The sequence below is a fragment of the Archocentrus centrarchus genome, chromosome 16 (assembly GCF_007364275.1).
Source record: "Archocentrus centrarchus isolate MPI-CPG fArcCen1 chromosome 16, fArcCen1, whole genome shotgun sequence".
Taxonomy (NCBI): Eukaryota; Metazoa; Chordata; class Actinopteri; order Cichliformes; family Cichlidae; genus Archocentrus; species Archocentrus centrarchus.
The window spans coordinates 16,107,440-16,229,335 of NC_044361.1; the positions used below are offsets into that span (position 1 = coordinate 16,107,440).

The following is a 121,896-nucleotide window of genomic DNA, read 5'->3' on the forward strand; positions in this document are numbered from 1 at the left end:
TTCTTTCAATGTAAAACCTCATGTGTTCCATAATACATGCGCATCATAGTGATTACTGGAAAACCAAGTATTTCAGCCATCATGGTAAACACGTCAATATCGTACCTTCTTCATTATCAGGCCTGCAGTTCATGAGATTTAAAAAACAGATAATCTGGATTCTGTTGAATTTGAAATGTTGTAACGCTGACTGATTATTGTCACTTCCTCGTGACTTCATCATGTTGCTTGCTCTTCAGATAAACTGGCAATATTTTATTATTCATATCACCATTAGTGATAGTCTCAGTTGTGTATTTCCAAAATGTAAAGGTCATATGCAAGCTAAATAATCTAATTGGGTTTGACTGTCTTCAGAGGCGTTTCTCTGGGCTCTTTTGTCAAGACAGAACATGACATATGATGTGTTATATAGATTCTGCTACCAAACCATCCTGTTAACACTGAATTCAGTTCAGTTCAATTCAATTCAGTTGAGTTTCATATATACAGCACCAAATCACAACAACAGTCACCTTAAGTCACTTTATATTGTAAGGCAAAAACAGAAAAAATCCCAACAATCTAATGACCCTCTATGAGCAGCACTTGGCTCAGGGAGGGGCAGTCATCTGCCGTGACCGGCTGGGGGTGAAGGGAGGGAGACAGGACAAGAGAGCCAGAGATTAATAATAAGTAATGATTACATGCAGAGTGGGGTATAAACAGATAGTAGAGCAGGTATCTGCTCCCTGCTACCAGTCATTATTATTTATTATTTGTTATTTTTATTCCCATTGTTGTTATTTATATCAGACCAACATGAAGGAGATTGTGTTTAGTCACTATTACAACATTTGGGATTCAGCAGAATACACAGTCACTGTGGTTACTGCTCAGGGTTTTTCAATGTGCAGCACGAAACACGAAGCATGATAAATAACTCATGAATCACGATGATAATACCTTAGTTGTTGAAAATAATCAATGTATTTTTTATGTGAATTATTGATAGTTCAAGAGGTTTTTACGCACATTAATTACTTAATGCTTTTTCATATAGCTTCTAATGGAACTTTGAAGAATTTTAAAAAATATTTTCTGAATGCAGAATTCACAAAGAAATTTTATATAGCAGTTGTTCTAATGCCCAGGTGATGCAGGAAACAGCTGCTGTGTAATGTTGGCTATGTGAAGAACCTCACTGACGCATTTAAAGCCTCATCAAATGGTTTTTCACCCCATGTCACATCCTGTTCTAATTTTGCTTCCTCTCCTGTTACACTCAACAGTTGGGTTTCTACAGTGGCACCTTGTTCGTGACCTTCATGAGCGTGGACCGCTATCTGGCCATCGTCCATGCCGTGGCAGCCATTCGAGCAAGAACACTTCGCTATGGCATCACAGCCAGCATCATTATTTGGGCTATATCTGTCACCATGGCAACCCCTCAAGTGGTATTTGCCTCCTTGGAGGAAGATGGCAACAGCTCCCAGTGCCATCCCATCTACCCAGACGACACGGTGCATTTCTGGAAGCTGCAGCGCAACTTCAGCGAGAACACAGTGGGCCTTTTTCTGTGCCTCCCCGTCATGATTTTCTGCTATGTGAAAATCCTTATTGTACTGTCAAAATCCAGGAACTCCAAAAAGAACAAGGCTGTAAAGCTGATTTTCATCATAGTGTGTGTGTTTGTTGTGTGTTGGGTCCCCTATAATGTTACAATTTTCCTCAATACACTGGAGCTGCTCAAAATCCCCCTGGCACCTGACCTGTGTAAGGCTTCAAAAACCATTATGTATGCCATGAACTTAGCTGAGTTTATTGCGCTGTCCCACTGCTGTGTAAATCCAGTGATCTATGCATTTGTAGGAGAGAAGTTTAGGAAGTCACTGCAAAAAGTGATGGGTAAATACTTTGGTTGGAGCAGTGGTCCTTCCAGCCACAGGGATACCACAGACAAAGAAACCTCCAACACACCTGTAAGATCAGAGTATTAAAAATGGGTCATGTGTTGCGCTGATGGGTGCAACTGTTTCTGCAGCACTGCATTTTTTTTTTTTTCTTGAAACCGAGAGACTACAAACATCACAAATTGTGCGTGTGTGCGTGTGCTTGTGTGTGTGCGTGTGTGGTTTGCACTTCTGAGTGGTGTAAAAAAGGTACTCGCAACAACGCTGGAGTAACAAGCATTCATTTCTGAAAGTGCTTAAAACAAAACACATGTATGACAAATATAGTCATGTTTTTTTTTCAACTTGTAAAACATTATTTTTGAAAAATAAAATAAATGAAAAAAAAAACAACCTTGTTCTTCTTTTTATAGCCAGAGAAAAACTGCTCTGATGTGTGTTTAAGGGTGTTGCCTGTAATGTGTTTGCAAGGTAACATATGCACATAGCAGCCTTTCATGCTTGACATGGCAAAACCACTTGCACTGCTGTCATTCCTATCAGGGTATTATTTATAATAAGAAGTGTACAGATTGGAGTTCTTTGTCAACAGCAACACACCTGAGTAATAAGGCAGTGTTAGGCCTCATGTTTCATAACAATATTAAGATCTGGTAAATACACAAGTCGCATCTAAGTTTCCACTTTAGATTTTAGTCAGAAGTCTACCCTCAACTCGAAGAAAGTAATACATTTCCTATACACTGTGCTATTCTGAAACAACTGTCTGTATAGAGTGCACTGGTGGCTGCCAGTAGTATCACTTCTGTCATGCAAAAAAAAAAAGCCACATGCAAGCCTTCAGCTGTGTGCGCCTGCAGGTCTGGTCAGAGTCACCTTGCGTATTTTAAATTCTACATTTATGGACCTGTGGTTCTGTAGCTGCAGACACTGTGGGCTTTTGCACTGCGTTTCGAAAACAGTCTCAGGAAGCAATTAACCATGCATCTCATATCCAAACCCACAAGCCCACTCAGTTACCTTTGTTTTGAGGAAGGGTGTACTTAAAAAAAAAAAAAAAAAGCAACACCTTCAATTTTTTTTCAAACTATTTCTCACTTAATGTGTGTTGGGCAAACCATGTCTCACTTCACAAATTTGATACAAAGCTGATAACATCTTTGATTGGCAGCCCACTACAATATCCTGTGAGCCAGAATGAATTCCACGGACACTGACAATGAAAGGTAATTTTTTTTTCTTCTATTTTACATGCAGATTTTTTTTTTTTTTTTTACATGACATAGACTGTCTGACATGTCATCAGTATTTTTTTAGCACGCATGTCCAGTTCTGTAGGATGTATGAAAAGAATGACACACACCTACATATCCGCAGCCTGTAATAACAGAAACTAACTTTTTTTCTTTTTTTTTTAAATGAACAGTGCATCTTTATTAGAATTTAAATGGACAAACACATGAAGCAAAAAGAGGAAGGGCAGTCTGATAACTGTAATTTCTCATTATATGTTCAATTTTGATTTGGATCAAACAGATTTGGATTTAACTCTTCCCCTAATTATATTAGAAATAAGATCATTATTAGTTCAGCGTTTACAAAGCACCAGTTGTGGCACAGTGCAATATAAGTTAAGAAGTTAGTGGACTGGGAGAGACTCTGTGTTTTATCTCATTAATAACACTGTTACCGTAACACTATGCCTCTTTTTTTGTTGTTTTTTTTTTTCATTTTACTAATAAGAGAGTGGGAGAAAACATAATGTGCATCTTCTATATCTGTTCTCTGTACCTGATGCTGATAGTATCAGGGCATTTTCTCTTTGGCTTCTGTTAATTTGGGTCAGTGGGAGAGGAAATTACATATGCTTTGCTTTTCTACAATTGACTCTTCTTCTTTTCTTTTCACAAACCCAAACTGCCCTGTTCGTATTCATTGAAAAACAGTAGCAGCTGTCACAAAGTTCTAGACTGAAGTTAATCAGAAAGCATGTTTTATACAGCTAAGTGCAACAACTGAGAAGTTCTCACAATTTAAGAGAGTCTTAATTCTGGAAACCGCCTACAGTGCAGATTTCGGCAGACTTCTGATGTGGCCAGCATGCGGGGTTCTTATTCTGTAGTCAAAAAGCAAAATGTGCCCCGCTATACTAATAAAAAACACCATTAGTCCCATTATAGACTTTTTTTTTTACTACTTTTTTGTGTGTAAATTGACCTTGGGTTCCTTGAAAGATGCTATATAAATCAAAGTTTTTATTATTATTATTATTATTATTGTATTATTATTATTGTAGTTTGTAAACAAGCTGCCAGTACTGGTCGCTGGCAAAAGAAATGATGTAATATGCCTACAGATATTTTGCCAACTCATGTTCTGATAGAAATGTCATGACATAATCAACTTTAATGAGATATTCTCTGTTCACAATCCTTTTCATATTTTTTTTTTTTTTTTTTTGCATGTGGCTGCTGAACTTGTGTTATAGGGATATCACTGCTGCAGCTAATTCATTAGATCATTCATCATTAATCAAAATTTGAATGAAAAGAGGAAAGGTAGCGGGAAGAGATAACAAAACCACATCAGGGGAAGTCGACCACAAACTGATTCTTGCAGCACAAGAACATGAGTCTAATGTACCTGTGAGACATGTAATATACCAAAGCACACTTTAACTAAAACAGCATACAAATGACATCTGTCACCACAAGCCATGTTACCATCAAAAGTGGGTGACACCCCTGGGGTTGAGGGGGGTTATTACATGGCTGGAGGACACATTTGAACACTTTGCTGCACAGAGGAGTTCATGGTCGACTCAATGACTGCAAAGTGCGCAGATCCTGTGGCTGCAAAATAAACCCAAATCCTCACCTTTCTACCATCGTGTTTGACACTTGGTATGTGGTTTTCAATATTTTAGCTGATAGGCTGTGTTTGGTTTTAACTAAACATCTCCACTTTGGATAACTATGTTATCTAAATATTTCTATGTTGCTTTCTATTTTTACACTATAAAATTATTTTCCATTTCATATAATTTATTTTAACATTTTAATTACTTATTATTTTGTAGATTTAATGACATACACAGTAATGAATCAATAAATATAATCCAATATTATAATCTATATGCAGCGTCAGGCGCTAAGGATGGGCCTCGGCCTCGGCCACTAAAAAAGTTCCTGTGCCCCCTCAGCTGAATTCTACTCATATACCTCAGCTGTAAGTTACACTGATTCATATAGTTTGGCAATGAAAAACGTAAACACCCACATCGCCTATAAATTACTGTACTGCAAGCTCAGTTTAGGAATTGCTGTAGTGATGGACAAGCAGAGGAAGAAGGCTGTAATGACAAATGTAGTAACACCAACATGAGCAATACCAAGGGCTCAGAGAAGAGCTAGAGAGGATGTGGAAGGTGAAGGAAACAGTGATCCCCGCGGTAATCGGAACACTTGGAGCAGTGACCCCCAAACCGGGAGAATGGCTCCAGCAGCTTCCAGGAAAGCCATCCGATATCTCTGTCCATAAGAGCGCAGTCCTGGGAACAGTTAAGATACTGCGCAGGACCCTCAAGCTCCCAGATCTCTGGCAGAGGACCCAAGCTTGGAGGACAAATAGCCCACAGGGCATATATATATATATATATATATATATATATATATATATATATATATATATATATATATATATATATATATATATATATATATATAGTAGATAACACTTAAGTAGATAAGTGTTTTTTGATCTCTACTAAAGATCATTTTACTAAAGAGTGAATACTAAATTGTTGTTTCACCCCTGTAGAGTACAGTTCATGTTCCCCCCCTTCCCTCTTAGAAAGTACGACGTCTTTGGTTTTTTTTGTTGTTTTTTTTAAAGCAGCTGATCATGGAAGCGATCACTGACACTGACATTACTCTCAGTCTGAATCTTACTGAATCTTCAGTCTTCCAAGGGTAAGATTAGCCTTAACAAATATCCAAATTTTCTTCCTTTCCTCTTCGTCATCACGCAGTTTTTAGGCTTGTAATGTTTAAGGTCCTTAATGTATTTTTTCCCCTTCGTCTTTTCGAGTCTTTTCGAGTGCTTCCTCATATTTCCCTAAGTCGGGGAATTTTAAGTTCATGTCTCGGTGCAGGCCTACGTTTTGCCACAGTTTGGTGCCACGGTCTCCTGAACTGTGGGTGAGCCCTGCCCTTCACGGACTACTTGACGCCAAATATTTATATATATACAAACGCCAGCTGTTTCACCGCAGCTGTTAGCCGCCTGCCCCTCTCCTTCCAACATTTTTACAGGAATTTCAGGCGGTTTTTCTACACACACACACACACACACACAAAAAAAAAAAAAAACTGCTAAGCCTCACCCCGCTGAAGTGTAAGAAACTGCAGGGCTTCTCTTAACTTTGCTACAGTTCTTATCTTCATGAAAAACAGACGTGCCGCTTGACCAACCGCTTATTTGAATTACCGACGCAGCACTGCACGATAATAGTTTGACTTCCTGTTCGGCTGTGACTTGACAAACTGAAGAAAATGCACAAAATGTTGTGAATATTCTTCAAACTTACAAGAGAGAAAATATGTCTATTAAATAAATAAAATTAATCAAAATTAAAAAAAAGTTATTGGTGCTTACAGATGGGAACACTGAGAACGCTGCCCTTATAAGAGGTATTTCAAGATGGCTGAGACTCGGTGAGGGCGGCTTTTATCTAGAAGGACTTTTCCTGGGTTGAAAGAATCGCCTCCACCTCTGGCTGACATGAAATTTAAAATGAACATATATAATTTCAGTTTTATCATGTGATATGTTGCATTTGTGCTATACTCTTATTTATTTATAGGGGTTACATTAATTATTGTGTTCCGTATGTTGCATAGTGTCACAACTGGGTTACTGGTTCCTAGTTTTCACCTGATACACTTCTGAGAGACTTCAGGCCTGTCATGGTAATAAAGGTATACAATGCGCTGATGCGTTTAAAGAGAAAAACGCCTCCTGGTGAGGACATCTTTGACCTTAGGCCTCAGAGCTCCTGTTAATCAGCTTCTATTTCAATGTTGAAAACAGCTGAACAGCCACCACCAATCTTTGTGCCCTGCTGCTTGTACAGCTGATCCACAGTACTTTGAACAGTAAGCTGCTTTATAAAGAGTTTCTATTTAGACTTCTGACATTTTTAACAGCTTTGGTTACATCAAGCTGCAGCACATTTTGGAGCCTGTAGATTGTCATTAAGTTAAAAAGATTTTTAAGTGATGTTTTATGTAGATGCATATTTCAATCTGTGATAAGAAAGATCATTGAAAATAAATGTCATATCATCTAAACCTTTGTTTTTTTTTTTCCCTCTGTTTCTCACCAGCTCCACTATAGGACCTACTAGCAGTCCTGTATATGACTACTCTTATGAGTACTCTTCTATCGACTACGATATCATAGACTTATATGCTCCATGTCAATATAAGCGACATGGTGCCACTTTTCTTCCTACCATCTACACCATTTTCTTCCTGCTGGGCGTTCTGGGTAACTCTCTGGTCTTCTGGGTCATTAGTTGTGGGGTGCGACTCCGCAGCATGACTGATGTGTGCTTATTAAACTTGGCCATCGCTGACCTCCTTTTGGTGTGTTCCCTGCCCTTCCTAGCCCACCAAGCCTGGAACCAATGGGTGTTTGGGGATATTATGTGCAAAGTGGTCTTGGGCATTTATCATATTGTCTTTTACTGTGGGATCTTTTTTATCAGTCTAATGAGCATTGATCGGTACCTGGCTATAGTGCATGCTGTTTATGCTTTGAAAGCACGTACACGCTCCTTTGGAATGATTGCAGCTGCTGTTACGTGGCTGGCGGGATTTCTGGCTTCTTTTCCTGAACTGATCTTCCTCAAAGAGCAAGTCGTTGCTTCAGGGGAAAAAGTTTGCTCTCCTGGGTTTCCCCAACCAAAACAGGATCCTAACAATCTCCACTACTGGGAGATCTTCAGCCTCTTTAAAATGAACGTTGTGGGTCTACTTGTACCGATGGGCATCCTGGGTTTCTGCTACTCACAGATCATCTGGAGGTTGCTGAACAGCCAGTCATCCAAGAAACAAGCCATCCGCCTTGTTCTCATAGTGGTAGCTGCTTTCTTCTGGTGCTGGATCCCCTACAACGTTACATCATTTTTCAAAGCACTGGAGCTCAGACAAAATTATACAACATGTGAAAGCAGCCAAACCATCAGACTGGCTTTGCAAATCACAGAGGCCATTGCTTACTCTCACAGCTGCCTTAATCCCATCCTGTATGTGTTTGTCGGGGAGAAGTTCAGGAGGCACCTGGTGCGGATGATAAACAGAACTCCCTGCAGACTGTGCCAGATGATCAAAGTCTTCATACCACAGGACAGAATCTCTGCATCAGTCTACTCACAAACTACCAGCGTGGATGAGAGGAACACTGCGGTGTAAACTAGGACATTTGGCGGATGTGCTTTTTTTTTTTTTAACCATTACATGTATGTGCTTGTGGTCAGCTCCAAAATGAGGACATGCCCAGTAAAAATAGAGTGTTGTGGCCCATTGCTCATTTCTAAAATGTTTAGCACTTATGAATGCACGCAGGTGTGTATTATATACAATGTATCTTCTTTATTTTTTAACCACAGATAAATTTTTTTTTTAATTAATGTCTTTGCACTTTTATAAGTTGTAAAACATACAAAACAACACGGTAAATATGATTTTGAATATTTTGCTCTGTCAAGAAGGAGATTGTTTGTATTTTGACCTGTGACGATGAGTCAGAGATTGTTGTCATTTACGATCTTTTTAATCACATGCCGAAGGTTAGCACGAAACTGTGTCAACTACAACATCTGCCAGCAGTGTCAGTAACGTCATTCAGTTGAAAGGGGGAACACACCATTATGAAAAATTTTACGCCATAGTAGCCTACATTTTTATTCAAACATGATGACCCCCCCCCCTCAAAGCTGCACCCGCTGCATCAGACTGTGCACAGGAAATTGTGTTTGGTGCAACTTGCAGATTCAGCAGTGCAGGATGCTTAGCATCATTAGCAGAAGATTTGCACTTTACCCAACATGAAAACCACAACCTGAAGGAGGAAGTATGTAACCAAGCTGTTTAACCTTTGCAGTCTTTGTGCACATTTGTTGCCGAGTGACTTCATAGTTCTGTCAGTTTTTCAAATGATATTAGTCAGCCTTACAAGAAAGAAGTCATTTAAAAAAACAAAACAAAAAAAAAGATAAAAAAATAATAATAATAAATAAAAAAAACCTTTTTAAGTTTTAAAGGAGCACATAAGTCACATATAAATCACTCAAGTTTGTTGAAGAGCTGCAGATGGACAACTTATCCTGCCAGTTTACAGGGGTCATTTACAGAAGTTTATCAGTGCTGGAAACTCAGTGGGCATTCAGACACTTCTTCCTGCTCAGGCACCAGAATTTGTTCCTTTAACTTCAATGCAAAGACTATAATTGCAGGATGCATTTTACTGACATTGTTTGGATCCACAAGGCCTCTTAGAGAAGGGTAGGATTTGATTCTGCTGCACATTTGCATCCCATGTGTAACATTTGGGCCAATGTGTTACGCAGCGCTCTCCACCACCATCATGAAAATGTTGTTCCACACTCCAGCAGACTTCCAGAGACTGGGAGAATCAATCCCAGAGGTGTCCCAGCACCTTTCTAAGCAACTTTATGTTGGGTCGTACTTTAATTAGTTACAGTACTCACCTGTATTATGTTTTTTGTTTTTTCTTTTCTTTGCTTCAGTTTCTGGTACAGTTTCAGTTTTTCTGATAGTTTTTGTGACATGCTTTCAGACACATGGGATTTCTGCCGGATTTCTGTCAAATCGATGCAGCTGGTGGAGGCACAGGGATTATGAAATAATTTTTGGGAAAGTTAAATATTTGATTTTCATAATGTAGGAAATAGTTAAAGAATGGTCCAGATGTTTTGTTTCTAGATATTTGATGCTTATGTCTATTTAAAATAATGGATTCATCATGAACCCAGATCAAAAGGAAGGTCTCACATTTCTTTTACAAATGTGGCGTCACTGTATCATTGAGGGAGTGTGCCTGGTGAAAAGGTGTGATCTAACCACAACCTTCCTCTCTGTGCTACTTTTACTTTTTGTCACAACTACTTCCACAGAATAAGGAGCATCTGCACTGGTTAATAGTGGTGGAATTGAACCTTCTTGTAATTTCCCAGTATCATTATTATCTTTATTATATGTTTTATTTTACTGTGTTTTGAAGAAATGCATGTTTCTGTCTATACCTTTTTTTAAAAATAAAATCTTGTGTATATATATATATATATATTTTTTTATTTCTGTGGTGAGCTGTCAGCTAAAACTGTTTTGTTCTATTAGCGTGACAAAAAGTGAGAAAGAAGCACTGATTCTGTTTTCGGGACACCCATTCCTTTGGGTTCTTCTGGACTGCCACGTCGTATTATGACTACAAACAATAAAGAGACAGAATGCAGCCATGAGTAATGCATTCTGCTTCTGATTTATTTTAACCCATAAGAACCCACACCCACTTCCCCTTGTAGGAAAATTTATTCAGACTTTTAATTAAAAACATATTCAAGAAATTTTCTAGAACATGTGAAACTGTGACGCCCGTGTCACAGTGGGTTCTTCAACTACAGAGAACAGCATTCACTGAGGAAGTGGAAGTCCTAAGCTAAAATGAGGGGCAGGGTGAGCTGCATGAGCTGTCTATAGATGTAAATGGATAATTTCTGCTTCCTCAGGAAGTGTTAGGTGAAACCTTCCTTAGTTAGACCACTGACATTTAGGGCCTGGTGTTTAGTGTCAGTATCCCAAGTCAAAAGAGTTCTTTAGATCAAATCAACTGTAGATCCCTAAAAGGCTAGCAAGGGATTTAAAAAATACCTTTGAATTTACCGTAAGGAAAACAAACAACAATAAATTCTGCTCAGGAAGAGAACATCTGAGGCAACAGCATGAGCTGTTGGTGTCAAAGTGAATGTGCCTACTTTCAGAGACCACACATCTGGTCTGAATGGGAAGCATCCCTGAAAGAAGCACTTGCTGTCCAAAAAGAACATTAAAGCAAAATTGCTTTTTGCCAGTGAACATATTGGTACAAATCAGGGCGTTTTGCTCTGATCTTGAAGACCTTTAGACACTTTTAGGTATATCTGACATGTAGAAGAGCCACTGTGGAACAAAACTAACTACTATGATCTAAAACAGCAAGGAGTGACATGGAAATTAGACCTTTGTAAAGAATCCTGAGGGCTCTAAAGTGTGATCTGAAGGTGCAGAATGCCTCTATGCAGTTCTAGCAGCACCAAAGGTTGGTACAAACATTTGGTTTCTGTGGCCAAAGAATTGCTGAAGCAGTGCAGAAGCATCTTACCAGAAAAGGCTGTTGATTTGAGGAACTGAAAACACACTGCGAGTAAACAGTTTGAAAATCAACAATGTAAAAAACACACACATTGAACAATGATTCCCACTGCGCACTAATGAGCCTGAGAAAATGACTGATTGACAAAAGTTCATCACCTCCCTGAATGAACCCAGATTAGTACATCAGAGGACTGTAAACACATCTTTAATGCACTCTTGTGAGAAAATATCATCAGCTGAACTGCCTCTGGTGGTATGAAAAATACCCAGAGTGCAGGTGACAAAGCAGCAGCTCTGATATGAGGGAAAGTTTTGTACAACTACTCAGAGAATGCTTTCCCTGAAATTTTGAAATGATTGAAAGTGAGCTTTTCTTTTCACTGTAAAACGCAAACACCTGACTGGAATCACGTGAATTGACTCAAGCCAGACTTCAGACTCAAATCTGGGGTCTCAAACTGATAAATTACTCAGTTTTACTTCGACTTGGTGTTCATGACCTGAGACCTGAAAGGGTTTTTGTTTGCTATTGCATTCAGTCTCCTCTTTAGCAGTAAAATGCATCCTCTGTCTGGAGATTGACTCGGCCAGCCTAAAACCTTCCACTCCTTTGTGGGTTTTGGATCATTATCTTGCTGTATGATGAAGCAAGATAATCACCAACCAATCAGTTTGGGTTTCTTTAAACTGACAGACAAAACATCTCTGTAGACTTCTGAGTTCATCGTACCGCTGCCATCATGCGTGATGACATCATCATTCTAGTACTTTTGCTCACAAGAAAAATGGGTGGCTTCACACAAAAGGTGCTACCTTCTAAACTGAGTGTCAGATCCAGATACTTGGAAATAAAAGCTGAGATGACAATCTCTTGTCTCATATTCATCCTTTGATGTCAAACGTGAATGTTTTCAGGCGAAAGCAAAAAGAAAGGGACTGGCTTCACATTTCCCACATTTTTTGGAGGTGAGCGCATGTTTTGTTTCTTAAACCTGATTGGGTGATTTCCAGTTTTGACCACCCTCCCTCTCTCTCTAAGGGCGCGCGTGTGTGTGATCAAACCAAAATACAGTTTTGGAGACATCTAGTGTCAAAGGTTCTTTGGTAGGTGTGCAGATCTTGTTTGCTGGCTGGTTTTATCAGCGTTGAAGCGTCACAGCCATGAAAAAAGATGCAGTCACAATTTTATGTTTGTAGATGAGCTCACAATGAAGGACAACAGTGAAATTAGGCAGGCTGTAATTTGTCCCACGGCCTTTTTAATTTGTCATGTATTTGTCATATCAGGAAATCAGAATAGTTTTTTGTTCACAGAAACAGATACATGAGGGGGAAAAAAAAGACAAAAAAACAGAAGAAAGTTGTACGAGAAAGATGGCAAACAGATGTGTGAGAGTTAACACTGCAATGAGGCTTCTTATTGCCACACAATGTCAAATGCATAACATGTGAAATAAAACAACCTTTCACACAGACTTTTTTTCCCCCTCCCCACTTTAAATGTGGAAACACAGTTTCATGTGACTTGGCTTGCTTGGCCTGCATTTGGGGGCTGTGACTCAACAGCTCGTTTCTTACTAAGTGGGAACCACCTCTGTGAAAGAAGTGGAGGGACTTTACCCTCTGTAGGTTAAAAAGAGTATTTCAACAGTATATGGTATATTCAACCTTTAAACCAAACAGCCCACTCCAAATATTGTACTTACTGGAATGGATTTGAAGGGTGTGCATGTCAGTTCTGTGAACTCCAAACCTTTTAAAAACAGGCGGTTTTGTTGTTGTTGTCTTTCTAGCTTGACCAATCAAATTCACTGGTGCTACTTTAGCAAGAACTGTAATTTGTTGCTCTGCAGGGTTTTTTATTTTTTTTTTTTCCCACAGCACATGTGCCTCACCAACTTCTTAAAACCAATTTAAGATCTCCGATGCCATCTAGTGGTCTGCTGTCTCCAGATTGTGGTTAGATAGCAGGAGTATTCTTGTTTACAGTCTTGTAACTCGTGTTCCGTTGGTGTGTAGGCCACGATCATGTCATTATTCTCTTCATCAGCGTAGACTTTCTAAGTATTTGATATCTATGTCTGTGCTTCAGGCTGCTTTGTGGTTTTAAAGCACAGTCAGAGAAGACTATGAGTGAATGCTGGACTCAGTGGGCGTGAGATGCCCAGAAGCTGCAGTGGGTGAAGTGGTACAAACTCGGAAATATCAGAGTGTCAAGAAATGCATACTGTACATATAGTGTTATTATAAACATGTATTAAATGTTTATATATAGCTAAACATGTGGACTTAAAGTAAAGGATTAGCCAAAAATGATTAAACAACACAGGATTTGGTCACAGGTTTGACTCAAATGTGTTCAACAAAAGAAGGAACTCTGCTGGCGTGCATCACCTTCACACTTCACAGCTCTCGCGTCAGATTTTGATCACGAGATTGTTTGTAAAGATTGCAGCGATATACCTTATGGGGTTTCATGCAAACATCGTTGCTACTTCTGTTTCTAAGTAAATCAAACTGGATTTCACACCTGATAAGCACAGTGCCACCTTTCAGGGACCGGGTGAAACCCCAGAGTTCAGCACAGAGACACAAGTGCCTCAGGTGAACCCAAAACAAGTATTTGAAGGAAATTATTTTAAAAAGCGTTCAACACACTAGGCCGCTAGCGCTCACATGCCAACAAAGGCCTTAGATGGTAACCTCAGTGCTTTGTTCTCGTGCAGACCTCAGTGACGAACATTAGAAGCCGATTGTGTGGGAAGGAAAGTTGTGTGCTCTTCACACTGTGATGCAACACACACTGCATGCGCATATTCATGCACAGTAATAGCATCTGCACCGGACTGATAAGATCACCAACATCCCCCTCCTGATACCTCCTTATAGGTTATCTCTGTAAGCGATCTTCATCGCAGTAAAGGCACTTGCTCACTATTACTGTGCACGTCTCTTCCTCCTGTTTTTAATATGCTTGCTTTGCTTTTCATCATTTCCCCCGCAGCCCTTTCAAATGTCAACATTTATGCACAAAATAAATTAAAAAAAAAAAAAAAGCATAAAAGTGTTGTGCTGATTTTCTCACCCAATTATCCTCTCTAACTCCAGGCTTTATGGGACTGTTGTTTAGTTCTGTTGTTTCTATTAATTCTAATCAATGATTGCTTCCAGCCATGTGAAGGATGGGTTTTCCCCTGCTTTCTACTCATGCTGGGAACACCAATTTATCTCGCCTTCAAGCACTCAAAGTTTATGGGAAATCATGAATGAATAACACACATTCATATGAGGGTGGATATGAATGTACAGTGTGTGTGCACAAAGTTTCAGTAACACCAGCTGTGCCTTGTACGTTTAATGGCAAAATAACAGAAGACAAAATAAGTTATTTACAACACATAGTAACATGTAAACACAATCTTCTGTACAAAGAAATATACATGCAAAAGTAAAAATAAGTCATACTAAGACATTCAAGATGACATTTCTGCAGTCTTGTTTTAGGTGTATTTAAAATATGACAGTTATGAGGTTTACATCCTTGGGTGGGGGCAAACTTCCCAACCCTCGCTGTACATCTTTACATCATGAGCAGGCTGGGTTTCCCAAATTCATTTCATCGCTTTGATCATATTCTTTCACGAGTGGGCTTGGGGAGAATTTGACAAAGCGATGAAGAGAACGGTTTCAGGGAAATCCTTTTTCCACGTCAATAAATAAAAAAATGATACCAAATGAAAGACGAAGACCAAAAATTAAAAAAAGACATTAAACTCAACACGTCATCGACAGCAACTGACAGCCTTCAGATAAAATGACAAACAATCCAAGTGTTTAGTTTTCACCCACCTCTCAGACTTAATTCACTCAACTGGCACTTTAAAAAAAAAAAAAAGAGTTTTTAGCAACTTCTTAACCTAAAGACATCGATGTATTTAAATGAAAAAAAAAAAAACTGGCAGAGACCTTTTTCACAGCAGAAACCTGTTAATGCTGATTAAAAAGGGCGGTGCAGGGCTTAACTGTCTGCTAGAAGGTATCATTTTTTGAGCATTTTTTCTGAGCATTTTTTTCCCCCAGACCTATTGCTTGGTGAAGATATCAAACAATACAGTCTAGCAACACACACCAGGATCTACCTACAAAAACAAAACAAACTCACACAGAAAATTACATTGTGCACTGCTTAAAGAAAAAAAAAGTCAATATAATGTTTTCAGCAATAACCCACCAAACAATTTCTTATTACAATAAGAATAAATAAAACCACACTGAACCTTTGTAAACACTCGTATGTCTTTGCTCCGTGTGGCCTGTTATAACTCAACATGACCAATCATTTAAAAAAAAAAAAAAAAAAAGACAAAAAACAAAACTAAGAACATATTAGCAGGAAAACAAAGCAGAGCCAACTTTGGTATTGTTACAAAAAAATAAAAGCAAAACACGGACGACATGAAAGCATAAGTGCCTATATTTTATAGATACACATTTTTACACATTAGTTTAGAAAACCCTCTTTTCGCCTCTGGGTTTTGCAGATATTAATACTGAACTTAATACATAAGAATTAACACAATACAGACATCTACTGCAGTACCAGGTACGTACATGCCTTTTTTTAAGAATACGGCTACAACACAAGTTTTCATAAATAGTTGCATAAATGTTAAAGCTGCAACATTGCACATGGGAACTGATGCAAAATACGAGTGCATTTCTAGTAGCGGTTTGTTCAGAGTGAAAAACACAGCCGACGCCGATGGCGTGTGTGTGTGTGTGTGTGTGTGTGGGGTGGGGGGCTGAGTTGCCGAATGCACTGGCTCACTAAAAACTCAGCAAATGGAACAGCTTTTGTTAGAGAGAAATTTGTAAAAATGAGAATGAAAAGCAGGAAAACATTATTTACAAATAAGGCGGACGCAGGTAGAAATCTGAGAAGCTTTTTCTGGATATACTTTTTTGCTGAGTAACTTTAATGCGTTGTTTAAGTTCGTTTAGTTTCTCTTAGTGTCGCTAACAGAAATGACTTGACTTTTGAAACTGAAGCGGGGGGGAGAGGATAAAGAAAAGCAAACTATTGCACTGAATGTTCCTGGAAAACATGGTTTTGGTAGTTACATCTTATCTCAGAATGAGCAGACCCTGCTGATGGGTGCCACCTCACACACAAATCTCACTTCCCATTTTTTTTGTTTTGTTAGTTTTTTTCTCGACTCACCGACTACCCTTTGTTTTCCAAAAGGTATGAATAAAGACAGTTCTCTGTTTCCTCACTGTACATAGTTTCATTTACAAAAAAGTAATCTCTCGTTACAAAAAACATTTTCTTGTAGTTCAACCGAAAGCAGCCTGAAATATTCCTATTATACAGTATTCTTTTTTCTTTGTTTAACACTGTCCGAAACGCAAGACTTGCTCACGCTGGCTTGTTGAGAAAGCTTGGTTTTTCTCCCTGCTGAGTCAAGGTTTGGAATCTCAACTGGATTCCAAGAGTTCACTTGTTGTGCAGGCATAGTGACAATATGCCAGGTTTCGGGAGGGGCTGGGGGAGAGTCATAGGATTCATCGGCAGAGGTTAGTCAGTCAGTCAGCAGCAGCAGCAGCAGGACTTTTGTGGCATAATGAGGGAACAGGGGATTGTAGTAGACATGTTGCTGGTGGTCCTCTCAGTAGGCTTCTAACAAGGATTAACTGAATGAAGAGCAGCGCTGGAAGAAATTCCTTCTGGTCGTGTTTACCTGGCAGTCTACTGTCAGGCGTGGCTGAGCAGGCGGCTGTGAAGGAAGGCCTTAATGGCGCCTATGGGCCGGACGTCGTTCTGGTGTTTGCGTCTCTCAATGAAAGCAATGAGCCTGGATGTGTCCAGATGTGTGTTGCACTGGTTCCGAGATGGTGACAGTGCTGGTGGCTGTGTGGGATTTAAGGTGGAGTCGCTGTTTGAGAAACCTCGAGGTTGGAGCCAGGGCTCCTCCAGGCAGGACGCAGCAGGGGGCCGTCGCTCTGGCTCACCCTGGAGCAGCAGGCGGATAAAGTCTCTGGCAGCTGGGCTCACACCCTGGAAGTAGTCCTCAGGGAAGCTGAAGTCCAGACGACAGATGTTCAGACACGTCTCCTCCAGGCTCTCATCCAGGAATGGAGAGGCGCCGCTCAGAACCACATAGGTCACCACCCCTGTAAATCATCCGGTCCATTAACAAACTAGTTAATTAATAAACAGGCTACTTAGCCAATTAGCAGCTGGCCAGCTTGGACACAAGTTAATTTTATAATTGATATAATTTATATTACACATTCATGCACACCAGCACTTTGTAATAATGCAGCTGTTGAATTATTATAACATCATGACTGTTAAATCAATCCTTCACTAGATAATTCACTTTATACTGCTCTCCCTTGAATTGTACTATTATATAGTTTTATGATGAACCTCATAATCTACATATATAACAGTAAAATATCACTCGAAGCTTCAAAATATTAAAAACTAACCCCAGTTAATAGAATGCTGCACTGCTGGCAAGTAAGCATTGCGACTGAGGATTCGGACCACTGATCTTTGCATCCCCAGAGAGGATGACTGACTTACTGTCCCACTGAGAAAACACTGCTGTTAGTACATCTGCTCACAGATAATATCACATACAAAAACAAGGGTATTTTTGTCTCTTTAGACATGAAAGTGCTTGCAACTGTCAAATATAAACGAGCATCTTTTTGCACTGTTACAGTAGGGTTTTGCTGCAGCAATTGTGCATTCAAGTAAGTAAAGAGTTCTCTAATGTAAATCCCCAAGATAAAAATGTCCTGTACAGCATTCAATATGCTGTACATGTGATTTCTCTACAGACCTAAGCTCCAGAGGTCAGACATCAGTGAGGCAGGCTGACCCAGGACCAGTTCAGGAGCAGAGAACTCTGGGCTCCCCAGCAGAGGGTGGATGTAAGAGCTGGGAGGGTTCAGTTGAACAGCATCACTGAAGTCTGTCAGCTTGATAACTGGCTGGGAGGATGCATGCTCCACCACAATGTTCTCAGGCTGTGGAGGCAGAGTAAGACGAATTAGGGCACAAACATCAGACACAGAGAAGCACAACAGCTGCACAGCTGCTTGTCCAAAACACGATTTAGACAGTAATGCTTTCATTTGTTCATTTGTAAATTGTTTACTTTGAGATCAAGGTGTGCTATCCTCCAGCTGTGCAGGTAATGGAGAGCTTCAAGAATATCTCTGAGGTATAAAGCAACTTTCTCCTCTGTCAGGTTGCCCCAGCTCACTATGTAGTCCAGGAAACGCCCCTGATCTGCCCTGATAACAGAAACACAAGGTGCATTTTTACAGAACAATCAGAGTATGCTTTTCAAAGAGATGAGACATCACAACAGCTACATGGAAGCACTGCTGTATAGTACTTACATCTCTAGTACCAGTACGTAGCTATTGGGTGTCTCATATGTGTCTAGCAGCTTGACCAGGTTGGGATGGTCCAGATTCTGGAGGAGTCTGATCTCCTGCAGCACCTGTTCTCGACGCAACAGCTTCTTGTTAACATGTTTTGCTGCAATTGTGTGTTTACTCCCTCTCTGGTCACACCGCTTAGTCACTGAGAACCGACCCCTGCAAAGCAAAGATAAGTAGTTAGTAAAATGAATAAATATCTAATATTAAGTAACACTACTGCACCTTGAAAATTTTCACTTACATTTACTTGGACCCCTTTTTATGGGGCAACAAGTATGTTAACTATTTAGCTTATCCAATGCACAGCCCCAACCCCCCCCCCCCCCCCCCCCCCCCCCCCCAAAAAAAAAAGGATGCGATGCTTTGTGAATTCTGTGAATTCTGAAATGGGCTACTAAGCAATAATCAGCCGATTCCTCATTCAAATACCATCAGTTGTGTGTGTCATTTATCACTACTACTATTACTATTACTACTTTTTATATGAGTACAAGTCCTGATTTATTAGCTTTGATGTGGTCGAGAAGCACTGCGTGACAGGAAAACACACCTTCCTAGTTCAGTGATCTCTGTGTAGCGGGACTCAAAGCCGTTTTTCCAGAGAACTTCACTGCCATCATCTGGAGTTCCTGAGAGCACAAATTATATTCACACTGACTCAAGTGTATTAACCAAAAGTGAAATGAGTGTTTCGCATGTTTAAAACACCTGCTTGGCACATGATCAAGTAAAAGCCATACACTATGACAGGACTCTCACCTGACACTCTAAGGCTGGCAGAGGAGGTGACAGTGCCCGCTGTGTTTGTAGCAACACAGGTATACACGCCACTGTCCTCTACGGACGCTTCCTGGATACACAGGGATGCCTCTCCCGTCTCGCTGCAGAAATGGAGAGTGATAGGAAACGAAACCATTAAATGAAATTCACCGACTGATACTGCAATTTGTTTTGGATGCACAGAAGCAGTAATATGACTTCATAATCTATGAACACCTCAGGCTCCTGCTGTGTCCTTTCTGCGCCCTTAAATGTGTCTGTTAGCAGCACACCTGCACTCTTACATCATAGGCCAATTTGGGTTTTTCTGGCTAAAATCTTTCAAATAAATTTAGGTGCAGAAAATAAAACAAAACAAAACAAAAATACATGTTTTATACCTGTACATCATGCTGTGATGTGTGTTGTTGCTCAGAGAGTTGGTGTCAGGGCCACGCCAAGAGATGGTTGCACGGGGGTGACCGCAAACTTTACACCTCAGGGTAACAGTGTTGCCGCTCTCACAAACTGCATCGCTAACAGGAATGAGGAACTCTGGAGGAGCTGCACAAGAAAAAAGAAAAAAAAAAGTGGACCTTAAAGTTTATCTTTGTGAATCTTAATTCCAAATGCAAGTTACAAAATGTAACGTAAAGATGTCCCTACTTGGCTGAAGCAACAATGTGCACATACCTTCATAGATAAAGTTGGGATTCAGAAGCTGAAATGACAATTTGAAGAATCAGATTTCTTGCACAAATTACGATGTGAAAAAAGGGACGAATGATTTTAACCTCACACTTTTTTTTTTTTTTTTACCTTGACAGAGACTTTATTGGCCAGGCTGTCCTGAGACTTTCGGTAACCATTCTCCATTTTTCTGCCCTCCTTGTCTCTTTTCTCAGACTTCCGGCGAATGCGCAGTGCTGTGTGCCATGATAATGACTTTCTAAACAAATCAAGAACAAAATGGAGAAGTTTCAGGTTCCACATTTTGTGTAATCACAATCACCATGACTGTCATGTTTTCTGTTGCAACTGAAAAGGAAGGAAGGCAGAAAGACTGCCATTTATTCTTACTTTATGGTTCCTTCAGGGAGCTCGGGTGTGACGGAGGATGAAGTATGTCCTAATACATAGCCAGGGATCCAGCCCTCAGCCGCAGGGCAATACTCATTGGCTGCCCGGTACACCAGGAACATATTCTGCTGGTTGCTTGCTAGCATTTGGACCACCTCACCCTGCGCCACACTGATCTCATCCTCCTTCACTGCCACATAATCCTGAGTCACCAACATGGTGGACACGCTGCTGCTGCTACTACTGCTTTCACTCTGTCAGGAGGAGAACATAACAAAAACATCAGACACACAACACTAAAAATATACTGATATAGCCTAACATGTTACTACACACATAAATTAACACATTAACACACATGAAATATACATAAATGCACACATATGTCTGAAAGGGAAGTACAGAAGTTGGTACTTCACACCAATCAAATGCATAATTTGATTGTCAGGAACACACAGAGAAATGATACTTCGAATACGTTTAGTGCATGCGCCACAAAGTGCTTTTTTGCATAAAAAGCGCTTGTTTTTAATTAGAGCGACGAGAAGTTGCAGCAAAAAGCAGATTGTACAATCATAAGTTTAGCTTCAGTGAAGTGAGAAACCACCTTACAAAAAAAAAAAATGTAAATAAAAATGCTGAAGGCGTTTTGAGACAAACAGGGTAAGTTGTGGGAAGCAAAAAGCAGTTTGTCCAATCATAAGCTTAGTCTCTGTGAAGTGAGAAACCATTTTACCAAAACAGAAAAAAAGGTGTTAATGTTTAAAGGGGGAAAAAAAACTTCTCATGGGTTTTGAAAAGAGATTAAACATCACCTGATGAATAAAAAAAGCACTAACGCGATTTTAAAAATGGTAATTGTTAGTGTTTACTAGCTACAGTTGGAAAGCAAACATATACTGAAGCTCAGAGAGAGAATCTTGAAAAGCAGATAAAACAGTTTCTTTATGACTCAGATCCATAATGTTAGTAGTTTTTGGGGAGAGGCAAAAATTCTCCCTAAACACACTGTTGGTGAAATTAGTGCACTCAGAGAGGTGTTATTCTTCAGTCATTCAGTGTTTCAGCAGGAGTAGTAGTTGTTGCATGTACAAGCCATTCTCAGAGCCAGCGGCAGGTTGACTGACTGACAGCCTGTCAGTGAGGGTGAGGTTAGTGACTAGTAAGTACTCTAGGCCTCGCTGAAGCCTGGGCCTTGATTTGGCATCTTACCCCATTGCTCTGGGTGGAGTGTATGGACTGCTCGCTGGTGGAGGAGCAGGTGCTCATGCGATCTATGTCCTTACTGTGGCTGGAGTGGCGGTGATGAGAGGGCATCCCGTGACTTCCTCTGCCCAGAGAGTCGCCTCCACCGCCACCATTGTCACTGGGGTAGGAAAAGGAACCTGGCCTGTTGGCAGGAGAGGGAGGCATAGCAGGGACCATAGCCCAGAAAGCATTGCCTTTATGAGCTGGGCTGGAGGGGACAAATGCTTCTTTTCCTCCTCCTCCTCCAGGGGCCTGAGGTGAAATCAGGGGCGAAACTGTCCCAACTCGAGGGCTTTTGAGATGAAAATTCAGAGGAGCCACTGGCATCTGTGGTCTGCCAGCAATTTGATGCTTCTGCATTTCCTCGCAGCCTCCAAGAGCCTGTCTGACACTAATGTCCATACCACCTGATGACCTATTACTGTTATTACTATTACTTCCATGAGGACTATCCAGCATCCTCATCTTAGGCACCTCTGAGGGTAATAGCTCTCCATTTGTTGTGTTGTCTGAACAGGGGTTAGAGGGGAGGGACTGAAGGAGCTGAGGGTGGCAGAGTGACCACATACCTGCTGATCTGTCGGGCCCCTCAGGGCCCGGGGGGTGATGGTGGTGAACAGGCTGGGGGAGGCGTGAGGACGGCTGGGGGATGCGAGATGGTCGGGAGCGAGGGCCGCATAAGGAGGAGGAGCTACCCCCCGATCCTCCAGAGCTGCCTTCGCCACCGCCTCCTCCCCCCATATTGCAGGTACTGTTGGAGCTGCTGCCTCCTGGTAGACCTGCAGTACTGCTGCTGCTACTGCTGGGTGGGCCACTCGGCCCACCACCACCCACATGGTTCCTCTGGTACTCTATAGGTGATGTCAAAGCTGTGAGAGAGGACAAATGTTAAGATTTTTCCCCATGTCACAAACTGGACATCGATCATTTTTATGCAAACTCTGACCAAGATTGTGAAAATATTGTGTCATTTAGAGTATCACAGCAAAACACGAAAATTTCTTACCATTGAGGAAATTTCTCTGGTTCTCCAGGATCTGGCTGACCTGATGGATCCAGACTATACTGATTCCAGGGCTTGCTGAATGGAGGGTGTACCTTTCCAGGTTGCCACTAGATGACCTGGAGGTCAGTGTGAACTTGCATGGGTCATCTGCGTTTTCTTCTAGACCCAACCAGCTCACCTGAAGTTATGTGGCAGGGAAGGAGGAAGAACTTCAGTAAAGTAAGTTAATATAAGTTCACAATTTCTCTCAAAGTTGTTTTGCTGAGCTGTATTCACCTTGATGCTGTTTTTGAAGAGGTAGCCAGGAGTAGAGAAGCCCTTCTTTTTGTCCAGGGGTTCGCTGAAGATAACTATCTGCTCAAACAGAAACACTCTCCTCTCTTTCATCCTGGACAGCAGCCCTCCGTCCTGGTCAGAAACCATGAAGGTGTCTTGGAGAAGCAATCTGCCCTGAGCCACAATTTTACCCTGAGAAAATAACAGAGAAACATAAGAAAGATATGGATATTGAGTTTCTTTTTAACAGTTTTACATTGGAAGTGAACACTTAGAGCTGCAAAAATAAGTACACACTGACACCTAGTGGTAGTTGACTGAAACAAGATTTAGAAAAAATATCTGCAGCATTTATACTATCGTATTATTTATTCTATAAACATGCACATTCCACCATGGGTATGAAGGGCAGACTTACATCAAATCCTTGAAGGCGGCCAACATTCATCATGTCGTTGCAGCGTTTGGGAACCACACACATCACTTCTACAGCTTTCTGCAGTAAAACACGAGAGAAAAATAAAGCTCAAGTTAAAGAAAAACTACCTGCATAACAGACAAGGACATAAATCTAGTTCTGACAGTTTCATAGCCCTCAGTGGCATATGCAAGAGATTATTATCACTTCGTTAGTTTTGTGCTGTCTGTCTTGTTCTGTCCTATCTTACCTCCAGCTCTGTCGTATCCACTCCAGCCTTCTTTGAAACTTTGAGCAGATCCTGTGAAGTAGTTAACAAGGTGAACAGAGAAATTCAAATTGTGACGATCGCACTGTATGTTCTGCAAAATAACAGTGAGTAAGATTACTTTTACTTAATATTTTTCAAAATGCAAAACTTACCTTCAGTAGCAGCTGGTACTTCATTATGCGCTGGACAGGTTTGATTAGCAAGTCAGTGAGTTGCAGTCTGTGTCCCAGACGCTGCTTGAGGTCCTGATGAAAGACAAAAATATTTTATGTCTGGGGACGTATGACATGGACAGTGCAATGCAATATCATGCCGTGGATAAAAGGTGCAAAATGATTAAACAATCTTACTTCAAAGTATGTATCAATATACTCTGACACAATGTGCTCAGATTTAGGCTTGTTTTGGCAGTACACAATATACATGTGCAGCCTCCGCTCCTGTAATTGGAACAAAATGGAAAAAAATGTTAAAGATAAGAACATCTAGGCAAACACAAAAAGTACATTATTATCCACCCTTTAACAAGGTCCGTGTTACAAAACTGGTGCAAATATTTCTTACCTGTTTCACAAATAAAGGTGCCAGCCTGTCAGGATCCTCTAAACACTTTTCAAGTTCTGCCAGGAAAAAACTGTGAATGGATAAAGACACATGATTTAACTTGCCAAGAAAAGATTTGCTGAAGCAGGGGCAGAAACTACAGCTGAAGAAATCTGTTAGCGTACTCTTTGTGCCAGTCATAGATCTGATGGATGTTTCCAAAGACGATCTTGTCTTTTCCTTTCATGTCATCTGGAACTCCTTCCTCTTTCATTCTGCTCATGTAGCCCTGAGAGCAAGAGGCAACAAAAGTGTAAGACAAACAAGCAAACGCTGACCAAAAACTATGTCTGAAAACCTACTTCTAGATACTTTTATCTCTCTTTTTTTTTTTAATACCTCCACCACTGATCCCAGGTCTCTGACATAGTCTCTCTCAGTCTCCACCAGCTCCAGCAGGACATAACTGAGAAAAAGGACACAGAAATGGTCAGCGAGTAAGACGAATGTAACGCTCAGCCATGGATGAACATCAGAAATGTTCTATATAAGCACACAAACGAAGACAAACATGATTTACTGACTGGGCTCAAGCAGCTTCTGTTTATAAAAACGCTAACAAGACTCACTGTCTCCTCTTGAGGAAGCCAGATTTGCGCTCGTCCACCTCGTCGATGGGTGAGGAGGAGGAGAGGAGGGAGTTATCCGAGGGGTTGAGAGAGGGAGAGCTGCTGTCACCTTGCTCCACTGACAGAGAACTGGGACGGTCTTCCAGTGACTGAGGAAAGAGGAGAACATGGAGAGATTGAGGATGGTGGAGAAACAGAAGAATTAAGAGCCAGAAAATATGTTTCATTTACTTATCTTTATCAAAATAAAGCATATATGTAGAGGACAGTGTGCATGAGTATATTGGGGATATTCGCCAGAGTGCAATGCCCATTTGTTGGAACAGAGGACAGCTGGGATAGTTAGTCACAGTCTTGACAGATGACTAGTCGGCAATGATGCCTCTCTCTGTCACCAACACCAGAAGAAAGTGTGTGCTTGTGTCTCCATCTATTAGAATTGTTTTGTGTACAAGTGTGCTTCATTTGCAAGTACTTGTGAGTGTTTATGAATTTCCATCTCACCATCTTGCTCTTCACCAGTTCTTCGATGGCACTGACCAGTTCAGCAGCACTGGGTGTCTCTGAACTACTGGGACGGCCGGACAGCCGGGATGCAGACTGCAAGAGAGCGAGAGAGAAAATGGAAGAAATAAAGAAAATGAACAGATAGGCCTGATTTAGACTTCTGCGTCGGGCCTTTGTGGGGCCCACATACGTTACCGGAAACCCCTCTGAACTCTGCACGGTAATCACAATCCTTGTGTGCTGCATTGATCCGACATGTAGTTACATTTCTCGAGAGCTGCAAGTCAGATTATGTCATAAATTACCATGTAGGGTTCAGAGAGGATTTCCAGTTGCGTACGTAGGCCCTGCAAAGACCCGACACAGAAGTCTAAATCAGGTCTCAGTCTACAAGACACTGCGAATGGAGAACTTTTGTGTGTTGCATGCATACAGTGTACATACATTCTTAGAGACTTGAGCTCACCATTGCTGTGATTTGGACCTCGATATTCCACATGTCCAAATAAAGACTTGGTTTGTGTGATCTCCCTAATAAAAGGGTTAATTGGGAGCCAACTTGGAGCCAATCACAGGCTATAGTCTTGGGAAAACAGGGATTATGAGGTGGGTTTAGGACAGGGGCAAACTGTGATTGGAGTGCTCTTCAAGCACACGCACCATAATTGGTCGAAAAACAGTGTCGCTTAATACTCCATTGTGTGGAAAGTTTGCCTCTGCAACAGAGCTCAGTTGGAGGCACAGGGGCAGGGCAAGATTTGAAACAGTCCTCTGTACATAACCATTTAGTGTCACAAACATCTTGCTACTGCAAAAACATGTGAATGGAGTATTCCAATGAAAAAAAAACATGCAGAGGGAATTTAATTAGAAAAGAAAGGAAAGAAAGGAAAACTTAATAAGGGATGATACAGAGGTTTCACATGGAGAGATAGGGAAACTGGGACAGAAGAGAAGCAGAACAGAAATCAACATAATGCTGAAGGAAGGAACATGCAACCATTAAAAAAATAGGAGAAAACAAGAAGAGTTATTAGTTCAAAAATAAAGTTTAGCTGTTATTTTAAGCTATGAGTGGATGAGAAGTGAAAAACCTCTTTAGATCTACAAATATATCCACTTTATGCTATTTGATTTTTCTTACTTTCTCATTCTTCGATGCATATAATGTGTTATTGTGTGTGCCATCATATTACATCATATCACTGTGTATCGATTGCCCTGTGTGTCCCACCTTGTCATCCTGAGAGTCGGGCTGCAGCAGGCTGTGTTGCTGGATGGCCATCGGGGGAGGCAGAGGGACAGCGTCAGCCCCCTCCTCTCCTTCCTCCTCGCCGCAGCTCTGCATGCCTGATGAGGAAGACTTGGAAAGGGTACCGCTGCTCAGCCCCTCATTGCGCATACGCTGGAGAGAAAGGAAGAACGGGGACTGTCAGCTGGTAGGTCAGACGCGGTCACAGTTATTCGTTTTTAGGGCACGTGGTCTTACTTCCTCCAGGGTCTCATCTTGTGGTGTGGCGGCACTGTCATCAGAGTCCTTCTGCGAGCCGGGCATCGCGTCCATGTTCTTCCTTGTGCCATCACGGTTCTTCTTATGCTTGTGGGCGAGCTTCTTGACGTGGCCATCAGCTTTACCGGAGCTGAGCCGCCGAACAGGACTCGTCAGCCACTTCCTTAAAGTGTTTCCAGGACGTTTGGGACCTGGGGAGCTGTGAGGACCCAGGGTTTGGCTGGAGCCGGGCTGCAGGGCATCATTACTGGATACGGACAAGGTGTCTAAATGGACGGAGGAAAGAGCATGGAACACGTTCAGTTTTATTTAACTCACATATATCTGCATTAAAAAAAGAAAAAAGTCTATGCATATGTTAGATCGCCTAGAGGCAGAGAAAATAAAAAAAGAGTCAATATATGATAATGATAAGTGTGGATTTGTTTGTTTGCACAGGGTTTGTGCTCTGTGCAGTAGGCAGGCCGGCCTCCTCCTCTCACAGTGAGGACGGTTCCTTGGGGAATCTGTAGGAGGAAAGCTCTTCTTTTTCAACTAGAAACGGAAAAGTGAGAAAATAACGCAGTATAAAGTGATGCTTGAGGCTGTGTCTGAATACTTCAAAGATACAGCCACCTGTCTGTCTCACCTGTCTCTGCTCATTTACTCCTTTTCTCCCTCTAACCTTAATTTTTTTTTGTCCGTATATCACCCTTTACCTTTCATCGCACTAACATTCTCCACTTCAGCTTTCTTTACTCGTACTGAAAAATGAGAATCAAACCCTCTTGAGTGACTCGACAGGTTTCTGACTGAGCATTTTCGGGATGAGGTTGGATTTCTTTGTGTGTGTGCGTGTGTTCACCCTGTACAGCATGACCCAACTCTTACCTCGCACAACATTCTTTAGATATAACCTTTCACCTCATGTAGGACGTCACACATCAGCACAAGGCAAAAACCTGATTTGAAAGTATCCCTCAATCTGCTGAATTCACAAGAGGAAAAATGAATTAAGCTTGCTTTAAATTTGATTCAGCTGCTACACGGTTTGTCAGCATGAGTGGATTTGTATCATATGGTGTTCTTGGACACATTTTCATCCCAATATTCATTATATTTGGATACAGTATATTTGGATCTATTTGGCAACATTATTATGATTTACCATGCCAACTACATTATGCAGATGACAGACAGTTGTATTTGCTGCATCATGAAAATCTCAACCAGCAAAAAAACAAACAAACTAAAATGTATGCACTTTAATCAAACACAGATCATAATAGTGGGCCTGATTTTAAATTTTGTCATCAAAATGCTGTTTTTCTATCACTGCATGCACTAAAGTACTGAGCCACCTACACATTACACCTAGAGGGAAGTTCCCAGAGCACAGTCTTTGTGCTGATGTTAATGTCTGAGGAGGTTTGGAACGCTACAGTTACTGAGCCAGCAGAGTGCTGGTCACTAAATATATGGCAAAGGAAGGAAATTTATAGATTAAGAGACTGTGCAGCTCAATACTTGCGTCCATACAGTGTATTTTCAGAGTCCGACCTTTTAATCAATTCAAAAAGACAACTAAATGTTTTATGCTTTCATCACTGACCATTTAGACTAATAATAGGTGCTAATTAACATTAAAACATCCTGTCTCAGAGGGAAGCTGAAAAACTATTTCATTTATTTATTACTTCTAGGCTGGATTATTGTAAGTCATTATTATCAAGTTGTCCAAAAAACTCACTGAAAAGTTGCGAGTTTTTCAGTTGATCCTAAATGCTGCAGCTAGAGTACTCGCAGGGAACAGAAAGAGAGAGAGCATATTTCTGCCATATTGTTATCTCTTCATTGGCTCCCTGTTAAATCCAGAATTTAAAATCCTTCTTATTACATACAAGGTTTTGAATAATCAGGCCCCACCTTATCTTAAAGGCCTCATAGTACCGTATCACCCCAATGGAGCACTTGGCTCTCAGACTGCTGGCTTACTTGTGGTTCCTTAGATACTTGAGAGTAGAATGGGAGGCAGAGCCTTCAGCTTTCATCCTCTCTATTTTTAAGATTAAGTTTAAAACTTTCCTTTTTGATCAGTTAAGGTAAGGTGATGCAGAACCCTTCCTTAGTTATGCTGCAATAGGCCTAGGCTGCGGGGGGCTTCCCATGATGCACAGAGTGTTTCTTTTTCACTAACCTCTTTTCACTCTCTGTGTTTATACACCACTCTGCATTTAATCTCAAGTTATTATTAATCTCTGGCTCTCTTCCACAGCGTGTCTTTTGTCCTGTCTCACTTCCAACCATTCTCAGCAGTTGGCTGCCCCTCCCTGAGCCTGGTTCTGCCGGAAGCTTCTTCCTGTTAAAACACAGTTTTTCCTTCCTACTGTCGCCAAGTGCTTGCTCATAGGGGGTTGTCTGATTGTTGAGGTTTTCTCTTTATTATTGTAGGGTCTTTACCTTACAATATAAAGCACCTTGAGGCAACTGCTGTTGTGATTTGGTGCTCTATAAATAAAATGTAATTGAATTTAATTGAAAGTGAAGCGCATCCAGTGTTAACAGGGCAGTTTGGTCGGACTGACAACAGAATCTATACAGTATAAAGAGCCCACAGAAATGCCTCTGAGGAAGGTCAAACCCACTTACATTGTTTAGCTTGTATGTACTCTTTTTTTACTGAATTTGGAAAAAAACTACAGTGACACTGCACTGATTCTCTGTAACCAATTTTATTACGTTCCCCCTACATGAGAGACTTTATTTCATTTCATGCTCCACCCATTTTACTGCTGGTGAAACCACCTTCTTTTTTTACCCCCATAAACTCTGGATTAGCAAACTCTTAGAATATTTTAACACACAATTAAAGACTTTAAAGGCAATCTTTCTAATCAGGCATTCCAACTAGAGGAATATTATTCCCTCAGATTTTATATTGAAATCTTTGTTTTAAATCCTATTTTGTCCTTGGCGTTTATTATACTTTATTCCACTGAATTTTAAGTGCCTTTGTATGCAACATACTCTGTAAGTTAGTTAAATGCTGTTTCTTAATCCAGGTGGATCTCTGGTGATGACCTTTTCACTGTGGACATGACTTCCAGGGAGGAAATGACTGTAAAACTATGTTTATTCATACAGAAGGATGAGTCAGGACAACACAGTCCTCCTACATTGCTCTGCTTTCAAATGTTTGCATCAAAACATGTTGAGCTTGAAAACAAAAATGCAGAAAGGAGAACAGAGAGATGCTTTTCATCTTTTTGAGGAAGGCAAATTTCACTGTGTAAACAAGATAAATCATCTAGATTTTATCCGACTGTTAAGCAGCTAGACTGAGTAGAAGGTTTGAAAGATTCAAGCCGCAGCATCTCCAACATTTAGTTATTAAAGCGGTTAAAGAGGCGCAGCTGCAAAAGATTAAATGACACGACTGAGCTGAATGGCTTTTATGAATAGCAGGTGTGGAATTTCTGCTATCACGCACTATAAAGTCTTTAAATCCATCTTCCCTAAGACTCCACGCACATCTTCTTCTCACAGAGCCCAGGTCATTTGGAGAGATTGCCAGCGTAACCTCAGTGATATGCAAATCAGGGCACAGAAGATGAGAACTCATCCTTGCAGCCTGCTTTCATTCTGTTCAACCATCTTGCAGGGGTGGGAAGGGGCTGCTTTGCAAATCAATATTTTCCACCCAAACAATCTATTTAAAGACAACTGGAGGTGCAGTAGGTTTGTGTGTTTTGCTTGGGGGCAACTTCATCGCCTTTGTTGGCTCGAAAGTTTTACATGCAGCCTCACTGGTGAGAGAAGATTTTTGGGGAGCTGCGTTAAATACTCTCCTCCAACAGATCCCCTGCAGTACTAAATGAAAACCAGCCACAATTGTTGGTTACAGTACTACCCTGGCTTTTTTTAGTCACGGGTGCATTCATGGATCCTTTCTAAGACTGTAATTCTGATGACTCAGAATACCTTTGTTGGTCTCCAAGGATTTTCAAAGCCTTCACTTATGAGTTCTGAATACTTGCCTAAATTAGGTTTGCATTTTATCCATTATTCATACTAAAAGTTAAAACTACAGGTGTTGACTAGACTTTTGATTTATTAGTGTTTAATATCCTGAAGAGTCTGGGGAAGTGCCTGTAAATGGACACACATTACACGACTGTTGTTCTCTAATGTAAAACAGATGAGTCTCTGATACATGACCACGCAGGCTGATAAACTGCGTAGCAGTTAAATCAAATTTAGCCCAAGCTAAAATGATTAACGTATCCATTAAAATGATCCCTGAACCGACAGACCGCACTGATGGGCTACAGCACACACCGACTAACATACATGACGTAGCACTTAGGTGGAGACCGGTGCTTTTAGAGAAGCACAGAGAACTCAGGACTTCTCACAAAGAGAAAATGGACTGCGGCTGCCGCAGACCTGCTGGGGTTACAACCTAACCATGCTGCAAGAGGTGTAGCTATTAAAAGACTCATTTGATAGCCTCAACTTGATGTGACTAAAATACTGTCAAAAAATACAACTCCATAAAACAGTTGCTGTGAGGTAAAACTGTCTTCATAACTGTACTGGAATTGCATAGATTTGTATATTAGCAAATTAATAAGGTGCTGGTGATTTATTGTGATCAATATGCAGATATACAGAGTGTAAGATATAGCTTACATATATAATATGTGTGCTGCTGTTGATTTATGTAAAAGCAGAGATTTTTTTTTTGTACTAGTCCCACCTGTTTCATGATGAAAAATCTCCAGGCTTTGGCTCGATAAGCATTATGTGGCAGACTGAAGATGTTGATCTAACAGGAGTGTAAATGGAAGTGTGAGGCACCGCTCAAACAGCTGGTAAGCCTCTCACTAGTGGGGGAAACAAACAGGGAACTGGAAATTTGATTGGAGCCTTCTTTATTCATTTATAATTGTACTGACAATTTTGTTTGAGTCACAGAAATAAAATCAACTTTTTTTGTTCAAATTAGTAACCTGCATTTACTGTATTTAGGCATCATCCTTAAAGACCTTTTAGTTTTGCTCCTAAAATAAGTACCGTATTTTCCGGAGTATAAGTCGCACTTTTTTCATAGTTTGGCTGGGGGTGCGACCTATACTCCGGAGCGACGTATATGTGACATTTATAACACATGAACCAAAATACTCCAGCCACTTGACATCTCCGTGAACTGCAGCTTTAAGGCAGTCTTGCGTAACCTGTGGGCGCAGTGGATGGAGAGCACAGCTTAACGGCAACTGGGAGAATGCGCCACCCAACTTTCCTGGAAGTCATTGGATGGATCAAGAAAACATGGGCTTCAGTGACAAACCATCCTGTTGGGATTCAGAAAGGCTGGAATATTTGGAACTGCAGCTGACGACGAGTCTGACTAACGCGACACAGAAGAGGAAGCGGCGCTTCGTCTACGGAGTGTACGGAATTGTTTAGAAGTGACACCGAGGATGAAGAATTCAATGGATTGATGGTTTGGTTAACTTGTTAGTATGTTCTTTATGCTATGGTTATCTGAATAACTTAATGTTACGTTAACATACTGTAGCGATTCTCTTAGTTAGAGAGCGTGTTGATGTTGTGGGATTTCGGACTGTTCGGGAGGTTCGTGAAGGCAGCATGGAGAGAGAGAAAAAGACCGAGAGCTTGCCTGTGTGTGTGTTGCTGTTCCGCTGTTGTAGTTGTGGTTGGCGTGGCTGTGGCCTACAGCAGCCGTTTTTCTGTTAATAAAGACGACCTTTGTTGTGAATATCGCCGACTTTGGAAGTGTGTTTACAACGTTACAATACCGAACACGTGTTCGTTGTGCGTCATGTAGCTGAATGTGCTACGTTAGCATAACGTAGGCGTAACCGTGTGCGTCCTGTTCTTTAATCCATTATTATTTTAAATTACCGTTCAAGATGGAATTTGTGCTCTGAGTCTCGGATTCTATCAACCCCCCCCCCCCCCCCTTCCAAAAAAGTGCGACTTATAGTCCAGTGCGACCTATATATGTTTTTTCTTCTTTATTATGCATTTTTTGGCTGGTGCGACCTATACTCCGGAGCGACGTATAGTCCGAAAAATACGGTACTTAAAAGACTGGCAGTGCTAATAACAGCGCCCCATTTAAAACAGATTTATGCAGCAAAATCCTGATAGGTCACCCAAATAGAGAAATGCATATCCTAAATCAATAAGTGAATCCGCATCTCTGACTCTCTGTAATAGATCTAGATAGAGAACCAGATCAACAGATCCATAGGTAGTAAATTTATTAGAGCACCACCCAATGTAAGGTTTATGCCACTGCTGCCCTAAATTAACAGTATTGGTAATTACCCAAATCATTTTGTAATGGTTCTGTAATGGTTAATCCACCAGTATGAACAAGCTCTTTAATCAAAATTATATATATATTTTTTTGAGCTAAAAATACAATTACTGTTGTTATCTATGGATTTTCAAACTTAACTTTTTTGTAAAACTTTACAAAAAAAGCAGGAAAAAAAAAAACAGTAAAGAGCCCATTATTATTGTTTAATTAAGATGTCAAATTACAATTATTTTCTTGCATTCCTGAACAGAAAAATTCATTTTAGTGGTTGAACGTTACGCTTGATTAATGTCTGACTTCTCAGAGAAGTCCAGTGTGCTGGCTCAAATTAAATTAAATTTTTATAATTAATTTATAATTAAATTTTTCTTATAATTTTTAGTTTTAAATACATTTTTGACTGGTTTTTATATTTTCTTGTTTTTATGATCTAATAAATTTGTTAAACACTGCACATACATAGTTACATACAAAATGCAGTGTATATAAAGCAAGATATGAGAAGAACTTAAAATTTCTCTGTCTTCATAATAACGCTTGTATTAAACTTCCCAACAATCCCACTGACTTTAACTCTGTGGGCTGATATCCTTCAGAAAGTCCACCAGATGTTCCCTACTGCTTCTTCACACGTTTACTAAATTATCAGCAAGCTACCGACACAAAGTGATGATTCAGTCGCTGCTCGTTCATGCTACTGTGAAGAACATGCTAGATTTATAACTTTATGTCTACTTGTATCTCTAAGAATAGGAGTGGAGTAGGTGGCGGGCTCTTGTACAACTGCAGTGATCCCAGCGGCACAGCTCAACAGAAGCATGCCTGGGATTCCAGAGGTGTCACCAGGGGAGCATCTTTCATGCGGCCTAATCTTTCCAAGGAGCAGCAAAACAAACACACAGAGCCATAAACATCAGTCGTTGTGGCTGGGAACGTGCTTTTAGGGGCGGAGGTGCAGCGTGTGGGAAAGCTCTGGGGGATTTTACTAGATGATCTGTAAAAATGTGTGCAATGCTAGAGAGGGCTTGCCACCAACAGCCACAGTTAGGGAGGGAGTGGTAATGGGATGACAGACCACCCAGTGCACATTCTGGCAGAACTTGTGTGTATTTTGGTGATTTGTGATGCTCTATTAGATTGTATCTAGCAGACACCTGTGAAAACATTAAAAAGGAAAAGGGATTTCATTGTTTAAGGCGCCTCATTTTCCTCTCGTATTGAGTTTGACCTCATTATTCTCTCTTTTCTCAATAACACCCTCCGTCCATCTGTGCAGCACCAGCCTGACCCAGCATTCAAACAGGCACAAAGACATAATCTTGTCCCGGTGTTTTTAGTAGATTTAATATTTCATCACATAACGGTGCATTCACCAAATTATTTTCACAGCCCTAATGCCGTCGCATAATCAACAGATGAACTGTGAAACTACTGCACAAAGCCCGTATAAAAATAACCCAACAAATAAGGACAAGCTGTCAAAATGAAAAATGTAGAGTTGCAGTTGTTTCTTGCACAGCAGGAGCTTCAGTGTCACACTTCAAGCTTGCCTCGAGAGCAAAAAAACACACATTTAAATGTCATAAGGCCAGAGACATAGCCTGACTGAGATTCTAACAGTATCCTTTCTTTACATTTTCACCAAGATGAACAAACAATAGCACCAAACTGCTAAACTTACCGCAACTCTTTTTTCTCAAACAAACACACAATCAGAAATTATAGTTTTATCCCTTCATAATGAGCAAATACAGCATTTAACGACAGAAGAGGAAGAAACTGACTTTTTTTCCTACATATCATGCCATCACTCAAGTGACACACAGGATCGTGGCACCTACCCAGATCCAACAGCCAGAACTTGCAGTTGTCAGAGTGTTCTCCCTGTGCCGAATCCACTGAGTAAAATGGGTTCAAAGACACTAAAGACTCAATTCCACGGGCCATGTTAATCAAATATCAAGCCTCTGGGATTCTGACTTGAATTATTTCCTTAGAGCATCTCCAAAGGCATGACAAATGGCTTTAAGATCCTTTGCAAAAAACAAAACACCGAAATAATTCTGCAGCAACTATGTCGCTGAAATTCCAGGCAGGGAAAGTCCAGTGTGCGAGAAAAGCAAAAGTCAAATGCAGCATTAGAGAGTAGGATGTTTTCTCTCTCTTTCTTTGTATCTCCATCCCTCCCTCTCTCCCTCCCTCACGAGTGGGCTGCTGTGAGGATATTGGGCAAACCTCCACTGTGCCTCTCCTGTTCCAAGGGGACGTCTGGAAACAGGCAACATATCTACCGTATTACCCTTTGTAGAAGCACCCACTCAGTTTGTGTAGGCGGGTGCATATTTTACAGGCATTAGGTCGCATACAAGTTGTGCAGTATTCTTGGAACAAATATAGATTCGGTTATGAAATCTAACAGAAATGAACAGCACAAAGCTTGGCTTAAAAAAAAAATGTCTTCTATTCAGTTGTTCATCATAAGTGTCACGCACATATTTCAGATTTTTTTTTTTTTTTAATTTAGCTTCTGAATGGTACTACAGACTATTTATCCAACACATAACTCTGTTTTCGAGCATCTTCATCTGAAATTGTGCACTGTGTAGCCTTGAGCAGTTATGCAAGCTGGATACACAAAGATTCCCCTGTTTAACTGTGAGTGTGTGTTTATGTGCGTCTCTCTCTGGGCTCTAAACACACTCTCTCCTGTCACGGGCAGGCACACACACATGCACATACACTGGCAGGCACACGGAGTCCTTATATCAATAACATTAAGTGTCATTAAGTGGGTACTTTTGTATTTAATCCATTCTGAGGGGCAGTGAGAGTCCACCTGCACGTTTGGCTAATGTGTGATATTATTTAGCAGGAATGTGTAGGCTTGCACAGGTGTCAGCAGTGGGATTAGATTCAGAAAAAACAAAACAAAAAAAACAGATTATAAATATGAACAGCTGAAACTGCCAAGCGCACATTTTGTGGGCTAATTCATCAGCATGTGAGGCCTTCTATGGTATTCTGTTCCTGAAGACACAGATGTTGCCCCCAACTGCCAGTTATTCCTTGTGGTGAGCAGCTGTAGTTGCCTGCGAGGCCTCACCTCAGCCTATTCATGTCACTGAACTGTTTGTTGCTTTTTGGAAAAACAATATGGTTTGCTATGTGGCGTAAACCATCCAAGAAGTTTGCACTTCAGTTTTGTAGAGTGAAATTCTAGTACTGTATTAGCGTGTTAGTTAGCGCCAATTAGCAGCTATCTGTTTCTGTCTATAGCTGATATATAGTAGATTTCTTTTATTTACCTCAGCAGCATTTCTTGTATCATGTAGAAAAACTGAGATGTAGTGTTGAAATTGCACTGCTTTTTCTTATACTAAAATATTTCAGGGATCAAATGTGTAGTTCTTTACACGGCCCACGATGTAAAATGAGTTTGACATTCCTGCTCTAAACATCCTTACTGCGGTCACTTTAACATGGCTCCGAAAACCTCAAGATAACAACAACCCTAAGTTGAGGATTCCAAATGCCAATCCAAAAACCAGTGGGTGAAAGGTCATGGTGGCTGTATCTATATATATTTTTATCTTTAATGGTTGTCTCTATGGTTGTGAGACACAGAAGGAAAAATGGGAGATTTCCTGGACAACCACCTTAATCCCCTAAACCTTCACCCTTCCACAACTTCGGACAAAGTGGCCTCCACGGTTGGCCTGTAAATAAAAAAGGCGGACAAAATTGCCCAAAAAGACCTTTTTTTTTCTCTCTCATCCTTGTCTACCTCCTCGTGAGCTGCAGCCTTTTTGACGAGAGCAAGCCCTGCAGAGAAAGGCTCCTTTTCATCACCCGCTCTGACTGCACAAACACAGTGACAAATGGACTTGTTAGATGCAACCAAAAAAAACAAAAAAAAGGGAAAAAAAAGCTGATAGAAACACAAAAACCAGTAAACAAAGTAAGGATGATGAACAAAGAGCTGGAGCTCAAAGTGTAAAATAATTGGTTGAGAAATTGTACCCTTCTTCCTGTGCTGGTCTAGTAAATCATTCAGCTAATTCCAAAATTGGTAGTTCCTGTATGCACTGTCCAAGCGTCCTTTAATTTTAAATGCAGACCTTTCTCGTACTGACTACAAAGAAGCTGCCAGCAAAATATTTGTTTCTATATCACCATAGAAACAAGCAGTACAGCTCCCACCCACTCTTCCAGATTAAAAAGAGAACGGCACAAGCAGAAACTTCTGTCAAGACGTGATGACAGCAGCTCGTAACTCCAACTGACTACGTGTCAGCCCATGGCCAGCTGTATAAAGCCATTTTCATTCTTTGATCGCAGTTTAGATTATGAGTGTTTTGGTCAAATGAACAACTACAACAGCAATTCACAAGAATATAACTGGACAGCCCTATGGTATGTCCACATAAGAAAACATGAATATCTAACCCCTACCTGAGCCAGCCAAAAGATTAAATTAAAAGCATGCAGGTTGCACAGTCTAGAAATGCTCTGAATTTGCTCCACTTTTCCCAACTGCAAAATTTAAATTATGCTGATGCAAGAGTAGAGCCACTCCACTCGATGACCACTTCTTTTGGTACTACAAGCATAATTTGATACTAATCACCTGTAAGCATAGTGAGATTTATTCTGCATGGCCTTCTTTGTGTATAAAAGAATATGGTGGAGACACAGTACTATAAACCGCTGCTTTGGGAAAAATATTTTATTTTGGGAACCTCAGGCAATATGTGTATTTTTGGTTCTCATAACTCCCCATGTTTGTGTGTCTACATTGTAGGAACCTGGGACTACTGAAGTTCTTAGAACCTTCTTTTTTTTTTTTTTTTTTTGGTCTATAATCCATCATCAAATATGTCAAAAAATATATCAGGGATAAGAACAAAGGCGCCATCATGAGGGTTTCTGACAATAATAACATCCATCACTGGTAAAAAGTGTTAAAAATGATTTAAACATTAATGAAAAAAATAGCTGTGCTTCAAACGGGCCTTCCACAGTTGCATAGCAACACCTACAGGAGAAATACATGTTTGTGCTTCCCCCAAGCAGCTGTTTAATGAAAAGTGAAGGCTCTACAGGTCATCAGTGGTGTGTTTGCAAACAGAAACCACATCTGATTAGCAAATGTCTGTGTGTGCATGGACGCGGCAAGCAGCTGTTTAAGTGTTCAGATGTGGTTCGTGATGCAAAAACATCATTGAGTGCACCTGCTAATCTGGCTATAATAAGCCAAGAAATTATTCTGCTCCTACCTTTGTGGTTGAAGAGGCCCTCCATCTCCATGGAGGACCTGGAGTGAGCGATGCAGAGCATGGAGCAGGGTACAATGCCCTCCTGGGCTGGCGAGCGATCCGTGGTCCGTACCAAGCACCAGTCCGGCTTGTCGTGGAGTCGCTCCAAAACCTCCACAGTCTGGCCTCGGCGTACTGTCAGCTCCCCGTTGCTGCCACCGTTACTGGCCACGAAGTCATGGATGACCACTGTGAGCTCACAGCCACCAGAGAGCTGGAAGGGAAGCAACAGAAATGTGTGATTTTTTTTTTTCCCCCAAGAGGATAAGCTCCACATTAGTAGATGATAGACCTGTGTGAAGCAATATTTAGAACCCCCAAAATAAATAGTGACTTATGATAGTCTAATTATTTGCACAGAGGACAATCCACTGTTCTCTCTTTCCCTTCCCTTAGGATATGTACGTACATCAACATTTCTGATTATTTTACTGCATTTTAATAATCTTGCCACCAACACTTGCTTGATGTGAAACAGCCCTGCAGTAAAACCTGCCCTGGCGAAACTTAACACAATTAATTAAAAACTGAAAAGCAGATGTGCCCACACAACAGCATCTGCTAACAGCACAGGGACTCAAGAAGCGCTGTACAGTGTGAAAATGAACTGATCACTGGTGACTCATTCAAGCTCAACCGAACAAAACGTCACTCTGACGATGTGAACGTCTATGAAAGGAAAGGCAATTTTAGGTAGAGGTGGAACGAGCTGGAATTAGTCATTTTTCTCACTGGTTATTTTAAAAGGTTTGTCCTTTTAACGCGTGAGTGAAAAAGCAGCTGCTCGTTACTAATGATGCTTCGATCCGTTACGAAGGTACAGAGGGTGAGCAAACGTGGCTATTCTACCAACACAAGAGCGTATAAGCTTTGGCACATAACAGCAGTATTTTATTCAAATGAAATCTGGCAGATTTATCCCAGATCTGGAAAAACTGAAATGCAGTTCTGTGACATACTTAATGTTAATTGGCGTAACTGAAACCAATTAACACATTAATACTATAAATGCCCCATAATAAATAGTTGCACTCATTCTTTTGCACAGTAATGGACCTAATTTTTCAGTAATCACTGGGAGTAAGCAGCTTGTAAAATTCAATTTTTATTGCAACCTTTTAACCAAAGATTTTTGAGATGGAAAACTAGAAGTGATTCCAATGAACTTGTGTGCATTTATACTAAACATAAATATGATTAACAGCAGATGAAAAGTCTTGTGATGTCATGCATTAGTCATTAGCTAAATATGCTGCAATCTAAAAACTTTTCCACGTTTTTCCGTGTTTATAGCTGCTGTAATTGCACCGCAATTTTAGTCTGTTAAAGCATTTATTATTGAGAAATATTTTTTATAGCGCACTACACTGCATTAATTGTCACAGTAAAGCAAAGCGGATTATTTGCAAACATACCCTTTGGTAGTGTGGCAAAGCCAGAGAGCTTAGGAGCTGAGAAACGGGATGTGAGCTCCTTTCTCCGAGCCTGTCCATTGTTTTCCACTCCCTCATCGCAAGAAAAGTTCCAGAAAGGTAGAAAACTTCTACAAAGCAGTCTGATTTCTGTCTCAGTCTACTGAAGTTCAGCTCACACTAAGGAGATGCCCATCAGGTAAGAGTAGGTTGTCAAAAAAATAGGAATAATTATTCATTTTTAATTAGTATTTCTCCTGGGTATTAAAGGTATTAAAATTCCTAATCCAAACATTCCAAAGCCAGTAGAAAACTTCCTGCTGTCCACTGTAACAGTCAACAGCACTCCTCTGTGGGTCCTTACAATCAGACTATTGAAGCGTAAATGATTCGTTCTCTTGTGTCACTTCCTGAAGCGAAGCAATTAATCCAACCGTGCCTTTTAAACATTTTCACAGTTAACCTTTCATCGAGGAACAAAAACACACAACAGAAAATTAGAGGTAAAAACACTACGGCTGCCTGAATTTCGAAGCAAAGAGTAAGATCGATAGCTGTGAGGACTTGAAACTGTGCTCTCCTGTCTGGCATACAGACGAGCATCCTCTGTGAAGTGAGCGTGGGAGGCTGAAGCTGCTGACACACAAGTCAGTCACTAAAGCAGAAACACACACAGGAACACAAGCGCGCACACACAGCAACACAAACACGCCACTGTCACTGCCTCTTGAATGAAACGTCTCATAGAGTCCTCACAAAGACAGAGATAAAGAGATGCATTCAAAAAGTGAGGATGAGATGCTAATATAAATTAGCAGGTGTTACTGCGCGTTTTGAATGTGTATGCATGGGAGTGCACCCTAAACCGATGCACTGTGACTAATCAGTGCCGGTGATAGCTTAAAGTTCAGTGGATACTCCTCACCTCCTCGATCTTTAAAACTGCATATTTGGGTCATGACTATAATTCAAGTGTGAAAATAAGGAATTGATGCAAGAGTCCAGTGCTCAGTTTATAATTAGCATGACATCAAAGCATTAAAAGACTATTTTATCTGTGTGTGTGTATGTGTGTGTGTGTGTGCGTATGCACGCGCTGCATGGTTTTTAGCTTTACAGTTGATCATACTGAGCGTAGGAGGACAAGCCTTCTGTGGTGCTATTACCAGATATAACCACAGCCACACGCACAAATACACAAGAAAACAAACACACACATGCCGTTTTAAAGCGCTGTCAGTCAGGCTGTTTCTTCCTTCCTAACACAATCAAACAATTTCACAGGAAACTACTTCAGGACAGTTGCCTGCATCTAAGCAGTTTGCACGTTTTTTTTTTTTTGTGTGTGTGTGTGTGTGTGTGTTTGTTTTTTTACAGTCGTATTACTGAGTGACAGCATTAATCAGCAGTGACAGGAGAGCTGCATTCTGACTGCACGAGCTACAGTGTGGCAGAAAATAAAATAAAATAAAAAAGACTGAAAGCTTGACAATTTTTTATGGCTAAAGTGCTACCTTGAGCATGCTGGGGATGACGAATGCCTGTGTGAGTTGATTTTCTACCTTATCGCTGTCCAGTGTGTTCTGGGATGTACGTGAGGCAATAGAGATGGTATCAGGTTGGCTGCTGGCGTCTCCCTGGCTGTCCAGCTCCTCTCCATCCCTGCAGGCACACATCATTACAGCAGACCCATAATTACTATGACCAATAAACATTACATTTACTCTATAGGGTTACTTTAGTATTTCCAGTGTCTGACTTAGGTTCTGCCTGGCTGCAATTCTTAATAGTCATTATCATAAAACTTTTTTTTTTTTTTTTGCTAAGTGCAATCTACTTCCAGCTCACCGTCTGCCTTTATGTTTAGTTGTGGTGGCTTTAGGGATGTGGATGGGTTCCTTCAGAGCTCCACGCAGGTGGACTGTTCGCTCCTGTATGACTTCCCGAATGTGCTTGATCCAGTCCTGCTTGTTCTCGATACTTGAAGCCTGGTGCATAACAGATAACTGGGTTAGATATATAAAGTTTCTAGTATAGAGCTCTTAAGTGCACTGTCTTTTTCTATCTTTCTCAAATACAGACAGGTACATCAGTACTAACAGCAAGCAAAACATCGGGTCTACATACAAGTCCTAATTTAATTATTATAATTCTGTCTGTTCCCACGGGAGTGCTTGAGCCCTGCAATCTTTCACTTGACTCACATGTCTGCATGACAACCACAGCTTCACTCGGGGCCCCAAGGACCAACTATGGACTGTTATTGTATATATTTACGTCACAGATCCAACATGTAGACACTGCTTTCATCCTATAACTACCCTCATTTGAGTTTTCTCTTCCCCTTTCCCTTAGCAACCAGGACTGTGACTACCATGGAGCTGAGTTATATAAGATACAGTTTAAGATGATCATCAGAAGTTATGTAATAAGACAGATAGCTATACAGCACACATTGCCAAATCGTAACACACCCTGGGAGCCTTTCTCTGTGCCAGTCTCAAAAAACAAACACATATCTACACACACAGCATGCATAAAACATTGCTTCTGACTCACTGTGTGAGAACTACCAAGTTGCTTGTGAGGTTTTGGATTATGACCCATCAAATGATATGGTAATGTGATGAGTTCATAAGTAGCAGAAAGTAACACTCCACCCTCCCTTACAGGGCCTGAACTTTGCTGGCTGAACAAAAGGGACTATGTAGGATTTAGCGGGGGTGGACTATAGACATGGAGTGATTCTTCTTCATGTATGAAAACCTGCACCACTTCCTGTAGGAGAGGAATCACATGAGCAGTACGCTCATGTGAAAAATAGAGCTTTAACAGGACTTTATGCAGTCCCAGATTCAGCAGCTAGTAGATTCAACTATACCTTAACACAAATAACTTGAAGTAATTGTTTTTAGAGGTGCTCACACCACTTGCTGCTGATCAATTAGTCAAGTGCGTGTGATCAGCAGCATCAAGCTGCTAACTTACCCTCTTATTTCCTATGGAAGCAGTAAGTTATACTTAGTTTTTCACAGGACTGAATGGAGCCCTGTGAAAACTTTCTTCACACAACTGCATGTTACAATAACAATACTATAAGTGCCAAATCGGTTTAGCAAAAGCATTTTGGTTCTCACTTCTACCGTGATCATATCAGAGCTGTTGTAACATATTCAAAAGAGGAACAAAAAAATGTTTGTTAATCCTGAAATACTGTTAACATAAACAGGAATGTTTGCCCATAATCCATTAAAATCAGCATCTTCATACCTTCAGAACAATCTTGTTATCTGAGGTCGGGGTCCTCCCCACCCAGAGGGCAAACTTACAAGGATCTCCCTCCACATGTTCTGTCACTCCGAGCTCTGATGTCTGATGAGAGGAAAAACATGCAAGCGAATGTAGATGAAATATAAAAAAATGTAGCAGATTTCCCACTTTGCAGTTGTATTCTTCTGCCAAGTGTGTTCAGACTTAACATTTGACCTTCTGGAAATAAAGCGTCATCACTTCATATTATCCTCATAGGCAGCTGTGTGAAATTTAGCCATAATCAGCAGTAGAATTTTGGAGTTATGGCCAAAAAAATGTGTTTTGCGAGGTCACAGAGGATGTTTGTGCCAGTTCTAAAAATTTTCCTCAAGAGATATCATGCTCAAGAGAGAACTTGCTGACAAAGAGCCTGACTTATGGAAAAGCATAATGCCTCCAGCACAGAGGTACAAAATGATGTAACCCAGATAAAAACAACAGGCGTCTCAGAGGACCTGACATGAATCCACCCAGTACAGCCAAGTAAAACATTTCTTACAAAGAGCTTGCTCTTGTACAGGTATTTGCTGCGCCCATTAGAGTCTTTCACTTCTTTGCTGAAGACCAGGGACATCTCAAAGAGGAAGAGGTGTCGGTCACGACCCTTCCTGATCAGAGTCTTAGGATCCCAAACCTGGAAGGACTCCTGGAGTATCAGCTCTCCCTGGGAGTCAATGTTCCCATCAAATCCTGAAGTGGAGAAGGGAGAAGCAGGAAAGAGTCACTCAAGGGATGCTTTCCTGCTTGTGCAGTAAATGCAAATATGTTTGTGGGAGGCAAGTTGAAATAAGTTATTTCTGACTCATGGGTGAGTAATTTAAGCTCAGTGACTATTAAAAGAGACGGACATATTGGGATTTCTCTCAAAACAGCAAAGTGACAGTTTAATCATTGGCAACAACACACAAGCAAGGCAAACAGGTGTGTATAATGAAATCATGTGAGTTCCATTACTAGCAGTGTGTGTGTGTGTGTGTGTGTGTGTGTGTGTGTGTGCGCGCGTGTGTGTGTGTGTGTGTGTGTGTGTGTGTGTGTAGATGTAGACCCACCCTCCAGCATTGAGAGGTGCATGGCATCATTGGCTTTCTTTGGGACACTGAGCATCACTTCCAGGCCATCCTTGATCTCCCCTTTTCCTTCCTCACAGCATGTCAACAACTCCTACAATGAAGCACACAGACATATAAACACGGTGGCATTTAAATAAAGACTTAGTGAATTCACTTAAGAATAATTTAAATGTATTCTTTACCTTGAGAAGCAACTGGTATTTTGTGATTCTCTGGACTGGCTTGATGAGGTAAGAGGAGATGGAGTTTGCAAGACGATGTCTTTGTTGGATTTCCTGTATATTGAAAAGGAAAGAGACGTTTTCACAGCAAAGGTCTTCCTTCATTTTGAACCATGCAGCACAGAGAGGAACCCAGAGAGTTGAAGATGTCTTTACACCAAAACAGAAAAGATTTATGCTGTCGGTAAAATCAAGCATTGCTTACATCAAAGTAGGGTCCGGCATGTTCCAGGATGAGCTGAGTTGAATCTGGCTTGTTCTTACAGTAGTTCACATACATCTGAAACTTATCAGCCTTAGAAGGAAAACATAACAGTAGTAGTATTTTTTAGTAGTAGTAGTATTTTTTTTTTTTAAAGAAAAGGACTATTGTACTGTGCCATGTTTTAGCATTTAACACAATATAGAAACAACACGTTGTTAAGGTGCAACTTTATCTTTTACCCAGGTTACAAAACAATGGCCGACATCTTCCGGAAGCTGCTCATATTTCTCCAATTCCTTCAAGAAAATACTGTACAGAAAGAGGAAAAGGTAGAGGGTCAAATTTATAGGTGTTAAATGGGACCTAACTGTATATCTGATGCTTCTAAGACAAAGATTTCTATTTGAAATAACCGATGTTGATAATAATGAATACAAAGCATCCCAGATTAATGCACCACTGACTTGTGATGAAACTCATAGAGGTCCTGCATGTTCCCAAAAATGATGTGCTCCTTGTTGACAATACCAGGAGGAATTTCCTCCACGCCGCTGGTCATTTCCCACAGGTAGGTCTGCGCAAGCACGCACACAAGAGCACAATTAATTCAACACCTAGACCTAGACAACACCTTTGACGTGCTTAAACAATGGTGCAACCATTTTAAAGAAAAATATTGCAGTAATTCAAGAATGAAGAATGAAGCTTTGTGTCAATACATACATCCATACACTCTCGCAGGTCTCTCACGTAGGCTTTCTCTGTTTGAATCAGCTCTGCCATTATGAATCTGAAAGGATATAAAGAGACAGTCATGCACTGTAGTACACCGCTGTAGCTGCCAAAATAAATACATACAAATTTAATCCATAACAGGAGTCATTTGTGTATTAATATCACAAACAAAATGTTTAAGAAGGTAAGAAATGTACAACAATGCCGCTGCATCTGGAAGCATTAAAACTCCCCTGCGGCTCACTCGTGCTTCGTTAAGTTCGTCATCGTGCACCCTGAACTCCATCACTGTTTGTGTACACACATGAATGGTTCTGAGGTAATCACTATGATGTCTGCATGTACTCTGGGTTATTTAACATGAAACTACACAATAAACCTAACATTATAAAATGAAAGCTCGCCTGAAGCCGGAAAACATCAACAGCAGTGAAAATACTCTTATACGTTAGTTGGAAATGACAGGACTGAACCCTGTGACTCGGAAAATGAGGTGTAATCAAAACGTCTGTTGCTCTTACTCTTTCCTTCGTGCTGATTTCCTCTTCTCCTCATTGAGTTCATGGGCAGCGTCCCGCAACTTGACCTCTGACCCCGGAGCACTGGCTGGAATGATGTCCAGTTGCAGCTCTTTACTCTGAAAACACAGGAGCCAGTGGCTATTATGTGGTGCACAACAGGACACATCAGTCGTTCGGTTCAACACACCAGTGAGTGATGTATCAGCAGTTAAAAAAATAGGAGTCATTCCAGGTACTGTATAAGTTATACGGCTCTATTAATCACATGAAGCACAACCTGTAGGCCATAGCAAATAGTTATAATGCCTAGTCATATCCTTATTTCTACAACCTGTAGGTTTGTGGTCTTATCATGTAGCATAAACCAGATGAGTGCACATACAGCATGCAGTTTGGCTGTTTAAAGTTGCTTGAAAGAACAGCTCTGATATTATCAACGATGGGCACTCACAGCCTTGTTTGAGTCGGAGGAAATGCCAAGCGCTGTTTCCAGACAGGTTCGGTATTTGTCCATGCGGAGAGAGAAGTCCCTGTAGCGTTTGTCCACCGAGGACACCCATTTCTTTATTTCCGCGGCATGGGAGTGGCCCTTGTCACAAAACCCATCCGCCAGCTGGATCAACAGCTTTACCCGCTCTTTGGTTTGCTGTCAATAGAGAGGGAGGGGGCACGGAGCGGAGAGGGATGGCCGTAGAGAGGAAAGGTAGATGGCAGAGAAAAAGAGAGAGTGTTAAGAATCAGTGTGTCGCCTAATGGACACAATAGACTGCGCTCTAACACAATCACAGTGACACAGCAAAGAGGAAACCGGACAATATGCTGCCCTGGGAATGGGCCTCACAGCAGAGTGTGAGACTGTGCAAACATACACACAACACATCCAGTAAGTACAGGTATAAAAAAAAAATTAAACAAAAAAAACTGCAAACAGGCTCTTCCTCCCTCTTTTATAGATAAATAAACAGACATAAATGCACACATACATACCTTTGCTGTGATCTGGAAATCTTCGTGCTCCTTCAGTAGCTCCTGTGTGTGGTGAATGCTCGACCCGGTGGACGTGTGCGTGGACAGGTAAAACTCCCCAGTGTCATGGATCCACTCCAGGGCCTGAGTAAACAACCAACTGCAAGTGAGTACGTATAAACTGCAGGGAGTTTAGTAACAGGCAGCTTAACGCAAAATATCACAACCCAAATCTGAAGACCTGGTACACTTAAAACTACAATAAAATAAACCCTAACAGATAGTACGTGTATATAAACTAACAATTATTCTGTGTTTAAACTGTAGTGTTTTTGCCTCTAAGGATCCCTTTACAATTTCCTACAATCAAATTCATGGGAATTCTGGTTTAGGAAAGTTGACATCTATATGATTTTGTGAACAGTAATACAACATGGAAATATTATGGCTTTTTTTTTTATTCCCATGGAGATCTAATCAGTTAACACGTTCAGTATGTCCTATTTAATTTCTCTCCTTTTTAGGGTTTGTGTACTTTTAAAATGGGCCCGCCAGTGATACCTCCTAACCAGCAGTGGCAGAACTGGTCCAGTCAAACTGTGAGACCCGAAACATTTGAGCCCCGGGGATAAAACCTGGACCGCCCCAGAATAGCCATGTCCTAGAAACGCATGTGATGTCATCTAGTTTCATTGGCTAAGAGAACTGCTCTGCGCATATGCTGTGCTATCCAAGCACCACAAGAGGGAGCCAAGTGGCTTATATTAGACAACCAAAGGTGCCCTGGTAAAGAAAAATAGGGTGAAGAGCCACAGACTTGAACTTGCTTTGGCTCACTCATGAGAAGAGTTTCAACCAGTCAAAGGCATGTTTAAATAAAGCATTCCAGTTGTAAGCTCAGACTGCAGAGCGTAAGGACATCCTGCCTGCTACTGCAAACAATATTAACCAAACTTTTCTCACAGATCATTGAATCCTTAAACAGAGTGAAACTTGTTTGACTGAGAAATATTGAGTGCTCTTTGGACTTTACCCTACCTCAGATCTATTATTCTACATTGAGAAGCTTTCCAAGGTTGTGCTGACATGTAGGGAAAAACAAGGAGTTGGTGACATACTTTGGAAAGGCTTTGTAGTAACTGCAACTTTTACATGACCTCACCCAAAGGATGGTAGCGATCCCTAAGACATTTTTGCATATGTCTGCCTGTTTGCATCACTTTCAGTTAAATGCAACATTATAAAGAAACACTGACTCACTGTTTAATTCAAAAACAGAGACAAAACAAGACGGAAGTTGCAGCTGCTCGGTAACAAAATTAATATGCTGATGTACTCCCACTCCAAATAAGAGACTTATTTCTACTTTTTCAGTCTGCAGTAAATCAAATACCACAATGCAGTTATCTGCTGAGCCTCATGCGCAGATTGTGCTTATTCCCACTGCACATATAAACAAGCACACACCTGTTTGGCACTGCGTTCAAACACTACATATTGCTGGCACTGGTCCAGTCTCCGCTTCCTCATGGTCCAGAAGTGAAGCACTCTGTTTTCTCTCTGCAGCAGCTCATTCAAGATATCTGATGAATTAAAAACAAGCACTTTGTTTATTCAAGCTGGTTATGTACAGTATGCCGGCTTAACACAGGAACAAATTGGACACATGAATTCACAACTTCTATGAATAAATTAGAGTGGTGGAAAGATAAAGTTCAGTAAACACTTTACATTGTTGGCTTAACCCCATCTATTAATAGTGATATTTATGTTCTTGCACCCCCCCCCCCCCCCCCCCTTCCTTGGTCCAACATATAAGGCCCCCCTACTTGTATTGTAAAGTGCTTCAGACATGAAGAGATGTTGAGATTCAATCAGATTAATGGAAATGAGCGCACATCTGTGGGGGGCTTAAGTTAATACCAGCTGGGTAAAAACATTTGCAGTGATTCCTGCAAACTGTAATAATGAGATGCGGAAATGATGACGGTTTTCACTGAGGTGTTTACTTACTCTTAACCTGAGTCTCTGGAGCTTTGACGTGGGACAGCATGCCAGGCATGTTGACACTGTTTCTGTGCAGGTACTTTAAGAAAACATCAGCATTGCGTCTGGCTAGTGTGCAGGCCTGTGATTGTGCAGAAAGAAGACAAACGTTACTCAATGGGTCGATGGATTCATATCCTTATAATCAGGGGTTGCAGTGGGATTTGGAACCCTAAGTTTCAGTGTAGCAGCACAGCATCTATCATGCCTACTTTGCAACCCCCAAACAGTACAAAGGTGGATTTTTTTTCTGCTGCTACTAAATAGCATCATCAGCTTAGATGAATTACAATAGATAACTGCTTTTAATCTCTTTTTAGAACCAAGTCTTGCCACCCTTCAGTAGACATTCCATTACCTGCTGCAAAACTATTTTTCCTAATTTGGAGGCCTTGCCCTAAACTTTATCCAAATACTTTCAGTTATCCCTGAGTTAGTAAAAAAATAATGCATGTTTTCAATATTAACAAAACTCATTAAATCAAAACAATTATAAGAATGCTGTAAGAGAGTTAAAATCTTTAACATTTTTACAAATACTTCTTTGTAACCACATCCTAGAACAGACACAAAAAAAAGTCCACGGTAAACAAATACAAAAGTGTATACTACATAATGACTTTTTTATTTGTATAATCTATGACAACAAGCCAGATCTGATGCATACTTATGAGGTATTCACATCATATTATACACATGTGCATACAGGAATATTACTATATAATGCACCCATGATGACATAATCTGCTGATATCAATTCATCATAATCATAATGCAACCATGCTGTTTACATTTCGGCAATATTGCTGAGCAGTAGGTATGGCTTTAATACTGCTCAATGTCAATGTCATAGTCTGTACTATTTATGGCCATGAGCCTTCCCTGATCAAAATGATAGATGATGCTCAGCCAATCAAAAGTTGGCATCTCAATAAGACTGCAGCCTAGAACTGATGTTACTATAAAGACATAAAGCTGTGCAGACTTTACAGGTTCTGGAGTGACATTACTTTCTCAGTGGCAGCAGCTAGAAGTAACACCAGGATGCAGCACATTAAAAATGAACTCACTTGATCTTATTTTGCATTAAACTGCTTATCAGATTTAATTACTCTTTAAGCGAGCGTGTGTGAATGCCATTCCAGATCAGTCTATGCCACTTTAACTCTAACTCATAATAGAATATTAGTTTAAAAATCACACGGAAAATGCTTTGACATTTATTTTCCTGTTTGCAATAAGGTCATCTTTCTCACCTTGAGGAAGGCCTCTTTCTGCTCCAGATGTTTGCTGATCATGGGAGTGACATGGTCTGACTCACTGTTAGGGCCCAGCTTATCAGCACCACCACACCAGTCTTCTTCTCGCTTATACTCCTGCTCAAGACTTTCTAGCACACTGCACACCTAAGACACAGATGACACAGTATTGTCTGTTAAAACTGCTCTTCAGTGAAGTGGTAATCCCCTCCTGGTCTAGACTTTTATGCAACTTCTGCAAATCTGGGCTGCTGCAAGCAATTTTCTTATCAGAATGTAACTCTGCAGGCACTTGCTTTGGGGACTGATGCTGAACAGGGAAAGTGCATATTTTATAACACTTTTTTTTCATACATTTAGACTTAAACTTACTCATGTGTTAAGATCATATATTAAGTTGATGGCACCCACTCCCACTCCCACACTCACATGCACACACACACACACAGACACAGACAATAATACCTGTTCAGAGGTCTTGTAGAAGGCCACGGAGGCATTAACCAGCTTAAGTCTGTCCTCCATCTTTAGCATCAGCTGCTGCCAGTGGTCTGCCACCTTCAAGTCAAACAAAATAAACCAGTTTACCAGTACCGGCTACTGCACTGCCTACACTATTTTCCCTTAGAGACGAGCAAAAGGAACAATACCTTTTCTGCACAGTCTCTGATCATATCCATGTCATAGTGGTTTGCCTGGAGTAGAGCCTCAGCTTTCTGCTGTACCTGCAGTGCACTCTGATGGGTTTTCTGCAGGCAGGGGAAGGTTGATATGAAAAACAATGAATTTCAAGGGGTGTATGAATCTCTATATCTGCTTTGAAAATTCCACCTTATATTCCGGTGGGCCCCACAGGGCACTTTGGCAAAGATCTGAGAACTGAGAAGCAACAAAGTAAAGGCAATATAAACAAAAGCTGTGTTTGATTATAGCTTTGTCATAAAGACTGTCCTGGAGTGAGCATTTTGAAGAGGAAATGAGATGGAAGGTAAAGAAAAAAATATTATCTGATTATGTTTGTGTTAGAGCTTCTTGTTGGACTCAGGGCAGTTGAGGATAAAGAAAAGAAATTAAGGATATCCTGCTACCTTTATAATACTTGTGCAGCATAAGTCTTAAGTCTGAAGCATCAGAGTTAAGTAAGATATTGCTTTTCCTCCTTCACCATGTAAAGTTGGGAATCAGGGACTTAGTTATGGCGCATGTGTTAATATTTCACTCTCATTTACACAACAATTAAAAAAAAAAAAAAAAGCAACAACTTTGTTCCATGTGTGATACTTTGCATGTATGTGAGTGTTGTAGAAGTAGGTCAGGCACAGGCCTGCATTAAAATGAGCCAGTCTCAATAGAGTTCAAAGAAATGCACCTGAATAATAAGTGGTGACGAGAAGAAGGAAAAAAAGGAAGAAAGGTAAGCAGTGAGAGAAGAAAGAGAGGAATATATATACTGGTTATTCATAATTCCATTTCATGGCTGACTTGTGATCAGAAGGAGAGGCGGTGTGGAGAGATACCAGCCTAAAAAGAGTTTTAGAAAGGCAAAAGGTTGAAAGATGAAGTTCAAGAAAGCAAAATTGAAGCAGAAGTGAGGGGAAAAAGCAACTAGACCTTTAAAAAAAAAGGAATGAAGGTAAACCCCGATGTAGGGGGTGGGGGGTGGGGGATTAAGGTTCTACAAAAATAGACGCAAAAACGAGACATCCGTGTTTCTTTTTACCTCTATTGCATGTTGAAACTGTTCATGCTCCTTTTGCAGTTGTTCGGCTTCTTGTAATGAACTGGCTGTGATCAGACCAGCATTCAGCATGGATTCACCATTACGGATCCAACCCAGCACCTACAGCATGCACAGAAAGTTTATTTATTTTCAAAAGAGTGGCATCCATTTTATTATGAAGTTTCAAAAATTGCTGAAAGACCAAAAAAAGTGGACGAGTCAAGTTGTTCTTTTCTTCCTATTTATCCTTTCAGCAGCTTCACATTTGTATCTTTGGTCTATTCTGCTATATATTTTTTATTACTGTTATTCTGTGACAGAAATACCCTCGCATGCTCGTTTCCATCTTTTGCATCTTTAAATTACACCCTGCTCACATTTCCTAATGCACTTTACCTTAAATTTGCCTTCTCTCCCTCCGCCTGCACGCATGCTGCCTGCAGTGCGCAAAATCACATTTGCTTTCAGTTTTGCTGGCCTAATTCTAGCCAAAGGTTAGTCTTTTGAAGACACCTCTCTCCCTCCCTCTGACTCAGCAAGCATGCCTGCTGAGTGGGCGGTAGGCAGAACTGCAACTGAAGCTTGGCTAGAAAATTAATGAAGCTACACAACACTGACACCTGTTTTTGAGAGGCTTTAACAGGGTCAGTGTTTCCATTGCACTTGCAACGACCTGAGGCGGGACAGGTATGAGGTTGGCTTTTTAATCTCAAAGGAGCTGCGTGCACATGTGTGAATGAACAGCCATTTTATAATACCCTTTTATAATATAGTCCAGTATTTTATCGTACCACTACATAAAACACCACTTTATCTATTTATAGTTCTTCTGTTTTGTTTGATCTCCCTTATTCCTATCATTAGGCCTCCATTCATATTTACACACAGAAAGCAGTCCCAATAAGAAAGTACTTCTGGGTTTGGGACAAGATACAAAACAGACAAAGTAATACTAGCAAATTTAGCACAGCAATATTTGAAGACAGTTTAGTGACATAAATACACAAGCTACAATTACAAGATTATGGTTGTTACTGACTTTACTGTAAAAGGGTGCAGTTAGGGGATTCACAGCAGGGTGTGTAATAGCTAAACTTCCATGTAAGGAGGGAGTTGATGGCAAAGGCTGCTGAGCTGTATTGTTTTACAGATGCTGATCCAACATCTGTAAAACTGCTGAATTCCTGAAATAATATTTACTAACCACATTGAGAATTTCTATCCCACTTCAGATTTTTCTAGGTGAATATTTACTGAATAAACACGCATCATATTCTGCAAAAGCCTGAAGCCGCACATACAGCAACCTTTCCCTATGAATGATTCATGCGCTGCTGCATAAAAAGTATCTTCATGTTATCACGCTATCATCATACTGTCAGGCTTGCATTTGAAATGTTTTTGCTGCAGCTCTCTTCAAGTATCAGGTTCATTTTTTTTTTTTTTCCCCGCAACCAATTTTTTTCATTAGTTCTGCTGCAAGTTAAAGCATGAGACTGTTGTTATTTGGCTGCATCACTGCAATAAGAGCCCTTGTTGTGAAAATTGCCTCTATGTTTGTTTTTGTTTTGCTTTCAAATATCAGCAGGAAAGATTGTTCCACTAGATTGTCTTGCTGTAATTGTGTTCTACTACTGAATGAATAGTGGTAGGGAATGGTTAGATGACATGCAAAACAACAGCCAAAGCAAAGAAATTATTTTTGCTCACTATCAAGTCTGATTTTGTCAGGACTATTATTTTTGGTTTCTTTTTGCCATCTTTTTTCCCCCCTTACAGAATTTCCATTAACACTCCAGACCACAATTAACTTGACAAATAGGCATTTATTGCTCTGTGCTTCTGCACGTTTAATATCCAATAAAATAATGGACACCACATTAAACTACAAAGTTGCTGGTTCAATTTGACTTTTCTGGTAATATGTGAAGAACTTTGTGGGTAATATACAGTTGTGGAAACAGAAAGCTTTCATGAGACTCTATGCTGTCCTGTGAAACACTAATAACCAACCAGTGTCTCACATCATTATGGAGGAATTTTGGTCCACTCTTCTTTGCAATGTTGTTTGAGGTCATTCATATTTGTGGGCATTTGTATTTGCACAGTTCTCTTAAGGTCCTGCCGCAGCACTTCATTACAGCACTGAGGTCTGGGTTTTCACTGAGTCATTACAGCACCACATCTTTTCCTTTTTCAGCCATTCCGTTGTAGATTTGCTGCTACGCTTGGAATCATTGTCCTGTTGTATAACCCACTAGGCCAAGCTTTGGCTGTCAGACAGATGGCATCACATTTGACTCTAGAATATTTTTGGTATACAGTTCATGGCTGACTCAGTGACTGCAAGGTGCACAGGTCCTGTGGCAGCAAAACAAGCCCAAATCATCATCCCTCCACCACCGTGCTTGACAGCTGGTATGAGGTGTTTGTGCTGATATGCTGTGTTTGTTTTTACCAAACATGGCGTTGTGCATTATAGCCAAACATCTCCACCTTGTTCTCATCTGTCCAAAGGATATTGTTCCAGAAGGCTTGTGGTTTGTTCAAATACAACTTTGCAAACCTCAGTGCTGCCGTGTTCTTTTAAGAGAGAAGAGGCTTTCTCCTGGCAACGATTCCAAACATGCCATGTTCGTTCGTCCTTTTCCTAATTGTATGAACTTTAACATGTAACATGCCAACTGAGAGTCTGTGAGTGTGGCTCTTTGGTCTTTTGCAGTTTCTCTGAGCACTACATGGTCTGACCTTTGGGTGAATTTTCTGGGGCGTCCAGTCCTGGGAAAATTGTGGCATTGTGTTAACACACACCTGAACGCTCAAGACCAGCCAACTGTCAAACCTTCTGTTTTTACAGAGGTGGTCACACTTGAAGATGATCAGTTAATCAAGTGCATTTGATTAGCAGCACCTGGCTGCTCCTTACCCTCTTAATTCCTATGGAAGCAGTACTTAATTTTTCACAGGACTGCACTGAATCCTGTGAAAATATTTTCACACGACCGCTTCCTTCATAATACATGATGCCTAATGTTTAGGCGGTACATGCGTCTGGACAGATCAAAGTGGAGTGAGTCAAATTCATATTTAGTACCCTGATGAAAATGCAGTGCTGCCTCCATTATTTCATTGCGAACTAAATGTGCTCAATAATGAATATTTATGTAAACAGACAGATTTTAGGGAAAAGACAGAATTAATAAAGGGAAAAACGGAGAGAAAGAGAGTGGGGGGGGCGCGAGAGCGAAAGAATTGTTGACACAGAATGAGTCATCTACCCATGGTCATGTACAGACAGAACGTAGTGCAGTCTTTTAACGCACACTAACACACTCTGCTGCAACTTCACAGTATCTTGTAGCAATAAATTGTCAGAACGGCTTTCCACTTATCAGCGTGACTTCAGGAAAAAAGAAACCTCACGTGGACATTCATGTGTGAGTATATGTATGAGATGTAACTCAAAATATCTAAATATGTTATGAGTTATCAAATGTCAGACAACACTTTATGAGTATAATACAGACATTGTTCTCTCCCTCTAGATCTTTTCTACTTTGCTTTTAAAGAGCTTTTGTTATCCCCACTAAACCTTACTCACTGCTTCACTGCTTTGTCTCTCCTTATTCATACATACCTGTTTGACTTCAGCCTGCAGATGCCTCAACTGGACACACTGCTCCAAGTGTCTCCTGTGCTGCTCTGCTGCGAGGTCCAACTCCTGCTGCTTCTCATGGAGAAACTCCAGCAGGTCCTGAACCCGTGTGGCCATGTCCACATCTCTGTCACATAACAGCTCCACACCTGCAAAAAGTGGGCATTCTGTTCTGTTACCAATAGCAATGTTGGATATTACATATTTTTGTATGCTGTTTGTTCTTCTAAAACATTCAGTCAATGTTCATCCATAATCTGTGGTTACCATAAGCAGAATCATCATGCGATACATCACTACATTTCCCTGCATCCATACAATAGCAGCAGCCACAGCTGGGTGGCTCCATATTTTGCACTCTAAAAATTATTCATGGAAGTCATGAGCAGGGGAATGACAATGCAACAAAGGTCTGGCCAACCAGAAGTCAAACCAGGAACTCAGCTCCCGAGGGTATTTTAGCTCATGCACTATGTGCCTTAACCACAGCCACCGGGTCACCCCCTTTAATAAATACTTAAGGTTTAAGAGTATTTATATTCCCTCACTCACCAGAAGCCTGGACCTCTGTGACATACTGCAGCAGCTCTTGTCCCTGGTGGATGACGTCAAAGGTGAGGTTGTTCATTGTAAGCGCTTTGTCTGCATGATGTTGCAGCCTCTGCTCAGCCAGCGTCAGATCCTCCGTATCAAAGTCGCTCATCTGCTGTGACAGTTCCTCGTTCCATGACTCCAGGTCTGAGATGATCTGGGAGAGTTAACATGGGTTGTGTTAACTTGCATATAAAATGGGAGAAAATTTCCTTTTTACATATTTCCAAAAAAAGACTGAGAGACTAAGAAAAAAAACACAATTTTTTTTTAAATTATTCTGCACGGATGCTTTACTTAATTTGATGTTTTTTTTTTTAAAAAAAGGAAAAAACAAACAAACTAGTGACCAAATACCCGACAATAAATGATTTTCCCCAACATAAATATTCAATGTAGAAATTAACACAGACAAAAATATCAGAGCCGTTTCACCTTTGATTAGCAGCTCAAGCACTTTTAGAGCTATCGCACACAGCCCGCTGATTTCCGCAATAATGGATAACATATTACAAATGGTAATAAACGGCTGGTAGAGCAGATGTACTCAGATGTCAGCGCTTGTCTCTGATTGCCCACACAGACTGACTCATGATACCAGGAGTACCTTGATCCTGGCACCACTCAGCTCCGTCTCCATGCTGTCTCAGGCTTTTTTTTTCTCCAAACCGCGGGGTGTAATTTTCATTTTTTTCCAGAATTTATTTACCTTTTTCTCTGCGGCCTTCATCAGTTGTAATTAAGGAGAGAATCACTTTTTTATCAAAACTATAATTAGAACAAAATTAACTGTTTTTCTACTAAGTTTGACTGTATGCATCCTGAAAACATTATTAGCAAGCTGGTATGGCGGGGAATCATATCTTAATGTCAGATTTGAGCCTTAGAGAGTGACATTTACAGTACTGTATGGGGACTAAATTAACTTATCATATGTCTCTTTGGAGATTTGACCATAGTGTCTGTCCTACTGTACATATAGCTGTTCACTAACCTTAAAAATATATTTAAAGAATCTGTTACTTTGAAAGCACCCTTCGGGTAACTTGAGTCATCGTGCTCTAACAAGTGGGCATCTATGCCATAAAGTAATGAAAATATGTCTTGCAGTAGCTTCTAACAGTGGTAAAGTTCAATGCCTGTCCATAAATGAAAATAAGACGCTCTGGCAGCTGTCCTCTTCGATTCGCGAATAGCTATCCTGTTACACAGAAAACCTCCAACACAGAGTTTCAGTCTGAGACAGAAAGAAAATGGAAACAGGGACACAGAAAGTCAAGAAAATGTTGAAAGAAGGAAAGGAACACGGATGCCTTTACATTCCTAATCATAAGTGACTAAGACAAAACCTATCAGCCAGTGCTGTTTAATTTATTTGCCCCTCAGGCACACCCCCCGGTGCAGACTGCAAGAGTTGGTTATTTTATTCGTAATGCAGTTACACGGCGCATGATAGTGCGCCATTTTAGCAATAGTAATTTACTGCAGCTTCTGCATAATGTATAATTATGATATTTGTGATGCTTAACATTTAGGGAACACCGAGGAATTAGTAGCAACTATGATGTAATAAGCTTAACGTTCAAAAAACACTTTTCTCGGGGTTTGTCAGAGAGGTTAACGCAGTAAGTGTGAGACACGTGAGGGCTTTAAAGTTCTCCCCGGGGTATATATGAACCAGGCCACAAATGTCAAATTCCAGCAACAAGAAAAACTTTCTCTTAAGTGTTTCCATGAATAAATACATCTTTTGTCGATATTCATATTTGAACGGTCATCAGTTCAATGATTTCACTCTCCCAGACTCAGATGAGGATTGGACCACGGACAAAGAAACTCTTCAGTCTTGAATACGGGTCATTAAAATTCAGCTGATGCATTCAAAACCATGAAAACAACACAATACATAATACTACTGCACAACGAGTGTAACTCTTCATTGAGTAGGTCTAAAAAAAAAGTAAGAGAAACCACTTCTACAACAGAGAACATTACCCTGCCTCCATGTTAAAAAAAAAAAGTGCCTCAGCTTTATGACACTGTGCTGCAGGAATTTGGATTAACAGAAATTTCTCTGTCATAAAATCTCCTGTATAGAGACTTTTTTTTGGTTCAACACCCTGATTAATCTCATTAACATGCTGATTAATCTCATCCAGCCATTTCATAAGAGAATAATTGATAATAAACCAATATAATTAATTTACAAATCTGCCAACAAAAGTTTAACAAACTTACCAAGCACTTATTTTTACTCTGGTCGCCTCTCCTCCTACAGTTGAGTAAAATGCCCTCTGTGTACAAAAAGACCATTTCCTTCATCTACAAGGACTAAGACAACTAACTAATGGAGGACAAGTCTCCCCTCTGACTGCTTTGGTCTTGGTGCTGTGCTGTCATACAGAGCTTATTGCCAGGGAATAAAGAATCGAGGGAGGAGTGTATGCCTCACCTCAACCCGTGCCTTCATCTCTCTCTCGCTCTCTCTCTCTCTCTCTCTCTCTCTCACACACACACACACACACACACACACACACACACACACACACACACACACACACACACACACACACACACACGTGTTAAGCTAGGAGGGAGTGTCATTGTGCAACTGCGTGTGTGTGGGGTGGCAGGGAAACAAATGCCTTCTCCACCCATCATATTCCTCAAGCTCCATCTATTAATCCTGTGTGTACATGTGTGCAAGTGAGGGTTTACCTGACCTGACACGCACATTTAATGGATACCCCTTCACGACGTATCAAATTTTATATAATTTTCTTCACATACTACACTGGTTTAGAAAAATCTACATTTTACACATATATTTCTGGTTACAAGATTTCTCTACTAAGTTTCTTCCTAAGTTAACAATATATTTTGTTCAGCTGACAAGAGCAGGCAACTCAAAACTTAATGTGCTAGCTGATTTGTAATAAGCATTTATAAGGCACTTATTAACATATTTATTGTGTGTAACTAATACCATTACAACCAGGTTTATTTTAAGGTCATAAGATATTCGTAGATGCTTATAATTAACAGTTTATAGACTGTTTAAGAACATTAATAAAGGCCTTGTGATTCTTACAATTGTTCATAATATTCACAAACATGTTTCATTGTTGACAACTTAAACTTTTTGTGCTGTTTTGTAAGATACATTTATATCATTACTTTCGTTGCAGTAAACTATGCTTTTTTTGCAGCTACTAGATCTATTAAGGTAAATATTTAATATGCACTTGTTAAAAGTTTACTATGCTAAAATATGAATAAAGACAAGATTATTACATAATTACATAAGTACATAATGATATGTCATTAACACAATCATACACTCATCAGACACTTTGTTAGTTACACCTGTTCAACTGCTCAGGAAAGCAAATCTCCAAAAGATTCAGCGAATGTGAACGACAGCTATCGTCAAACTGAGCAAAGTTTGTCACTGCACCCCCAAATACAAGTTTAATCTGTTCCATACAAAGAAAAACTACACACTCACTGCTCATGTCAATAAGCCTGTTGACATAAAAGCACATGAATCCAAATATCTAATTAGCCAATTACATGGTAGCAACTCAGTACATTTAGACATGTAGACATGGTCAAGACAACCCGCTGAAGTTCAAACTGAGCATCAGAATGAGGAAGGAAGGCGATTAAAGTGAGCTTGAAAGTGGTATGGTTATTGCTGCCAGACGGGCTCTATGAATGCACAGCATGTTGGACCTTGAAGCATGGGCTACAGCAGCGGAAGACCACACTGTCTCCTGTTAACTGAGAACAGTAAAGTGAGGCTACAATTCACAAGAGCTCATCAAAATTGGACCACAGATGATTGGAAAAACATTGTCTGGTCTGATTATTCTCGATTTCTGCTGTCAGAATCAACAGTTCAGGCTGGTGGTGGTTGTGGTGTAATGGTGTGGGGACATTTTCACAGCACACTTTGGGCCCCTCAGTACCAAGTGAGCATTGTTTAACCACCACGGCCTACCTACCTAGTGTTGCTGTTGACCATGTCCATCCCTTTATGATTACAGTGTATCCATCTTCTGATGGCTGCTTCCAGCAGGATAACGCACCATGTCACAAAGCGCAAATCATCTCAAACTGGATTCTTGAGCATGACAATGAGCTCACTGTCCTCAAATGGCCTCCACATTCACCAGATCTCAGTCCAGTAGAACAACTTTGGGATGTGGTGGAACAGGAGGTTTGCATCATTGATGTACAGTCAACAAAATCTGCAGTAACTGTGTAACCAAAAAGGAATGTTTCCAGCACTTTGCTGAATTAAGGAAGCTCTGATGGCAAAAGGAAATCTAATCAAGTATTACACTGACATTACCATCAATAGAGACCCCAAGTGATGAAATTATACCTGAAAATCTATTTCCAATATATAGATGTATTCATTATGCCCTCCATAATGACTTTCCACATCCCTTCTTCTTACTTACATGATCCTTGTTTAATCTGCTGCTGAAGCCTGCATCTCTGCTCAGTGCTTTTGAGTGTAATTTTTCTGTCAGCACAGTATGACTCAACAAATCTCATTTGATAGCCGTGATAAACATCAAAAGTAATGTTTTCTTTCTTTCTTTCTTTTTTAAGAGCAGCCCTCATATCGGAGCACCAGCTGAGCGAAGCATTCACTCTCACAGCAAGATGCTAAGGAATTAGCAAACTATAGACCGGGGGGGGGGGACTGGAGCGAGTCAGTGGATGAGATTCATCGAGTGGAACTAAACACTTTTTTAATGTGGAGCACGTGCGAGTATAACTGTGAATTTAGCTGAGATTTAAACCAGCTGGAATCCTCACTGCAGGACTGAATCCTCCTTTCACGCCGTAATGGACCATCAGCTCACAGTCACAGTCATTTCGGTTTGCCAGTAAGCCCCCTGTCACCTGTAATTGATCTTTTAAACAGCCAATAAGCAAAAACAAATTAGTTGATATGATAAATGATGTTATTCCATCTCTCTTAACATATCACACGTTTTGCAATTTGATTTTCATTTCCAAACTTTTGCTCTTTTGAGAGCTCGGCTGTACACCTTCATGTCACCCTTTCATCGAACACTTTCCTGCTGTTTGAACATTTTAAACATTCTGGCCCCACTTTCATTTTTAGAGCTCACTAGTTCTACTATTCTGCCATCTGATGTCCTACAAGTCTCTGTTTCCTTTTCCGTCTTCCTCACTCACACTTTTAAAAATAAATATGCGTCATACACCAACCCTCTATTTTCCGCCTACTTACGTCAATTGCGTCCCTCTCAAAGATGCGGAGCTGGAGGAAGAGCTCGAGCTTGATCTTCCTTTCCTGGAACAACTCCTCCATCTGGCCCTGGGCCTCGTCCAGCTGCTGCAGCACGCTCTCGATGTGGGCCATGGAGCTGTTGTGCGGGGTCTTGTTGCTTGAGATCGCAGAATCTCTGTGAACATTGGTCAAACACAGAGGACTGAGAGGTGCAGAGGTTTGTCCCCTATTTTTGTGAAGTCATCCCTGAGAAATCACCCTCACCCTTGTCACCACTGCGTCCTTCAATCAGTGCTACTTATGTTCCTTTTCTCTCACTAGCACACGATTGTCAAATAATTGGAAAATACGTGTAATCACCGAGCCCGTGGGCTTTTTGATCTTCAGTTTTGGTATTTAGCAGGCTGTTATCACAAATGTGACAGATAATCACATGAATATTAGATATTACAATATTCAGACTGCAGTGAGGCATCTAATAATGTAATAATAATAAATGATCACCTGAGCTGTTGTATGAGGTCCTCTCCCTCCTTTATGACATTGACTGTTGCCTGCAGGGTGGTCTGCTGCTGCTGGCCGAATCGCTTGATCAGGTCCTGAACTGCTTCTACTGACTCTGCGTACACATCATCTAGCAGTTCCTTCTGAAGCTCCTCTAGCCATGTCCACAGCTAAGTGTGATCAATAAAAAAATAAGCCACTTAAAATGCAGGAGGGGAAAAAAGGACAATAATCAGCAGACAGATGTTTGAGGGAGGTATATATATATATATATATATATATAGTGGTGTGAGTTAAACAGCAATATGAGCAGCCAAATGGATAGACACGAGATATGAGACAGAAATCAAAAACAAATCAAATCCAACCAGTTCTTTTCAAAGCTGGTGTTTTGTGAATGGTCATCTTTGTAACAGATTAGCCATCTGGGTGAATTGGCTCGGGGTGCCGAAGCCCTGGCACACGGTCCAGGCTTCAGGGGAGAGACCCTGGCACCCATTGTTTGTCTAACACCCACGCTGCCAATGCAAAAGCATGCCTACTTTTGATATTGTTCTCTGCATTCACTATATTACACATTACCTGGAATCTATATTGACAATTACAGACAATTAAAAATGTGTGAAAAATGAAATCAAGTGAGTGACTTGGTTTTCAAAACAAACACTTCTCTTTCTTAAAGCTGGTGATGGAGAATTTCAAATTAGGCAAAGCTAGTTATTTTTAATAGTGAAACTGATCCGTTAGCTTCATGAAAATCAGGGCTGGTGAACTGCTTTTCATACAGAGCAGTTCATGACTTCTCCTCACAGTAAACAAGTGCCTTTTCACACGCTGGATTGCATCCAAAAGGATTGAACAGCACTTGAAGAAGTGATGGGCAGCAGAGTTGGAAATATTCACTTGTACAAACATATGCACACAGAAGAAAAGCATCATAGTGGTGCACACACAGACATACACACACACATAGACACACTAACACATGTGCACTCACACAGATAACGTACTGCTACCATTGTGAGCTGACAGATGGGATGAAGGAGATTAGTCCATATGGGCATTAAAGACTAGCTTCATTAATAACACCGAGGATCTGACGGTCTATGAGTCTATGTAAACAGGATGTAGAGTTAACACATGCAGAGAACAGTGCTTTGTCAGGCTGGGGAGGTTAATTTTGACAGTCAAAGATGCACAAAATAGTTCTTTCATAATGACTGAATGAAGAAGAGTAGTGAGCAAAAAAGCATTTTTGTAGTTTCCTAAAGGCTTAGGTCAATTATAAGAATACAACCTAAAGGCCTGTCTGCCTTAATCAAAGTCAGGGAGAAGGCAGATAAGCTCAGAGTGTGTTTATATGGTGTGTAAATTTGTACCACAGAGGCAAAAAAAAAAGCACTGATTCAAAGAGTACAATGGTTGTTGCAGCAATACGTCCAGAACCAATTTGATGTACATTTATGCAAAAACACTTTAAGTATGGAAAACTGCAAGAGCAAAATTATCCTTCAGAGTTTATTGTATTTCAGCTGGAACATCTCTACTGCAACAAAAATAAAGACAGTAAACTCGGTTAGAAATATCTTTGTAAGATAATTAGCACAGAATATAATGTCTACCTGCCAGAATTAATATCATTTTAATTCATCCTGTCCTCATACGATATTAGTTACGTCAGAGCTTAGCAATAAGCAAAACTGAGGGGTTAAATCAATGGCACAAACGGGGCATGCTGAAGCAAGTAGAGGGAATACACACCTCCTTGACATGCGTGTGGAAGGCAACAGACATGTCCAGCAGCACTTTACGTTGCTCAACACGTCGCACAAAGTCCTGGATGCGATCTTCAAGCTGATGGGCGGCCTGGTAAATTTCCTCTGGGTCGCACTCTCCAGTCTGGGCCAGCTGCTCTGCAGCCTCTAGTAACTTATCAGCATTGGTGTAGGTGTTCTGAAACATCGAGTATATTCAAAATAAGAATATAGTATCTCTTGCAATTGACCACTACAAGAAGAGCTTTAATTACTTGTAATTTTTTTTTCACAGCATCAAATATACTTACAGTATTAAGCTGAAATTACCACCTTAACATTTTACTTCATGTGTGCACTGATGAACGCAGCTTTCAGGTTGTTGCAAAAAATGAGAAATTGATGGGAAAAAGCATGTCACGCAACAAAGATGCTTATTTTAAAAAACTCACCTGTGCCACCTCTTCAAAGTCTTCATGCCTCTTCTGTAAAGCCCTGGCTCTGTGCAAAGACTTTCCAACACCAGTGTGTTTGCTGAGGAAGGCCTCACCGTGATTTTCTATCCAGTCCAGCACCTTGAAACACAAGCACACACAAAAATTGAGCATCCCTATGCAAATAAAAATAAGCAGTGCATTTGAGGATGCAGTACATGTTTGCCAGCAGTAGGGGGTACAATTGTATTTAGATGGCATTAATTATACCAGTCTATAGATGTCATCTCTTTCCTTCTCCCCACCCCCCTCTCTTTACTCTTTCTCTCCGTATGCAGTCTGTCATGTTTAAATTACAGAAGCCTGGATGATTGGGTTCTACTTAACTGTAAATTCAAAGCAGTGGAAAGAGTCAACACTTCCACTGTGGCTGTGAATAGATATGTCTTTGTATTTATTAATAACCTTATTATTTATTGAGCAGATGGCCAAACTCCATCTGTTTCTATGTGGGGTAATGAAAGGGATTTTCAACATCTCTGAGAGAATATTTTGATGAGGCAAACACATATGAACACGCGCACAATGCCCTCGACACATTATGTGACAGTAAATTGCATCACCATGGAAACCACTACCAAGAGAAAAGGGTGATAAAAGAAGGAACTGAAGAGGGGGGGGGACAGGAGCAGAGATGTACAGCAAGACAGAGTGAGAGAAACAGAGAGGTGGAAGAGGGCAGACAGGGGTTTATGCCCCAAGGACAGAAATACACCAACTCAGAAGTTTTGATCTAAGATCTAAGATTTCTGCCATCCCCACAGTCACACAGAGAGACGCTCACTCAAAAGAAAAAAAGCCCAGAGGAAGTCAAAAAAAAAAAAGTCTTTGAAAAAGCGGGAGATTATTATATCATATCTTTAATATCACTGCCTCTTTTTTTTAATTCAATCCCAACCGTACTCCTGTATGAACTAGAAAACACAAACATTTTTTAAGATTCAATAACACTAAACTTGACATATAATGACAAGCCTCGGAAAAAGCTCTACATTTCAATCCTCTCAAGCTCTAAGCGTAAAAAAAAAAAATGCTTGAGAAGATGGATTTCTACGTTGTGTAGCCACAGTATAGACACATTTAGTCTACAGGGAAGCTAATTCAGACCTAGGAGCAAGATGGGACAGGACTTCAAGCGATTTCCACTGTACTCTGGTTGCGTGGGTGCCAAGAGTCTCAGCAAAACAGGGTTTTACTGTGTATGTGTGCACACGTTTCTTACTTGCTGCACATCCTGCTGAAAGACACACAGCTGCAGGCGCTGGTGCAGGCGGACTTTGCGATGCTGCCAGATGTTCTCAAGTTGTCTTTGATGGTGCAGCACCTCATGGATGATATCCAAGACATGATGCACAGCCTTCGAGTAGTTAGCTGATGCCATCAAGGAATCAGCGCTTCCGGGGGTCAAGGGTCGCTGCAATTTGTCCAACAGAGACTTGCCATCCTGGCTTACCTGTAAAGGTCAATGTGCAGTTTGGCATTTAGTACAAGTTCTGCGTGGATCATCTGATACATTTGATATTCTCGACTTTGTAGACTTTGAATATCAATGCAATACTCAAAAAATTTGAATATCATGAAAAAGTTAAACTTTTACATATTCCATATTCATTACACATAGTGAAATATTTCAGGCCTTTTTATTTAATTTTGAAAATTATGGGCTATAGCATGTGAAAATCAGCAATCCGGCATCTCGTATTATTAGAATATTTCCTAAGATCAATCAAAAAAGGATTCACAACACAAAAATGTACAATTTCTGAAAAGTATGTTCATTTATACACTCAATACTTGATTTGGGCTCCTTTACCATGAACTACTGCATGGCATGATGGCAATCAACTTGTGGCCCTGCTGAGGTGTTTTTTTAAACCAAGGTTGTTTTGATAGAGGCCTTTAGCTCATCTGTATTTTTGGATTCCGTGTTTCTCATCTTCCTCTTGACAGTACCCCACACAGTAGATTCTCTGTGGGGTTCAGATCAAGTCAGTTGGTTGGGCGGTCAAGCACAGCAATAATACGGTCAGCAAACCAATTGGTAGTAGTTGTAGCACTGTAGGCAGCTGCTAAGTATCTCCACAAACCTTAAACCTCCTGTAACATTTAGTTGATGAGGACTGCCAGAGTCTGGCTGGCTCAGATACTGGTTCTCACACACCTTACAGTTGTATTTTATGTTAAAATGTTAAAATATTAATAGTGTTAATTTTGAAAGAGGAATTCTTATTTTTTTATACCAGTTTTAATTTTGGTCTACGTTACATTAAAAAGAGTTCATGCAAACCAACCCATTTGTACATTTTATTCACTAACCCAGTGAGAATCGATAAGAGAATCGATAAGGAATCGAATCAATAAGTGATATCAATAATGGAATCGGAATCGCTAAATTCTTATCAATTCCCATCCCTACCCTGGATAGGTCCCCAGCCTGTCACAGGGCTAACACAGAGATACAGTCAATTATTCAGTCACATTCACACCTATGGCCAATTTAAAATCACCAATGAACCTAACCCCATAATGAAATTAAAATGTAACTTTTAGCTGAAAAGAGGACTTTGGACCACTGAGCAACAGTCCAGTTCTTTTTCTCATTAGCCCAGGTAAGGTGCTTCTGACTTTGTCTCTGATTCAGGAGTGGTTTTACATTAGTAATGCAACATTTGTAGCTCCTTCCCTGAAGACATCTGTAGGTGGTGGCTAACACCACCCTAATTCTTGTGAAGCTTTCCCAGGTTCTTGAATTTCATTTTCTTGACATCTCATCCCTGTATCTTGAGCCACACTTTTCCCTTTCAGTCAACATACCATTAATATGATTCAATACAACACTCTGAACAGCCAGCCTTTACAGCATTGACCTCCTATGGCTTCTCCTTCTTTTGATCTCCATCTGGACAACTGTCAAGTCAGCAGTTGTCCTCGTGGTTGTGTTTGTGTGTATTGAACTAGATCAGGAGACACATGGTATGTATACTAAAACAATCCAGTGATTTGAGATACTGGATTTCTGATTTTCCTAATATTTAATCTATAATGACTTCATAAGCCATAATCAATGAAATTAAAGCAAAAGCTTTGAATACTCACTTTAATGTAATGAATCTAGAGTATGTGAACATTTTTGAATTACAAAAAATAAATGTTTCATGATATTTTTGAGACACACCTATATAACAATACAACACAGACCACAGATTTATATATATATTTTTATTTTCATCATGTCATGTATATTTTTTTACAGCATATTGTTTTAGATTTCTTAACCATTGTTTTTTCCATGTTATTTGCATTATTTGAAGTTGTGAAACTAACTAAAACCCGAAGGGAGGTATTGATGGAGAAAGTTTCCATTGTTGTTGAAAGCAGGTGTGCATATTTTGAATCCACGATTTGCATAATCATCAGATCTACTGTCTGTATTCTGCAGTCACAGTGATATTTGTATACACAAGTCTGTAATTTGCATGCTTACTTGTGTCACGTATGCATTGTTCTGCATGCACCGTCTACTTCAATGTGTCTTTGCCTACTGACCTCAGAGTATGCAGTGGTGATGTGCTCGTACAGCCCCTGGTGATGATGAATTGTATCTTCCAGATCCTGAAGTTCAGAGGGCAGCTCTCCCTCACCGCATGCCTTACACCATGGTTCCACTTTACTCATGTACTGGGGAGAGAATTCAACACAAACACTGTATAATGTAGGCCCCCTATAGATATACAGTATCTGTGCAAGCAAGCACAACAGCATACCAAAATTTTCAAGACTGAAACAGCAGGCCAGTTAAAGATTAGATTGATTTCAATGCGTCATGTGTGATTTTTCACACATGACCTGCAGCCCTGAACCTTTCCAGACGCCATCTGACGGTGGTGCACATGAGAATTTCCATGTGAGAACCAACAGAGTAAAAAACAGAAGACTAAGTAGGACTGAGGCAAGATTTGAAAAAGAACAGAGCAAAAAAAAAATGGTGTTTCATTCCAAAACTGTGAACAACAGTGGCTACTGAAAATTAGAATAAGTAATTAATCTGTGTATGGAAAGGAGATCACATTTGTAAACTAAGGCTTGTGACTATTTTGCAACAAAAATAACATTTTAGCATACAATACGATGCCTGCAGCACTGCTCTGCCCATTTATATTCACAGTCACTTTCAAGCAAGTCTTGAACATCAACGACTACACAGAAAAAGAGCCACTCAGCAAACAAGAGTTGTCAACAACTAATGCACTGCTACTGCAACCGTAAGCAAAATAATGGAAAGTAGTATTGATCATTTAAATGGTCTCTCATTACCACACTCATTGCCCTTTAAATTGTATAGTTAGGGCCCGAGCACGAAATATGCGAAGGCCCTATTGTAATTGCTCTGTTTATTTTTTTTGTAACTAAATGTATGAGTAAAAGTAAAAAAAATCACATGAAGCTGTGATACTGCTTGGATATTAAATTGTCCAGAAAAGCAGAGACGATAGACACGTCACTCCTCATCATTACATAATAGATCATATATTGCACGCTCCAATTATTGTTTCTACAGTATGTACTAAACAAATGTAAGAACTCGCAACTTTATAAATACATGCAGATATTATGATGCTTTCAAGCTGAGCTGCTAACAGCACATTTTCTTCATCCAAAAGTGTTTGCATGTGTGCAGGATGATTATCTGTGCATATGTAGATATGTTTTTGCACATATAAAAAAGGCAGGATTGTGCATCCAATCCTGCACATGGGTATTTATACATGTATTGTATATGATAAGCTGATAATATCAGAACTGTACTTAATTTTTTGCATCCATCTACCTGATCTGCTTTCTGGTGGAAGCTGGCAGACATCTCCAGCAAGGTGCTGCGTTCATCCAGTGCTGCAGCAAAGGCCTTCCACTCTTGCTCCAGCTGGCTCGAGATCTGCTGGATCTGCTGAGAGGCATAGTGGCTGGACTCCAGGAGCCGATTTCCAACAGACATGATTCGATTGATGTTAACATACACATTCTGTGTTTCAGAGAAAAACAGATACAGAAGGGGGAAAAAAATACCAAAAATAATAAATTTCAAATATATACAAAAGAAAAACTGTATTGATGAGAGGCTCTTTTATCTATTTGTTAATATCTTCCAGAGTAAATTAATAGGCTGCCAGTCAAAGTACATCAAAGTAATACAGGCTTCAAATGGCCCAGGCAGTGTTCCTGCAAAGCAATTAAAGTGCATTTGTGAAAAATAGTGGCTACAATTACATTAATAAAGACAGTTAAGGAACTTAGAGAGAATAAAATAAATGTGTACACTGCACCATATTTCACCTCTGTCTTTACACACACACACACACACACACACACACACACACACACACACACACACACACACACACACACACGCGCGCGTCTGTGGACATCAAAATGGGACTTGTGGGGTATGTCTCCCAAATGAATGACATTTTAATGTCATTCATTTGGGAGACATACCCCCACGTGAATAATAAAAAAGCCCATTTGCCTCTCAATCTTTCTGTCTTTTTTAATATATGGGCCCCAAGCTGTTTTGTGTAGATAGGCATGGATCAGCAAACGCTAATTAACAACTGTGTTAACATTGTGTTATTATTCTATTCAATTACTGCTCCTGGAGCCTATTATGGGTCTTAGTTTGCTTGTTTCACTCACACCGGGAAGGAAAGATGAACCAAACACAGGCTACAGCCCTTAAAGCAGTTTGCTTAAAAGCTGTGAACACTGGATTTACTTTGTTTAATGCAGAAGGCTTTGAGATTGTCTTAGGGTTTTGAGACATTTTTGAACAGCTCTGCATTTGCGTAGGCTTTAGAAGGACATTCCATACTGTGCAAAGTCAACATTTAAAAGTGCTAGATTCAAGATGATATTAGTTCAAGGATAAAAGCGACAGTATGGCTCACATGAGTTCAGATCTTGAATGCGCAGCAGTAGGTAAGTTGTCATAAATAAAAGCACAGCGGTGAGAAGTAGAACTACTATAATCCCATAATAAATCTTAAACATCAGATATCACAGAATGAGATCTCTCTTAGGTCTTATGTGGTATTATACCCACAGGAATTATTGGGATTTTGGGGGGGTGGGGGGTGGGGCTCCAAGACACACAATCACTGTGGAGGAGGGGACTTATGCAGAAATGGAGGCAAGCTGGACTACTCTGGGCGGTAAAGTATTAATCCAAAACTGATGGCTGGAGGGGAGAAGGGAGGAGCAGTCAGGAGGATATTAAAAAAAAAAAAGACTGATGGTGGCATAGGGGATGAGAATGGTTGTGGGAGAGAAAACAGACATAAATAGGAAATGGGAAAGAGGACAGGCCCCAGAAATGAATCAATCTACAAAAAGGGCCAGTAGTATTTTCTATGTGATCAGAGTACAAAACAAGGTGAAGCACGGTCAACAACCTCTAAGCTTTAAATACTTCCTGTTTTCAAAACAACCCAGGCAGACCAATTTGTATGTGTATCCTATGGGCTTGTTCTGATTACTTTAGTCAAACAATGCAAACCTGGTATTGAATATCTGGCTTATCTCACACTGCCTCACTGTCCCGGCACTAGGGGTGCAGTTTTCACTGGAACTGTTCCTAATCTCCATGAACCATCTCTGTGTATACAAACTAAAGGCAAATCATCTCTTTGCTTTTGGATGTTTTCCATTTTTAGTCCACTGAACAAGTTAGAGTGTAATTCATATTCATTCCTATATTGTATAATATATGGCATTTTTGCTTGTTTTGGTAACCACACCTAGCAGGGGCTGCAGCCATTACCTTTGAAAAAAATGTCTTTAATGTACATACACTGACATATTCCAGATATAAAAAGATCAAATTGATACATTAGTAGGGAGTGGAAACTGTTCAGTGCTTTCAGTAAAGACGTTTTACATCGGACCCTCCTACCAAGTGATTTGCATCTACCACAATCTGTAAGGTATTTTATAAATAGTCAGAGAGAGAGAGACACAATTCAGCAATGGAGGGGCTTGCAGCAGCAAACAACGCTGATGATGAAGAATACATGACAATGGATGCTGACCAGTGGGTAGAGCAGGACGATATCTACGAAAATGGAGACACACAAGATTTAAGCGCAACAAGGGGCTCAGGAGGACAGGAACCCGGCCCTGTATTCAGAGGAAAGAAGAAAGACGAGTTGAAAAATGAGAGAGCTGCGACAAACGCAGCACCGCAAAACGATGAACACCAAACCGCAGCGCCAGCCTCCATCCACCCCTCCACTCTCAGATACATGACTATCAGACGCCCGCCATTCAATGCCAAAGGAGGACAGGGAAAAAAGCAACGTCCTGAGTTAGGTATGGTGCATGTTCAAATTCAGACAATATAAGCACAATAAATACAGACACACAAAACAGCTTATAACATTATTTTCTGATTAGCTTTTTTCAGGCGTACTACACTGTGCCTGGCGGTGCTGTGTATTCTGTTAATCGCAGTACTACTCAGTCTGAGCATCGCTTGTGAGTCTGATCTTTACTTTCATGAAACCATAAAGTTAAACACATTTTCTTGTGATGTAAAAAAAAAAAATTGTGAAAATTATGGCTGTCATCGCTATAGGCATCCTCATTAACTTATTATCCCTTTAATCACAGGTGCAAGTTTAGCTGGGAATAATCTGCAGATGGCCCAAAGAGGAAACAATCTACTTGAGGAAAACTATAACTTGGCAAAACAACTAGGCACGTAGTCTGTAAACGCAAGTTCAGTGTTAACATCTCAAAATTCAGCACAACTCCATCATAACAGAAATCATCTGAAAAAAAAAAAGTACAGCATATATCCTTGGACAGAACGTTTGTGAGATATTTAAATTGTTTTTCATCTTTACAGACAATTTAAGAAATGTCTCCATGGCAGTATACCATGTTTCCAGCAATATGTACCCTAACTGTCTCAGTGGACGCACACTCATCATACTAAATTATGAAGTGCTTGAGGTGAGAATGCCTTCTTCCCGCTCCTTTATTTGTATGTGTGCACGTGTTATGACTATGAAAATGTTAAGGTTATTGTTTTTAATGCAGGAAAGCATGACAGAGTGCTCTTTCAATCTGTACAAGAGCAGGGCGGATGGTGGAGGCTGCAACAGCTCGCTCTCTTGGAGGTGTGCACCTAACTTTCCCTGAGACCACAACAAGTATACAAGACAACTGCTTGTTCAGCTCATATACCCATGTTATTATAAATGTCATTTCTAGAGTATGTTTTCAAGGTTATGTTTTTAAAAAAAGTAATGCTAAGAAAACAATACACTTTCTGTCAGTTCTAAGGTTTAACATATCAGGACATAAAATCAACGGGTCCTTAGCAGCTTCTAAAATGATGTAACTCTAACCCCAGATGTAAAACAGCACACAGCAGATTCTATCTTTTCATTATTTATTTGATAAAAATTAAGATAATATGGAAAAATAGTGTGTGATTGTCCTCTGTATGACTCGCAGTGTCTCACATTGTTGCGGAGATATTTTGGCCCACTCTTCTTTACAAAGCTGCTTCGGTTCATTGAGGTTTGCAGGTATTCGTTTATTTCTCCTAAGGTTCCTCCACAGCATTTCAATCAGGTTGAGGTCTGGATTTTGATTGGACCATTGCAGCACTTTGATTCTTTTCTTTTTCAGTCATTCTGTTAGAGATTTGCTGCTGTGCTTAAGATCGTCATCCTGTTGCGTGACCCATTTTCAACCAAGCTTTAATTGTCAGACAGATGACCTCACATTTGACTCTAAAACACTTTGGTACACAGAGGAGTTCATGGTCGACTTAATGACTACAAGGTGCCCAGGTCCTGCGGCTACAAAAAAAATCATCACACCTCCATCACTGTGCTCGACAGTTTGTATGAGGTGTTTGTGCTGATATTTTGTGCTTGGTTTGCACCAAACATAGTCAAATTTCTCTACTTTGGACTCGTCTGTCCAAAGGACTCTGTTCCAGTCTTGTGTTTGTTCAGATGCAACTTTGTAAACCCAAGGCGTGCTGCCATGTTCTTTTTAGAGAGAAGAGGCTTACTCCTGGCAACCCTTCCAAGCATGCCAAACTTGTTCAGGCTTTTTCTTATTGAAGGTTGTTAACATTTAACATGCTAACTGAGGTCTGTAGAGTCTCAGATGTTTTTGCAATTTCTCTGAGAATCGCACAGTTTGGTAAATTTTCTGGGATGTCCACAACTGGGCTTGTTTGGAAATGGTCTCATAATCCTTCCCAGACTGATGGTCAGCAACAATTGTTTCTTTGTGATCATTACTGTTGTCTTTCTTCTGTAGCATTGTGTTAACACACACCTGAATGCTCCTGACCAGCAAACTGCCAAAATTTCTGCTTTTATAGAGGTGCTCACACTTGCTGACGATCAGTTCATCAAGTGCATTTGATTCCCATGGAAGCAGCGATGGTGTGCTTATTTTTTCACAAATGCTTCTGCATTTTGCCTTAATTTCTGTTACATAAGTAATGACAGTGTAATATGTCATGACATTGTTATTAATCTGAAGTTGAATTGGAGGACCACATGATTTTTACTTTCTTTTGATTTGTAAAACCTTCAAACTGAAAGAGGGTGCACCTTCTTTTTACCATGACTGTATATTGCAGTTTTTTTTATTGATAATTTCTGAGATTAACTAATTGATATTAATCCTATACAACAGTACAACATAAAACATTGTCTCTCTATCAAATTAGCAAATTTTGTTGCAAATATTTACTGGTGATTCAGTGTCAAGTACATCTACAGCAGGGCTCTTCAACTTCAGGCCTCGAGAGCTGGTGTCCTGCAGGTTTTAGATGTGTCTCTGCTTCAACACACCTGAGTCAAATGTAGAAGTCCTTAGCAGGACCCTGGAGAACTTGACTGCATACTGAGGAGGTAATTCAGCCATTTGAATCAGGTGTGTTGGATCGGGGACACATCTAAAACCTGCAGGACAGGGGCTCTCGAGGCCTGGAGTTGAAGAGCCCTGATCTACAGTATGTTCTTCATAATCAAAACAGGCAAACAAAACAATTTAAATGCATTTTGTGATGTTAGAGTTCTAAAACTTGTACTCATTCAGGAAAAAAAAACTGCATGAATTTAACAAAAGCTATTACAATTGCAACAAAAAAAGGCCATATATGTAAAATGACAATGTATTAAAAGCACTATTAAAAGAGTTTAAAAAAAAAAAAAAACTCGATTCCCAGAGTGAATTTTCAAGTACCTCCCATAGGGGGTGTAACAGTAACATAACCCTGTGTGATGCATTTTGCGCCATGACAAATTATCCCTCACATAAACAGCAAAGACTCACCATGAGCATTTGTTCCAAACCCTCACCTACATGTGACACTCACATCACCGATGACTGCCTGACACAATACACTAAACACATGTTGGAGCGCTGAGATTTTTTTTTATACCTGTAGTGACAATGTTTAGTCAGTGGAAACAGGCAAACGTGTAATTGTGTTCTTGGTTTTACTCTTGCTAAAATGTTGACACATTCGGAAAACACGAACACAAACAGGAGAAAACGGGCGGCATAAACACACCTACTGACACTGTGTATTTCCATTGTACTGTGCAGGCAACAGGAAGGGGAAACGCAGCTTCCTGTGGAAGAATAGGTGGAGGGGGCGGTGGTCTCGCAGTGTTAAACCATCTGTGTCTGTATTTTTGCGTATGCCGGAATATACTGCTGTCTTCAGCTGCTGTTGTCTCTGTCGGTTTTTGGTTCATCTTAACCTGTACACTTGAAACATCTGGCCGTGGGCGGCAGTGAAGCTGCCCCCTAAGCTGTAATGTTGCAAATGGTTTGTAACAGAAGATTTAGGCCAGTTGCCCTGCTCTCCATTGGTTCCACTTTTGTCTCACTACAAATGATTACTTTAGGAAAGTGTGACAGAAAAAAATGGTGGCTGTGTTGCTGTTGTTGAAATCAGAGGGCCGTTTTCTTCTTCTTTTTTTTGTCTCAGATAGTTTTCAAGCTGTTTTCAGTGTACAACAAATCTGCTGCTTCAAATGCATCTTATAGAGCCTGAAACCAGCTTGGCTTACTTGTTTGGCGATACGTGCCGAGCAGGAATAACACAACATTGTAAGTTATGAGGATGTAAAATGAAAGGGCACTGCAGAGGATTGACAAAAGGATGGAACAGAAGCCTTGCAAGGCCGTTAAGGCTCAACAGTAAAACTGTGTCAAAAAAAAAAAAAAGAGAACGTTAGGGCAGAGAACATATTGTGGTGGCTGTAGTGACACAATACAATGCCCTCAGCTAAATTTATTAGCCAACAGCAGAGCTGTGAGGACTACAGTGAGGTATGATATTGCAGGGAGGAGGGTGGAGCAGAGCAGCAGAGGGCAACACACAGCAGTGGGAGGGGCACAAAGGCAATATAGGTCAATTATGGGAACAGCGCCCTGACAAGACATGACAGAGTGGGGCAGACTTGAAGTAGAGTACAAAAAAGATAAATAATATGAGAAAGGGCATGGCAGGGCAGAAAACATCAGTCTATAGGGGAGAGGATGGTTTGGGATAAAGGCTGGGAAAAAGAAAGAGTTTACTATGAATGAGAGGAATGATGGAAGCTTGGTACTACTATGTTACCTGTTTCTGTGCATTTGTATGTTCCTGACAGCTAAATAGAGGGTCTTACCATGCAGTTCATAGCAAAGTGGTTGTGCTGTGTCTGCAGCTCCACGGCATGCTGGTGGTTCCCTCCGATCTCTGTGTAACTGGTCAGGAAAAGCCCCTTGTTGTGCATGATCCAATCGAACATCTACACACAGAGAAGGTGGAGAAAATGAAATATATTGACTATAGAATTTTTTTGTTTTTTCCACAAGGCACATTAAATGAAAAGCTTTCCATTACGTGTTTACTCATAGCAACAGCAGTGAGAGGCCCTGTTGACTGCTAATTAGCCAAAACCTCTGAACAAAGCAATGATTTCCCAAGGCAAGTCATCTCCAAGCTCCTCCGATGCAGGTAGGAACAAAAGAAAGAACTATGTGTGGGTTGCATCTGTTCTTTACCCTTTATTAAGATGCAAATATGCCAAAATTGTGTTGAATTAAACCTTTTAGAATAGGCACTTGCCACCAGCCCTGCACAGGTTATATGGCAACAGTTCCCATTTGCACAAACTCACACATTACTTACATATAAAAAAAAAAAAATAAATCAATTATACCTTTCCAAAAAGTATTTAAAAGCTTGTGAACTCAATGGGCAATTGGAAACAAATTTATATTATAAGAATGTAAGCTGCAAAAAGTAATTTTCAAGGATCTGATATAATTGCAAAGATGACAAATGTTCTGTCCTCCACACATTTAGAAAGAAAATGAAATTAATATTCAACACTTGCCATCAGTGAAGTCTATTTGTTAAACTTTCACCACCATATTCATACACAACCTCAGTAGTCTGGCTTACATGGTGATGAAAGCTGATTAGAGGACTTTTATATTTTCATATACCTGACTAGAATTGGTATGCATGCTCATGCAAAAGATTAGCTCCTCTGCACCCTCAAATAATTGTATGTCTACAGAGGTAAACTGTTGTGCAGGCATATATTAACATCAGGCATACGTAGAAAAATGCAAAAGTCACAACAGTATTAACTTTATTTTAACTTTTATCATGTAACAAAAAGTGTAAACCGGATGTGAATGATACTGACCTTCTCGGCATCTTGCTCAAACAGTCGCAGTTGGAAACACTGGTCCAGCTTCAGTTTCCTCATGTGCCACAACTGCTGAAGATTCTGGCGCATCCCGTGCAGTTTATCCAACAAACCTGTCACTTTAGCCACCAGGTTGTGTACGTCCGCATGCGTGTGAAACCCGTGATGATGGTCATTAGAATCTCCACTGGCTCCACCACTCCCACCCCCCGCAGTCTGTGACTGTAGCCTTTGGAGGAGCCTTCGTCCTTGCGCGTCAAGCTCCTCTACCGATGCCTTGGTAGCCCTTTTCTTCAGCGCAGCATGTTCTTCCATTAGCCGTCGAGCCCCCTCCAGATCCCGCGGGAGGTCACGCTGGGACAAGGTTTCCTGGAGCTCTTCAAGGCGTGCCAAAGCCCGTGCTGCATCACTGGCAAATGTCTCATAAGAGAGCCGCACCTGAAATGAAAGTTAAACGTGACCAATTTTTTTCCCCAAAAGAGGAAATTGTATTGAATTGAATTAAGCTTTACTAAAAAGATCAGCAAAAAGAGTTGCTATCTTCAACTGATGTTTTGTTAATTTAGCACACAAAGGCTTAAATTAAAGACCATCTTAAGAAGAACAGAAGGGGGGAAGAAAAAAAACCTCGATCCATTCATCATGGTTGTATTCTAGGCTGCCCTCGAAGTCAGCTGTCAGCTGGGAAGGGTCCACAATCTTGGTTAAACCCTCTAAGGAGACCATCACCGTCTGGTGCGGGTAGATAGATTTGGGGCACATGAGAAAAAAGAAAATAATTACTATTGGACAAACGTGTGAAAGAGAAAAAATAAGCACAGTTTACACGGTTATAATCATCACCATAGCCCAAACTAGTCAAATGTTAACTTTTCAAAATATTTCCTACTGTTAAAACTTGACTCTACAGATGATGTGCAGAGTCAGTAGAATAAAAGAAAAAAAGGGCATTTATGTTATCTTTAATAAGATGTTAACACAGAAATATAAACTCTCATCACAATTAACCTCTCTGGCAAGAAAGACTGAGCTCTCTCTCAGATTAATGCATCCGTCACTGGAGTTTGCATGTTAAGTAAAACTGGACAGGACTTGACGTTGACACGTCTTGGTTACCTTCCTGAGCTGCAACTTTGCAGCCAATCCAAGAGACTCAAAAGCAGCCTTAACCTGGTTATCAGTGTGCTCCTCAAAAATAATATATTTCACATCACAAAAACCCCCCCCACAAACAAACAAACAAAAACAAAACAAAAAGAAAAACAAATTGCTTGTCCAAAGCCAGTGCACTAAAGTTAGGAACAAACTCTTTGCCATGTCCTATATATCCTGTTTCCATAGTAACTGGGTCAGAACTAAATATACCACCTCCACATGCCCACATGGGACAGAATAGTGCCACTGACACAGAGCAGCAGTCCAATTAGAGCTGGTAAAGGAAGGCCAGCGGCTATGCAAAACTAACTAAAAAAACCTACAACAATTGATCCACCTGAACATACACTGACATGAGACACCCGGCATGTATATCTGCTCAAAAGAGACAACAATAATGGTGCATGTACAACTAAAGAACAACTAAAAAAATAAAAAATAAATAATAAAATGGCTGCAGAGGTTAAAAGGATCACTTTTGTTTGCTATACTATTTAAAGCATGTGGAGCATCACCCACCTCAAATTCAAACTTGGAGCTGCCAAAGTTGGTCCTCTGCTTCTGCCAGAAGTTGTCTGGCTTGATGATAAGAGCAACGTGAATACAAGAAGGAAACGACTCCTGAAGGATCTTCAGCAGAGGTTTGATGCTGTCCCACTTAGAACCACGCATGTCCACAATGACTGTGAAGCCATGTCTGGCCACCTCCTCGCTGCAGAAAAAAAAATAATAATAATGAAGAGGTCAGATCCCAGGAAAAAAAAAAAAAAAAGAAAGAAAATTCACACAGGAAAGAGATGCGGTACATTTAACAGATTTTATAATGCTAACATGGAACCATTAAAGCCAGCTTAGAGAAAAAGCGTTGGCAGCAGAAGGACTAAATTTGACGTCAGTGCCTCGTAACAAAACCTTACAAAGAGACAGAAAAGCCATTTTCTAAAGGAACTGCTATAACTGTAAAGAAGCCAAAATTAAAAGAAAGGATAAAGTCAGAGGTTCCCAATCTCTACGGCATCTGGAGAGGAAAGAAAACAGCTAAAACATTCGAGCGCTGAAGTTTCCACTGCTGCTTACCAGGAGTCCTGCTGCTCTACAAGTCCATAAAAGGTTGTTTCTCAGTATTAAAGGCTTTAATCTGAATGTGTAGCTATGACACAGAAACAGACGCAGGCCCTCCTGCTCTATCTCACTCTGACCACACTCTATGAAAACAGATCGGCAGCCAAATGGATAGAGAAAAAAACAGAGCGGAGTGCGGCGAGAGGAGAGCAAGCGAGTGAGAAAGAGAGATACTGACACTGAGAAGGAGGGTAAAGAAAAAGGGGTTAAGGCAGCAGAAATATTTAGACAGGAGGAAGAGAAATTACTCTGAGGAAAAGGAGCTGGCCTCCTCCTGACTTATGACACTCCTCGGTCTTCCGACCGGATGACTGGTCACCTCTAACTAATCTTTTATCCTCTCTAGTCTTACCTCTTTCTAAAGAGCTGAGCCTTTTAGAAGCCTGTTAAGCCTGTGCACACCAGCTGTATCAGCTTCTCTGGCCTTAGTTAGAGGCAGTTACTTGTCCTTTAATGCTAAGACCCAAAAAATACTTTAGAGAAAATTATTTCAACAATTTTAATAAATAAGTTGTAATACCAACTAGATCACCCTGGCAAGGTGTAGCTGGTCTGTCTTATGATAACATATTCTAACATAAACATTCAACATAGCCTGCTCTACAAATATAAGTGTACTTTAACATACAATATAAACTCATCATATGCATAATTTAGACTCACCCTCTTTTTGAGGTTTTATGCACTTCTGAAATGATTTTAAAAGACAATTTGTTCTGGGATGCTCTCAGGGAACTGAAAACTGTGCACATGATCTATATAGAATAAACAAAGTAAAGTTGTGAACCCGACAGATACACTTGATTCTGCTGCTGCTGAAATATATGCAGGCACCGAAAATGTCTCATAACGCCTCAGCCATCCTACAAACAACTAAAAAGATCAGTGAATCTGCACCCTATTTTTTGGACCACCTCTCGCCTCAAGACAAATCTCCAAACTCCACTGTGAGAAAGACTTTAAAGCACTCGACCTGCAAAGCACTAGAAAGCACGGCACAGGGGAGATCAGAAACAGCAGAGAAGAAAAGTGCATGCTTCCCTCTAAGCTAATGACAACTGACTCCAAACACAAAAAGCCTGGAGCTACGTATAAAAGGTGCTTCTAGATTTGAAGATCAGCCTGCACACAACTACAGGGAGCAACAGAGTACAACTTTGGAAATACTTCCTGTGGCAACATGTTGTGAGTGTGCAGACTCTGGTCTAGTAATGACAACACAGCAAATGCAGGAAGAGGAAAGCAAAGCCAGCAAGTGACAATACACCCTTCAAGGCTTTGTTTAGCAAGGAGCAATCCACTCTAACCAGATATTATCAGGAACAAAGTGACAGGGGCTGAACAGGGTGAGCGGAAACTAAACAAAGCAGCAGCTTTTTCTAGAGAGCAAAGAGGAAATGAGAAGGGAAAAAAAGGAAGAAGGGGCAGGGGTTAATCTCAACATAGAAATCAAAAATAAAACCAGTCCAGCACTTTGTAGCCTTGAGTTTTGCTTCTGTATTTTAATTTTTTTTTTTTTTAATAAAACCAAGCAAGGTGGGAAAGTCGGACACAAACTAAGCAATGAGTGAGTGTTCTGTGTCTGTATTGAGGCTTTGCAGATACTGTACGTGACCACTAATCACCTGATGTTAACTTGTCCACTATTTTGGCTGTGTGACAATCATAATGATAATGTAGCATCCAGTGAACAAGGCCCCAGTCACACGGACCGCACCGGTTATGAGGGGAAAATGAGTATTCCCTGACCGACTGCAAGTGGTTGCTGGAGGTTGATGGCAGTCGATGAGTAAATGATTGCTAAAGCTCCACTCACACAGACCTACTGACCAGTCCCCCACCCCCTGGCAACTACCTGTTGCTAGAGAAAAATGTGTATTCCCCAACCAGTTGGCAAAAACCTCCCTGTGATTGCTTTGGTTGCTAGCAGATTGCTGCGGTCGTAGTTTGAATGGAAATGACGGACTTGTCTACACCAGTTTACTCCACACGTTTTCAGGTTGTACTAATGCTCGGCTACTGGTTCGCAAGTATTTGCAGACAAGCATGAAACACTACAGGCAACTGCGACAATCTGCAAGCAACCAAATCGATCACTAGGAGGTTTTTGGAGCAGCACATCATTTGTAACCCATTTCACCCAGCAAGAGCCAGCAACCTCCAGAAACCACCGCCAACCAGTTGGGGAACACACATTTTCCCCTAGCAATCCAATATGGCAGACTCAAGCAGTGTGTGCCTGACGTCATGTGAGAAATCTCAATATAAGGCTAGCAGAGGGTAGATATGATTGTCGGTGCATTTCCACAGACACGTATGCGCTCCACTATCCTTACCTAGGGATAGTGGCCAAGTATGCTATAAGCCTGCGCAGGTCTTCAGGTCGTATTCTGTCATGGTTGCTTCGTGCTGGAAAGGTGAGAATTGGACCTCCGCGTCTGTCTCTGCCACCTTTGAACAGAAATATGATGACACAAAGAAAAATGACTTCAAGCTATTTTCTTTTTAGCACTGTCAGAGCTAGCTAGCTGTCCTAGATTAATGATAATTTAGCAGTTCAGATACAAAAATAGGTCAACAAAAATTTCAACCCAAAGCTATTTTTGTTGATGATGTGTTAAAGCAAAGATAAATAACCTGCAGTATTCTGCCACAAAATTATGGGAATGAAGTGCAGAATGACATCTGAGATCTCTGTCCAGAAGAGCGCAGTCCTACAAACAGCTAATATACTGTGCAGGACCCTCAACCTCCCAGGCCTTGAAGTCTCCTTGAAGTCTTAAAAGTCTTATATTTTACAAGCTTGCACTAATTAAAGTTTACAAAAGTGCAAGCTAGTAAAATATAAGACTTTTACAGACACATTTTTAAATAATGCAAAATATCTATTATCGTTATCGACAAAATTACAGAAAATATCGAGATATAATTTTTTGTCAATATCGCACACCCCTAGATTGTTATTACTAACTTTAATTGGCAATCCTCTTCAATGACATAGGTTTAATGGAAGTTTCACTGAGCTTAGAGTTGACGCAGTGTCATTTGTATGTGCTGTCTCTATAAATATCTGACCTGAGAGAAAGGCAATCTTCTCCTTAAGGATGGGAAGCACATCAATGGCCTTCATATCTTCATTACGATGAAACCCTGAAACACAGAAAAATAAAGGGGTAAGCAGGATAGAAGATTCCAAACCAAAATCTTTAAAACAGAAACAGCAATTAGATCAAACTCAATGTATTTTAACTTTTACAACTATGTGTAGGTTAAATGACCCTGAGATAACCAAGGCTCTGAAACATCACTGTCTACCACTGTCTAACAACCCACTTTCTAACATGTTGTACAAACAAGCAACATAAATGTGCATTAAGATACTGTTCACTGCAGCTGTTAATTTAATTACTGTGTTCATATCAGTGGACACAATAACTGACACATGCACACACACACACACGCATGCATGCACACACACACACACATGCATGCACACACACACACGCACAGTAGGAGTGGCTTTATGGAATTGGTTATAGTCAAGGTTGGCGTTCTTTTTCTGAAGACATTAAAGCTGTCTGCAGACCAAACTGCTTATTGTAGCTTGCAAGCTATAAAATTTGCATTGTTTTTGAAATACTCCATCGCTATTGCACTAAATGTTCAGCCCAGCTTGCTTTACTTAGGATTTCCCACAATAGTCATGCTAGTGTGTTACGCTATGTTGCTGAAATGTCATCCCCTTTGCCTCGCCTCCTCAACAGATGGCACACTGGTTAATACCAGGAAGATGGCGCAATTTCACACGCGTGCACGCACACACACACACACACACACACACACACACACACACACACACACACACACACACACACACACACACACACACACACACACAGTATATCTCTCTTTCTCCTTCACATGAACTCATGTTGAAGTCATGAAGTCATGAAAACTGCACACTTACTGAAGGCAATATTTTCTTATTTGCTGAAAACTAATAGGCCTATTTATTTTTCAGGACAATTTTATTATGACAGACTGAAAAGTGCAATAATGCATAGCTGAAAGCTATAATGCCATCTTAAGTAAAAGAAAATATACATCAGCCCTGATAATATTGACATTTCTGGCTGGTGAATATATGAGTGCATGCGAGTGAGGAGGTGGCGGGTGGAGAGGGGGCTCTCTCTGCAGATGTAGTCTGCTAGTGATGTCATCCAATATTCCTCATGTAGCTCTTAGTCATCTCTCTCACAAACACAAGAACACACAAGAAACGTAACCGATGCGGTTCATTATCCTAAATCCTGCCACACCATAAATCACCACTATCACCTGAAGTGCAACTGACTTGAGGCGTGATAATGCTATTAGAACTGATGGCACAGACTTTCATACCAGGGAATGCGCTGAAAAATAAAAGCACCGCTTTGCATAAAACGCTTCAATAAGATGCCACTTGGGGGCTCGGTTTTGATAAACAGAGCCTAGGGGGTTGAAATAGGAAATAAATACTTGAGAAGAATGAACTAACAACTTTGCACAAACACAGTGCTGCTTTGGCATTTCTGATATAAGCACTATATCATACTGACTACCAACAGAAACCAACTAATTAGTGAGTGGCTAGTCTACTGAGTACTGAATCATGTACTCATACAAATCTACACAAGTCGCATTCCCCTCAAAAAAAGTCATTTATGGCTCTAAATTCATTTTAAACTGCAGTAGAAGCCAATATCTCCAGCAGAAGTCAATTACTTACTTACTTACAATTACTTATTTACTCTAAAAAAAAAAAAAAGTGACTATTTTTCAGTCCACTGTTTCATTCAAGGACAGATCAAATGTAGATATATTTCAACATGAATGCCACTACACCTGCGATTGCTTCTTCCAGGTCTCAAGTAAGTTACAAGCTGAAATATGAAGAAATTGAGACAGAGAGAAAGATAAATGCATTGGCAAAAAGATAAATGCCCTATTGGACTGTGCAGTATGCAATCATAGGAACAGAGAAGCAAAGGCTGATTTAGGAAAGCACAAAGAGGAATATGGGGACAGAACAACCAGCTGTGACAGCACACACAGAAGACTGCAGGAAGACAGAGAGAAACAGCTAAATAACTCCTCCAGGTTTTAACGGCTCCTGTGATATTGATTTCAGCCACGGTCTGAAGTCGAGCCCGTGTAGCATCACCTCGGCTCTCTGTGGGGAGCGACTGGACATAACCTGATTCATGAAAAATGTCACAACCAGCTGACACAAGACGGGAATGATGTATTAATAGTCATTTTATTCTCTTTCTATTGGTGAGAGAAGAGAGAAAGCCAAATATTTTACTTGTGATTTTAAGCCTCTCTGTCACCCTCTGTTTCTTTATAACCTTTTTCTATACACCTGTTTTGTCGCCCAGATCTCTTCTCTTGACCTGGAGACACAATTGATGGTAATAAGATGGGGCAAGGAAAGAGTTAACAGAGACACGGACTTTATTGCGTGTCTCTGAAATGGTGTTCTGATGTGCGTGTGTGTTCACTGAAAATCAGCACTATAGGGCAAAAGCAGAAAGAAACGATACACCTCTAACACGTTTTTGTGTTAGAGCATGTGTGCCTTTCCTGTGAAGTGTGCCCCAGACACATTCCTCACAGTGGTAGTTTATGTAAGATACTGACTGGCGCACAGCCAGCACTGACCTCTCTTACACTCCTGCTTCCTCGCTAAAACTGAAACTATGCACCTTTTTCAAACACCTTATCAGAGCAAGCCAGACAGCAGAAAGCTGAGCATACATGCACTTAAGGTTCATGTGGAGGACTGTGCTAAGCTAGAAACAGATCTGCATGTCATGCAAGTTGTGTATTTTTGTGCCAGAGGACTAATTTTAAAAATTAGGTGGGAAATTTTAACATAAATACTGCTTAGCTATGAAAATAGAGAGCAGCTGTTGGTGAAGAAGAAGTTCCACAGTATGATGGCTTATTACTTATAACAGCAGAGCCTCTCCTAATTTTAGAAAACAGTAAGTATTACCCTACACACTGTGATTCATGAGATCCCATCACTGCTTATCATTACACATACAGCATTGTGCATATTTATATTTCGCTTCCAAGCAGACAGACTTTCTTAAAATTTAAAGTGTTCTTGAGCAATAGTTCTCCAGGCTTTCTAAAGTTCTACTTTGGACATTGGCTCCTTTTTCACTCATTTTCAGTCCAGTCCTTGTATCTGACCATTTTCAGAAGATTTTTTTGTTTGTTTTTGTTTGTTATGCCACTTAACACTGACCTATGAGTCATTCAACCATAAAAAAAGGCAGCTAACCCTAGGGATGAACCACTGTCGTGTCAACAGTACATGCATACAGTACAACAGTACTGTGTAACAAACAGCTTGGCAAAGAACCGATTCTAAATTCTATCTTTAGGCACTTTGTTACAAGCAGCCCATCGTAAAAACACATGATTTGTTCCCATTTCTATAGTTGAATGTATGAAGAATGCCAAAGATAACACAGTTTGACATGCATAAAACAGGACTTTTGCACCAAAATGTGAGTCCCAAAAAGCTATTATACGCCCTAAAAATATGAGAACAACAGAAGTCTCAGATTAAAAAAAAAAAAAAACTTTCTACAGCAGCTGAACAGCATCTGAAAGTCATGCTCTGAAGAAACAGGAAAATACTGAGCAAAGTCCTGATTCATGAACTGAGAGATGCATCTGATCCATTTACTGTTCACTGAAGCCTCATCATAAATGGTCTCTGTGGAAGGGTCAAGAAGCTGTTCTTAAGGAAGGGAAACAGGGAGAAAAGTCTGAGGTATGCCAAAACAGATCACATGGAGTGATGAATCCTAATTTGAAATTTTGAGTTCAAATGGTCACCAACATGTGCAGAGAAGGTCAGGAGACAGGTACAACAGTGAGTGTCTACAGACGTGTAAAACACGGTGGAGGCTCTGTCATGATTTGGGGCTGCATTTCAGCTGGTGGTGTTGGAGGTCTTGTCAAAATCAATGAAATTATGAACGCAGAAAAGTACCATCGGTTTTTGATCCACCATCTGGTAAGCAACACAAATGCGAAATGGCTTCATTTTCAGCATGACAATGACCAGCACAGTAAAAACATACCTAACTTACATACTGGCCTCCCCAGAGCCCAGACCTCAACTTCACTGATGCAGTGTGGGATCATCCTGACAGAGAACACAACAAAAGGCAGCCAACATCCAAAGAAGAGCTTCGAATGTCCTTCAAGAAGCCTGGAGAACTATTCCTGAAGACTGCTTAAAGAAATTACAAGACAGCTCGTCTAACAGGTTGGTCAAGATCTAGTGGACTGTTGATCTGCAAAAGCACTAAAAATTCAAGTGTCTATAAATGTTATTTTTTTAGTTGCGTCATGAAAGTCTAAAAGATGATATTTGCACGCCAATTTAAAAACACATCAAACCGGGAAATCTGACCATTGCAGGCACTATAATTATATGGAAATGAAAGTCTTTATAAGATTGTGTACCCTTTACACAAGTTTAAACTGCCCATGTGGTAAATAGACAAAACTTTACTAATTCCTGAGGGTTTGTATGATTTTTTTTTTTTCCATAGTTTCACAGACTGAAACAAAACAATTCAAAATTGAAAACATTTATTTGAAGGTGCATGTCCATCACAGGGTTCTAGCCAGCGGCTGATTGCCAGGCATTGCACCATGCTGAGGTCGTCTTGCGCCAGGCTGCGAATTTCACTGGTTTGCTATCAGAACTCTTCTGTCACTGCAATTAGTAAACTGGCACACACCCGCGCACTCCGCCCCGTCGCCAATACTATACTAAGGTTTTCTTTTCTCTCGCTAGATCGCAGCACTATATTATTATTTCACAGCATTTTGCAATGTACCACCTGGCACGGCCAGTTCTGTTCACAATGCCCACGTGCAATCTTGCGGCGGTCCTGTTCACGCTCGAATTTGCGAGGCTACAGAAAGCAAAATGGCGACCAGCGTGAACGCGAGGGGGAAGAAGAGGAAAAGGGGAGCTCAAAAGGACAAATGTGCTTGGCTGAAATGTTTTCTAGCTAGAACCCTGCATCATAAACATAATCCACCATCACTGAAACTTCTGATTGAAACAGTATCAGGTAACTAATAATAAATGCTAATAATGAAACATAAATCAAGGAAATACATTTTTAAGGTTTGTCTCCATCTTGAAACAACTTTACTGGATATTTTGAGCACCTGAAAAAGAAATTTTAAAAAAAGGTTATAGAATGAATGAGCATTTCCTATAAACTGTCAGGCTATAAAGCTATAAATTGATTTGTAATATTTTGTGGTAGGAAATAACTATGAATATATTCAGTTGTGATGCCATTTTAGGAGACATGAACATTTCTAGGAAAATTTATAACCAAACAACCTCCTTCAACCTGTAAAACAAATTGTAATTCTTTGTAATCACTTCAGACAGCCTATATTTGCAATACGTCAAACAAGTGGAAACAGATTTTTAAATAGGGTAGGTCAAATTTAAAAGAAAAATGCCTTATTTTAAGGTCATTTCCATAAAATTGTGAGCTTTAATGATAAAAATACACTGTGAAAAGTGCTTTAATTTGCAAAATGTGCTGCTTGAAGGTGATTTAAGTTCTATCAGGTAATCTGTATGATTCATACAGTTTTCCTGTTGTATGACAACAATAGCAAAACAGTTTCTTAAGTAGTTTTTTTTTTGTTGTTTTTTTTTGTTTTTTAGCTTGATCTTGGCTGAGCTGTAAGAGTTCAGGCTGTGTTGAAGAATAAAGGTGGTCATACCAAATATTGATTTTCAAGCCTGTTAGAATTGTACAAACGCTGTTTTTGCCTTTTATACTACATTTCAATTTATGTTTGCGCGTTTAAATAAATCACTGCACCCATTCCCCATTTTCCTACTGAACATAAAGAAATGAGGGACTTGAGACCTTTGCACAGTACTGTATTAATACACTACAAGCACACACAGACACAACAATCTCCTCTTTTCACTGCACGCGACCCTTCATTTACAAGTCTGCTAAGCATGAAATAAAAGCTTTTCAATCACAGACTCTTTGTTCATAACAGTCTCATAATGAGAACAATCCATTTTACTGGCGGTGTGCGTTCAGCGCCCTGTAAAATGAGTAACGCTTGTCCACAAAATAAGGCCTTTGAAGAAAGCTTTTCATTATTATTATACAACAATTTGCGCGGGAAATGAAGACAAAGGGCCATAGCAACATATATCTCCTTAAATATAGAAAGTATAAGGATATGCAAAGTGATGACTGCGAAATAGGATCTGCTGCACACATGGCAGATCATTTAGCCATATGCAATGCATAACAGTCTGACAAACATAAAAACATGGGCAGTGAAATGTGGATGTGAACTCCCTCTGTCTCTTTGCATATTTGTTCATGGAGGCATTGCGCAGACATCCATCAAAGGCGCAAATAACACATAACACATGAAACAAAATAATGCTCTGGCTTGTGAGCTCTTTGTGGTAATTTGCATTAATCCACATTCAATATGGTTCAAAACAATCGAATGTTCAAGAAAAGGTCAGAAGTAAATGACTTTTTTTCTTTCTGTGTTCCCAAGAATAACAAGCAAAACACAAAGATGACCTCCGTACAGTTTGCCCAGTTGCGTACTAATGCATACTGCTCTCTGTTTCATAGTGGCAGCAACTTGTCAAACCGTATGTTTTTTATGCTGCTCGAAGGTCAGTCAACTCTTTCAGTTTAGCTGAGGTTAAGACACAAAATTGTAGCTTACTTCACGTGAGATCTTGACTGAGCCCGTATGTGGGAGTAAACAGCTTCATGCATGGTTCTGAAATTGTAATGTTTCTGTAATTCCAAAGTCCCTGTGAAAATCTTTCTTATGCAGCCAGAGCAGTAAGAACACTGCGTCTTCACTCCTGTTGCTCTGCGTGAATTTAGAAAGCAGGGTCAGAGCAGGAGGTGATGGCACAGATTCACTCTGCTCAGCCCTTATTTTTTGTCTAACTCCAAAAGGATTGTGCCCTAAATCCATCAATTCACATAGCCGTGTAGCTGAAGCATGCCAATCCATTTCCCTTTGCCCTCCTAACTCCAGGCTGGAAAGACTCACATACTAATCTGAATACACTACTGCAGAACAGATTGTCTTCAGTGTTGTACCAAATCTTCACAGCACAGACTGAGAACATCCTACATCGTTTCCAATCTGGGATGCACACTTGTTTTGAGATGGCTTTATTGAGATGTAATGGCGAATGAATGCACTAAGTTTAGAGAGTAATGTAGAAATTCTATGAACCCCCAACCAAAATTGCAACACATGCAGGGGTAATTGCAAGCAATTTCTTCACCTACAAGCACTGCAACAACATCTCATAATCCCAAATGAGCTACCACCGCATGTGTCTGTCGTTTTTCCACAGAAAGTTGGAAATCACAGCCTCAGCGCACAGGGCCAATCCCTTTGATTCCAATCCTTTAGACCACAGGCTAGACTGTACATGGTGCATCTGTGCAGCCTGCCATGCCACATGATGCCAATTCTCTGGCTCATAACCTCATAACCTCAAACTCAGACCAATTACAAGCCAGGCTAAATGTAGTGCAGTGGAACAGATCAGGCATGCTGCGTAATTCTGCAGAAATACTACAGTGCAATTCCACTGGCTGATGTCGTGACCATCCCAGCAAAAACTTGATAACACGCATTCCAGCTGCCAGTGAGGATAACTGATGTGAGATCCACAGATTTAGAGCAGCACTCACTATGAAATGTATTTTATACAAAAAAAAAAAAAAAAACATGCACCAAGCACTTTACCCTACAACAATATTTTATAGTACAAATCTAACAAATCACAGCTGTAAAAATGTAAGACTGTTTAAAATTTAGTGGTCGCTATATATGAAGATTTACAGTGCATCGGACTGCAGTACGTTTCATATGGTTCTTCCATACTTCAGTTCTGGGTCAGAGCCCAGTATGTGACCCTCACTACAAGTTTGTGTTAAAAGAGAGAACTGGGAGCCATTTGTTGCACTGCTCAGCATGGTTTGGCTCAGTGTATGTGCAGCTTTTGGGGAACAGTACAGAAACTAAGGAAGTGTGGGAGCGGATTCATTTATGGACCCAATATACTCAGAACGGCTTATTGGACAGTCCAGTAGCTTTGGAAACCCCCTGGCATCAATAGATAAACACACAGGCACACTTGTAGCTTTAAGGTTTGTGGATGTGTGTGTGCATATGTGCCTGTGCTGTTCTGACTGGTGCTTTGCAGTGCAGCAGTGTTACTGACACCCTTTGCAAGGCTCTCAGAATAGTGCTCCCTCAGAGGGACGGATGTGCCACTTTATAAGCTTTTTGGATAAAGTTAAGAGAACCGAGGCAAAAAACAGGGCACAGGCCACAGACAATCCATAAACTACATATAAAGGATGAAAATAGCCACCGTGACGTTACCCACTGGTTTTGGAAACCTTAACATTAACATTTTTTATACCATCATGTCAGTTTTATGAGCATGTTTGGAGGAGAAGGTGGAGTTCCAAGATGTTAGTTAACACTAGCAACTTTGGTTAGCAAGTTGCATCTATAAACGTTTCACAGATACTTATTTGATAGTTAGTGGAGAGTAATACAAAAAAAAAAAAGACTAAAAACTGAAGCACAAACTTTTTGGAAGGACTGTACCACAGAGCTAGTCATAGTACCTGTTAGATAATTTTAGGGCTGCATAAAACGATTATTTTAGTAATCGAGTATTCTATCGATTATTCCAGCGATTAATCGAGTAATCGGATAAGAAATACTTTTTTTTAACAGTTTATCTGCATATTTTAACTTCCGTACTGCAGTTTTTCGCCTGTGAACAAACAGCGGTGAATGGAGCAGCTACAAAGTTCTCTTTTCTTCACCTTAACACTTGCTGATCAGGTGCTTGATGAAGGACCTCCAGCTGTTTGACAGATTTAATGGTGGTTACTAAAAGAAAAAGCTGCTGTTTTGGACACTGGAAAAACGTTTCCTTTTTCACTACTTGAGCTCACCGTCACAGCTTCGCCTCTTTGCGCTTGCGCAGTTAAAACCGCTGCCTGCTATGAGTGTTTTGAAAAACTAGTGGCTGCGGGAGCCATGGCGCATGTGTGAGTAATGGTGTAATGCTTTGTATTCACAAGCATTCTCGAAAATACGTTTCTACTGCAGGTCTATATTTAGTCACTAATAAGGGATTAAAGTATAAAAAATATTATGAAGGAGCCCCTCGGTCCTGGGGGGCGGGCCTTCCGGTACCGAACCATCGCTAGTGCTAATGGCCCGCGCTCGCTAGCAAACCAGTTCTGGTAGCTACAGCTGAAGTAAAGACACAACACACACAGACACACAGAGAGCAGTGGAGGTGTGGAAATGCATGTCAGCGACAGTTGCCACCCGTCCCGTAAAGTACGGAGCACGGCATGTTACGGAGCCGTATTCCACGGAGTCACGTAACATACGGGGTTCTGTATTTTACGAGACAGGTGGCAACTCTAGTGATGATCCACTCTGTGTTAAATGAAATCCATCGCAGCGACGGAGAGCTTTTTAGAATGTGTGCTTGTGTATACGTGAGTGATTCACACTCCAGTCCAGTAGGTGGCGGTAATGCAGTTTTATGTTGGTTTGCCAGCCCCCAATAAACCCACAAAAAAACGTCAGCACTAATGCTGCTAATGCTAGTGAGGAGCGCCGCTTACACCGAGACAGCTGAGCGCTGCAGAGTTTAAACGAAGCATCGACACAGTAAATTTGTATCGATAAATTTTTAGAATCGATTTAATCGAGTTAATCGATGAATCGTTGCAGCCCTAGATAATTTCATAAAAAATTATCCAAAAAACACCAACAGCACAAACATATCCGAGAGGTTCTGTGCATTGAAGCCAAACAGACAAGTTAAACATCAGCATCATTCTGGGATCTTCTCTCTCTGAATGTATACAATCATGTTTTCGGGGTAGTGCTGTAGTTATGGTGTCTTCAGCCAACAGTATTCCAGCCTTTGGTGCTATCTGTTTGACAAATGTGACACCAGGTAGCAAGGTTATTATAGTTAACTAAAACAAGAATTTGGAAAAAAAAAGAAAACTGGAACAATTTTGTGAACTTCGAAAACTAAAATTAAATTAAATTAAATTATAGAGGAAACAGTTGTAGTTTCTGTATTTGTTAATTTGGTAAAAGTTGTCCTCATTCCTAGCATTCGTTTCAATGTCTCACCAAACATAGTGAGACATTGCACTCATGCTACTCTGAGAACTGGGATTACGCAAGTAACCTATAGTTGCTTGTTTTGATGTCTCACCATGCTGTCGGGTGAGACATCGAAACAAATGCTAAGAATGAGAACTGGCTTTACACAAGTAACTTAAAGGCGTTGATGGGCATGTTTATTAAGGCGAGACTGTGAGCCAACTGCTTTCAAAAAGTTCTGTTTATGCTGTAATATCTATACTTATTTTCCTAAATCTCACCTCTGGAATTTGCCATAAATACAATAATAACTAATAAAGACTAAAATTAACACCAAGTCTAATAAAAACTCAACTAAAACAATTAAACAACAACAATTAAAGTTAAAGTGAAACAAACCCACTCTGGAAACTAACTGAAACTAAACTGAATTAAAGCCAAAAAGTCAAAATGAAATAAACTCAAAACTAATAAGAAAATACAAAACTATAATAACTCTCTAGGTAAGTCTTTTTTTTTCAGAGAGTAAGCTCAATAAGCTCCATATTTTTATTTTTGAATCAACTAGAGTAGCTTTGCATGATTTGCAGTTCAAAATAACCCCTATTTGTCTAACGCCCAACGCTGGCACAACCCCTCAGCTCCTCTCTCTTTAAAACAAGCTTTCTTTTGATTGACTGCGTCTCACAATAAAAGGTCTGAAAAGCCGTGTTGTGCTCACAGCCACATAACTGTGTGCCTGAAATGAAAACTGCTTGAAACTGAGCATTTAGGGCCACCTGAAACCTGACTGTTCAGCTCATGAGGATGACTTGCACATACAGTGGACCACATAACTTGAAACTTTCAAATAATATTAAATATGAGCATTCACCATTGAAACACTAAGTGCAATAGTAAGACAGAAAAAGAAAAAGGATTATAGCTCTTAACTTAAAAATAAACAAAACAAAAAAAAAAGACTTCAAGATGATTCTCTGGATTCAAATATAGCTGGATTAAAAAAAAAAAAAAAAAAAAATATATATATATATATATATATATATATATATATAAAACCACAATAAAAATGTTTACAACGCGCAGCTCATACACTTTAAAGCTGAACTCTTGTAGCTATTTTTGCAATATTTTCCAAGAGGCTTAAAAAAGCAGCTTTTAACTCAGTTACCACATCCATTCACACATCATCAAGATTTATCATGTATCTGCCGTATGAAGTTCCCATGTTGTGCTCTATTTCTGCTCATCCCCCTAGTGTGTAGGGGGATCAAGCTACAATTCCCTACATGTTGTTGTGGGCAGTATGAATGTTTGGCCTAGTCTCTATGACAGGCTGTTACAAGCAGGGCAGCCGTCATGTCCCTGGTGTGACAGCGTCAACTGGGAAGTGAGTGTTGCTCCGGTGCAACAGGGTGATAAGATAAACAACTGCGAACTCCATCTCTCTCTCTCTCTCTCTCTCTCTTGTTCTGCCTCTCCAGTTCTTTCTGTCTCTTCAGCCGTGTATTGCCTCCATTTATTTATTTTTGCCTCTTTCATTCACAGGCTCGTGCGGCAGTCTTTCTCACATACAAAAAGCCACTTCTAGCAGCCTCTGCTCCACTCTGCTCTAATTCTGTGACCTTCATCGAGAGCTGGCAGGGGGCCTGGGGACCGTGGCGAGCTCAACTTTCATCGAGTTTCTCATATTGTTGTTACAGTGCGGCTTACAGCAAAAATAACACTTTGCTCCAACCGCAACCCCTCGACCTGGCTATAACCCCTAAACCCAACAACACACACACAAAAAAGGCCATGAATAAAACATAACAAATGGGAAAGGTAGAACGCACGGTGAAGGTCTTTTATTTTATTTTATAAAGTTATAAAAATATAAAAGTAATGCTGTTCGTCACATTACTACAAATAGCGAAACAAGCAGCTTAAAAGCAACCCTTCACCACAATGAGACTTGCATAAATCATTTATAATAGAGATTAACGCAGCAAAACTTAAGGGATGACAGCTTGAAACTAAATATATCCTAGAGAGTCAAAGCTTGCTGAATGAACAACTCATACGGCACAAACCACGGGACAAAAAGTTCTGTGAAATCGTGTCCAAGTCATACAATACAACAAATATAACTCATACCCTAAATATAATGCTTATTTAGCAGAGTGTGGGGGCAGTTAAGGGGCAGTGCAAAGATAAACAATGGTCAGCAGTCTTATGCAAGCCAGTGACTGTGCATGTGAAGGCTATTTCATGGAGCTGTTTGTGAGGCCAGCGAAGGGTACAATCAAAGTTTCAATTCGGGATGCTGAACTACAGTGGTAACGTCTCTGCCCTCACAATAGTCCATTGCTACACAAAACACATGCATGCACACTCCTGGAATCTTGTAAGTGTAGCAGTTGCAGTGATATTAAAGATGAGGCGCGTACAGAACTTGGAGCAAGCCTACACTTATAGGCATGACGGGCACACGAGAAAATATCTGTTTGCGTGCGAAGCTGTTTCATTTGCAATCTGGTTAGAATACACCTTGAGAGATTATAAGTCCTTTGTGTGTTCTTATTAAGATGCTACAGCTGTTTCTCTGTTCCGCTCACACCTCATTGAGTCTGAATAACAACCTCAGCGTTTAAATCTCCTCCTCTCTTTGTTCTTTGCACTTCTCATCTCTTGTGTGACGTCCTTCCACTATGTCTGTCTCCATTCTCACCTCCCTCTGCGGCTGACTGTATTTACTTCTGACATAGTTGGCATTCCCCTAGGCCTCACTACTGGTAACTCACTGTTTCAGTTTGTTTCTCTTCGATATTACTCAATGCAGTCTTAGGTGGTGGGGTGTGGCCAAAGTTTATCTCCACTGAAATAAATGATTCAGCATGATAACATCAGGTTTTGATATAGCCAGTGTCAAGAACAGACAACCGCCCTTTGATTGGAAGCACTTGTCATTTTGTATCTGGCCGGCTTGTATACAGTAGGAGTGCCATAATAATTCCTCCCAGGCGACATAAAAATGAGACACCTAAAGTGCTGGTGTATGAACGGTGCTTAAAGTTCTTGAAAGTCTGCAACAATGTTTTATGGGCCAGTCAGTGTTTTTATTTTCCTCAATAGCAGCTATCAGAACACAATGACAATACAGTGGACTGATAGTCTAGCTTTTACTGTTCTATTGATCATTGGGCCCAAATACTAGGTCACTTCTCACTTTTAGTGAAAGAAAAATTGAAAGATTGATCCAAGTGTTGTCCCAGGTCTTAGTGTAACATATTTTAAATAAAACCATATCAGAGCCTTTATATGTCCTCCCTCAGCTAGCTCTGTTTTGATTTCATTCTGCAGTGTACCCATCACGACAAATTGCACCACTTCTCCTAATCGCCTCAGAAAAGTCATCTACTCAGACACCTGCATTCATTACCCCTGCAGGTACCAAGTCTTGTGATTAAACCAGAGTGGAGGTTAAAAAAAAAAAAAAAAAAAAAAGACAGAGAGAGAGAGACCCTTTTTTTTTTTTTTTTTTTTTTTTACAAAGACAGGCAGCTGCCATATCTTTAAGTGACATTCGCAGAGTATTTTAGGGGACTAAACCCAATCCAGTGTTACGCACAATATCTGCATTATTGTTTATCATCTTTAAGGTCTGATTTTGGTTCCACCGAGGCCAGCTGTACTGGTCAATCTGTTTTAACCCACAGTGGCACTGACCCACTGTGGCTGTGCAGACTAACTATTCAAGCCTGGTGTTGATTTTGTACCAGTGTATGTATGGATATACCCTTTAAATCCATTAAATAACTATTAGATCATATTTTCTTTTTTCCTATTTATATGTTAATATAACTAATAGTTCTTAATTTCTATTGCCTATATTGGCTACTAAACTAAAGAAGGATGCCTTAAGCATCCAACAATGTACACACAGACAGAATCTCTCATGTTCCCTCCACCTCCCACAAACATAAGACACAAATACCACTACATGTTGGCTTTACGCCTAAGAAAGAATAGCTTGCATGAAAATGAAGAGGCAAACTACACTGGCACAGAGGAACAGAGATCACAGCTCAACAAAAGCACAAAGTTAAAAACAGCCTCAAATTTAAAAAAAACGTCCACATTACAACCTTCACAACATCATTTAGTGTGTAGCTTTTGAGCTGGTTTGAAATGCATTCCTATTATTTTTTCCTCTCGGGAATTGCTTTAATACAGCTGCTCTGCATTAAAGCCATTCTGCATTAATCATGGGACATAAATATCGAAAATATCACAATTGACAAAGTATTACGAGGCCTAATGAGGCTCTTGATCATGAACATTAAACCAGGAGGGGAAAAAAATAGATCTTTAGAGAATGGAAGGAGTTTTGGTAAATATCTCTTCATGGAAATTATTACAGAAATCAGTTTGGGGCTTTTTGTTAACCGCACACCCTGTCTTTTCCCAGGATTCTGGATAAACATAACAAAATATAGCTATAACAAACAATACTCTACCTGAGAGCCTGATCAGGGTTTTTCCAGCCTGGGCGTACTGCCAGCTGTGGTTATCCAGCACCGCCATGGGTAAACTAAATCCAGCAACAAACCATTCCAATCTATATAGTCCTACACTACACCCTATAAAAGTTTACAGTGGCTATCGCCCTACCACTTCTAGCTTTCTAACTGTACCATTGTGGCACTGAACAACTGAACAACAGCCGTGCCATATATTGGTCAACGCCCCACCACCCACTGAGCTGCAGAAAGCCAAAGGCACTGCCAGCTCCTTTTTGCCTTCACCAACTGGCTTTTCTTCACTGTGTCCCCCCACATGTCACTAACCCCTCCCCAAAACAAGATTTAGTAACAAGTGCTGCTTTGCATTTAATAGTTTCTCCCCACCCTGTGTGCCTGGCTAGCTATTCACAGGAGAAAAAAAAGTTAAGCCAGCCAAACAGTTGTAGCTGGTGGATTTGTGAGTGAAATAGGCTTTAATAATGATTGGATGTAATCTGCTCTCTGACTAATACTCAGAATCTGTTGGTTGCTGTGAGCTTTAGCAGTGGGCCAGCTAAGGACCCTTAATGTAAATAATGTCCTTCTTGTCATCTTTTCAGGTGTATTTACACACCGGTGCATCTGCTGAGACGTGAATCTTCTTCACCTGGAACAGTAAGTCTTTAAAAATGGTGTCTCTGGGAGCAAACCTAAAACTCAAACAGCCCGGCAGTAAACCTCAAAATAAGTGAAGCAACATTGGTGCTAATTAGCTCACTGTTTTCCCATTTTATGAGCATAAAGTGTAATCAAATACGCTTGCATATCCATCCAAACAGTTACTCGACCGGAAGAATTATCATTATTTTATCAAAAAAATAAGTAAATAAATTGTGATGAAAGCTTAGGCAAGTCTGAAAAATAAGTTTATAGAAGCACATAATGTTGATCATGATCCAGCAGCTAAAAGTGTGCTTAGCGTGCATCAACATTCAAGCCACAGAGAAGACAGAAAACGTGACAGACTGAAATACATTTTTGACACAAAACCCATCACAAAAAGAAAAAAAAAGAATGGTAATGTCCACATCTTTAATATTCTCTGAACAGCACTTTCTGGGTGCACTTACCGACTCTGTTAGCGGTCTGATGCAGTTCTGCTGTCAGCCGACCTTTCCTGTCCCTGAGAAAGCCCATGTAGTGCAACTGGAACAACATGGTCAGACTAGCCATGTTCAGTGTCACAGATAACAACCAGAGGTCTCATAGGAGCTTTGAAAATCCGTGACCCTCTTGGTTAATTTATATCCTCCGAGGTGCTGAATATGTTCTCCGGGTTTTGAATTAAATAGTTATCTACCTAAGCGCACAGAAGTTCAGAGGTAAGTGTCCTCTGGCTTTGGTTTAGATCTTCAAGTGTTATCTTAGAGCATGAAAGCTGGCAGCTTGTTGTATCTGTGAGCTGAAAGTGAAGTCTGTCCTGCTGCATGTGTAAGCAAGCATTCCAGGTCACATATATCTGACTGATCCCGTTGGAATAAATAACCGAGACGGATTGTCACCTCTCAGGGAGGGAGTCAGTGATAAACTGACAGATGAGTGAGTTTAATAGGTCAGGTCTTCTAAGCTGTAGATGTACAATAACCTAACAGCCAATAGCATCTGTGTTATAACACCCTCTAGGCATGGATTGCGTCACCATTCTTTAAATATGCTACTCACAATTAATTAAGATTTTTGAGGCAATTAAAATTTATTACAATGGGCATATGTCAATGCATTAGATCTGCACTGTTGGGAAAATGTGCACCACGTTTGAACATTCGAAGATGCATTTATTGGTCAAGATCTCATAATCGGATTTTTGCTAAATGCAGTTTTTGTGGAAAATTTTTATGTACTGCATTTCGTGTGTCGCAAGCAGAGGTGGAAACACAAAAAGCAGCAGTTATGAATTCAATTCCTGCGTGCACAGTTTGTGTCTGAATTAACATTTTTAATGCAATTTTAATACCGTATCACTACAATTAATTAGCACTCTTTCCCTTTTGTCAGAGCTGTTTGCAGTTTTTGTCTGGTCAGTTTTTTCTTCCTCGCTACAAGTTAGTTTACTTTTGTTCACTCAACACTGGGAGAAGCCACGAAGCAGCGACTGTGACAAGTCGAACTGGCAGGCAAATCCGTCCAGAGCAGCTTCGCGTTTTAATGAAAATATCCATTTTTGACACCACTGGATTAATTAATGGTAGATCGGAGGAAGTCATATATCTTTACATCTTTTAAGTCTTCTATTTGTTAGTCTTTTCTATTCGCATTTTTTGTGGTCATCATCTTTTTACATTTCACTCCTAGATGTGCAACCTGTTCTGTGTTTGCACTACATGTTGTGTGTATTTTGAGCCCACGTGGATTGTGAATCCATCTGCTATAACAGGGAAGCACTTTGGGTCAGCTTCGGTTATTTTCAAATGTGGTATACAAGAAAAAGACAGTAGACCCTGACCAATATATCAGCCGATATTAGATATTTCCTGATATAGCGATATCAACATTTATAACGGCCGATAAATTAAAATGTAAAAAGTAAAGAAGAGACTGAGGAAACACCCTTCAACCATGTGATGAAAGATGGGCACTCTAACACATTTAAAACACTGCAAACACAACAGCCAGCTGATCCAGTCAGGCAGAGCATAAATGAGTAATCCACGAATTGCTGAGATATTAAAACAAGACTATTTTTAAACTGTACTGTCATATTAGAGTTCTTAGTAAGGACTCGTAAATAACTACACATAACAAATTGATAATCTGTTTTTTTTGTGTGCCTCAAAGGAAAAGAAACAACAAAAAAAAAATCAGCTGATATATTGGATGTTTAAATCCCCAAATATGTGTATCGGTCTTAAAAATACCATATCGATCAGGTTCTAAAAGAGACACGCCTTGATATGCTGCCATATAAAGGCCATTTCTCAAGGCGCTGACTGTCAATCTCAGTTACGGTCAGCATCAGTAATTACAATCAAACACTGTACATCCAAAGTTGTTTCTCAGAATAGAATTTCATTAACAGAAACATGTTCACCAAAGGAACTATTCTCTTCATTTAAACACTGTGGCCTCCTGTAGCCTTCAGACTGCGTCTCTGTGACCTCCAAACACTGTCTTCATGTTACATGTTACACTGCTACTGTAGCAGAGAGAGGGAGAGGGAGGGCAACAGAGAGCAGAAAGACCACAAGAGAAGCAGTCACCAAGAGAAAGACTATAAAGAAGGCTAAATGTCCTTTTCAGTGCTGAGCGTCCATGCGCATCTGTCTGCTTGCAAGCCCACAACAGTATACAGTCCAAACTCACTGGGCAGCCAGCTGAGCCGCATCAACACATCAATGAAGCAGGGAGGAGGACGCTTTGTACGGCTCTGGATGCACCATTCATCAGCTTCCTCTAACCAAACCACCCGACTGTCCTGCTACACAACAAAAACAAGCCAATAAAACATAGACCAAATAACATTCGACAAGCAGGGCACAGGAGGGAGAGAGTGAGAGGGACGACTGTACCACTAACTGCCTCAGAAGAAAAGGAGGCCGAAAAGGGAAAGAGCTTGAGACAACACCATGTCAGCTGCCCCTCATTCATCAAGACAGTTGTGGCCTAAAGCAGATGGGACTTGAAACGATGATGTCAGACAGTGAGAGAGAGAGGTGCAGAGAGGAGGAGAGAGGGGTGAGGAAGGCATGTTTCCATCCACTTGTTTTTGTGAGCTCTTTCAAAGTGATCAAGGTGGCAACTGAATAAAAACACACACACTCACACACACACACACAGATATTATGCATGTCTGAGATCAAATCTGGGCATGTCAAAAAAAAAACCACCCTGACATACCAACTGCCTGTAGTTGCAAGGCAATTGCAGGAAACATGCTGCAAGTCATGTATTTGAGTCTTAAAAGCTGCAAAGAAGTTGGAAATAATTCACCAAACTTTATTGCACTGCACACTGAACAATGCTACAAAACAGCCAGTAAGTGCACTCTTAAATGGCACAGAAAGGACCATCCTGTTTCATAGCAGAACTGTCAGATCAGCCAAATCATGACCTGGGCTGACACCAGCACTAACAACGCGACAGCTGAGCTTTGATAATAGGATTAATTACTCCTACAAACCTCAGGGACAAAACTAACAATTAACACGTGATTAGCTTTAAAAGCAGTCATTAGCCCAAGCACCGGGATGATGCTCGACTCTGCGCCGGAGACTAACGGGACTCTCTGCAAAACATTTGTTAGTAAAAAAGCAGAAAAAGAATCCAGCAGTGGCTTACTGTCTGTCTTCCCTTTGGTAGTTGCTGCTGGAAGACAATAAAGAAAAACAGACAAAATCTGAAATCGAGTGCGTGAGCACAATGTCATTCAGATCTGCAAAAATGCTGCTGAGAAACCTCGCCAACTGGTAATTCCTTTTTGTAAACAGTTTCTGTAATGAAAACCTCTAACAGAGTGCTGAATGATAAACAGAGAATCAGGTCCTGCAATTTATGTCACAACAAATCCAGCAAAACAGGCAAAACTATCATAAGTGAATCCAGCTTTTTTTTTTTTTTTTTTTTTTAGGGACAATACATGTGTGTAAGCACCTGCAGGGCTGCCAGTTTGCTTAGAGCAGGATAGTTCCTGTTTACAGGCTCGGCAGTCACTCAGCTCCCACAGGAAGACACAGAAAGACATGTGTGTGCACATTACAGTTTTATATAGTATATCTGTGTGTGTGTGTGTGTGTGTGTGTGTGTGTGTGTGTGTGTGTGTGTGTGTGTGTGTGTGTGTGTGTGTGTGTGTGTGTGTGTGCGTGTGTGTGCGAGAGAGATGCTCTGTCCAGGGGGAGTTTGTATGGAATCGTTTATGAGCTCCGGGTGCACATATGCATCACTTTCTCCTCTCCTGTCATCATTTGCTCCTCTGTGGCCAACTTCCTAACGCCTTCCAGTCTCTGTTATACCCCTCCTTCTATCACCTTCCCCTCATCCTCACCTTTCCAGGCTTTTCCCCAGTCCAAAACAGTCTCCTCCAGTCATTTCCAATCATACCCTCCCTCTCCCCATTGCCTTCTCGTCACTCCATTCCTCTGTGAATAGATTTTCACTAGACTTGTCCTCAACAAAGCCCAGTGTCCTGTTGAGTACACACACAGCAGACACGGAACTACAGGCTATGGCTCGGTAGCTGGTCTCCATGCCAGGAGGCCACTAGCGGGTCCCATGGCTCTCCAGTGTTATCACAGCCCTGAAAAACAACGGGCTTAGAAAAACAGGGAGCCACCATACTATCTAATGGAACATCAGACTTACACGCATGGATACCAACCTGCATGCATGCAGTCCACAGACTCCCCTAACAGAGCGGTCAATAGTCACAAAGAGGAGGAGAAAGGGCACATGTTTGTTTCAGAAATGTCATGTAAAACACCCCTTTGCATTTTGCACTACCAAAATACCAGCACGAAGTAAATAAGCTGCACTTACTGGTGGGAGTATATTTGCAACTTGCCAATTGATTTACAACAGCGTTTCTACAGAGGGAAATATTTCACACCAATTTAGACAGTTGAGCAGTTCCAAATCTAATCTCATCTAGTTGTTTTCATAGTTTGTTCAGGCTCCTGACTGTCTCCGTTTCTAACCATCCTCCAAGAGGGAAGGAGGCGCTGAAACAGGCAGGGAAATAGACAGAGGTGAGTAAAGTAGGGACAGATAGAGAAAAGACAGAAAGAAACTTCAGGGTTTGTTTGTGCCTGCTCATAAATTGCTCTCAAGCCATTTAATTTTGGGTTTTTTATGACTTTATGGCCTCAAATTCACGTTCAACTCAGAACCACATCTGCATCCAGACTCCACCCAGACTACATATACATAGGATACCGTGTTATATATATCATGTTATATGTGCTTTCTGTTTTTATCTGCATGACTTCTCCAAAGTAAATGCAAATAAACATATGCGACAAATACGCAGAATTCCATACAAATAACGTAAAATTACAGGAAGGGAGAGAAAGAGAGGGAGAGGGACAAATATAAGTCCCTGCACTCTTTGTCTCACACAGTAGGGGTCACTAGATGCATTTATCAGTTATTCACGGGCAGGAAAACCATACTGTAAAACAGCATGAATGCACCATTTATTTAATTAGCAGTAGGTTTCTGAGGGGACATTCCTTACCAGCAAAAAAATAAAGCGATAAATCACTTTTTAAGCTCCTATATCTTTTCAAACCCTTCTACATGAAAGATGGGAATTTGAATTGTTGACTCATTAGCCTTAACTACTAACTGAGCTGCCTAAAGCCACTAATTAGAGTGGAAAAGTTCATTATTATTGTTTTATTTGCATGTTTTTAACATGCTGGGCTACGCTCTGGTATCTTACTCTTATTTCGTTCTCTAAAGTGTATGGCTTTGTACCCAGATGCCACAATGTGTTATGTCAAAACAAATATATAAATATATATAAATATAAAGCAACATCTTGAGGGAAAAACTGAGTAGCTGAGCAATTTCAGCTTTAGCCTCAGTGTTTTTAGCTTTAGCTACGGTGTTTTAGTTCTGGACATCATTCAAAAAACACATTTTGATTTAAAGCTGGAAGAAAGAAATATCATCAGTCTTGGGTTCAGCCAATTAAGTCGACAGCACTGACAACTTATAACTCTGTCACAGAGTGAGTGCATCAGCAGCCATGTCAAGAGGGAAAAAAGGGGGAAACGGAAGGGGGAAAAAATCATTTGATTATGCGGCTTTCTGCTTTGAAAATCAGGCATTTCTGTCTATAGTTACCACAGCACAACTTCAAAAAGAAAACATTCCTCCAAAATTTAAACAAGTAACAAGAAACCAATAAAGCAAACATTCCCAACATTAATGACCCTAATATTCCCATAATCCAGCTCCATAAAACCATACTGACAAGCAGCTTAAATATTAAAGGCTTATGGGTCAATAACCCTGTTTTTTTTTTTTTTCCACTTCCAAGAGGGTCACAGCTCACTGTTCACTCACAGTTTAATCAATAGGTAGGAGGGAGATGTTATTTGATATGATGCTGAGCCACTACAGGCTTACTTGCTCAGGTGTAAGCTAGAGCTTTTGATGGCTGATCTTAGCCACTGTTGGCAACCTTAAAAATAAATGATTTACTAATAATTTCACTGTCTTGAGGACTCATTTTGTACTTGCACCCCTGTTAAAAATTCACTGGTATCCTAGGTAGCTGCTCATACTAACGATCTAAAAAAAATTCTCTGTAGCACAGCTCTGGACTCCAGCTGCTCGATCAAAGTTCATATCGTCACTCTGAAAGGCACTTTGCCTCAGGAATGCTCTATCAAGTGTCTTACACTGAGAACTGCTGGCAAAGTCATGCTACTTAACACCTTGATAAATTGTATATATGGTTTCTCTGGAGGTTGCACCCCTTTCCATGTAAACACAAACCTTCACAAGAGGATAGGCGAGGCCTCATGACTCACATGCATTCGTTAGTTACCCAGCAGACCAAAAATAGGTGGTAGCGATGCTGCTGAGAAGTAGCTCTAACTATAGCTGAGCAGAGTTTAGTGGAAGCCAAATGCTGCCAATGGAAGTAATGCAATTTCCAACTGAAATGAAGTGTGTTTTGTATTGATTAACAAAAAGACAGAACATTTCAAAGCCTGCACTTCTGTTTGCTGTGACCCTGTAGCTTCTAGTAAGTCTAAATAAGTCACTCTAGCTTTGTAAAATCATATCATACTTACAAGCCTCCACAGACAGCATCCAGATGGACAAATTTTCAGCTTGTGTCTGTTCCTTCTGCACTCAAACCAGCCAAGTGACCAGCAAAGCAAGCAGCATGAGCGCACAGGAGGGATTCCATCCACATATTTTCAGTTTCAGGAGACTGGGAGATGGTATAGCGTCGCTTATTTTAACAATTAAAGCTGTTACCACCTGCGTTTCTCTCCATTATAAACACTGCTTGAAAAAACACATTCGGTGGGTGTCAACTTTTATCAATGGCAGTCATTCGCTTGTGCTACCTCCACATTAACATAAATCCCCAGCTTATAAACCAATCAAATTCTTAAGAAATTGTCATTGTTAGTTCCACAGCATGTGCATATATGCCTAAACTGAACTGTGGTATCACTATAAAGGTCCAACTGCCACATTTCTGCAGTGGATCAAACCTTTATATACAGTATCCCAGCATGAAAATGATCCAGATCACTGCACAGATGCAAGCACTATCAACAAATCCAACAGCATGCCCCCACTGCTCGTTTGAATGAATGAACAGAAATTCAGAAGAGGATTCAGATGTTTTGTCATAAATCAGCACTGCTCCTGCAACAGCTCAAGCATCAAAAACTGAAAATAGCATCCTTTGAAAAGGATGGAGCAGGCACTGTAGATATTCCTCTGTCCTCGGAGCAGCCAAGCATCCTTTATATCCCTGGAATCAAGGAGCAACCAGCAAGCACACGTACGCACCCCCCCCCCCCCCCCCCCCCTCGTCCCACCCTTCCTGTTGAGCCCCTCCCCTAGATAGCCATTTCCAGCAAGCAATTGGCCGATGTGCAGGGGGTGAGGCTTATGGCGATTGGATTGGTGATAAGAGTGTGGAACCCTGATTTCCTATGCATCAGTGCTCTCCAGGAAAAAGCCCAGCAAATGACAAGATGATGATGATGTGAGACGCAGGAATGATATGATGGTTTTTTTGGGGGGCGTAGGGAAGAGGGGGTTGGACCTAGGCTGCTGAAAATCATCTAAATTCATCATCTAAACTCGAGTAAAATGCTGTCTGCATGACATCTGCATTTTATAATTGTTAAGATGAAGTCTTGCAGACAGAAGATTCTGAGGAAAAGAGTGAATCTGACATTAACAGTTTGGAGGAACTCACTGCCTTAACTTCAAGCCAGATACTGTTCACAACAGATGGAACCAATTAGCAGACAGCAAGGTGGTGTATATTTCTTCATTTAGCATGTGTGTTTGTATGTGTCAGGGCACGGGGATCAGCTATGCGTGGTAATAAGGAAAACCAATATTGGTAAAGCTATCAATGACCTAATCCTTAAGGTAATAGTGGTGGACAGGGAGAACATGCACAGAAAGGCTGCAGCTCACCAAGAGGTTCAACCAGAAGACCCACATGATAGCACTGAAATTCTTTAAGCAATCCATTGAAGCCTACAGGGTGACTATAAACGTAAATGGCCAGCTGTTGCATTTCCATATTTCATGTTGTTTGTTTTTATATACCATACAGTAGCTACCTTAATGCCATTCTATGATTAAAAGTTTATAAAGAAAACAATTACATTTACTTTCTGCAATTGATGCTACTTATTACATTTTTATAATTGTTTCAAAATAAATCACAGACACTACTGAAATCCACTGGACACCACACCCTATAAAAATAGCAGGAAAACTAATTTCACATATTTTTAATGAGTTTAATTTTATTCATATAATTTTGGTTCTGTCCCACAGCTTTTGGTTCAGTAGCTAGTAACTAACTACTAACTCCAGCAACTCTTATTATGAGCAGCAATACAGGTATTTAAAGCTACGTTCAAAATTCATTATTAATTGACAAAAACATCCACTCAGTGCACATGCATTAAATAAGAACATGACTAGATTTCACTAATAAGCTCCAGTTAAACAAGCCAGAGTGTGGTTTGGAAAACAAAACTTTTTGGATTTGATTGTCTTATTATTTGCAGTGATCGGAAATGCTGCACAGCCAAACAGATATCATTATGTTGATATCCTGTGACAGGAGGATGCAAGCTGTGCTCTTTAAAAAAAAAAAAACACACACAGCCAGTGTTCTACAACATGATCCAATTAAGGTCATCTGCACAAACACATACGCACACATACAAAGGCGAACGCAGAGGTCAGGATGCACACATCCACATGCACATAGGAATGAAGTGCATGCACAAAAATCTACAAAAGGTTCACAAAGACATGACACAAACAAACTCAGTGCAGAGTCCAGCTGTCTCTGTGTAAGACACCACAGGGAGTCTAACTGGCTTTCCTCTTTTTAACCCTGAGTGTGTGTGTGTGTGTGTGTGTGTGTGTGTGTGTGTGTGTGTGTGTGTGTGTGTGTGTGTGCGAAGGGGAGAGTGAGAGAGAGTCTCCCAGCTGTGTTATTAAAAAAAAAAAAAAAAAAAAAGAAGGAAAAAAGCTGCCATGAAGAATTTGGTCACTTTAGAGTAATAACTATGTAGAGTCTCGGGAGTCAGTTCACTTTAAGACATGATGTTACTGAGAGGCTGTGATTCATTACACATAGCAGTCCCTGTTACATATTAGTACAAGGAAGTCTGAAGGTTTACCTGCCATGCTGTACTTTAAGTATGCTTTAACCTGCACTGTTACACACACTGATGTTAACTACTACACACACCTTTTGTGCTATAGCACAAGCTACACTGAAAGATATCAGTTGTAAAATGTCATTACACACTTTTTAATAGGCAGTGGAAATTAGAGGATGACAGCACCTGTAGTCATTTGCTTTAATAGAAGTTTAAATTAGGTTCAGCCAGCCCCTTCGTTAAGCCATGATATTAAACACACACCTTAATGTGCTGCAGAAGTAAGGATATGAACTTCAGCTTACATTATAGCTGTGTTCAATTTGTCTCCTCGCCCTGCCTGTTTTGTTTTTTTTTATGCTTTTATGACCTCTTGTTGCACCATGTTGGTGTATTTGATGTTTCTCTGCATACGGACTGATGTTAATTACAAATGAAGCTAAAGCTAAAAAGAGGCATAACTGCTTATTATTTTTTGGGGAGATATTACCAGATAAAGTGATAACTGTGAGTGAATAAACAGTCTCACACACACACACACACACACACACACACACACACACACACACACACACACACACACACAGACACACACACACACACACACACACACACACACACACACACATGCACGCACGCATGCACACCATACAGAGTCTTCCCAATCCTGGCCTTTGCGGGGGAGAATTTAAAAAAAATTCAATGAACTCAAGAGAAAACCACTTCCTCCACTGCTTAGAAGTGTGTGTGTGTGTGTGTGTGTGTGTGTGTGTGTGTGTGTGTGTGTGTGTGTGTGTGTGTGTGTGAGAGCCTGCCTGCCTGCCCATCTTACCCGCGGTGCACATGGTTAGCATTCAAAGCCTAGTTCAATAGGAACCACACAGTGAGCTCAGTATGGGCAGAATGAGAGACTGAGCTCACAGCTGAATTAAACTGAACAGAAACATATGGAGAAAAGCAGAGGAGACGAGAGGGTTTTTTTTTTTTCCAGCCAGCAAGACTAAGACTGCAATTCACTTTCATCTAATTCACCGTTCACTGCTCGCGCTAGAAATTATTAGTCCAGAAAGAGAGATCAAAATCATCCTGACTAAACTGGCAGTTGGCTACTGTTGCAGATGATTATCTTGGAATGAGAGTCTCAGCATATCTGGGGAATAGTCCAACACTTTACTCTAAGCATGCTTAGTCTGTAAATCCATATGCATGCAACAAGGTTTCTGGGACACTTGTAATTTTGTGGTTAAGTGTCATCTACAAACGACATCTCGACTATAGGTAATTCTTTTTTTTTCCTTTTCTCCTCTATCACAAACACATACTAATGTAAATCTGGACAACTTTAAATTAATGCATAATTATCATCCTAAAAACAGTTAGTAAAGCATAAATTACTGCATAAACATTATATTAAATAAAACAGAAAAGTAAAAATGTAAGTAAGTAAGTGAATCTCCACAGTGTGTGCAGATTAAAAGCACCAGTGTTTAGATGCAGGATGGATCCTGGCCCCTGTGTGGCACTACTAGCGGAACAGATGAGTGCTGGCAGATCAGACAGAAGAGGAAGGTTGATGTTGAGGAAAGGTTAAAGTTAGCATGAGTCTGTGGGATGCAAAAACATGGCTCAGCACTAAAGCAAGGCGTACAGGCTACCAATTCTCTGCATGACTTACACTCTTAAACCTAAATGGTAACATAACTGATCTATCATCTGTTATCATGCTATCCTTCATTCACAGGTAATGCAGGTTTAGAATGCAGCACATCAGCACTAAACCTCTTCCAGGAGGACACCTGCAATTTCAAGTTACATTGCAATAGACTGCTTCAGGCAATTTGCTAAACTGACACTTAATTCAACAGCAAGATGATTTTCTTCACAGTAATTGAGAATGAACAATGAACAATCAGCTGTGAACGGCCAATACAACCTGATTACCTCTGATTCGCTGTGAGCAGCTCATTAATTTCTGCCCGATTTCAACAGAAACACAAAGACACCAGCACGGCTCTAATTTCTGTGTGTCAGCCACAGGAATGACGTTTAAGGGTTTTGAGAAAAAAGAAAGAAAAGAGCTGGCTTGTCCCAATCATTTCACATTAACACCCATTCAGATTCTGGCAACTGGGAATAATGGGCCAAGCAGTCAATTGAAAAGCTGTCTTCTGGATGACCCAATTGGAAAACATCAGGTCAAAGCTGAGTCTCACATGAGACTCTGAGAAAAATGGACCACAATCAACCAATAATGACATTCTCCACTTCCTACAGTCTAATACTGTATAACCTTACATGATGTGCTTTTTGTGTGTGTGTGTGTGTGTGTGTGTGTCCATTCTTAGCACAACAACACAAATGCACTTTGCGCCACTCTGTGTCAGCTTTCCTGGTATGGATTAGACCAATCCCTTTAACTTAAATCTGACTTTCTATGGAAGTGGTCCAAACACTTTAGTCCAAGAGCGATTAAACCGAATGAACCGAGGGCCAGAAAGTCAGGCCCACATTTATGTGGCTTAATCTATGTGCACACACTAATATGGGCCACTTAACTGACCTGCTTATACCCCAAAACAAATCACCCTGGCAAGTGTGATTTGATATATTTTTAGTATGTATGTCCTGGGGGGTATTAGAGATGAGAAGCAACAAGGTCACGGTTGTTATCTGATGCGCAGAAGAGCTTGAGTGTAATGGGATTCGACACAGAGAGCTTTGATGGAACACAACATTTTACTTAAAGTGGACACAGTACATGGTGTACATAATGTTTCTGAGGTTTCAACACTGTCGCCCTCATACCCACAGAAATACATATACTATAATAACCTTGCTGTCCCATCCATGCTGAACTGGAGAGCATTTTAAATGTCAGCTGTTCTCCTCTTAACAAACACAAATATGCATTTAAAAGACCTCTGTGGTCTCCGTGAACCTCTATTGTTCCACTTACAAACAGAATTCTATTCAATGCTGGGCAAATAAGATTATGTACAACTCATTTTGTGGTCAGTGCCAGGCCTGGCAAGACCTAGATAATGTAGGGATATTCATGGGATATCAAGAGATCATGCGCATCTGTATTCTGCTCTATAAAAGGATTTCTGATTAGTCCCCCATGACCTACCTGAAGTTTGACCAGGGCCATCCAGTTTGGATTCACATTTTGGAAGAGAGCAATCTAAAAAGAGACAGAGATAAAAATGAGAGAGAGCAAGAGAGAGAGAGAGAGCGAAAGTTTAATGAAGGAAATATAGAGCTAAAGGACTGCCCAGTGACCCGCTAAAGCAGCAGCATGACCTTCATCATATTTTAGTGTCCAAACATTAAAGCCTTGGGATTACAAACGAGAGCAAGTGGAGCCCTTTGAGCTGCATATCTGGACAGACCCACCCAGAGATTAAACACCATCATTTTGGACACAGTTCCACATGCGCACACACTCACACTGTGCATGCACATTCACATGGATGCATAAATGTGCTACACTACATTCAAAATATCTGCATTTATCAAGAATATAGGTCTGTCTTCACTCTTCAATGCACATTTACCACATCAAACACACACATATAGGGACTCCCTGCACTGATAAGCAAATTGACCTTTTAAAGACACCGAGTTGATACTACAGTATCTGCTGCCAGAGGAACCATCTTTAGGGTCATGAAATCATTCAACAGAGATTTGTGAAAAAGCAAGGCCGTGTCTTTTGCAATTTGTATGCTAAGCGTATAACATTACAGCTAAGACAAATTTGGTCTGCCCTACACTGCAGAGCTGGGATCAGTGACGTCAGTTTTAGCACCTTAATTACTTCAGGATAAAATAATCAATAATGACTCATTCGTAATGGATCCTCTTGTAATCCACACATCCAGTACCCAAATATAATTTTAGCATATTCATACATAAATAAATAAGGCAACACAACTCCAAAGGAAACACTGATGTGAGAAGCATTCCATGCCGATGACACAGACCCTGAAAATAAATACTAATTACAGAAATTACTCCAGACTCTAATAGAAATTTTCCAAATGTCAGTGTAGGTAAGCGTTGCAACCAAACATCCTACGTGAACTAAAAGGCATCTTGGAGCAAGCAGAAGTAGAAGACTGAGAAACTCTTTCTGGGTCACCCACTAGTGGTACTCTATAGTGGCGCAAGATAACAGAGAGGAGAGGAGAGGGATGAGGGACAGGGGCAGCTTAGTTCTTCACTCTGACTTTTCCTGGCCGCCTTTCTGAAGAGAACAGTCTGGCATATGCTGTCGCCTAGCGAGGATTACAATAAGCACCTGTTCACACACTGTACGCCTCATTTTGTACAGTGCAGATAAAGTGTTTGGTCCAGTGAAAAGGGCTAAAAGAATTACACTTTTATAGAATATATATATATATATATATATATATATATATATATATATATATATATATATATATATATATATATATATATATATATATATATAAAATGAACACTACCAGATGCTAACCTAAAACCAGATTTTTTTTATTAATACAGCAGGAAGCACACAAGAACAACTGACCAGTTCTTTTCAAAATAAAGTGAAACTGTGCACTAATTAAGTGTGACCTATCAAATTCATTTGAGTGCATGTGCAAAAAAAAAAATTGCATTATACATGAATTCAACACCAAAAAGTAGTCAATACTTCTGAAAGTCTATATATTAGGATGGTGTGGTAAATTTGATCCTCAACCCATCTTATCCAAAGCCAGAGAGGCTTTGTCGGCTAAGTCTGGGGAGCACTGGGCCGGCACTGTTCACGCGACACAGATCAGAGCCTGCTGCTGCCTGCAAAGCAAAAGGGAATGATGCAGAGTGAGTCTGTTTGTGAGGGGACGAGAGACTGCACAGTTCCTGCTGGACAGAGCGAGTACAGCTGTTGGCAGAAGACGAGCAGTCTTGGGAAGCACACAAGCTCACACATGTATGTAAACACACTCTGCAAGCTGTGCTTTGACTTCACCAAAGCTCAGGCCCATGATGCATTTTAGTCACATTTGTTGTTTTCCTACTGACTAAAGTAAGACCTCAGCTTGCCTGCTAAAAAAGTAAAACATGCCATCACTGCAGAGTAAAGCAGCAAAGAGTACGGGTCTGGTATCAGAATCAGGATACTTCATTTATCCCAAGGTGAAACTGTTTTGTTAAAGATGCTCAATTAAAATCTAAATATGGGAGATAGAAAATGTAAACTCTCTCTATAAAAAAACAAGTAAAAAATAAGGTGCTCAGGGTGCAATGTTAATGAAATATTTTCCAAAGTTAAACAATATTATGTACAATATAAGAAAGGTATTACAGGTGGAAAATGATCCAGGTGTTATAAGGAGGAGTTGTAAAGTTGGACATCAACACCTAGGAATGATTTCCTGTGGTCTGTGATGCATTGCGATGGAATGAGTCCTTTCGCTTATCACGCTTGTTAAATATTGTCTGTACCTTGGACAGCATCCTCCTTTCTGACACCGCTGTCAGAGAGTCAAGCTCCACACCCACAACCTTACTGGGCTCGCGGATCAGTTTAAGTCTGTTGGTATCTTCTACCCTCAGTCTGCTGTCCCAGCACACCACAGCACAGAGGACGGCACCGGCCACGACAGACTCATAAACCATCCCGAGCATCGTCCGGCATATATCAAAGGAACTCAGTCCTCACTGAAAATAGAGACAGCTTTGGCCCTTCTTGTGACAGGCTTCTGTGTTTTTAATGAAGTCCAGTTTTTCTTGTCAATGTGATCACCCCGGTAACAGTACATGAAGTTCCATGAACGCAGTTTTTTTTTTCCAAGTGTGCTTCTTTGTGTGACGGAGTATGAATTATTTAAAGTTACGGCTACACCATCAGCCTCATATAAAATTTAACAGAAAATTTAAATTAGAAGATCTTTTTTTAAAGCAAGAAACTAGAGTGCAGAGTTAAGAACGAGGTCTGCTTTTCTTTCTAACTCTACACAAGAAAAGCAACTGGTGCCCTCACAAACTGGTTTTGTGAATAAAAAAAAAAAAAAAATAGCACACTGCCTGACACTTGACACGAGCCCTTTCTCTCAAGTGGAAGCTAAAAAAAAAAAAAACAACAGTCCCAGAACTCAAGCAGAGCATGGCCTCATTGAACGTTTTTTTTTTTCAAAGTGTTTCTTGAAAATAAAAATGAGGCTCAAAGCATTGCATGATGCGTTTGACTTTAAAAGACACCACATCCAGATGCTTCCTTTGCTTTAAAGCTGAAGGGAAAGAGAGAGGAGATAGGGGGAGGTATAAGTAGAAAGCTTGAGAAAGGAAGAATCGTGTTTTCGGTTATAAAAATTTATGAGAACTTCATATGATAATCTAAAGAAATTTTTATAACCTCTGTTATAACCTTTGCTTGATGATGCAAGAAAAGAACAAAATTAGTTGTGGTGGGACTTGCAAACAGAAGATCTGAACATTACAATAAAAAAAATCATTATTTGGATATATGACAACCATGAGCAGAAGCGAGGTCTGAGGTAATGATGGAAGGCTGTGTGGGAGAGAAGTGGAGGAGGCGAGGAAAGGAATGAAAAAGGACAGAATGAGTGGGAGACTGTAGTTGAGTGATAGGCTTCTCTCTTTTCAGATGGGGGATTTGCAGAAGACACAGAGACGAGCCCACAGCCTATTTTTATGACCCGCAATCCTCCTTCGTCCCTCCGTCACCTCCCCTTCTCCTTTTCTTCTTGAGCCCTGGGCGACATGGGTGGGATGTAGCGATTTGTACGTGCATGTGTGTGTCATATGTATATGAATGTGTGTGTGTGTTAGCATCCTATAAACACATTACAAACCAACTGGAATTCCTGAATATTAACCAATGTCATTCACGTACATGCACAAGTGCTCAACTGACTTTCCTGCACAATTTAATCGCCTTAAATGACTGAAATTGATCTCTCACAGTTTATATCCTAAGGCAGCATATTTTCACTCAATCCTTAGTCTCAAATTAGTTTGAGAGAATAAATCGCAAACTGAAATATTTGTTTGGCTTCATTAAAGCTCAAAGCAATAGGGGCGTGCACGTTCCTGTGTTATCATAATAGCCCGGTTCTTGTCCGTGAGTCTTCAAAGTGACTCCATAGATGTACGTGACATTTTACAACGATCAATAACTTGGCGAGATGGAGTGTATTACGACTCTCAAAAAGGTCGAGAGCCTTTGATGGGATCGATCAGCATGGCCTGGCTGTAAAACAGGTAATTGCCTCACTATGCACCCCCTCTTGATTGTCTGTGTCATAAAACCCTCCAATGAACACTAAGAGATGGATCCTGATATCTGGTCCTTATAATGCAGTATACTGTAGGCTTTTTATATAAATTCACAGTAGGAGGAGGGTCTGCCATACATTATGCTAGCCAACTTTGGAAGGCTGCTAACTGTTTAGCCATATGACCAACTTTGTGACAGTATTCAGGCACAATAGCACCAGCACCTGGTCTGTTTACTGCGCATACTGCCCAATTTAATCAGGAGTCATATGACGCTAAGGTGGGCCAGTTTTGGCTCACTGGCTGTATGCAGCTGATTTATGGGCCAATCGTCTCTTACAGTATATGTAGATGTAATTATGAAAGATGCTGATGCTCACACACCTGAGAAACATTAATTAGATTTTGACAGTGGAAGTTAGGTTCAACTGAATTTTACTGACTTCAGAAGTCCAGCTGATGATTAACAAGCAAAAATGTGTGAAAACACAAGGCATGAATGTTATTATATTCATTATTTATGATACAAAAATTGAAAGTCCAGCACTACAGGCCAACAGCTAGAAAGAACTTTATAAGCAGTCATTTTGGTTGATTTTGTATTTTGAAGAAAGTAGTCTGAAAATGGCCTGAAAACATTTCATGGCTCTGAGATGTTGGCATTTAATACATATAATCTGCATGTTTTGTGGAGAGCGTCTTAACTGTTGGCTCTGGAGCCAACAAAGCAGCACTCAAGAAAAATGTACACATTGCACAAAGATACATAAAATCTCAAGTACGCTCAAAAAAAGCCCACTAATGACCTAATCAAAAACAACTGGACTTTCCAGTATTTCCAGTGTTGTGATCTTAATTTCACTGTCTGCAAATATTAATCAAACCTCTGATTGTGCAGACACTGGAAATAACACACTATTTTGCACCAGTCCCGCAAACCTCTTGGTAAGGAGAGAAACCTCCACACAGTGCAGCCGCGCACACATAAGGGTGCAAGGTTTAGTCAGCTGATGATGGTTAGAAAAGAAGAGTTTAAATTGAAGAGAAATGCTTATTTGTTTTTGCGCTGAAATCCGTATACTATGACAATGACACGAACTATTAGTTTTCCTTGCCACACTTGCAATGCATAAAAAATGTTACAGAGGGTTGCCACTAGCCCATGGCATGCACTCTTGCAATCCCGGTTTTAGAGTGACTTTTCACATATAAAAACAAAAACAGTTTAATCTTGTTACTCTGTGCAGCACTGAGATACCCTAAAATATCTCAGTGCTGAGGAAGGCACAGCTACCTATCAGCCTACTTGTTGTGGCACTGTTGCGCAGCTATGGAAAAGATCGTTGTTTTGGACTGTGCATGTCCTGTGCATTTTACAAAAAAAAAACATACTGATAGCCGTGTTTTTCAAACCAGTCTTCTTTTTCTCTGGGAGTTTACCTAGTAGACTCTTTAAGCAGTGCCGGCTGATTTAGCAGTGCAGGCACTGCCAATCTAAGCTTACAGTCTTTAACTCTGACCAACTGCCAATTAAGCTGCTCCAAGGAGCAACCGTAAGGTCTCAGCCTCAAGACCGGAGTAGCCTACATTTTGCAGGGTGTACTCCACCCAAGCCTCAGATCTATAATTTGATGACTGAAGGCTTTTCTGTCCCTCTAAGTATGTCATGTCCTCTCTTTCTGGATCTCACTCCAGTTCCCCCTCAATCCTACATTTACATGCACTTTCTTGAATCTGTTTCTCTGTGCCTTTAACTCTGCCGTTTCTCGCAGTACACACTGCATGTTTTAAGATGCATACTGCACACCCTGCTGAAGTTCTAGTTCCTCATCTACATGATTATATAAGATTTACGCTTGAGTTTGCAAGGTAACGCTAGGGTATTATGCCTCCATCGATTGCGAGCTTGCTCGAAGAAAAAAAGAATCACCGCTCAGTGATTTGGCTGTTATCGCAGCCTGCACTGGCAGAGGTCACCGGGTTCACTTTGGGCACAGAGAGAAATGGCTCACTGCGATGTCAGTACTGACTCTGGTATTATTGATGGTAACATTTTGATTCTATTCTCACCGCAATAGTTACTGAGGGACAAGCCATTAAAAGCGACATGGACAGAATCCCAAAAAGCATTATTGTGGTTTAGTTAGTTGCTGGTAATTTTCTGTAAACCTGTCTATGCAGTGCAAGGTTTTCTTATTTGTTCATAATTGTTCTTGTCACCTGTCTCCCATTTATTCTTCTGCTCTTTTTTTAAACAGCATAGGCAAGACAGCTGCAAATAGTTCAAAGCTGGTTTGCACTGGTTGTGAATGAAAGCAAGGTGCACACAGTAAAAAGTAGATCTTTGCAACAACCCTAAACCCTATGGTATATTGATATTAAGACCAATGTTGCCTACCCTATGACCAGTGTAGTTATGACTGGGAATATGAATCTAATGCAAGATGTTTTGACAGTTATTGGATCTTCTTCCAAAATATATCTGGATGCTTTTATGTCAATTGAGTTTCAGAGTACAGCTCTGTACAATAATAGTACTGCACAGGGCGGGTAACTTCATTAAGTGTCACTCAAAAGACTATAAGAATTAATACCTTTCATAATATAACATCATCCCAGTGTTATTTTTTTGTTTTGCCAGTAAGGCTCACCCCAAAGCGCTTTAATACATTTGACAGCAGTTAATCAAAAGATGTAATGGGTAACAGCTTAATCTGATTTTGTTCTATATAAACATGTATCAGTTCATATTGCCAGTGATGCAAGTGTCGCATCACTGGCAATATTAAACACAGAACACCCTATTCAGCATTTTACCACATTGGAAATGACAACACGTGTCAATGACAGACATGTCCTGTGTGTGTAGTTACATGGAATAGACTCGTTTAAGCATTAAATGGCATTTTTTGCAATATTTGTTGAAGTCAAAGCAGATAAGGATTCACAGTAATATGGAACTCAATGTAGAACATGCAATACACATTAATATTTAATCTGTAGATTCAAAAAAACATATGCACATTTTCATTAGTTACAAATTAGAGGAGCTACTATATTTAGAATGTTTACTCACATATTCCTAAAACATAATTAACAACAAACCCGGCCATATAACTAACTACATACATGACAAAGGGTGGTGCTGTTTGACAGAATCAAATAGCACCACAAGAAAAAAATGGGTGGGTTCAGACAAAAGGTGCTATGTTGTGAAATGTGTATCAGATCCAGATGTAAATACCTGGAAATAAAAGCTGAGATGTTGATCTTTTGTCTCGTATTCATCTTTTAATGTCAAACCCAAAGGTTTTCAGTCTACAGCAAAAATAAAGGGATTAGCCTCACTATTCCAGGACTTTTAGAGTGGAGTGTACATGTTCAAAATAGAGATTTCATTCATTCATTCATTCAGCTTTCACACTCATTTTTATCCAGTTCCTGACTGTTCCACATCTATAACCTTTAGCTATGAGCAACTTGCCTTGATCACAAGTGACCTAATATTTTGAAAGCTCACAGTTTCATCTTCCAGTAATCAGAAGTAGGCTCTGGCACCGCAATGCCTTTATTTCAAATGTTTGATCCACCCGAATATTCAAACAGAAAACAAAGGGGTACTGTTATCATCTGTGTTCAAAACAGAATCAAGAGACATATTCTTGGTCTAATAGTCAACTGATTATGCTATTTATGTAAAAGCAAAGGAACAACTAAATATAACTATGAGGAGGGTTATTGTGCTCCCATGCCTTAAGAGGTTTTTCTCTGCAATTGGGTGAAAAACTTGACTGACACTTGGACAGATGAGCAGTTGAATATGTCTCGTCTTTGACCAGTTGCAACATTTTCGCGTTTGCACTTTAAGTCATGGCACAAGCAACCCTATGAGAGTGACTCAGCGGCTAAGCTGTGATCCACAGCAACAGTGTGGGACTCAGAGATGGAGCACCATCTGCTAACTGAAAATAATCAAGCGGAGATGAACACCGAGTATTTTCGAGGACCGGTGAGAATATTATCCATTCAGGTGAGGCAAATTAAACACCAGTGCCGGATGTGGCTGTAAATGTTTAGATGAAAATCAAATCACTCTCAATCCAAACAGTCCACCAGCTTTTTAGATAATGTACAAGCTCAGAGTTATCCAGATAAAGAAGATGTTATTCTCTCTCTAAGACAGCCAGTGACCAAGCTGTTCAGGTAGCCCATCGGTCACTTTAGTGTTGGTTCAGTAGAGGAATCTGCTACATTTTTGCCTTCGCTGACTAACTAGGGCACCATAGTGCACCCAAAGACACACACTCACACACACAAACGCCTAAAATAAGTATTCAGAATCAAGAGGCTGAGCAGCTGTGCGGCAAGACGTCAACAATTCATGCTATGCATGCAGGAGCAAATTAAATAACTATGTCATGTTTGCATCTGACTGAGAGTAAAGAGCTACAGAAATGGAAGATAAAATAAAAGACCAGTGAAATGGACAACTCAATGTCAGCTTTAAGGAGAGATGCATAGATATGAATAAAACCTGCTAAATGCAAAAAAAAAAAAAAAAAAACCTGAATGGGGTTATTAATATGTTTGAAGCATAGCATCTTGTGCTCTCGGGTATATTTTTCAAATTCTCAAAAAAAAAAACAAAAACAAAGAAAAAACATAACTTTGACCTTCGAACTGTTTGACGGTATTCACAATGCATTTTGTCCTGTTCTCCCAGAACCTTCGTTTTCCATACTTTTTCTTCATCATAGGCTCTCATAAAAGTTTCTTGAGGGCATAACCTATTTCTGTCTCCATCATGAATACTGTATGAACTGCATTTGCTGCTATATAAACAACCAAGCAGCCCAACTTCACTCTGAGCCAACTTTCCAGCCTGATACAACACAGCTATAGGAAAATACATTGGCAGGCATCCAACCAACCGTAACAACGGATTTGAATACAATCCATTTTGACAACATTCCTTACTGTCTGACTGGCAGAGGCAATATCCAGGAGAAAGTATGCGGTTTATATAGGTTGGTTGAAAAGTGCATTTTGTGTGTTTTTATGTGTGCACTGTAAGCACAAGTCTGCTGCATTTCTGGATTAATTTTCACTTATTGCCGAACAAATGGCACAAGTGTGTGTGTGTGTGCGTGTGTGTTCCTGCATGTGCGTAATCAGTGGATGCAGTGAACAGCAGACCCCAAGGCACCAGGTGTCAGAGAGAGAAACAGCTGAGAGAGAGAGAGACAGCTGCTTCTGCTGGTGCTGTCAGAGGTGGTCCCAATACTGGACTGCCGACCTAATGATTGTCAGATTCAGTTAAAGAGGTACTTTAATAAGTCTGTACAAGATAAACTAAATAAACAATGTGTTCATGGGAACATCTTATACATTTTAAAGACATAGATTAAAACAAAACAGTCTTTTCTATAGAATGGGATGCATCAGTAATTATTATCACAGGAGTAGGGATGCTCAGGTTGTCAAAAATGACATGAAAAACTATAAGTAAGATTTTCAAAAATGTCACAAAGACCTAAATGTTAAAACACCAGTAATACAGGGAGTCTCGAAGCCTCCTGGGACCTATAAATGGTGTTTACATTATTTCCATGGTGAGTGATAACGCTGGTAGGCCAGTCCTCGTGTGTTATGATGATGCCATCATTTCAGGCAGGCCCTATGCGTAGAGTGCAACCTATTGCCCATACATGCATCCATGGCCTAGCCTATCTGTGCATGAGATCTGAGAGAGGTTGGTGAAGATCCCATTAATGATACCATAAGACTCTTCAATTTTCTCTCAATCTGAAGACAAAAAATAAATTGAAAAAAAAAATATATACGTATATATCGACCCGCATCTGGTGGCGTTCGTGATGGATACTGTGTGTAGCATCAAAACACTCCTGCAGCCCGAGGAGACCACGGTCTAGCTCTAACCATCCACACCTTGTTGTAGCCTAGGATACTTGGTCCAACCCAAAATGGGGTCACTGCCTAATAATCAAATCCCATATTTCAGGAGGCATGATTCGTGGGTGTCATAAAAAGCAGCGACATGACAACTCAGTGGCTGAATAAAATGTGGTAAATAACTACAAACTGTGAGCATCTTTCCGGCACGTCCGACACACAGTATGCATCTCGCTCATCACTGATTTTTGTCATATTTGGCAACAATGTGGCAGACCACCAGTGAACACGCCGACAGCTCAGGGTCTCCTAGAGGGAGACTCGCCCCTTCTCTGACTTACCGGATTTGAAAAACGCCGCTATGTCTGCCGCGTCCTTCCCAGCCTCATCTAGTCCCTCTCCTGCGCTCATGGCTGCGGTCGCTTGTGCGGAAATAGCGATAGATATCCTCAAAGTGTTAAATTGTTGCAAGAACTATTTTTTAACAAAAGCAGGTCCTGATGCCGATCATTGAAGCAGATCCGTTCATATAGTCTGTGCTCTCTTCATTAAGCGAGAAACCTTCTCCTCCATTTTGGCCGAGAAGGGAAAATCCTGGCGACCGATCGGCGGCGCTCCCGAGTTGGGGACGTGAGGCCGGCAGCCGAGGAGGAGGAGGAGGAGGAGGAGGAGGAAGGGGTGATAATGAGAGAAGGCGGAGGTAAAAGAGGAGGGGAGTAGGAGCACTGAGGAAGGAGGGCTATTCCGATTCGAGGGGGTGGGATATCCTGGGATTCCGTTTCGGGGGGTTTTGGTGCAGTGTGCGCCACCCAAATTTAGTGTGCGCCACAGCACACCAGCAGTCCCAGGCGTCACTTTACTGCGGTGCTGATGCGGGCTGCGTGGGTGTCACACCTCAGGAATTTATGCCTTAATTGCTCAAGCACAGATATTATAGGAGATATCATATGGACAAGCACAGATATCCCTGTGGCGTGGAGTTGTGGAGTGGAGTTGTAGTTCACATAGCTGACTTTCTCAGATAGCTCGGGCCTTTCTAAAGAAATTATTGCAAAAACGCGATTTAATAGCTCAACGAGGGCCACTGAGGTCTGGTGTTGCATTATTTAGTT

General features: G+C 40.5%; 3 protein-coding genes across 4 annotated transcripts in view; 2 read left to right on the forward strand and 1 right to left on the reverse strand.

Moving 5' to 3' along the window:
• The window catches only part of LOC115794958 (C-C chemokine receptor type 8), a 2,761-nt gene extending 546 nt beyond the window's left edge, over positions 1-2,215 (forward strand). The window contains exon 3 of the mRNA XM_030750676.1: positions 1,272-2,215. Within this exon, the coding sequence (XP_030606536.1) occupies positions 1,272-1,979 (708 nt within the window). The 3' untranslated portion in view covers positions 1,980-2,215. The remainder of the gene's footprint in view (positions 1-1,271) is intronic.
• Positions 2,216-3,016: 801 nt separating this feature from the next.
• On the forward strand, positions 3,017-10,145 carry LOC115794755 (C-C chemokine receptor type 5-like). 2 transcript variants are annotated; one of them, XM_030750399.1, is made up of 2 exons: positions 3,017-3,118; positions 7,279-10,145. In XM_030750399.1, the coding sequence occupies exons 1-2, from the start codon at positions 3,090-3,092 to the stop codon at positions 8,366-8,368; spliced, it is 1,119 nt and encodes a 372-aa protein (XP_030606259.1). In that variant the 5' UTR covers positions 3,017-3,089; the 3' UTR covers positions 8,369-10,145. The 2 variants fall into 2 exon arrangements, with proteins under 2 accessions (XP_030606259.1, XP_030606258.1); XM_030750398.1 differs by lacking the exon at positions 3,017-3,118 and adding an exon at positions 5,796-5,863.
• A 4,524-nt stretch (positions 10,146-14,669) lies between these two features.
• On the reverse strand, positions 14,670-121,195 carry triob (trio Rho guanine nucleotide exchange factor b). Its single transcript, XM_030750910.1, has 61 exons — positions 121,126-121,195; positions 110,733-110,786; positions 82,525-82,599; positions 81,786-81,900; positions 78,847-79,039; positions 77,800-77,904; positions 77,170-77,610; positions 76,138-76,260; positions 69,255-69,446; positions 67,973-68,104; positions 65,649-65,879; positions 64,385-64,507; positions 63,940-64,131; positions 62,179-62,348; positions 61,675-61,849; positions 56,361-56,556; positions 55,791-55,957; positions 52,154-52,273; positions 51,084-51,182; positions 50,899-50,991; positions 50,431-50,580; positions 49,142-49,256; positions 48,596-48,711; positions 47,150-47,272; positions 46,614-46,808; positions 46,163-46,278; positions 45,630-45,696; positions 45,371-45,480; positions 45,146-45,215; positions 44,907-44,996; positions 44,663-44,755; positions 44,460-44,571; positions 43,910-44,100; positions 43,369-43,470; positions 41,947-42,086; positions 41,661-41,760; positions 38,648-38,900; positions 27,020-27,306; positions 26,765-26,935; positions 25,528-25,623; positions 25,024-25,172; positions 24,794-24,860; positions 24,580-24,683; positions 24,416-24,485; positions 24,202-24,291; positions 24,004-24,096; positions 23,831-23,881; positions 23,581-23,658; positions 23,163-23,354; positions 22,887-23,064; positions 21,845-22,749; positions 20,633-20,886; positions 20,372-20,501; positions 20,246-20,273; positions 19,954-20,116; positions 19,553-19,674; positions 19,344-19,422; positions 18,749-18,949; positions 18,502-18,640; positions 18,184-18,370; positions 14,670-17,503 (listed from the first exon to the last, which is right to left on the reverse strand). Exons 1-61 carry the CDS (start codon positions 121,193-121,195, stop codon positions 17,085-17,087), a joined length of 9,462 nt encoding a protein of 3,153 aa, XP_030606770.1. The 3' UTR covers positions 14,670-17,084.
• Between the last annotated feature and the right edge of the window lie 701 nt (positions 121,196-121,896).

Bases quoted from the DNA above. Each gene is read 5' to 3' on its own strand.
- LOC115794755 (XM_030750398.1), top strand. From the start codon at position 5,796: ATGGAAGCGATCACTGACACTGACATTACTCTCAGTCTGAATCTTACT. The intron at 5,864-7,278 runs GTAAGATTAGCC...GTTTCTCACCAG, and splicing joins GAATCTTCAGTCTTCCAAGG to CTCCACTATAGGACCTACTA.
- triob (XM_030750910.1), bottom strand. From the start codon at position 121,195: ATGAGCGCAGGAGAGGGACTAGATGAGGCTGGGAAGGACGCGGCAGAC. The intron at 77,905-78,846 runs GTGGGTGATGCT...TACCCGCACCAG, and splicing joins GCTCCAAGTTTGAATTTGAG to ACGGTGATGGTCTCCTTAGA. The intron at 20,502-20,632 runs GTAAGAATAAAT...TGATTTGTTTAG, and splicing joins CTCCCTGAAGGAACCATAAA to AAAGTCATTATCATGGCACA.